Genomic DNA, 121,896 nt, shown 5'->3' on the forward strand with positions numbered 1-121,896 from the left:
TGGTGTGTGTGTGTGTGCCCTGCGGTGGGCTGGCGCCCTGCCCAGGGTTTGTTTCCTGCCTTGCACCCTGTGTTGGCTGGGATTGGCTCCAGCAGACCCTTGTGACCCCGTAGTTAGGATATAGCGGGTTAGATAATGGATGGATGGATGGCTTCCTCTCAAGGTAAAGTCATTGGAGCTGAGCAACTAACCATTTCACTTCACACTGTAGCATTGTACTGACAATGCGCTCTTTAAAATATTTGTTCTTTAATAGCATTATAATGTTCTTCACTGGGTTGTGTGGTTCTTCATGGAGCCATTTCATTCCGGGACGGATTCTTTGTGCTTAAAAAAACTTCCTAATATGTAGAAAAAAATAATAACAATACAAAATCTTTAATGTATGGCAAGCTACAGATTAAGAAAACATGGCCTCAGCCTGCTGTGTTACTAGACCTTTTAAAATCATGGCCCATTTTATTTCACAAAATCTGTTACCATTTGTTGATAGTTATTAATGTATGAAGCATGTTACAGATCTACATAATGAAGATTCTTTCTGGAATCTTCATGTGATGGATCTTTTGGGAACCAAAAATGTTTTCCCTATGGCATTACTTTAAAGAGCCACTCTGGCACCTTTATTTTTAAGAGTGAATTTATATGTGACAAATAAAAAAATAATTTTATTTGATTTAATAATAATAATTCATTACATTTATATAGCGCTTTTCTCAGTACTCAAAGCGCTATCCACACAGGGAGGAACCGGGAAGCGAACCCACAATCTTCCACAGTCTCCTTACTGCAAAGCAGCAGCACTACCACTGCGCCACCTGTGAGGATTTAATGTACTTGATTGTATATTATTGTACAGTTCATATTGTTGTATTGTAAAAGCTTTCATTGAGTAATTTCCTGCAGTATCACTCATGTGAAATATACATAGAACTATTCGAAGGCCATTCCAGAATGACTTTTTTTTGGATCCATCCATCCATTTTCCAACCCACTGAATCTGAACACAGGGTCACGGGGGTCTGCTGGAGCCAATCCCAGCCAACACAGGGCACAAGGCAGGAAACAATCCCGGGCAGGGTGCCAGCTCACCACAGGACACACACAAACACACCCACACACCAAGCACACACTAGAGCCAATTTAGAATCGCCAATCCACCTAACCTGCATGTCTTTGGACTGTGGGAGGAAACTGGAGCACCAGGAGGAAACTCACGCAGACACGGGGAGAACATGCAAACTCCATGCAGGGAGGACTCGGGAAGCGAACTTGTATTGATATTTAGTGTAACAGGCTTTTAAACTTAGTGATTGAATGCAATAAATCTTTTAGTTTTTGTCTTGAATTTCCAAAGTTGGTAAAGTGGTGTCATCTTTAAGTCACAAATGAGTTTTTTTTTTTTTGCAAATTCACCACAAACGCGTTCACTTGCAGCGTGTCTCGGCTTCTTTGGGTAAACCACATGTCCTAAACACACGCAGTCACGTACGCGAGATGTTTCGAGGTGCGTGGGAATCTACTGCTTTGGTCTTTCTTTAAAGCTCATAGAGTTTCGGAGGCAGTCCTCACCTTTTTCTAAATCTCGCTGAACAAGAATGTGACTATGCGCACACGTCTTCTAAAACAGGGCCACAATTAAAGGTTCTAAATAAAGTGTGTGTGAGCCAAGATTATCCAAAATCTTGTAGCATTTTCACAGCGAGTATCATGCTATTCTGCGGTGGGTTGGCACCCTGCCCAGGATTGGTTCCTGCCTTGTGCCCTGTGTTGGCTGGGATTGGCTCCAGCATACCCCCGTGACCCTGTGTTTGGATTCAGCGGGTTGGAAAATGGATGGATGGATGGGTATCATGCTATTTTGATGTGGCAAATACTGTTTGACTAATCATTACCGGCCGTTTTAGACATATAGCTGCAAACTTAATCAACAGGAATGGGGTTGTGTAATTTCCATTTAACATTTAATCCTGATTTTGTTTATGTATTTATATTTTGCGAACCTGTAAAGTGGTGGGAAGAACTTCTGTGTAAAATCTTAATCACAGAACAAAAAAAAAAAAAACTTTCCAGTACACATCAACTTCGAATTAATCTTTCCTATCCGATTCACCCTTTCAAATCCATTCTGTCCTGCAGGCTGCCTGCTGTGAAATCTGCCAAGACCCTCTGACATCTGCTTTTCACATGTACTGCATATACATTACAGGCTACGGGAAGAGAAGAGAACACATCCCCAATTACCAAATCAGACACAAAGACAGGCTATGGGACAGAATAAATGAAAACCCAAAACTGTGTTGAAGATCCTGTAATTTGAAAATATTGAGATCATGTCAATTATAAAAGTCAAACCACAGGGCACACACACACCCACACACTAGGGACAATCTAGGACCACCAATGCACCTAACCTGCATGTCTTTGGACTGTGGGAGGAAACCGGAGCACCCGGAGGAAACCCATGCAGACACGGGGAGAACATGCAAACTCCACACACTTGCGAACCCAGGTCTCCTTACTGTGAGGCAGCAGCGCTACCACTGCGCCACCATGCTACCCGCCAAACAACAGTCTTTCAGATAATAAATGACTGTACTTTTGCATGTATAGAAAAGTTTAAAGTTCAGAGTTCTTTTTTTTAGAAGTATTTTTTGTTTCAGATCCATGAAAGCCAGGAAAGCCCCCAGCCCACTGATATTGAGAGCAATGAAGAAGCTGAAGTGAAACACGAAGAAGGAACCTGGATGAAAACAGGCACCATTATTAAAATAATAATAATAATAATAGCTAACAATTATAAAGTAGATTTTGAAATGAGAAATGTAATTTTGTCAAACCTATCCAGGCAAATTTAGTAATTAAAGTTTAGGTAAAATGTGGTATATCTAACATCCATCCATCCATTTTCCAACCCGCTGAATCCGAACACAGGGTCACGGGGGTCTGCTGGAGCCAATTCCAGCCAACACAGGGCACAAGGCAGGAACCAATCCCGGGCAGAGTGCCAACCCACTGCAGGTATATCTAACATGCAACATTATTTCTTTCTTTGTATATCTTATGTTATTTCTGTAATAATAAAACACTAATGATTGCAATAATTGTAATGAAAAACTGGTCCAATCTAATTGATGCCTAGAGCACAAAAGGTTGGTTAAGCATGTAGTGGTTCACTTAATGCCACCTAAGATAAAAACAGCACTATTTTGGATTATTGTATTTTTCAAGTAATCTTTAAATCTTTAATTTTTCATGTAATCTAAAGATGCTTTTATGGGTGTATCAAAAGAAGTATCATAAGTCAGCTTTCACAACCCCCAAAAAAACTACGGCATTTAGGGAAAAAAAAATCAACTAAAACTCTGTTAAGTTTCTTTCCAAGTACAGTACACAAAAATGTAGAGATCCCTTGGAACAAAAGGGGAAAGAAAGAAAGAAAGAAAGAAAGAAAGAAAGAAAGAAAGAAAGAAAGAAAGAAAGAAAGAAAGAAAGAAAGTTCGATGCAGCACATTCTCTCTCTGCCACACACTTGTACCAACAGCATTAAGTCTGCATAGCGTCTCACTGGGAATGTCATTGTCAAATGTGACATTTTTTTCATTTTAATTTTCTTCCCTTTTAGTCATTCTGGTCTTCAAGGCCATATATACTGTATTTATTTAGTTTCTGTAAAAATCCGTAATTTCTGCCAGGGGGCGAAAAAAACAATTCTGCCCAGGGTAAAAAAATGAGAATGACTGGAAGTAAAAACGTAGAGAAAAAAGTATAATTATTTGGTTACACACTATGGACACCCACCATATTTTCTTTTTAATCAGCTAGCCACCTAATAAACACAATACGGGTGCAATCGTCTGGCTACCATGTAGGTTGTGCCTCAAGGACCATGCAGCATGGATATAAAAGACTGCAACACTCATGCGGACCTCCCGTATATTTAGTTGCGAGTTCTTTGCGGGGTACAGGAATAGGAGCTGTAAGAGCAGCGGCCTCAATATGGGTACAACTGAATACATCTCTCTAGTATTCACTGTACCCTAGAACTGCTGTGAGGACTTTTCCATTCACTTAAAAACATCATTTAATGTTTATCCTCCTCCTGAGCTACCCTCACATCGCAGATAAGATGCCTAATCTAAGAGTACTGATCCTACATGTTCTTCTTGTTCTTCTTTCAGCACTAAAAAAAAAAAATAATTAATGAAGCAAGGGTCTGAACCAGGAGAACAAAAAACGTGAGAGAAAACCAAGGTTAAAAAAATTGCAGAGATCAAAATCAGTACGAAAACGAACATGAATTAAGGAAATACAAGCGCAGGAAGGGTTTTGGAATCCAGGTAGTCAGATAAGAAAGCGAACCCACTGTAGCTAGAATGGCAGTTTTTATCCTGATGAGGAATGAATGACAGGGATACGACCTCTGAAGCCACGCCCCATACTGGGCAAATTTAACGCCTCTGAACAATAAAAATAGAAAATGGCGGAGGAAAACGTCACAAATCAAAAATGAACTTTAAAAAAAAGCATTGAATTAAAAAAAATATATATATATCAGATTCTTCATTGTCGAAAACCTTATAACGATATATAGTGCAATGCTAGAGCCATGTCAACCTGTCAAAATTGATAAAGTCCCAGGTTCCCCCTCGCGAATACTTATCAAAGTATAAGCATACTGGGGGTCAAATTTCATAAAGAATGATGAACCAGTAACCGGAATAAGAAATCATCAAATGAGAGGAAGTGGGTAATTTCTTTTCTTTGTTATGCTGTACATCTCACAAAAGTCAATACAGTACAAGGAGGCAGCCCCCCGTCTTTTGTTTCAACGAAAGAGAAGCAGCCCACTCCTATGGGCCATTAGACTGTTTAGTAAACCCATTTTAAGGGTTTCAGTGATACAGTCGTCAATTGACCCTGGACAATGCATAAACTTTACCCACTAACACTTTTATTGTACAATCATATTCTTGGTGATGTGTACTGACACCAATGACATCCTCAAATTAAGAATATTCATGTGGCAAGAGGAAAGAAGTGTTACTTAATGGTTTAAAACGTGTAATCAATTCTTAAAACAGTTCCGGTTCCTCAACTCAGTTTCTCCGTAAATCTCAATTGATGTGTGGATGCTTTTGGAGGGAATTCCCAAAAATCACTAGTGGTATAATGGGGAATTGAATAATAAGAAATAATTTGTTGGAAAAAGACCTACATGAAGCAAACAAGAAGAAGCGGTAAAATCAAAAACGAAGCCAAGAGATTTACCGTCCACTGCAAGAACACGGAGCGTGCATTTCGTCGTTCCTTTAACGAGGAGACAATAAATTTGTCTACAGCGGCACTGTCAATAAGAACCGTGAATGATTTTCCATTAAACTATAGATGACCTGCAGTCGATTTTAATGAAGAGATTCATTACAAATTCCCATCCTACCCAACTGAATGGGGAGTTTAGGTTTCCCTGTAACTTTTACATTATGACACCATGTGCTCAGATTCCCCCCAGTAAAAAGATAATCCCGGTCATAGTTTTGCCTATTTCCACAGGCTCTGACTGTGGACTTTAAGATGTTTTTAAATGTTGAGGATCCCTTCTCCCAACTACTTTGTACTTTGAGCTACTTTTTAAGCACTCTGAGCTACTTTTTTGTATGAAAATGTGCTATACAAATAAATGTTCTTTATTATTATTATTACTTTTCAATTGTCAGTCAAATTATCTAAAGTACCAGAGACTTCGTGACTTGCGATCTCGTCCTTTATTTAAGCATTCAAACCTTTACGAAATGCGGGTATGAGTGTCTTCTCATCCTACCCTGATTCTGCTGCTAGCAATCAAAACTCCATAATATGTTCAGTAATACATTTTGTACCCTGACGACACGTAAATAACTGATTAGCCGCAGTCTCTGATCTTACAGGCAAGTCAACAAATTATCTAAATTCTTTAATGAAAAGAACTAATGTGGAACAGTATGGAATATGCCATAAATTGTGAACGCACACAGTAATTCTTTTTGTCAAGTGGCAACAGAATAAACACAATATGGGTGCGATCATCTTGATACATCGTTGTGCCTCAAGAACCATGTAGCATTGATTAAAAAACAGCGACCTAGAATGACCCTTTTATCGTGACGTCGAATGACTGACAGAATCACGATCTCTAAAGCCACGCCCCTTTATGGATATAAAAATTAGAGTGCATTGGTTTCAAAATGTCTTCTGTCCTATGATTTTATATCTCTTGGTTAGGTATGGCTATGTGGCTTCCAAAATATTTTTGGTCCAGTCTTTCACTATGATTTTTAATCTTACATCCTGAGCTTACTTTATAGTCTCCTGCTCTCCTGGGGCCTCATGTATAAACGGTGCGTACGCACAGAAATGTTGCGTACGAACCTTTCCACGCTCAAATCACGATGTATAAAACCTAAACTTGCTGTAAAGCCACGCACATTTCCACGGTAACTCATACCTTGACGTACGCAATTTCTCCGCTCGGTTTTGCAGACTGGCGGCACCCAGCGTCAAAGCAGTGCTACTGTTCCTGTGTGGTTACTCTTTCTTAGATCCACATCCACGGCGGCGGCTTTATCAAATACACTGAAATTAACCGCATATCGTTCATAAATTTAATGCATCTGATTGTAATTAACCTGTAACAATATAATGGTCCACAGAATGGTCAAACTACTGTTCCTGTGTGCTCATCCTTTCTTTCTTAGCTCCACATTCCTGACGCGGCTTTATAAATACACTGAAATTAACTGCATATTGTTTATTAGTGTAATGCATCTGATTGTAATTAACCTGCTGCAATATAATGGGCCAGGGAATAGCCATAGTATTCCAAATACCATAACTGCTTTAGCGTTGTTACGCTCACTGCATCTTGTTCTTCTTTTTGCTGCTCCCGTTAAGGGTTGCCACTGCGGATCATCTTTTTCCATATTACTCTCACTGCACCACTCGGAGTATTTATATCACTGTATCTGTGTGAGTCAAGAATCGAGAATTATCGGTATACAGTTTCAAGTACACACTACCTCAACCACGGCAAAAAGCGTCAAAGCCTTTACTGTACGGACCTCACGTTTCAGAAACAGTTTCATCCCAAGAACTATAAACGCACTCAATCAGTCCATCAAGTGCTCCTTGTAGAACTGTTTGTACTTATAAGTACAATCACCTCACTGTAAACTTACACTACAGTTATAATATTGCACAACCTGCGCTACTTTATAAAGCGCGTATGATGACAATATCATTTTTAAGATGAAATGCAGCAAAATATGTTGCTTATAGTATACAGATAAAACTTTAACTTCATTTAAATAATCTGTATTGTTAATAATTAAACATGTGAGGACACGGTGCCGCAGCGTATAGCTAGTTTAAGGATAGCTCCTGCCTTGCGCTGTATTCTTGCTGGTGCTGACGCGACACTGGAAGGATAGACGAATAGAATAATTAAACATGTACTACGAAGACATTTCAATGTTCCTTAAAAGTTTTGAAGAATCGGTGTTCTAAGCTTACAAATGGCTTAACGTCTATTACAGAGCTGATTGTGTGGCGATTGGAGAAAGAAAAGTATGGACAGGAATTGGAGGTTAGTACGTTTGAAAGAGACAGTACTTCTGTAATAAATTATTTCATCGAAGGTCGCACATGGTGCAGCAAGCCTCTTGCGTGAGATATGAACAATCACTGCGCCACCGTGTTCCCATGTTTAATAACATGCTTTCATTGCTATCATCGTGAAAATGATATCACGTATACATCTCAGTATTTTAATTATTCAGAGAGCTGTAATATCTCGAATGTAATGCATTCTGTGTCCTGTCGGAGAAAGAGAAAGAACGGAAGCACGTAGTGATTCACACACATAGAGCACATAGAAGATCAAACACAGAACAAAGCATTTAACATGCTACTTGAGAAACTAGTAAAATAAACGATTTTAAGATGAAGTTTATGATGTTCTACTTTAATGGCAAAATAAACTACGTGATTAAAGTGGAAATTTCGAGATTAAAGTTGACATTTCGTGCTTTTTTCCCACTGTGTGCCTATGTTTTTTGTTTGTACCCTAATACGCTTTCATATGACACTCGGACGGTGGGCTACCACTCGCCTTTTCACAGCGACTTTGATATGTGATTTCTTTTTTATTTCGGGTACTATGCGACTTTGTGAACTCGATCTTTCGAGTTTCTCTGACACTCTGTCACTCGATCAACTTTCTTTTGTTGATTATAGCACTGTTTAAACCAACAAATATAACGTTTTTCCTTTGCCTCCACTTGGTATTCGCTGAAATTCTTATATTTTCCCCTGTGCTTTTCCCATTGTCTTTTCTCAGAAGGCTATTTATATTGATTTGCATTTTCAAAGAGGCGTAATTATGGGAGGAGTTGGGGCGGGACAGAAGGCGCGTGCACGTGCGTTACTTTTCACGCTGATCGGGATTTATGTAGTGGAAGAATGTGAAAGTATGCGTGCGCACAGATTCCTGCATCTGGATTTTTCTGTGCGTACGCACAATCCCGCTTTTGTGCTTACGCCATGTTATAGTGTGAGTTCTACGCACTGCGTTATACATGAGGCCCCTGGTTATGACTTTAGTCTTTTCTCCTGACTTCGCCCTCTCACCTGACCCCAATATTTAAGACTAGTGCTGCTTCCCTGCACAATCAGTACAACAACAAAGGTCAGGCTGAAGACAGGATGCTGTATAGCACTTCTGTACTCCTCCATCTTATTTCATGGAAGACATCTCTTATAGTGACTCTTATTCCTGAAGACGATGCCACTAATGGATTTAATTGACAGTCTTCTATGAAAAAAAACACAAAACAAGTAGGGCACAGACAGAACCTCATCACTCTGGTGTCATCCTTAAGAACAAATGTTAACAAGGCTTTCGATTCTTCCTAGTTTTAAGTGACAGGGAATCTGAAGTCTGGTGTTCATTAGCTTAGCAGACGAGAAGAGTAGGCATCACTTTGCAATTGGCTACATGTGAATAGAGAAGTGGCATTTCAGGTGGGAGGTGGCAGGAGTGAAAGTGTACTTCTCATTCAAAAGTCAAACAGAGGAAGGAAAACATCTTGTGAGAAACCAGCTGCAGTGATCCAGGAGTCAGGTAAGAAAACAAATTGTTTTACAGTTACTTGCAAATGATGAACATCAGTTGAAGCTAAATAATATACTCAATACACTTTAGTTCTGAAAAGAGAGTAAGGGTGAATTTCTGTGTGTTTATTTATTTATTTTTTAGTTAAATAGGAATACTTTTCTTTTGTTCTAGTTTCTTGTGTGTTATAAAATACATAATTGAGTGAAAACTGAAAGCTACAACAAAAATAAAAACAAATGCATTTAAGTATAAAACACTGGCATAAGTTAACAATGAACAGGAGAGCCACATGATATCTGTTCGGCTCAAAGCTTATCAACTCATTCATCATCCATTTTCAGCAGTTGGAATTCAATGGAGTTAAAGACCTTTAAGTATAACGAAGGACCAACTATGGATGGGACAGCAGTGATCACAGACAACACACATAGAAACAAGCCGACTCACACATGGGCCTAGCGTGGTTGTGTTTAGATTTGAGAGAACAGCAGTGTACTCCAAAAAACCACAGAGAGGACAAGAAAACTCTCCACACAGAAAATGAACCCTGGAAAAAAAAAGAAAAAGACATCATTTTAGTCTATTAGTTAGTAACCATTTTTTTGAAAATGTTAAGTAGTAGTAATATTATTAACTAGCAAAATACCCGCGCTTCGCAGAGGAGAAGTAGTGTGTTAAAGAGGTTATGAAAAAGTAAAGGAAACATTTTAAAAATAACGTAACATGATTGTCAATGTAATTGTGTTGTCATTGTTATGAGTGTTGCTGTCATATATATATATATATATATATATATACATACATATACACATATATTATATATATATATATATTTATATATTATATATATATATATATACACATATATTATATATATATATATATATATATATATATACATATATTATATATATATGTTATGAGTGTTGCTGTCTTTTATATATATAACTAGCAAAATACCCGCGCTTCGCAGCGGAGAAGTAGTGTGTTAAAGAGGTTATGAAAAAAAAAAGGAAACATTTTAAAAATAACGTGACATGATTGTCAATGTAATTGTGTTGTCATTGTTATGAGTGTTGCTGTGTTTTATATATATAAAATACACACACACACATATAAACATATATATATACATATACATATACACATATATATACATATCTACATATATATATATATATATATATATATATATATATATATATACATATACACATCCACATATCAACATATATATATACACATATATACACACACACACACACACACATATATATATATATATACACACACACACACACATATATATATACACATACAGACTTCCGCCTTGTATGTGGATCGGGGTAATTACATTCATTGCATTCCTAGTCTGAATCACAATCTGATTGTATGGGTGGTTACCTGGCACTGTAGGGTTGCCACCCGTCCTTTAAAATACGGAATCGTGCCGCGTTTGAGAATGAAATTGCGCGTCCCGTTTTGAATCAATACTGGACGTGATTTATCATTTTTTTTTTAAAGCAGCGTGTCATGCAAATCATCCCACACGCATTTTATGAAGATGCCTCCTTTCCTACTTTTGATTGGGTAATACTTGATGTCATCGTTAGTTTGATTGGTCTTTTTAACTGTCCAGTGAGGAGGGTGTGTCTTTTAAGTAGAGTCTGCAAAGTGTTGGCACTGAGATGTGGCGTCAGCGCCATAGTTGAAGCCCCTAACGTTGCGGTCAGCAAGTCGGCTAACATCCGCCATGTGCCGTCTTTCAGTTGCGAGAAGCAGATCTTAGAATGGTTGAAACTGTTGCCCCTAACGTTGCGCCACGGCGTGTGGTTCGTTTATACCTCGTGTCTTCTCATTAAACTTTTATCTCGCGAATATGTTATTGCAATCCGCAGCGGGAGCGTTTCTATAAACTTAATTTAAACTTACGTTTTACACCGTGCTTTGTTTCCCTTATGAACATGCTTGTATGCTTAACTCGCTCCGTTCTCAATTGTTTAATTAATTTTTTGCTGTTCGCTGTTTGCGGCTCTTCCTCCATTTCCCCCTACTTCGTTCTTTTATCTCGCGAATATGTTATTGCAATCCTTAACGGGAGCGTTTCAATAAACTGATTGAAAATAGTTTTGCATTTACCTTTTTAGTAAAAGGCGAGCTTTTAAGCCTGAGAAATCACCCCGTAAATGCACACGTTTAATTGCACATGTGTTAATATGTATGCTTACACAGTATTAAAAGACAGTCAAAAGTTAACGTCATTTACCTTCGTTCCCGCGTGTGACTCGTGCTGTAAATCTCTTCCTTGTTTTTAGTTCATGTGATTACGTAGGAGGCGTGATGACGCGATACGTGACTCCGCCTCCTCCATTACAGTGTATGGACAAAAAATATGTTCCAGTTATGACCATTACGCTTTGAATTTCGAAATGAAACCTGCCTAACTTTTGTAAGTAAGCTGTAAGGAATGAGCCTGCCAAATTTCAGCCTTCCACCTACACGGGAAGTTGGAGAATTAGTGATGAGTCAGTCAGTCAGTCAGTGAGTGAGTCAGTCAGTCAGTGAGGGCTTTGCCTTTTATTATTATAGATAATGATAGCAGTATATTAAAAGTAGTGGTAGTAATGATAGAAGTATATTAGTAGAAGTAGTAATAATATTAGTAAAAATTATAGCAGTGTATTAGTGGTAGTAGTAGTAGTAGTAGTAGTAGCAATAGTATTAATATTGATAACACTATATTAGTAGTAGTAGTAATGATAGCAGTATATTAGTAATAGTAGTAGTAGTAGTAATAATATTAGTAATAATGATAGCAAGATTTCAGTGATGATAATAACAACAATAACAACAACAACAACAACAACAATAATAATAATAATAATAGCAGTATAGTAGTAGAAGTAGTAGTAGTATTAGAATTAATAATAACAGTATATTAGTAGTAGTAGTAATAATATTATTAGTAATAATGATAGCAGGATTTCAGTGATAATAATAATAGCAGTATAGTAGTAAAAGTAGTAGTAGTAGTAGTATTAATAATGATAACAGTATATTAGTAGTAGTACTAGTAATGATAGAAGTGTATTAGTAGTAGTAGTAATAACATTAGTAAAAATGATAGCAGTGTATTAGTGGTAGCAATAGTATGAATATTGATAACACTATATTAGTAGTAATAGTAGTAGTAATGATAGCAGTATATTATTAGTAGTAGTAATAATAATATTAGTAATAATGATAGAAGGATTTAAGTGATAATAATAATAATAGCAGTATAGTACTAGGAGTAGTATTAGCAATAGTATTAATAATGATAACAGTATATTAGTAGTAATAGTAGTAGTAGTAGTAATATTAGTAATAATGATAGCAGGATTTCAGTGATGATGATAATAATAATAATAATAATAATAATAATAATAATAATAATAATAATAACAATAATAATAATAATAATAATAATAGCACTATAGTAGTAGAAGTAGTAGTAGTATTAGTATTAATAACAGTATATTATCAGTAGTAGTAGTAGTAATGATAGCAGTATATTTGTAGTAGTAGTAATAATATTATTAGTAATAATGATAGCAGGATTTCAGTGATAATAATAATAGCAGTATAGTAGTAGAAGTAGTAGTAGTAGTATTAATAATGATAACAGTGTATTAGTAGTAGTACTAGTAATGATAGAAGTATATTAGTACTAGTAGTAGTAGTAGTAATAATAGTAAAAATGATAGCAGTGTATTAGTGGTAGTAGTAGTTGTAGTAGTGGCAATAGTATGAATATTGATAACACTATATTAGTAGTAGTAGTAGTAATGATAGCAGTATATTACTATTAGTAGTATTAATAATATTAGTAATAATGATAGAAGGATTTAAGTGATAATAATAATAATAATAATAACAATAATAATAATAATAGCAGTATAGTAGTAGGAGTAGTATTAGTAATAGTATTACTAATGATAACAGTATATTAGTAGTAGTAGTAGTAGTAGTAATAATATTAGCAAAAATGATAACAGTATATTAGTAGTAGTAATAATAGTAGTAAAAATAATAGCAGTATATTATTATTATTAGTAGTAGTAATAATAATAGTATTAATAGTGATAACAGTATACTAGTAGTAGTAATAATAGTAGTAAAAATGATAGCAGTGCATTAGTGGTAGTAGTAGTAGTAGTAGTAATAATAATAATAATAATAATAATAATAATAATAATAATAATAGCAGTATAGTAGTAGAAGTAGCAGTAAAAGTATTAATAATGATAACTGTATATTAATAGTAGTAATAATGAAAGCAGTATAGTAGTAACAGCAGTAGTAGTAATAATGATAGAAGTATATTAATAATAGTAGCAGTAGTAAAATTATTATTACCGTCTTTTTCCGAAAATAAGACACTGTCTTACTTTCTTTTTTGGTCCAAAATACGCACTAGGGCTTATTTTCGGGGGAGGACAAAAATAAAAGTATATTTATATATTTTTATTTAATATTTATTTATTTTACACAGAATACAGAAATTAAAATTTATTCAATTACAGTCATGTCATCTTCTTCTGGAACATCGTCATAAATCAAGATTTACACCCCTGGAGTCTTCCACAATTCCCTTTTTGTACTCGACGGAATAGCTCTTTCGTTTTGTACTCATTTTAACTGCGGTTAAAAATTATTCACTTTATAAAAAATAAAATTACGTATGAGGAAATAATCAGACTTACAAGACTGAAATGAACAAACATTGTATCTGCACTGTCGCTCAATGTAGACTGCTGCCTTAACGAACAATTATTTATAGTGTGCGCCAACGACGCATTCCGTCGCATTCCGCATATGCATGCCCCCCTCCACCCCCTCCCCACCTCATTCGACCATACTCTGCGATACGCGCGACGCAGTACAACACAGCAGAGCAGAGCGGACACAATATTTACGGTATGTATTCATGCTGCCTTATGTTGTATTTTTAAGATAAATTCCAAGAATTAATTTGAAACGAACTGTAGAGGTAAACAATGAATTTCTCGGAATATTTTATTTCAAACATTTCTCTGAAATACGAGTATTAGGGAAGCTAAACATACTTAATAAATCAACAGCATTTTTTAACAAATTCTTTTTTTCACATTATTTTAACTAGGGCTTATTTTCGGGGGAGGGCTTATATTACAAAAAGTTCCGAAAATCTCGATAGGGCTTATTTTCGGGGGATGTCTTATTTTCGGAAAAGACGGTAGTAGTAATGATAGCAGCATATTGTTATTAATTGTAGTAATAGTAGTGATAATAGTAATAAAATGATAGTAATAAAACTGATCACTTCTATATTCCTACAGATGGAGCAAAAACATGTATCCTGTGTATTCTTGGCGTATCACACTGTGGTATGTCACCTTGCAGTTCTCCAGGGTGTTGATCTTTGTTTTCTCAGTACTAGTGGTGATGTTGATAGCACAAGTAATAGTCAAAATTCTAGTGCTAGTAGTAGTAGTAATGGGATCAGCAGTGGTAAGAGGAATTGTTTGATTATTGTTGGTTTAATAACACATCTGGGAGATATGATCATTTTAAAAGAGTGGGAGAAGGAATGGGTTTGTCATGTTATGGACTACTGCTCTTTTACTGTTGACATTTTGTTCACCTTTTGTTTTATTTTAAGCAAGCAACAATGGCACAGCAGAAATTTAAACTTACAGATCCCATTCTAAGCCATGCAGCTGAAAACATTTCCAAAACGACGGATTCATCAAGGACTGTCACCATTCAAATTTCAAACTATAGTGGAAATTTCATTCTGAGAAATCCAAGGTAAGTGATCATTCCATCCACTCTCCTGTTGTTTAAAAGCATCCTGAGATATTATGTTCATCTGTGATCATCCATAAGGTTGTCGATTATTAAACAGATTTATTATTTGATTGTGTGGACAAGGAAATTGGTCAAAATGAAAGTGGCTTAAGCCTGACTACTAACAATAAGCATAGTTATGAATATTAAAAAAAATTTACAGCCATTGTAAAAGGGGATTCTACCTGGAAAATCTAGATAGAAATAGATCCCATGACACAAAAGCCTATAGTAGAGTATAAAGAGTTACAAATAAACATACAAAAAATGAATAACAAAGACAAATATGAAAAGTCTGTGTTTTGTGTAATCTGATCTGTTACTTCTGCTAGAAGAATCACAAACAAGCAATCTTCATAAATGTGTACACAAGACTGGAGCAATTGCAGATGAAAATGAATATTTCATTTTATTTTTCCTCAGATACTACATTTTAAGTGGATTAAATATCTCTCCTCCTCCGACAATCATTGAACAAGACATGGCTGCTGTGATGACTTTCGTCAAGACACCACTTGTACCGCGGGGTTGCGTGGGCCTTTTGACCTATGAGATCTTTGAGGAAAGAGAGCGCAAAGCAACCAGATCTCTTGCCGCCATGTTCAGCAACCCTTTCGACTACAACCTGTACAACATTTGGTTTGCTGTTGGGTTTGCCTTTGCCGATGAAGACTGTGATGAAAATCTATTCAACGAAATGTATCACGAGGAGGGGGATGGAAGATTTTCCCGCGCAAAGGCTTCGAATGAAATCAGTCATACTGCTTGTAATGTAGAAATAAAGGCCAAAATGACAGCTTTGCCCAATTCTGTGCTGAAGATCGAAGTACATGACCTCTATTAACACGTTTAGGGCCTTACAATCCCAAACTCTAGATCTTTGGGGGAACAATAACCAGTGTTTTTGCAAAAATAATTCTAAAATTGTAAACATCAGGAATCAGATTCCAGAGAACGAGACGCAGAACTTGCCAATAAAATAAAGTGTGTAATTTAGATAAAGGTAAATAATACATTCTAATTTTTGGCATTCTTCATAAGGCAATAAAATATGAGGAAGGGATTCAATGAGAATAAAATTATAATAGCTGTATATCCTGATATTATGAAAATGAAAATTTAATGTCACAGAGAACTTGTTAAGTAGGGAAACACAATGACATACTTATTAATTTATAAACTTCTTTGTTTTATCTCCTCACATAATAAAATATTGGCAGCTGATGTCATCCCCTTTAATTTATTTCTGTTCTATTTAATACATTTCCTTAAGAAATTCTTTGTCTAGTCATAGTATGTTAACGCAACGAGAGTTTTTGATTGTTTTTTAAAAGTGTGTTCTGTTGTTGAGTTGGTAGATTGCACGTTGTGGAATATTAATTTTTTGAGAACCTGTTTAATTGAATTCACCTGTTTGCAATTGTATTTAATTAATTGGGTATTTTTCACATGTGTTGAAACTGAATTTAATTGGGTGGAAATGGGATTGATGGTGCTAACAAAGGAAGGGGGACTCTGAAAGGCAGAAGGAAGATGGAAGGTTGCCGGATTGATGTTGATGACGTGCACGAAAGAACAAGAACTTCTTCTTCTTCTTCTTCTTCTTCTTCTTCTTCTTCTTCTTCTTCTTCTTCTTCTTCTTCTTCTTCTTCTTCTTCTTCTTCTCCCATTAGAGGTTGCCACAGCGGATCATCTTCTTCCATATCTTTCTGTCCTCTCCATCTTGCTGTGTCACACCCATCACCTGCATGTCCTCTCTCTCCACATCCATAAACCTTCTCTTAGGCCTTCCTAAAGTGGAGAAAAGACAGAAAATGGTTCTAGGGCGTTTTAAGAAGTGGCAATGCCTACAGTGGAGCCAGCAATGTGTTTTTGGTTCTTGGAAGGTCGGGATCAAGTGGTCAAGGAGCTGAACCTGGTGTGTTTTTTTTCTTAAGGAAGCAAGAAACTATAATTAAGTATTAAACTCTTGGGGGTCGAGTCATGGATAGTAGCAAATCGGCACCGCATTTAACTTGGGACTGGAGGCTTTGATTCAGATGGTTAGATGTTTCCTTCCATTATTCTGTTGCTACTCTATCCTGGGCAGGAGGACAATTTTTGAAGTGGACGGATGTCGGAGTGGGTCTTCTGGAAGATCAGGCAAAAGACTGTGGGGAGATTTACTGTTCTTGGGCACTGCCTTTTTACCCAAAAGAGAAGGAAAATGTTTTATTTAAGGACTTTCATTCTTTTCAAAGGGAATTTGATTTGCCATTGAAGCGTTGTTGCGTGTGCCTGGCATAGGGTCACAGATTTTGAACTGGAAAAAAGGGGATATAATAGGCTGGAGAAAGCGTCTTTTGTGGCAGGGGTCCTAGTGCCCAAAAAACTCATTAATAGTTTAGTGGTTTGGGTTGTGCCTTCTATGGATAGGTGTGTGCCTTTCCTAATCAAGTGCAATTGATTCAATTGACCACAGGTGTACCCCAAACAAAGTGTAGAAACATCTCGGTGAAGATCAATTGAATAGGATGTACCAGAAACAAATTGTAAGTGTTCTGGTAAAGGTCTGCATACATGTCAGGTTCTGCAAAAGTTTCTCATATCCTGTTTTTGGTTTTGTTATTCTGAAGTATTGATTGTTGCTTGATAAGGGAGAAAAAAACAGCATAAGGCTGCAACATAACAAAATGTGAAAACGTGAAGGGGTCTGAACACTTTAGTGTTCTGTGCCTTAATGTTACAGAAAGCCTTAGTTAAGGCCATGTTCTTCATCCATGTAATTGGCATCTCTCATCTCAGGCAAGAGGACTGTGGGCCCTGACTGGGCTCAAAAGAAGCAAACTCTAGTTGGCGCCTCACAATCAGTCTTATCTTTGGTTCTCTTCCATTACAGTCCTGTTACAACAATAACTAACAGATGCCCTATACACTACTAAAAATACTGTTTCTTTAATGACATTGTGCTGGGTTGTGAGTTTCCTTGTAAAACCCTTGCTTGATATAAATACATAGATAACATAAATAAAAGAAAATTCTGGGAAGGTCTTTGCATATAAAATTGTGTCTTTGGACCCTGAAAATGTTCCTCACATTCGGACAGCACAGAAATCTTTAATGTGTGGTGGGCTACCAAACAGGATAGCAAGAAATCGAAAAAAAACCATTAATTTAGCTTGGGCTATTTACACAGCAAGAGTCTCTTTAAAATCAGGAATCCATTGGGATTTCACAAATCTGTTACCTTCTATTCATTGTTATTCACTGTAAAGAGCCTGCTATGGATCTATGGATCCTGCCTCACACTATGCGACTCTTCAATTCCACTCTGGGGGGGAAACGTTAACATTATACAAAGTTATTGTGTGTTATACCTGCATTTTTATCACGCTATAATTTAATATTTTTTTTATCAATATGCTGCTGCTGGAGTATGTGAATTTCCCCTTGGGATTAATAAAGTATCTATCTATCTATCTATCTATCTATCTATCTATCTATCTATCTATCTATCTATCTATCTATCTATCTATCTATCTATCTATCTATCTATCTATCTATCTATCTATCTATCTATCTATCTATCTATCTATCTATCTATCTATCTATCTATCTATCTATCTATCTATCTATCTATCTATCTATCTATCTAGCTAGCTAGCTAGCTAGCTAGCTAATCGGTGGTTATAAAAGTGAATCTTGTTCGTGTTTAAAGGTGCCGGTACATCAATAAATGGTGCGACTCAAACCACCTACAACTGAACACCAGCAAAACCAAGGAGCTGGTGGTGGATTTTAGGAGGAGCAGGACCCTCATGGACCCCGTTATCATCAGAGGTGACTGTGTGCAGAGGGTGCAGACTTATAAATACCTGGGAGTGCAGCTGGATGATAAACTGGACTGCACTGCCAATACTGATGCTCTGTGTAAGAGAGGACAGAGCTGGCTGTACTTCCTTAGAAGGCTGGCATCCTTCAACATCTGCAATATGATGCTGCAGATGTTCTATCAGACGGTTGTGGCGAGCGCCCTCTTCTACACGGTGGTGTGCTGGGGAGGCAGCATTAAGAAAAAGGACACCTCATGCCTGGACAAACTGGTGAGGAAGGCAGGCTCTATTGTAGGCACGGAGCTGGACAGTTTGACATCCGTGTCAGAGCGACGGGCACTGAGCAGACTCCTGTCAGTCATGGAGAATCCACTGAATCCAATGAACAGGATCATCTCCAGACAGAGGAGCAGCTTCAGCGACAAACTGCTGTCACCGTCCTGCTCCACTGACAGACTGAGGAGATCATTCCTCCCCCACACTATGCGACTCTTCAATTCCACTCTTGGAACTCGTTAACATTATACAGTATATGTGAATTTCCCCTTGAGATTAATAAAGTATCTATCTATCTATCTATCTATCTATCTATCTATCTATCTATCTATCTATCTATCTATCTATCTATCTATCTATCTATCTATCTATCTATCTATCTATCTATCTATCTATCTATCTATCTATCTATCTATCTATCTATCTATCTAAACTACAAAGATGTCATCAACAACTTTTCCAATTGGATGGCAAGAAAAGTGGATTTTTGTTTCTGAACCTGGAAACCGGTAAGAGATTTCATGTCGAAAACAATGAAATTCACATTTATGCCATTCTGAGCTGTCAAGCAGCTTTCGGCACGTCTCTGAGCCACATAACCCGCTTTGTTTTCAGGAGGCAGCCTTTATAGATATTGCGGTTCTTTAAGTCTGTGCGTGGTGTTAAAAAAAAGTAAGAAAACTCGTACTAATCTGCTATAGCATCTACTTATGCGGGATACCACAATCTCTAGTCTGTGACACGCACAAACAGCTTAGTTAATGTGAGTGAACTTGTGTGTGTGGTTGTGTAGTACATAAATAGAAAGAGAGAGAGCGTCACAACTAGAGATTACGTCACACAGGCCGCACCCCCGAAAGTCCCTTTCCTTAAAACAGCAGGCCCGGCCTTAGGCATAGGCGAAGTAGGCGACCGCCTAGGGCCCCGGCGTTCGGGAGGCCTTGAATCGACTCCTTGGTCTAATTTTCACACATTTCACAGAGCTTCCAGGGGGGCTCTGCCCCCCTCAGGGGGCCCCTGGACCCCCCTTTCACCTAGGGCCCCATAATACCAAAGACTGGGCCTGAAAACAGGAACGCCTGCTTGTAAATTTAACCAAGCAGTGAGTGGCACCGCGATTACATCCCTAATTGGGGGTCTTAGGAATTCCTTGCCTTTGGTGAATAATTTTTAACTTCTCATCCTTGACAAGGAAGCACGTGGTGCGACCGTTTTTTTTTTCCATTATGCTGTTTAGAATTCTTGTTACCGCTACGGTTTCGATGACATTTGCGCTGCTATGATTTAACGATGTTTTCCATAAAGACTACATGATGGCTTGATATTATCTCTCCTTTGGCACATACGTCTGGGAGGGGAGTGATTTCTCTGTGGTAGCTTAAACAGGTGCGTTGCCCATTACAGCACCTCCAGTCACAGTCTGACTCAGTTCTGAGCTTCATCGCGACACGATCTTAACTTCACTAAGCGAAGTCTCAGTCTGCTTATATGAAAGACTCATTTCAGAATACGACATGGGTCATGGTTGGCATTTAGTATTTCACTCACTTCGCATATCGGTTTAGTGGAAACAGCGTAAAAGTGAAATCATGTAAACTCAACCAGTTACCTAATAAAGGGCATTTTCTTATTAATTATGTATGTGATCTAAAGCTGATCAGGAACTGGCAGACACGCTACAAGTTTAACTGACATTCCTTCTTCCAAATTTCTGTGATTTGCAGTGGCAGTGGCTGGGTGTTGTAACTGAAGAGCTGAGCTTTGACTTTGGTGATCACGTTTTGAATCTTGATCCTCGTTGCTGTCTGAATGGAGTTTACAAGTTCTTTTCATAGTGGTGTAGATTTTCCTTCCTGCAGTAAAAGATTCCCAAAGTTGTGCTGGTTAGGTCGAATATTGATTCCAAATTGCTCTATGTGTGTGTGTGTGTCTAATGGACCCTGTCCAAAATTGTTTGCTACAAGAATTGCCTGTGACGTCCTGCAATGCAAAAATAGAAGGAGCGGGTTTGAACACATTATGTTCTGGTAGTTCTGGTTTGTGGTTACTTTGATGATGTTGCAGTGCACCAGGGGGTAGCACTGCTGCCTCATGGGTCCAATGCCATGGGTTTGTGTTGGGGATTGCTGGTTGTCTCGTTCATATGCGTTCTTATCCCACATACTCAAATTGGCACCTTGTCTAGGACTGTTTGCTGTCTTGGACCCAAGTGCTGCTGGGATAGGCTCCAGCCCCCTGTCACCCTGTAACTCCAGGTTTGAGAGTGTTATGTTATCAAACCCTAACTGGTTTAAGCTGGTTCAAAAAAAAAAAATGGATGGAAGGATCACTAGTAAATTTTAAGGGTTTCGCTGAGGTTCTTGGGATTTTATGTTAAGCCTTTATTATATTTTATTTATTTTATATATTTTATATTTGTATTTATATATTTCATATATTTTTTTATATTTGTATTTTATATATTTTATTAATTTTTTTCAAAACATAGTGGACTCAAATGTCTCGGATGCCACTTTAATATGCTTAATTTACGTTGAAACAAGCCAAAGAATTGAGTTACTTCAAATAAAGGCAAATACCTCCTTGAGGATTGTTGCCATTATCCTAGTCCTTAAGTTGATTTTATTAAAAAAAGTTCATGTAATAATGCTAAAAAATAACATTATTTTGTAACAATTCTATCTATCTATCTATCTATCTATCTATCTATCTATCTATCTATCTATCTATCTATCTATCTATCTATCTATCTATCTATCTATCTATCTATCTATCTATCTAATTTAAGTTACATTATAGATGTCTTGTATGAGCTGAAGTTTGAGCTCAGGCTGCCTGGGGTAAGGCCTGCCTTTAGGCTCCAGAAGACTCTTGGCTGGGTTTGTGTGTCTTCTGCTATTTTGAGAGCACATCCTAACATAGAGTGCTTTCCTTGATAAAATGTGGCTCCCTATGGTGTTATGACATCAGAGTACTCCCAGATCCAGAATATCTATCTATCTATCTATCTATCTATCTATCTATCTATCTATCTATCTATCTATCTATCTATCTATCTATCTATCTATCTATCTATCTATCTATCTATCTATCTATCTATCTATCTATCTATCTATCTATCTATCTATCTATCCTGCCGACTATACCAAATTAATATCTATCTATCTAAATAATTAAATAAAGGTGCTTTCTGTATCCTTCATGTGGATGGGTTCTTTTTCATTTTTCTGGGACCAACTGGTTTCCCTATGGCATTGCTCTGAAGAACCTCTTTACTAAGAGTACAGATATCCCTTAATTTAAAAATGTTGTCATTTGTGCATTAAGTCTTCCTAAAACCAGACACAGCACTCGTTAAGGTAAATATCTCATTGATACACCGAGGTAGCGCTCTTTGGGTGTTTTTAAGATGTGTTTGTCGTTCGCTATAAACACAACGTGACCGGTTGCGTTTTTGATGCACTGCATTTTTTTTCCAAATTATTATTCAACCACATCCTGTGAAATAAGTTAAGGTAGCCGCAGAAGCCACAGACATCAATAAATCGTAGCGAGAGAACTATGCAGAGAAGCATATAACCTTCTACAGCGTGAATAACACAAGGCTCACTAGATCAGAGCACCGGGTTCAAAACCTCGCCTGCTTTCTTGTATATATATTGTGTTTTTCCTTCCTCGTCCCATACAGATTAATTAGAAACTGGCATAGTATGAATTCTAAACCAAGCTCAGCTCGTTTATCTGGGTCAAGAGGCTGCAAAACACACCCGTGTATGAATGGTTTCCGCCAGTCTGTTTCCTCTACAAAAGCATTTGAATTCAAAGTCTCGACAAAGCTTGCGCAGTTTTATTGTCATAACCGGCGCACAGAACAACGCCCAAGCAGCATTTCCAGAGTTCGACGACCAGGCTGAGTCCCCTCGGTGTCCGGAGCGCTCGATTCTTAACTTTCATAAAGAGCACCCTTCTGATAATGGATTGACTGACTCTGCGTATAAAATCACACCATTACAAGCTTAAACTTATAATTTCGCAGAGACATATTGCATTTTGTAATACAGTTTTGGCAAAGTATACTGTCCGGGAAAGGAGCGGGGCCCAAATACAGCACCGCGGATCAGCCGGCAGACTTCGAAGAAGCCAAACTTTAACGGCACGTTCTGAATTAATTGGCACACACTGGTGAATTCTAAGGTAACGGTGCATATAAACATTATGGCTTAGAGTAATCAGAAGTGTTGTATTTTTAAATTGCTACAAATAGTTTTAAGAACTTGTACTATTGATGCTTATTTTTTGTTAATAATGTATTATAACTGTTCTTATCATACGCTTTAGAATTAAGGATATTTTGCAGTTTCAATTTATTACTTTTTAAATATTACTTAAGTCTTGTTTTTAGGATATTAAAAGTTTATTTTGAAGGTAATGATGAATAACTTTCATGCAGCTTTCAAAAGCTGCTGCAACTAGGGATTACGAGCCAATATAACATTTTGTTATCCTAGAAATACATTTCACTGAAATGCTGCTTGCTGAGCAGCTAGATTTCTTTCCTCGTTTTAAAAGTAACGGTTCTTTAATGGCACTTTACTGGGTTTTGTGGCTTCTTGCAGAATCATTGCTTGATAAAAAGTAAACATCTCAGTCTAGGAAAAGTTAACTGCTTGTGAAACTGGTTCAGTTAAAAGTTTCCTAAGATACGGATAAAACATAAATCTTAACAGATCAAGAAAATGTGAACGTAGTCTGTGTTAATGTATACATCAAGAGGCCTTTTATAATTAGGAACACATTGGTATTTTACAAATCTATTCTCATCTGTTTATGCATGGTTAGGAGTCTGTTACAGATCTAAATTAATAAAAGTTGTTGGAATCTTCATGCGGTTAGATGTTATGGTAACCAAAAATGGTTCCCCTTATGGTATCACTTTGAAGAACCACTTTAGCACCTTTAATTTTAAGAGCGTAGGGTTCCCACTTATATGAACACAAATAACCTGACTGAGATTTTCTGCTTGTTATGCTGTATGACCTTTTTAAAGGGTTGGACCAGAAACAATATGTTGTTTATTATTATGTTCTTAAAATAGTGTTCAATCTGTCAAATGATAAATTAGTGTGGGTTGTTCTGTGTTTAGCTGATGATTCTGTTAGGGATATTTAAGAAAGTGTCTGGTCATATTGATGCCATTTTCCTTGTTCACCATCCCTGAGTTCTCTTTGTTTGCCTCCCAGACTTTTTACAGTGGATGGTGTGCACTGTTGGTGTCAGTAATGAGCAGCCGTCTACAAAATGGTCTGCCGTTTTTTTGTGTGTGTGTGTGTGTGTGTAAATTCTGCAATTTCCGTTACAATACAGTTTATTTTTGTATAGCCCAAAATCACACATGAAGTGCCGCAATGGGCTTTAATAGGCCCTGCCTTTTAACAGCGTCCCCCCCCCCCCCCCCCCCCACCAGCCTTGACTCTCTAACAAGACAAGGAAAAACTCCCCCCAAAAAAAACCTTGTAGCAAAAAATGGAAGAAACCTTGGGAAAGGCAGTTCAATCTGATGTGTTCTTTTAGTTACATGAGTGCTACATCTTGATCACTTATTATTATAATTATTATTATTGTAACCCTTTATATATTCTGACACTGACTTTATATACTCAAGTTTTGACTTTATTCGGGAATTACTTTAGGGTGGCACAGTAGCGCTGCTGCCTCGCAGTTAGGAGACCCGGGTTCACTTCCCAGGTCCTCCCTGCGTGGAGTTTGCATGTTCTCCCCGTGTCTGCGTGGGTTTCCTCCCACAGTCCAAAGACATGCAGGTTAGGTGATCCTAAATTGTCCCTAGTGTGTGCTTGGTGTGTGTGTGTGTGCCCTGCAACTTGGTTTGTTCCTGTCTTGCGCCCTGTGTTGGCTGGGATTGGCTCCAGCAGACCCCCGTGACCCTGTAGTTAGGATATAGTGGGTTGGATAATCAATGAATGGATGGGAATGACTTTAAAAATTCCGATGCTGCCTTTATATAATCAGGCTTTGACGTTATATATTCAGCACACTGACTTTATATATTCAGAAAATCATTATATTTGCCTGATTTGCACCCCATAACCCACTTTCCCATGAATATATATATATATATATATATATATATATATATATATATATATATATATATTTGACAGTAAACTATTTCAACCATTCTATGATCTGCTCCTCACAAACTGAGGGCACCGTGGCGGATGTTAGCAGATTGCTGGCCAACCACAAGCGTTACCTGGTAGGTAACCACCCATACAATGAGATTGTGACACAGACTACGAATGCCGTGAATGTAATTACCCCGATCTACATGCTGTCAAATAAACGAACCACACACCGTGGCGCAACGTTAGGGGCATCGCCTCTGGTGCTGACATCCGAGGTTCGATTCCCGAGAGGAAGTGCAGTGGAGTGTGTACACCTGATGAGCCCAGAATGAGGGCGAAACACGTGTCGTGTACTCTTTGCATTTATTTGACAGTAAACTATTTCAACCATATATATATATATATATATATATATATATATATATATATATATATATATATATATATATATATATAGGGCGGCACGGTGGCGCAGTGGGTAGCGCTGCTGCCTCGCAGTTAGGAGATCTATTATTATTGTAACCCTTTATATATTCTGACACTGACTTTATATACTCAAGTTTTGACTTTATTTGGGAATGACTTTAGGGCGGCACAGTAGCACTGCTGCCTCACAGTTAGGAGACACTGGTTCGCTTCCCGGGTCCTCCCTGCGTGGAGTTTGCATGTTCTCCCCGTGTCTGCGTGGGTTTCCTCCAGGTGCTCCGGTTTCCTCCCACAGTCCAAAGACATGCAGGTTAGGTGCATTGGCGATTCTAAATTGGCCCTAGTGCGTGCTTGGTGTGTGTGTGTGTGTGTGTGTGCCCTGCGCCTTGGTTTGTTCCTGTCTTGCGCCCTGTGTTGGCTGGGATTGGCTCCAGCAGACCCCCATAACCCTGTGTTCGGATTTAGCGGGTTGGAAAATGGATGGATGGATGGATATATATATATATATATATATATATATATATATATATATATATATATATATATATATATATATATATATATATATATATATATATATATATAAACAGGATGAGTCAAAATTATGTTAACATTTCAATGGCGGAAACAATTTACTCACAAAACATACTTCCTATGTGACAGATGATTTACAGGAATGTCTCAACCTGTTCGCCATCATGTTCAACACATGCACCATACGTGGCACATAAATTGTCCACAAAAATAGCAGTACCATTAGTGTTAACATAATTTTGACTCACCCTGTGTATATATTCATATACAAAAGATGTTCAAAAAGTTTCCGCACGTTTATATTTTCTTTGGAACCGGTGAAGGCGGGAGGAGTAGAATTTGGCCGTGTCTGAGAGTGTTATGTGACTGAGAAAACTGCATCGCAAAGGAGGATGACTGTGTAGCAAAGTGAAGTAATTTGTTTTTGAAATTCTTAATTAATAGAGTTAAAAAAGTGTGGAAACTTTTTGAACGTCCCTCGTATACACACACACACACACACACACACACACACACATATATATATATATATATATATATATATATATATATATATATATATATATATATATATATATATATATATAATATTTAATATATATTTTTATATAAAACTTCAGCACATCCACCTTCTCATGAAAAATAATCTAATCAAGAAACAAACACAAAAATAGAAGCTTACCTGGCATTGTTCACAAGGCATTCCATTGTGCCGTCGAAACCCAAGCAGCAATAATGAACTTTAATATAATCCTTTAATTAAATAAGAGGATAGAAGAAAACATATAAATATAAATAAATCCATGTATCGTATTATAGCAGTAAAGTGACTGGAGCCTTTGAAGTGTGTGGTATCTATATAGCTGGCGCCCGTTGGAGCAAAGATGAAATGATAACAAAGAAAAAAAAAAACCCTTCACTTGCCGCCTTATTGTTGCCAGTAAGCTGCATGTAGACCATGAAAATAAAGACGCACGATTTCTAGTAGCGCTTTAAACTCCTTAAAGCCCGCAGCTCAGACTTCAATGTCCCCGGTCTGTTTAGGAAGCTCTTCTTTTCTTTTTTGACTCTAATGCAGCGGGCCAACTGCCGCGTCTTGCAGGTTACCACGAGACCACAATGGCGAACCTCCCAATTTGCCTTCTAATTGATTCAGAAAACTATTCAAAAGCCCTTTTCTCTCTTAATCATTTTTTTTCTTTGGCTATTAATTTTCCTGTTCTTTTAAATTCACTCACAACTCACGATTAAAAGTGAAATAAATGACCGAAGCCCTCTCTCAACGCCGGCACGCGTCCACTTTGTGCACTTCTTTTTTTTTACTTTCTCTCCTTACCAACTGACCGATCTCAAGCATAACCGCCTTGAGGACCAGAAATTAGTCTGCTAATAAACATTACCCCTGATTTAACAGGAAATCAGTTTCCTCTGAGCTGATACAAATAAAATAAAAAATGACATATTTATATGCACATAATATTTGAACAAACACTGTGTTTTTAATAACAAAGATTCAAAGATTTGTTCAGGATGCTACATTATTATTATCCATCCATCCATTATCCAACCCGCTATATCCTAACTACAGAGTCATGGGGGTCTGCTGGAGCCAATCCCAGCCAACACAGGGCACAAGCCAGGAAACAAACCCCGGGTAGGGCACCAGCCCACCACAGGGCACACACACACCCACACACTAGGGACAATTTTAAGATCGCCAATGCACCTAACCTGTATGTCTTTGGACTGTGGGAGGCAACCGGAGCACCCGGAGGAAACCCACGCAGACACGGGGAGAACATGCAAACTCCATGCAGGGAGGACCCGGGAAGCGAATCCGGGTCTCCTAACTGCAAGGCAGCAGCGCTACCCACTGCGCCACCGTGCCACCCTTATTATTATTATTATTAGTAGTAGTAGTAGTAGTATGTCCAGCATAAGGCTCAGACCCCTGACACTGACGATGTTGATGAATGTGACTGTTTTTATTTGGTTTCAGACCACAAAACTGAAAAAAATGGCAGAACAGATATTCAAGCTCACAGATCCCAGTCTGGACTTGGCTGTTGAAAACACTTCCAAGTCCATTGACTCGAACAGAAATGTCACAATACAATTATTGAACTGCTCTTCAACCTTCATCTTGAGAAACCCAAAGTAAGTGGAAGCTTTTTCAAAGATTATGTTTGACCAGTTTTAAGATAATTGACCATTTGCTTAAAAATCTCAATCATTTTCAGGTTCTCTTATGTGCTAACAGAGTGGAGTTGCTGTCACAGGAGGTAGTGAGAAGTCAAGCAAAATGACCCCTTTTATTGGCTAACTAGAAAGATTACAATATGCAAGCTTTCGAGGCAATTCAGGCTCCTTCTTCAGGCAAAATGTAATCAAGATGTATAACTATTAATCCTTTACTTAAAGACTTTGTTTTTTCATTCTGTAATGGCCAAGGCACTAGATGTTAAACCACTAGGCTGCTGGTTCATAATCCGACAGTGATCCTGATACAGTCACTTAACTTCCTGTACTTCGATTGTAGTACTAGGGTGTTGTACCGTGTTAGCCATTATGAATGTAGTGAGACGTCAAGCAAAATGACACCTTTTATTGGCTAACTGAACAGATTACAATATGCAAGCTTTCGAGGCAACTCAGCCCCCTTCTTCAGGCAAAGATGTATTGAATACTCAGAAGATGTTGTTGATGCACATATATTAAAAAGGAACAGCAAAAATTACACAAGACAATTGTTGTTATCAAGGTTATGCTTAGGGTTAGGGTTAGGGTTAGCTGCAGGACCCCTAAATCCCCCAGGGGCCCCAGAAGCAACATTATTCCACATTGCTTAAAAACTTTGTGCCTATCCTGTATGAGAAGGGATTAAAAAAAAACTAATAATAATATAGTGTACTTTAATACAAAATAAACTATAAAATAAAAATTAAAGATTACTAAAGTATCATGCAAGCTAGCTGTAAATGACAAAATGTTCAAATTAATTTATTGTTTTTGTAAAATGTGCTTTGTGTAGTATGTAGTGTCAGAGATGTTGTTAAATAAAAGAATATATTGTTGGAGTTCTTTTCTATGTTTATTTCATCCTTCGACGATGCACACATAAACATTTCATTAATTGTCCCCCCCCCCCCACAATAACTTGAAAACTATAAGGCTTAGAAATTTTTATTTACATCATTGACCCCGACATGTGAAATAAGCCAGTGCAGCAATTTTAATGAAAATCTGAGATGTCGTGATTATATTTTCAAAAAACAATCTGGTGATCTGTTATAGAAGATGATAACAGTGGTCACCCAGACCTCATTGCTGGTTGCAAAGGGGCCTCCATAAAAAGTGAAGCTTCACAGCTCTGGAAACGTTGGTCCACCACTGTTATGAATTAGACAAGCCAAACAGACGTTGAGAAGTCATTATGTCACACTACTGCTAGCTCACCCAGCCCACAGTGACAATTTCCCACCATGTTTGCCCCTTGTGGCTGCTTTTCTCTTCGTTGTCATCAAGGCTTTCCTAGACATAAGACGGTTATGAGGTTCTGGTTTTTCAGTTGTTTAAGAAACTATCGCTCATCTTTTGTGAAAAGAGAGATCACCGTGTTTAAAAAAAAAATTATTCTATTCTCAAAACTCTGAATTTTTAATAAATTATAAAGTATCAGTAATGGCTTACTGCCCGGTAACATGCAGTGAATCCACCTGACTTGAGTTTTCCTCCTCTTTCTCTGTACGTTTACCTTTCGTTTGCTCAGAGGTTGATGTGTTTCCTGAGCAGCTCTTCTCTTCTCCACCTTAGCGGTCCGCTTCTTCTCTTTCTTTCGTCTGCATCTTTTCACATTAAAACTCATTATGTCAAAGTTTGTGTTGCAATTACTTAGTACATTTTCTTTAATTTTTCACTTAAGCTGGCACTTAAGTCTTCAATCTGCCTCAAGAATGATTTAAGATATGAAGAGGTAGGGGAAGTGACGGTGAAGGTGGTAGGGATGAGAACGGCGCCCATACACATGCGCCGCATGGCTGCCCTGCTGGCCACTTCCAAGAGTTGATTCTACTTCTTCTTCTTCTTCTTCTTCTTCTTCTTCTTCTTCTTCTTCTTCTTCTTCTTCTTCTTCTTCTTCTTCTTCTTCTTTCAGTGGCTACCGTTAGGGGTTGCCACAGCGGATGATCTTCTTAAATAAAATAAAATAAAAAGAGGAATAACCTTGGAGGTCAATCATCATCCTGAAAGCGGATAGTAGATGTCACGTAGTATATGTGTACCACATTTCAGGTCAATAGTTAGAAAGGTTTGCAAGCTACAGGTGATTCAAAATCCTGGACAGACAAACGAACAGCCACAGTAGTGTATTATGTAGAAAGACAGAAGGCCATTACTTTGGAGAATTCATTTTGTTTTGATTTTCTTTTTAATTTCTCCTCAGGTACTTTTGTTCCAGTGGATTCAACATTACTCCACCTCCTAGCATTCTTCCTAAAGAGACTGCAGCGATAATGTGCTTCACCAAAAGGAAAGTGGTGCCCCGTGGATGTGTTGGCGTCCTGACCTATGAGCTGGCAAAGGGTGATGAAGAGAGTACTGTCAGCTGTCTCGCCATCATGTTCAGTAATCCATACGACTACTTCCTGTACAATATCTGGTGCGCTGCTGGAATAATTGAGCCTAACCAGGCTTGCGATGAAGTCTTATTCCGTCAAATGTATGATGAAAAAGGAGACAACAGGTTCTCCCGAATGAAGGCCTCCGACAACATGTCCATTTACAATGCAAAAGATGTCATCATAAAAGCAAAAATTTCAGACAAACGTAATGCTGTACTTAAAGTGGAAATGCTAGACAGAAATTCTTATTCTTAAAAGAGTCGTAGGCTGTGCTCTTTCAAGAATGTTTCCAGTTTGATTATCCAGTGTTTTAATAATCTGATGAAGCAACCACTGCCGTAATCATGTCTGGTTGATCTAAAATGTTGCATTTATGCATTTTCTACCAGTTTTTTGCTAATTCTTAATTTTATTTTTATTAAGCATTGTTTTTGCTATGGCTGTTATGATCCCACTTTGTATTGCATGATTGCCACCATTTTCAGTTACTGTGCTATGGGTGATGCTATATTGTTTGCAGCTCTGCACTATAAACTACAGTCACTAAAAAACGTGGCAGGTCTCACTTTGTTTAAATTATTTTTGCTTAGTGGAGAGAAAGCAAAAATAAACTTCCATAGGGGATTTAGTTTTAAAACCTTTTGCTGTGTCTTCATTTACTGATTTTGATTTCAAAACTCAACTTTGCAACTGTTTGTGGCTTATGAACCCTAGCCTGCCTTTACTAGTCTTTCCTTCTGCCTGGCCCCTGTAACACTACTCCTCCCATACTTTTCTTCTACCAGTTTTCTTTCTGGTTACTTAGCCAGGAAATCAAGTCAAAACACTCGGCACATCACACCTTGGGACAGTGACATTGATGGATGATCCACATCTGGTGTTGCCGTTCATACCTTCTCACCCCTCCTTGAAACCCCTTATGTCATTCAAAGAACTTTGACTTGTTCAGAGCATCCTCATCGTACAACACTTTCAACAGCTCCAATGTTTCAGTAACACGGGTGACACTACATGGCAGTATTAGGAATTCAATTGTCACACCTTGTATCCTGAAACATGTTCTTACTGCATTTAGTATGAATTTCCCCTTGGGATTAATAAAGTATCTATCTATCTATCTATCTATCTATCTATCTATCTATCTATCTATCTATCTATCTATCTATCTATCTATCTATCTATCTATCTATCTATCTATCTATCTATCTATCTATCTATCTATCTATCTATCTATCTATCTATCTATCTATCTATCTATCTATCTATCTATCGTGATTCCCCACGGCAGCCATACACATGCAAACTATTCAGTCAGAAACCTGACTGCTTGCCTTTCAGCTAAATGTGAAAACCTACTGAGCTGATGGGCATTCCTCATTCAAACTGACCTGGATTGTATTTACATTTAATAGCATTTTCTTATAAAGATGACAAAGTTGCAAGAAGTAATATAATTTAATCTTGTGATAGATAGATAGATAGATAGATAGATAGATAGATAGATAGATAGATAGATAGATAGATAGATAGATAGATAGATAGATAGATAGATAGATAGATAGATAGATAGATAGATAGATAGATAGAAAAGTACACATACATATACAGTCATACACGGAGCTGCTGAAAAGGCTGCCACTCACGGCGGCGCCGGATGTCACTAATGTACATAAGCGAACCATCTGTTAGGCCGTGCCATTGTTTAACAACCTGTTTATCTATTCATGGTCTGTCTCCCTGTCATAGTAGTAAGGTAAAGTCATCCCTGATGGAGGATTGCAGGAAACGTGGGAAAGAGGGGTCCTTTCATTGGATTAGCGGTATTTCAGCTGTGGAATGGCCAAATGGGGGAGGCAGCTTGATGAATGAGGTCTCCAGGACTCTAAACAAATCCAAATCATATTATATCATCCATCCATCCATCCATTTTCCAACCCACTGAATCTGAACACAGGGTCACGGGGGGTCTGCCTGGAGCCAATCCCAGCCAACACAGGGCACAAGGCAGGAGCCAGTCCCGGGCAGGGTGCCATCCCACTGCAGGACACACACACACGCAGACACGGGGAGAACATGCAAACTCCACGCAGGGAGGACCCAGGAAGTGAACCCGGGTCTCCTAACTGCGAGTCAGCAGCGCTACCACTGCGCCACCGTGCCACCCGATATAATATCATCTACTGTTAAATTCTACTCCGTACTTCTAAAATTTTTAAATTTTAGAGCCTTATTGGAAATTGGAGGCGTTTGAATTGAAATGGGTTTCATCAATAACTTCGCATCCAGCTTTTGAGAGTTTTAAACATTCATAAACATCAAGTGTCCACTACTCAAATCGTCACCTGTGAATCTAAGTTGTTTAAGAGGCATTGGCGGTGTCCAAAGGTGTAAAATATTTGGCCATTCAGTACACTTGAAAGCGACAACCAAACAATTCAGCGGCAGCCATCAACTCACATGCAGAACCATAGGTGAAGGGCTTAAGCATTTCACTCTTCTAGTGCTCCTGTGTAGTATAATTATCTCCTGTACCGTCATCAGTCCACACCTTGAACCTGTCCCAGTCATTCAATACATAAGACACACGGCCTGATATGGCCGTGCAATATGTAACACAGAGAATGGAAAAGGCAGGCGCATGGAAACCACTCGGTAAGTGACAGTTCTTTGATCGATGGTGATCACCTCGATAGACATGTTAATGGGGGTACGGTTGGAACGATAAAGGAAATGGGTACCTGAACAATGTAAACTAAGTCTAAAATACCTACACAATAACTATAGTCATAATAAACAAACAATAAAACAGCGGAGATGCCGTGAATTAAATAAAAAGGCTGCAGTTATCAGTAGGGAGACGTGAATACGTGAAGGGAATGAAGAGACCGGAGCGACGGACGGCCTATTAGCGCACCACATTTGTGCTTCCTTTTCATCGTCCCGGACGAAATAAATTTGCAAACATTTTTGTTCCTCAGTCGGCATAGGTAAAAGACTGCCAATCAAGTGATACACTTGTTCCTGGACTTTAAATGAAGGCATAAAATTTCCCTCAACAATTTGGTTAGCACCAAATGACGTCATTTGAAATGCGCTGTTGTACTTTCGACTGTTGTTCAAGAAATGCTCACTTTGAGGATGTTCGCCATTTAACAGGCCCTCAAGAAGGTCAGGAAGCTTATATAAAGGAGTGAGAGAGACTTTACCACTGTTACAGCACAAACCAGGAGACTCGCATTTCCACCTATGAGCTTAACAATAGTCACAGTGAACATCCATGGATCCAATGTGTACTGTTTTGTTGTTTTCGTATGAGCTGCTTTTCATTATTGGGATCGTACCTAGAAACAGCTCTATTAACTTATGGATTTTCCTGGGAGTATTAAGTGACAGTGTCACAAAGTTGTTTCCATCTAGCTGCATCAGGAAATGTACGACGACGTCTGACACGCCTCATAAATAGTGTTTTCTCACAGCTTCTGAAATAAGTACGTACATCGGTTTCGGTTAGCGCAGGGAAGCCACCTACCAAATTTCGTGAAGATGGTGCCATAAATATGAAAGTTTAACATGGCGGACGTTGTCTCCCGTTATGACCATTACGCATAGAATTTAGAGATGAAACCTGCTTAACTTTTGTAAGTAAGCTGTAAGGAATGAGCCTGCCAAATTTCAGCCTTCTACCTACATGGGAAGCTGGAGAATTAGTGATGAGTGAGTCAGTGAGGGCTTTGTCTTTTATTAGTATAGATCAGCGAAAGGCAACCTTTTTCGAGTTGCGGCGCACTAAGTCCAAAAATTTTCTTTCGCGGCGCACCTGAGGGACTGCCCATAAATAAAGTCGTGACGACACAATCTATGGACAATCGCCAATAAAAACAGTTAATTTTACAAGTTTGAAAGACATTTTATTAATAAAAGAATCAAAGGATAAATCTTAAATTTAATTAATGTGAACTTTGAGATTGTTTTTCAGCACATATGAGATTGATGCGAGGATCAATTTTCGAAAGACAGACGCGCATTTCCTTGTCGATCATTTGAAAGTCTCTTGCGTTTCTTAGACTTCATTTCTGTAAGTGTTGAAAAACCTTGCTCACAGAGACAAGAGCTTCCAAAAGTTCGAAAACACTAGCAATTTTAAATATTTTACAAAAGTTTTCACGGCGCCCCTAGAAAATTCCCTGGCGCACCGGTTGCCCGACAGTGGTATAAACTGAGGATTTGTTCTGTTCTGTGTATTGTATTGTATTGTATTGACCCCCTTCTTTTTTTTTTAAATTTTATTAATTTCATTGTAATCATTCCATACAAATTGATCAATTTTTACAAAGGATAGGATTGAAAACAAGTCGCCCTCCAACCCTGAGAGAGAGAGTATGGCCAACAGAGTAAAACTTAAGGCTTGTAGACATACCTAAATTGATGAGTTTAATAGGCTAGTAGAGATGAATGGAGAAGAAAAAGAAATGTGGAGATAATTGCTTCCTCAGTACATTAAGAGCTTATTCTAAGATATTATTGATCAGATCCTGCCAGGTTTTGAAAAAATTCTGTATAGATCCTCTAACTGAGTATCTGATTTTTTCCAATTTCAAATAGTATAAAACATCGGTTTCTCACTGACTTAAAAGAGGAGAGTTAGGATTCTTCCAGTTTAGCAAAATAAGTGTGCGTGCCAAAAGTGTAGTGAATGCAATCACAGTTTGTTTGTCCTTCTCCACTTTAAACCCATCTGGAAGAACACCAAACACAGCTGTTAGTAGATTAGGAGGGATTGTGACACCAAGGCTGTCTGAAAGGCACTTAAAAAATTTGGTCCAAAATGAAGTTAATTTGGTGCAGGCCCAAAACATGTGACCCAGTGAGGCTGGGACTTGATTGCAGCGTTCGCAGGTTGGATCTTGCCCTGGAAACATTTTGGACAGTTTTTGGTGAGACAGATGTGCTCGATATATAATTTTGAGTTGAATAATTGTATGCTTTGCGCATATGGAGCTCGAGTGAAGTCTCTGCATTGCTATTTTCCACTCCTTTCTTTTTGACACCCACTGCACGCTCAACCTACCTGGACAGGGGTCTCTCTTTGAACTGCCTTTCCTAAGGTTTCTTCCATTTTTTCCCTACAAGGGTTTTTTTTTGGGAGTTTTTTCTTGTCTTCTTAGAGAGTCAAGGCTGGGGGGCTGTCAAGAGGCAGGGCCTGTTAAAGCACTTCTTGTGTGATTTTGGGCTATACAAAAATAAGTTGCATTATATTGTATAGTAGTAGAGTGACGCACCGTGTTAGCCATTAATGGATGCAAGAAGTGAAGCAAAATGACTCTGTTTATTCACCGTGTAAGTAGAATTCATTAATGCACCTCTGGACCCTTCATCAGGCAAGGTACAATACAGAAAGTAGAATTACCTGCATCTATGATTCTAAAACCCTTATGTCAGACATTTTTAGTGTCAAATATCGACAGACCACTCCAAACTAACATTCATTTAACAGGAGGGGACAACAACGTTAGAGAAGAGATTTTGAGTTTGTGTGAATTGTGTACTAAGACACTGTGCTGCCAGCTTGCCGAATGTTCTCTTAAATAAATCAACTAGGTCCAAAGGGGTGTCCTTTAAGAAAATACAGAATAAAGCAAAACATATTGACTGGGCAGAAATGACAGATCAGAGACCCCCAGTGACCATGTTCTTTCTTTTTTGTATGCAGTGAAGATTGGGACAGAGAACCCCTGGTCCAGGGAAGTAAGGAATTACCTTTGGATGGGTTGCTAATTTGTTACAGGAAATACTGTTATATTTAAACGGGGGGGAATCTAATTATAGAGAGACAGACAACATGAATTTTAGTTAAAATACATTTTAATGCAAACATCTTTTTAATTATTCCAGGAAATACAGCACTTATTTAATTATAATTGCAATGCAATCAGCAAGCATCAGTAGGTTTTCAAAATATGGTTTCTCTTTAAGCGCTGAAACCTAAGTCCTATACATCTCTTTAATGTCATTCCTTAATTGGTCATGTTATAACACCTCATTGTAACTTTAAAAGTGTTTCAAGACCCCTGGACAACAAACAATCAGGTGAGGCAGGTGGTCAGAAAGCCAGATCTGGATGGTCCAGAAGAAGAAAACGTACAACTTTCAGCCTATTTTGCTTCATCTTCTTGAAGGAGTGCTGTGGAGGGAGCAGGGAATCTGGCAATGCCATTACTTATAAAGTGATCAGTCGGAATCTCTTCAAGAGCTGTTAAGGTTTGGCATTTCGATTTTGAAATATTATGCACATTTTGCTAAAAAAAAAAAACCTGGCATTTTGCTTCATATTTAAAGACGAATGTTATTTTAAAATGTGGAGCTCTGTTTCAGTGAAGTGCTGGTAAACTGAGTTCATCATCATCAAGTTGTGATAACAGACTTAATGGATACTCCATCCAAAAAGGAAATATTTTTTATATGTTACTGACACTGTTTAATTTGTAGTGGTGGCCAAAAAAAAAAGGTCATGCAGAAAGGAAGGAAATAACTTTGTCATTATATAAGCCATTAGTAACTAATGCTGTACAATGGCAAACAAAGTGAAAAACGTCCATGTTGAGAAAAAAAAATCTTGCGTTATTCGTGGCGTATAATCCGTGTGTCAGTTATCCAGTTGTATGCTCAAAATATGCAAAACACATTCTCTTTTTTTTGACAAAATTTTATTAAATAGATACTTCCGGAATACTCGACGCACTCATTCTAAACAGTAAACTAAAGCCTCATGGGATTGCCTTTTTTAAATTGAAGACCCACCTCTCTCCCCTGATTCGCTGGTCAAGAGTCCTGTCATCAATTCAAAAAGGCTATCCCATGAGGCTTTAGTTTACTGTTTAGAATGAATGTGCCGAGTATACCGGTAGTATCTATTTAATATCCGTGGTGCACAATCTGTGTGTCAGATATCCAGTTGTATACTCTGTCACACACGTGTGTTTAAGAGACAGCTGCAGGGCTTGAGTACATGTAATTCCACGCCGGACCAGGGGGTGGCGAAGTGCATTAATTCTCCCTCTCGATCTTTTGAAGACCATTCTAGGGTAATCCTGCCCGGCTCTGGGGCAGCCAATGACATCACTTCCTCCACTGGCCTTTAAAGCTGCCATCTTGTGTTTAATGAATCAGTTCTGTTTTGGACTCGATTATGTCAACATATCTATGAATTTGCAACAGTTTTGCAGCCGGGAAAAATGATACGGGTGGCTGCTCCAAACCTTCGCAATGTCTTATGGTGTTTCTTCGTACAACTCAAAATACGCACAACGCATTCTCTTTATTTTTTTTTTGAGAAAATATTATTAAAGAATTTCAAAAACGAATGACATCAATTTTCTACATAGTCACCTTCGTTTGCGTTGTAATTTTCCCAGCGTCGTACCAACTTTTTAATGCCCAATGACTACTCCTCCCGTCTTCGCTGTTTCCAATGAAAATATAAAAGTACGGAAACTTTTTGAACATACTTCGTACATAGACATCCATCCATGCTGCTAGCGAGTCTACTAAATACAATTTTAGGATTGTGAGCAGCACGACCTACTACCAGCAGAGGTGGGTTTAAGGCTGAAAACTACATGTACCATACTCACGGATAATTTCTGGTATTTTATAATGTCGGTCATATAAGTCGAATGCAGAAAACTCTCTCTATTGGTACAAGGGATTATGATATGCTAACACCCACCTGAGAGAGTAACCATGGAGCACTCTGCCTTTTTTCCTATGTGGGTACATAGAACTCTAACCTCTCTCTTATTCCACACAATAATACCTGAACTATTCCGAAGCAATGTTTGCACTGTTTTGTGTTTTTGGCACCCTGCCCAGGATTGGTTCCTGCCTTGTGCCCTGTGTTGGCTGGGATTGGCTCCAGCAGACCCCCGTGACCCTGTGTTCGGAATTAGCAGGTTGGACAATGGATGGATGGATGGATGTATCTCACACCCTCATACAGCTTTATCGTAAGAGCATCCCTTATCTACAATGGAGTGTTTGATCAGAAGAAAATATGAAGCTGGTTTTAAATTAAATGTCGTTGAAGTGGCAAAAGAAATTGGTAACTGCACTGCTGCAATAAAGTTCAATGCGTCTGAGAAACTGGTGCGAGATTGGAGGAGGCAAGAAGATTTTTGAATGGGCGTATAAGTTGGGGTCTGATTTTATGATCGATTTTTCGGGTTTTAAGTCCAGATTTATATGTGAGTATATACGGTAATATTTTATTATTGCATTAATCCTAACACACTGTTGTAAGTGTCACATAAGGATTTCCACAGTTCTGTTCTCCTGTGGGTTTAACCTTGGTAAGGTTTTGATTGGCCAGATCAGACAGACCTGGAAGGGATGCCGAGCTCCAATCTCGACCACTGGAATCTGGGATGAAACAATAATCTCCAACCTGCTTCAGTAAAACAGGTACAAGAGGACCAGTGGTAGGCGCGCCCCCCTCTGTCAAACAGTTTTGGGAGTTTAGCATTTGCAGGGTTACAACTCACAGACAAAAATTCAGAAGGTTTCTCCCCATTTACCCTTGCAGTGAGGAACAGTAGGTTGGGTTCAACAAGTCTACCTTGTTGGGTCTCCTGAGTAGATTTAGAATGACTTGTGATATTGTCTTGCAGGATGGGACAGTTTATTATTAAGGGTTCTGACTGATTTTATTTCAAGTCAATATGTTTGATTTCATTTTGTGTTTTAGTAATAGTTGCATATGAAGCATTTTACAGTGCAGCGTAATATGGCAGATGTTGTAATTGTTTTGGGAAATACAGTATCTTAGATATTAACTGTGAATCCATACTAAGTAAGCTAGTTTGTGTTTTGTATTAAATAAAATGAGCTTATCTTCAGTGTTTTAATAGACTTTCTGTTTATCTAGGTATTGGAGAATGATGATATACGGAATGTTAGTCAGATATCCAAATACAAAAAATACAAACTTTTTGAACAAACTAAATGTCTTTCAAGAACATATCCAGTCACAGACTCAGGATGAATTAGTTTACGCAGATGTGCAGCAGCCCTTTGGAAGCAGTCCACTTTGGTGCCCCTTTCTGGGGGTCCCTCAATAATCTGATACCACTGATTAGCATTGTGAGATTTGGCTTATCAAGTATTATGGAGAAGGTGAATGTGAATGTGACTAACAACTAACTTGATTTCCAGTTGCCTGAAAATGGAGGAGGACAATCTGGAGGACCACTAATGTTACTTCTACCTGGAATATTGATCATTCCACCCCTTCCACTTCTGTTCTGGTATAGAAATCCACTGGCAATAGGAAATCCATATCACTTTGGAATCACCCTTTATGCAGGCTGGTTCCCATAAAATCTTTCTTTTCAACCAAAAATATCAATAATGATGTATTTTTTTTCTTTTACTTCTTAAAAACAAATACAATGTTATTCAACTTGGACATTAAACAGGGTTACCTGCTGGTACCCCAGATCTTTATCCTGTCGATTCTCTTATTTAACACTATGTTCCGAGTAAGCTTATAATAAAAAGGTGTAAATGTCTATTTGTCTGATTGCTAAACCATACGTTTGAAGCTCATCACAATGGTTAGCAGCTGAAAAGCTGTGTATTTTGCCTAGAGCAATGAATGGGTAGTAGATAACCTACCCAAAAATAAAAGGCAGAAGCCACCATTACTCCAAATTGAAACAAATATGAAAACGTTGATATAAAATTAGATCAATAAATTGTCTTTGTGTATTTTACAATTTGTTTTGTGACCATTTTCTTTATGACAGTGGTAGAATGGCATTTGCCAGATGATAGAAGTCAACCTTGTTTTCTGTGGGGATGCCTTGTCCCAGTTGCTAGTCTTTGTGCCACTTTGTGAACATTTTGTATTTGTTATGAGCTACAACCAAGATCAGGATTAAACACTGCATTGAAACGGATGATGTTGAGAAGAAAAGATTAAATTGCTGAAAATTGAACAGCTAAACTCTTGGATAGACAAGTGTGTGACTTACAGACTTTCACAATGAGTGTTTACAGCATCAAACAAGGTCAGCCCATTCAAAATTTAAACCGTACAAATTCCATTCACAAAGAATCTGAGAACAGACCCTAAGACACTGTTGTAAGTGTCACGTAAGGATTTCCACAGTTCTGTTCTCCTGTGGGCTTAACCTTGGTGAGGTTTTGATTAGCCATATCAGAGAGACCTGGAAGGGATGCCGAGCTCCAATCTCGACCACTGGGATCTGGGATGAAACAATAATCTCCAACCTGCTTCAGTAAAACAGGTACAAGAGGACCAGTGGTAGGCGCGCCCCCCTCTGTCAAACAGTTTTGGGAGTTTAGCATTTGCAGGGTGCTGTATTCAGGGTCACAACTCACAGACAAAAATTCAGAAGGTTTCTCTCCATTTACCCCTGCAGTGAGGAACAGTAGGTTGGGTTCAACAAGTCTATCTTGTTGGGTCTCCTGAGTAGATTTAGAATGACTTGTGATATTGTCTTGCAGTATGGGACATCGGGGGTCCAGTGTCCCAGTGATACAAGCATTCTGTCTTCCTACATCTGCAATGCAACCCGTAACTGGCAATTTTTCACAGTCAACGTCTCCAATTATTTCTTTTGGCAGATTCGGTAGGTCTGAACTGCTGACATAATTAAAGCAAGTAATACTCCTGACTTGCTGTTCGGTTTGCAAAGTGTTGCCTTTGTTTAACAAATGATCCAATCTCCCTGAGCTATTCAACAACAAGGACTCAGAATTCAAGCAAGGGCAGCTTATCTTCCGTGTTTCAGCGATGCAGTCTTTAGGGCATGGAGATTCAATGTAACCAGTTGACTCCTCGCACACTGAAAGTTGGTTCCCTTTCAGTAAAGAAAGATGATCAACTCGGTTCAGTGCTGAGATATAACCGTTTTCTGCATCTGGGTTGTTTTGAACAGGAGAGACTTTTACATCAGGTAAGGAGCTTGCCCGAGGGCAAAAAATATAGGGCCCACTGAAACTGAACAATTGAGAAGTTTTGTGGTTAACCAATTCCCCCGGGGCGCCGTGTGGAGCTATTTGGATGTTCTGTATCATGCCAGGCTCAGAAAAGTCATCAAAGTACTTGTATAGGCCATCATCTGTCAGTACAGTGGCTGTGGCAGTCATTAGCATATCTTTCCTGCAGAATAATGAAAAAGTGAAAATTAGGAAATTAAGGTACAGTTGTCTACACATGTAGAGGGCAGATCTATAAAAGTAGAATCCAACATTAGACTAATCATCCAGCCATTCATTTACTGAACCCGATTTCTCCAACGACAGATTTGCGGATGGTCCAGGTGCAAGACAGGAACTTTAGTCCACTGTAGGACTTGCTCACAATCCACTGCATCGACACATATTTGGCCCAATGTGAGTCTGTTGATTCAGCAATAAATTTACTGTTATTATTTTTTCATACCACTGTGGGGAAATGCGTCCTTTTCTTTTGCTATGCAAAATTTTAATTTCATATATTATTACACAATAAACTGTTCTATATAAATATTACCAAATATTGCTAGCTTTTTGTTAATAAAAATTCAACACTGATGTATGTTGTTAGATTTTTGGTTACACTTATTTTGGGAGATCTTTTGTTATGTTTAAGCCAAAGATCATCCCTAGCTTATGTTTAAATTGTTTGTGGGATCATTCTTTTAAAGTTGCTCTTCTTAATACTGTTCTGTCCATTTATTATTACCTATTTATGTATTTTCTGCACATTTTGTCATTTTTATGTATTATTTTGTATGTGTGTGTAATTATATTCTCTCGTGTTCATTGTGTTTTGTGTTTGGATCCCAAGGAGGTGGGGCCACCATTGCCTCACCATTAAGGAACTGCCCCCGGCCGATCAAGGCAGCCTGGATATTAAGGTTTGGTGGAATTGAGAGTTGCTCTTATTTTGACTTTCTTGGTTTTCTTGAATTTATATGTATGCCTGGATTTCATAAACTGGATTACCATATTAGGATTTAATCAGTGTGTATTTGCCCTTTTGACATTTTTGGATAGCTTGATATTGCTCTCCATTTTGTTAATGAAATCCTTCTTAATATGAGAACTGTGACTTTAAAATGAGTTTATTAAGAACATGGGGACACAGTTGGAAGCTTGTTAAGGGTAAATTTCACACAAACATGAGGAAGAATTTATTTAAACAGAGAACCATAGACAAATGGAATAAGCTAGTAGTGTGGTAGACAGTAGGACTTTAGGAACTTTCAAAACTAGACTTGATGTTATTTTGGAAGAATGAAGTGGATAGGACTTGTAAGCTTTGTTGGGCCGAATGGCCTGTTCTCGTCTAGATTGTTCTGATAAAGACTAGAGGGCTTCACCCCCTGCTCGCTTCACTCGCCAACTCCACGGCCTGCGCTATGCGTCAGCCACTTCGCAATTCTGCCACTCGCGTATGTGGATTTCACTTTCACCAAACAACAAATCTTTTAATTCTCGTGGATAGGCATCTTCACTGGGAAGAAACACTACTTTTCCCTGATGGCAACATGAATTAGATGATCTACAAGTCTCCGATTTAAAGTTTAAAGCTGAACAAAATCTACATACTGCTATCACATCACCTATGTCCATATATTCGATCTCTTTCCGCTATTGTTTCACTGAGTAATCATTTTTGTTTGTTAGCACTAATGCGATCTTCACTATCAGTTTTTAAGACTTTCGAATTTTAGTACTTTTATAATCTCTAACCTGCTCTGCATGTGTATCACGATAACGTTTTTAAACCTCTTCATGACGTTCTACTTTGTCTTCTACTCTTTGGCTTTTATTTCTGACCCAACCGTGTCTGACAATAGCAATCACATGAATGAGAAATGAGTGGACTGTGGGTGTCTCTGTCGCTTGCGTATGTGGATTTCACTTTCACCAAACAACAAATCTTTTAATTCTCATGGATATGCCTCTTCATTTGGAAGAAACACTACTTTTCGCTGATGGCAACACGAATTAGACGATCTACAACTCTCTCTGACTTAAAGTTTAAAGTCTCATCTCGCGGGACCTGAAATTATCTCTTGCAGGAGTTGAAATTATCTCCGTGAAAGTGTCGTCTCTTGATTTCCCTTTGCAATAGAGAGATTTTTTCATTTACCTTTAATACAAAAGCCAGTGGTTGATGATTACTGTATCTCCTCTCTTGGGCAATTTGATCATTTTGGGACATTGCTTACACATTTTTGAACTTTTGAAGTCAAAGCCCTTTTGAGTTGGTGTAGGCCGAAGACTGTCTGTAAAGCAGGAACTCAGGCTCCCCTTCAGTGTACTTTATCTGGACAGACTGGTTAAGATTCTGGCCTGATATATTTTAGAGGTCTCTCACCTTTGCCATTTTATGTACTGCTGAATCACAACAATATTTTAAAGAATTTAGGTAATTTTAGGAAGGGAGCAAATTATAGATGAGAGTCTAAGAAGAATGACTTTTGAAATGGTAATGTGAAAATCTTATGGATACATACGGGGAGAGTAAAGAGGTTTGAAGAGTGTCCATGACCTGCAGGCTGCTGATTCTGGGTTTATCCAGGGTATTTAAAGAAACAAGATGAAATCCAGAAATCTTCTATGGGTATAGGGAAAAAAAAGAAGACAACATGTTAAAAATGAGATGAAAACAGTAAGCTGAAACAAAGAAATATACTGTAGCTGGTTAAATGTTAAGGCACAAGACTTTAAAGCCTAACTCAAGAATGGGAAAGATGAAAACTGTCAAATATCTTGTCCAACACAAACATTTAAAAATGTAATATTTTAAAATGTGAAAAATTCGGACATGAGTATCAGTAGGCTTTGCACCCTAAGAACTAAGTTACCCAAACTATTCTCTAACATTTCAGTAATTTACCGCTCTGATACTGATCTTTCTGATCATAAAATAGGTCATTATAATAGCAACTGATGAGAAGAATTCATAATTAATTGCAGAGTTACGATATTTGAGGGTTTCTATAGAGTGCCTTGTTCTCTTGAATGATTTTGCTCAAAAACTAATCAGTCATCAGTTTCGAGTTTGGTATTTTTCTGTCCAGCCGTTTTAGCTCTAGACCGTCCTCAAGAAACTGTGACACACAGACACACACACGCACACAGACAGACAGACTCGCAGCCATCATCAAGATATTAATGTTTTCGGTATCAGGGGACCCTACAACCCGAGATCCGTTGGAATCCTGAGATCGAAATTTTTGACAAATCTAAAGCTTTCGCTCCTCGCCCATAGATGACAAGTTATGATGGGGGAGGCCGCAAAGCAGTAAGGAGTTTAACACAATACAAAATACACAAATTAAAAAAAATTATCAGAACTAAAATATTCACAACCAAAACAAAACAGGGAAGTACAGAACTGAAAATCTGATTACAAAAGAAAATTACAACAAATTAATAAACACGGCCAAAAACCCAGTAAGAAAAATTTAATATCTAAATGAAGAGTAAAGGTCATAAACAGAACATTCAAAATGAATAAAAAAAGCTCAAGAACCACACAGCAGAATAAGAAAGGGTGAGATACAAAAGGAGCCGAAGAACACTGTTACAAGTGCTAATGCCACAGCACCATAGCCATGGCAGCAGTGCCTTAAATTAGGAAACACCTAAATCAGCAAGGGACCAGACAAATTAGAAATACAAATAAATATAGACAAAGGACAGACAAGGGAAGAGGGATAAATTAAGAAAAAGAAAAAAAAAAACTAAAAAGTCTATAGAACAGAAGAACAACCCTAAAGAAATCCCAAGATTTCTGTTCTGATGGCCACCTTCTAATTCTGAATAATAAAATACAAACCCTCAACCCCTTGTGAACGTGTTTCCTGTTTCTGCGATACTCTAATTTTACAGAAGTATTTATTTAACAATATTTAATCAAAATATCCATGTATTTTGAATGTTGTGGGCATACGACTGGATGACTTGACATGTTACTCATATCACATAATCCACGTGAGATTTTTTTCCATTGACATTTTAAAATGTTTAGCTGTTGCCCTGCATTGGTCATCATGGATGCCTATTCCATCAGAAACTTTATTTCTGTTGTGCATGAAAACATGATATTATTTTTTTTTTTTCTTGGCCATTACTACAAACCACAGGGAGTAATGTTTGGGTGGAATATTCCTTTAAATCACTTGGAGGATATTTTTTCTACTCGGGTGACGGGGTTGAGTAATTAGGCTGATCTAGACTGCTCACCTATCTTTAAACACTTCAGTATTCTTTTAAGAAAATATTATTTTCCAGTAAAGAGCTGATTTGACAGTGATAGCAGAAGACACAATAAGAAAATGGCAAACATACTTTGAAATGCTCCGTCAGCACTTTGCTTTTCTGAGGCTCGGGAATTGATATGCCCCACTTCATCATCAAGCTGAAAGAAATGATAATATGAAGTGGGAAACTGAAAATTATTCAATGTAATTGTGCAGAGTGATGCTATTGGTCTACTTATGCAGTATATTTTAATAATCTTGGCATTACAGATAATAGCCACATTATGAAACAACACACTGGCTGCTTCCCCTTCAGTTGTATTATTTCCATATTAATTAATATTGGTCACTTACCTCTGACCTTTCTTGTACATAATAGTTAGTACAATGGCACCAACAAAAATGGCTATTGGCACCATGATAAACATCATCATCAGTAGATTATCTTGACCTGCAAGATGAAAGGTGGCTAAATTAGGGAATCTTTTATTTTTGTGCATATGTAATGATTTGACTTCACCAAGAGCTCTAGAGTTCACATACCCTACACTGACATTCCTATTGTTTCCTATTTTTAGTGCCTGCCAAGTCGCTGTTCACAATATGGTAGAAAGCGAACAATTGAGGATGAATTTAGCAACTTTTACTGTTTCTTGAGGGTAGACATTTATTCAAACTTGTTTTATGATGGGGCTTTAATGCCAATATAGTTTTTCAATTTGTAGCAACTTTAAATCAATGTTGAATTAATCAACTTTGAATCATCTTTATAATAATACTGAATGTCACCGCTGGTTTTGTCTCCTGCACTAATACAGAGACCTACAGGTATGTCTGTGAACCCAGATCTGCCCACCACCCCTACTATAGATGCTGTTTGCTATTGGTGGATTCAATTCAGTTTATTAATGTGTGATTAAACTTATATTCTTGACACCACAATAAATTGGAAATACAAAGAAGTAGCATTCACTGTTCCAACCCAGCAAGGAGTTACCACAATAACAAAATCCAATTGGACACAAGAGGAGCAAATTCTCAACTTTTTCAGCCATAAAAGACAAAGGGATAACACATTAAAAACACAAATATCTGCTTACCTATCTTAAAACGTTATAAAAATACTAGCTCCACCACCTGTCTAAGATGGACTGAAATCTTAGTAATCGACATAGACCACACTTGCAGTGCACCATCTATTGAAATGTATTTTGTAATGCATCATCTTTAATAAAATCCCTGTGTGCGTCCAGGTGTCCGTGTGTGTGTGTCTTCTGGTGAAGTGCGCATGCGCAGGGCACGGTGCGACGCGCGATATTACTGTCAGAGAAAGTTAGAGGCGTTTTACGCAAATACAAACCAGTATTACTGCGAGAGGAAATTAAAGGTACACAATACAGTGACGCATATTACAGCCACATACAAGCAAGTATTACTGTCAGAGGAGATTAAAGGCATATTACCGATGCGCACGCCTGTATTACCGCCAGAGAATATTAAAGGTATATTACGGACGTACAAGCCAGTGGATGCTACCAACCACTGGCTAAAAACACTTTTTTTTAAATGAGTTTTAAGCACAGGGAAAAAAATGAACATTTAAAAAAATTCGTAATATAATAAACCACCAAGAAAAGTAACATTGCAACAATGCACGCTACGAACCGATCGGTGTAAACAGAAGTGAAAACAAAATCAAGCCCGATGCATTCTTTAACTGCCTTCCTACTTTATGCGTCTCTCTCTCGCGCTGCCTGTGTGTGTGCGTCTCTCTCTCTCTCTCTCGCGCTGCCTGTGTGTGTGTGTGTGTGTGTATGTGTGTGTGTGTGTGAGACGCGCTCTCTCGCTCTCTCTCTCTTGCTCGCTGTACAGGAAATGCACAGGGAGAGACAGAACAAGTACAAACCGAAAGGGAAACTGGCTTGTTCGTATACCGAGTGTGTGGTCGTGAACCAAGGCAAAAGTTTGGCAAACTTTTGGTCGTAAATTGATTTGTACGTGTACTGAGACGTTCGTGAACCGAGGTTCCACTGTACTAGAGAATATAACTTGAAAAATCCACTTGAATGGGACACGCGGACCTTAAAAGCGGGGCTCCCTTAAGACGCAAGGACTTGGGCGGTCACCCCACTTACCACCCAAATACACTAACATCTGAAGATATTTTCAATACATACGTAATACACAGAAATACAGAATAATACATCTGAAAAAGTCTGTCTTGATAGATGGCAATTCTACGCATGGACATTGCACTCGGGGTCGGTCCCAAAATTATAATGCTGACAATGTCGACATTGTTGCCGGTACAAAGAGCTGCCGAAGTTGCATGAAATGTGTTAAGAGCTTTCTTGGTCTGGAAACATCTCTCCATTTGTAACCCATTTGTTCTTAATGTCAGAAGCAACCACTGACGCTCTCCGAGCTTTGCTTTGCTCCTCTCTTCATAGCCGACGTATGCATAGCAAGATGATTTCTGAAAAATAACCCCTAGCTAACTATAAACTTAAAGGAAATTACTTACTATTTATGTTTATTTACACATTAGAGCGGCAATGTGCTATGGTTCCTACGATCCTAGGCTGGTTAGATCTGAGGACATCATGTGATGCTATGTTAGAATGGAGCCGTGACTATTAAAACCCAAGGTTTTACTTTCCTGAAGTCCGTGATTTTGCTCTACCCACCTGGTTCTGTCTTCCAGTAAACACTCTGAGCTCCACTCACTCCACTCCCCGCCTATAATCATCTGGATCACGTTTGGAACCAAATATGGTCCGAACTTTTGCCACATACTCTGAAGAGGGGGACAGCTTTGAAGTTGGAATAGTCAGCTGGAACTTTTTCCTAGGTGATATTTGATTGAAATATTCTTTAACCACAGCTGCCTAAAACAGAGAAAAAAGATGAAGTGGAGTACAGTCAAAGTGGCAGAAGAAGCAATACCTGGAAGACATTTTACCAAAAAAAGAAAAACAAACTGGATCTAAAACCACAGAGGAACAAAATATGATATTATGTCATGAGGCAACATTAAAATCAAAATACAAAAGGTTCTCCTAAAAGAAGAATTGGGCAATGCTCCTCCTAATTCTGGAGGATTTATTAATTTATTTATAATTATTAATTTATTAATCCCTTGGGATTAATAAAGTATCTATCTATCTATCTATCTATCTATCTATCTATCTATCTATCTATCTATCTATCTATCTATCTATCTATCTATCTATCTATCTATCTATCTATCTATCTAATTCAGTGATGGCTATGTTGCTCAAAGCAGTCATAACTATAGGATAGTCATAACTATATATGTCCCTCTCTCTACCTCTCTTTCAGACACTCCTGCTATTTATTCTGGGCACTTTTCCTCCTGCCATTTAGTTCTTCTGCACTGGTGCAGTTAGGGAATGGTTTACTCATTCAAAGGCTCCCAACTCTCTTTCCTTGTTTCCCATCATATTATTAAATATGTTATTATACAGTAGATGTCATAATCACTTTATGTTAGCTTTGATCTGTACATTTGCCTCTTTAGCTTGCCACATGCAATATAACATTTTCTAACATTCTCAAACCCACCTAATGGGAGGCCAGACAGACCTTAACCTGGCAGAACTGGGTGCAAGACAGGAAAAAAGCCCTGGACAGGACACCATTCTGTGGGGGTTTTCCATCAAATACTCTGGTTTTCCTTTCACACTCCCATGGATTCACTGGTTAAATTAGAGTGTCAATGTAATTTAAGGTTTTAAACCATCATATTGACATACCAGCAGGGCCGGACTGGGAAGCTTATTCAGGACAGGAATCCCAAGTCTCACCCCGGCCACATAATAAACATCAGTTTTCTTGTACAAGCACAGATGCAAAAATCCAACAAACACCATTTTGTCTTGGAGTTGTTTTATGAATGAGGAGACAGCCGATTCAGCTTTAACACATACATTTCACTCTTAAATATTAGTTTCAAGACAACCTCTGATAAAGTGTGGAACAACACTTCATAAATAAATAAACCATCCATATTACTAACCGAGAATGGTAAACCGGAAGGCATGGACACAGGTACACGGCGATGGGACCATGAGACATAGTGCGCAGGCTCCTACAGCGAGCGTCTCGTAAACCGCAAGCGTGAAAACGAAGGAGTCACGGCCCAAAAACGAAAGAGCTCAACTAACGTGAATGAGAAATGAAGCAACAACGCACCCATAGCTAACGACTAACGACACAGCCACACAAAAAATGCGGATTCTGCGCTGCATCCCAGAGTCAAACGGAAGAGGCTACGGAGGCCCCACAGGTCCACAAAGATAGTACGGAAGGCGCGTGAAAGTATGAAAGGCGCATGCGCCTACAACGCGCTTCTGAACTAAACGGCCACACTACACAGCGTGGTCTATGCGCTTCTAACACACCTACGGAGGCCCCACAGGTCCACAAAGATAGTACGGAAGGCGCGTGAAAGTACCCGAGAATGGTAAACCACGAGCCCGCCTGGATAGAATCAATGAACGCAGGCGCCTACAACGAACTCTCTGTATTAAACGTACGGCATCCTCACACGTCCAAACTATATAGCATATGTAAATCACATTACAGTGATGCATCATTAACAGTACAACCACAGAAAACGCTCAGTATTAACAGTATAACAGTATCACATTATGCATTACTAACAGTACAACCACAGAAAACGCTCCGTATTAACAGTAAGTGCAAATATCCATATTACAAACGGTAAACAACGTATAACTAATGGAGACAAGGTCACGGCTCCAAAACGATACAGCTCGACTAATGGAGCTACCTGGATAAAATCAATGAACGCAAGCGCCTACAACGAGCGTCTCAAATGCCGCAAGCAAAGCAGACACGGCTCCAAATAGAAAGAGCTCGACTGACAAAGACAATGAATTTTAAATGAAACAACTCAGATGCAGCTGAAGTGCAGACTTTCAGCTTTAATTCAGTGGGGTGAACAAAACGATTACATAAAAATGTGAGGCAACTAAAGCCTTTTTTCTGAGTTGTTTCATTTAAAATTCATTGTAGTATTGTACAGAACCAAAATTAGAAAAAAGTTGTCTCTGTACAAATATTTATGGACCTAACTGTATATAAAAGCCAAATACAACTGACTCACTCATCACGAAATCTCCTGAGCCAAGAGGACTTGGGACTTGAAATTTGGAATTTAGGTTATTTATTAGTACGAATCCAAGATAGACTCATCGGGCTGCGGGGAGGGGGGTGAGGCCCTCCTCACTCATGCATCTGCCTCGGGGTGTAACCTTAACCTTAGCGAACGAGATAACTACTTAACGAATTTAGATCTTTTTTTTTCTGTAATTTGCTTGAGCATTCCCGTTGATTTTTGCGACTTCTCTCATTGCGCTAAGAATCATAGTTCACTTGCAGGAGTGATACGAGGGTTGTTTCATAAGTTTTGAGACTTTTTTAAATAGATCCAACATGGTTTGGTCAATTCCAAAGAAAATTTTTACTCATATAACCTCATCATTTGGCAACACTTCAGTGCTGTTCAACATACTCTCCCCCGATTTCAATGCACTTTTTAATGCGATAAATCCAACGATCAAAACAGTGACGAAAATCAAGTTCAGTCAGTTGGTCAAGCTGCTCTTCCACCGCAGAAATGAGGCTGTCCCTGTCCTCAAAATCCATTCCTTTCAGCTCCTTCTTCACCGTCGGGAACAGCCAGAAGTCACAGGGTGCCAAATCTGGTGAATAAGGGGGCGGATGAAGGACTTCAATCCCAGATTTGGCGAGGAACTCAACAGTTTTGTTTGACTTGTGAGGCGGCGCGTTGTCATGGTGAAGGATGAAGTTTTTCAAGGTGCAATTAGGGCGACCTCTAGTGAGATTTTTGAAAACTTCTGGAAGGTACAGGGTTGTGTAGACATCAGAGTTCATCGTCGTGCGTTCAGGACGTGGAACTGAAGCAATAATTTTTTTGTAGCCAAAAAAGACGGCAAACATGGTTCTCTTGGCTGACCTTTGGCGCCTGGCTTTCAGTGGAGGAAGGCAACCTTTTGGACCCCACTTCGAGCTCTTTTTCTCATCTCCATCTGTAGCTGGGTGGGCCAAAAATTTATTAGAAGATGTGAAAGGATTGTAGAACAACAGAAAAAAATTTCGTCCGCCTCCGATGACGGCAAGTGACCAAGTCTCAAAACTTTTGAAACAACCCTCGTATATTCATGCTAATCCGAGACAGAGGCTGCAGGCCGAGGGGAGGAGGAAGAATGATGTCAGGAGTAGAAAGCTGGGCGGGGCCCTCCTCACTGTCCTGTTTCACTACTCCGAGGGTGAAGCCGTGGGGGACGGCTAGTCTTCATATATAACTTTAATCAGAAAAGCACCAGACGTACGCACCTCTCAACATAGCGCTCCTCTTTAACTGTCAGAGCACGAGACACATGCAAAGTCAAAACTTGACTTGAACAAAAACAAGAAAACATCCAACCAGAAACCAGAAAAGAAACTCTCCAAGGTTAAACTGAAAGGATTTGTGTCCAATACAGAGCAATAACGCCTGCTTGTTTTCCAGTATAATAACATTATATAATTTCACCATTAGTTTATTTCACTGGTCGCTCTGAATTCCTGGCCAGGCCAGCAGCAGCCCACTGGGAAAACTCCCTCTGATTGTAAACATCAGTCCGGCTCTACATACTGGTGTTTCTCCTATCATGAAAATTAGTAGGAGGGCTGCAGTGTAATCTCACTCATTGGTCCAGTAATCCATATATGCCAAACCCAGGAGGAGCTATATGTCGAATTCCAAGGAACAATTTAATAATGAGGTGTCCACTAGACACCAATAGTCTTACAGGTGGACAATAAGCTTTCAGGTTCTTGTGTAAGCTGCTTTCCAACTGTCTGAGAAATGAGGTTCACGTGGTAGGAAACATAATTAGCTTCTACAAATTGAAATCTATTATTAAATGTTAAATCTTACCTCCCAAGGTTCGTTGACTTTTTTATAGTGAACATAAAATTCAGCTTTAGCATTTATATGTTCAAAGTGATCTTCCTGCCAGCTGAGTATCCATTCATCTTCAACAAGCTGGATGCTGAGATTCTGGGGTGGGGGCAGCTTGACTGAAAAAGATAACAGCAAATGACTAAGGTCACGTCATACTTTTTGTAAGCTTTGGAATTTTATATATGGGATATCCATCCATCCATCCATTTTCCAACCCGCTGAATCCAAACACAGGGTCACGGGGGTCTGCTGGAGCAAATCCCAGTATCACAGCTGTGAAAAATAGCTGCCTCTTAGTCCCCTCTGAAGAAGAATGCAGATGGAGTTAGGGCCTCCACTATCAATACTGCATTACTCCACTAGGTTTACTTTATTAAGTAAGGTAAATTATTTCCTTCCGTCAATGTCTTATGCCATCTCTTCATCACAGGCATGAGGGCAGGGTGGGATTTATTTCAGTAGGAATTGATTTTTGAAGAACTCAAGACTGTATGCCCTGTGGTGGAGACCACTGTTAAGTTTCCTCATTGCCCAGCTCATCTTCAGAACATGACTATTTACATTTACATTTACATCATTTAGCAGACGCTCTTATCCAGAGCGACTTACAACAGTATTTTGTTAGTTTTTCACATACCCCTTGGGGTCAGAGCGCAGGGTCAGCCATTGTACAGCGCCCCTGGAGCAATTACAGGTTAAGGGCCTTGCTCAAGGGCCCAGCAGAGTAGGATCTCTTTTGGCAGTGACGGGGATTCGAACCGGCAACCTTCGGGATACCAGCGCAGATCCTTAGCCTCAGAGCCACCACTCCGCCCTCCGACTATTGATGATCCTGGGTTCAAATGAGTATGGCAGCTGTAGCCCACCCAGAATGTCACAGTGCTCTGTGAGAGACTGGCATGATATTGAAGGTTAGTTCCAGCCTTGTGACAAACGTTGCCAGAATAGTGCTCCAGCTTCTTGTGAATCTTGCATGGGATAACAAGATTTAAAACAAGGAGCTAACATAGGAGGCATTACAGCCATTGTTCTGTCCTCACAGGTGGCGCAGTGGTAGCGCTGCTGCTTTGCAGTAAGGAGACTGTGGAAGATTGTGGGTTCGTTTCCCGGTTCCTCCCTGTGTGGATAGCGCTTTGAGTACTGAGAAAAGCGCTATATAAATGTAATGAATTATTATTATTAATGAATTAAAGATAAGGCAGGTTTGGATCAATTAACAGCTCTGAAAGATCTGAGAGAATGCAAGTGAAAGGAGCCCATTGGATCCTTTCTCCTCTGTATTGATTGTATTTTCAAGTTCCATAAAGTTTACAAGAAATCCCAAACATAAATCTAGATAAGCTGGAATATAGACAGTGTGGTAAAACTAGTCACCATACAAAGGGTGGCTAACTCTGCTCTTGTTCTCCTTATTTATTTATTACATTATTGAAAGAAATTGGAGAAACTTACTGTTTTGATATGGAAGTATTACTTTGACACGTTCTTCTGGTTTCAGTCTGACAACCACTTCTGAGGTGCTGGTTACATTGAATTCACACTGGAAGACCACAACAGGCCCATTGGGATCCTCACTGAAAGCTTCAGGAATGCACACTTGCCTTTTAGAAAATAATGGTAGAAAGCTTAGATTTCCTAGCTACACATGACCTAGAAGTCAATGTTAGGAAGAAGGCTGGAGAAGATAAATAAGGAGGAGACAAAAGTGTACCTTAATAGAGTGAATGAAAGAAGAAGTGGAAAAACAACACATCGGGTACTTACTGAGCATCAGAACTAGTCTGGTACATCAGATTAAACTTCAAGACTGAAGCAATTTCTTTTGGGACCTCCCAGGTACAAGAGACACTAAGATGCCCATCAAACTCGCAGATGAGATTTGGAGAGTCCCAGTAGGTCCCTGGAATAACAAAAAAAATAAACCAGAAAAGACTAAATTACTATGTAGAGTCTAGGGTTAATAATCTCAGCTCTCATGGATTTTTTCACATTCTGTCGGTGCTCATTGATTGTTCACTGGATACTCGGATTTTGTTCCTGCATCCCGAAGAAGTCTGCGTAATGCTGAATGGAAATTCTAAATTTACGTGCGTCCTGCTTTGGACTACTCACCTATCCATGCATGGTTAATGCTTTGTTCTTGATGCCTATGATACTACATATGATTAAGTAAGTAAGTGTTCTCCTGAAGTATGCAGTGAAATTAATTTATAAGGATCGGTGTCCTAATGCTTAAAGATTTCATTAATTATAACCTAACCCTACATTCTGTTACTTGATGACATCTACAGCAATTCATCATGCAACAACTAAAGCGTGTCACTTCATGACATCTAGTGGTCATGTAAAATATAACAGACATGTTCTGAAAGGAGAGGCTATAGTATGCGTAAGGACTTCTTCACTTTTCAAGCCTGTTTATTCTAACACAAGGTTGTTGGGAAAGTTGTATTTTATCCCAAAAGGATTAGCCAACCATGCTTGGACAATGCTCATGCCCCCATTCACATTCATATCTACTCATTTACTTTAGAATAGGGGTGCCTAACTCCAGTCCTGGAGGGCCGCAGTGGCTGCAGGTTTTCATTCTAACCCTTTTCTTAATTAGTGACCAGTTTTTGCTGCTCATTAACTATTTTTTTAATTCATTTTTTTTGACTTGCTTTCGAAGACTCAGACCTCTCAATTGTTTCTTATTCCTTAATTAGCAGCCAAACAACAATGAGATACAAAATGAGCCAAAACAGGACCAGCAAACTGTGACCATCATACAATATCTGAAAATAAAAAAAGGTGAAGGTCTCAGGAATGCTGATCTGCTTTCAGAAAAGAGAAAATTTCAGAAATGTCTGCTATTGCACAATCAGAGGAGCAACAAGCCATGGAATTAAAGAACGGGTTTAATTAATGACATGAATCAGCACCTCATTAAGCAACTGGTTGGAGTTAAATTGGTTGGAGTTTGAGGCCCTGACTTAGCTGGTCTCCTGTTGGCTCACTCACTTCACATTTCACTTCTGTTTGGGTGCCATTTAAGGGAAGAAATGAAACAATTCAGAGGAACGATGAAGAAATTCAGGGAGCATTTCTTAAAAACCAAGTCAATTAAAATAAATTCAAAAGAAGTTAATTAGCAACAAAAACAGATCACTAATTAAGAAAAGGGTTAGAATGAAAACCTGCAGCCACTGCGGCCCTCCAGGACTGGAGTTGGGCACCCCTGCTTTAGAATAATTAGTCAACCTAACTTTAAATATTTTTGTTATGTGAAAGAAAACTGCAGTATGAAGTCTCTATAGCCAAATGATATCTCAGCATGGTTAGTATATCTAGGTGTATTTCTTTAACTGTTGGTCTGTGAGAGGTCATGCATTAATGACTACTGGTGTACTTACAGTATCAGAATAGCATTCTAAGTTTAATAAACCAAACTCTGTGTAACTTGCATTGGTATTGCTTTGAATATTTTTTTTGGCCTGAGATCGAATGAAGTCACGAGACTCTAGTTGATATAAAGCTAACCGAGATCAGAATTAGTTATGTGAAATTTTGTAAAGAGGACAGCATGTGGGGTGTGCAAAGCTTAATGAAAGGCATTTTTTTTTGTACAATATGAGAATAAAATTACAGTTGGCCCTTACCATTCACAGGTTTACGATTCACAGATTCACCAATTCATGGGTTTGTCATCAAAAATGAAATGGAGATTATTTAGCAGAAAACTGCAGGCAACATACCTACACTAGAAAATGTGGATGAAACTAAAAAGGTCTAGTAAGTCATAAATACATACAATGTGCACTATTAATATTTGTTTTTATCATTTACTATGATACATATACCTACTTCTATTTTACAATATGACATTAAAACCACAGTTGGCCCTTGCTATTCAGGGGTTTACAATTCACAGATCCACCTATTCATGGGTTTGTCATCAAAAATTTAATAGAAATTATTTAATTAATAATATTTTAGAATAAACATTTAAATTGAGGAAGTGGATTCTCTTCCCCTTTTTATTCTATTATTTACTTACTTATCTTTTCTATTACTAAAGTTTCACTATGTTGGCGTAGCTCTCTCTCTCATGGGTGGGGGTTGACTTGACTTGAACCTAGTTTTGTAAAATTTGACTTGCTTATATGGAATGTTGTTTGATTTTAATAAATTCAATAAAATGTAAAAAAAAAAATTAAAGGAAATTATTTTGCAGAAAACCGCAGACAACCGTCATACGCTAGAAAATGTGAATGAAACTAAAACGGTCTAGCAAGTCATAAATACCTAAAATGTGTACTATTAATATTTTTTTGTCTTTTACTATCATACATATACCCACAAATTTATTATAATAAGTTTGTTTGTAAATGTTATAGTTCACAAAAGAACTGCAGAACTACCTATGTAGCTGTGTTTACCCAAAATTACCAAAGTTCTGCAGCTTTAGTTTGCTTCATAGGATTCTGGCAATAGCTTGATGCATTGAAATGATTCCACAGACAAAACATATTTGTTTTTAAAAGCTTTAGTAAAAATTCAAGGTAAAACAGTTCACACAGAGAGAGAGAGAGAGAGAGGTTAGGAGCACACACTGATACAGCACATTGACGCACCCACCATATGACAAACCAACTCAGAATCCCAGATTAGGACCCGAGTGCAGCCATGCGACGGATGACACCTCAGCACCACACGAGTTCAGATGGAATGGAACAGTGGGAGGATTTTATGGTGGATGGAGTACCAATTCTGCCACCAATCCCCAGGTTTTTCCCCGCAGGTTGGAGGGCCTACATGAAGGACTGGATGCAGAGTAACGTCATACCCAGGACGGAGCAATTGCAGGTTAAGGGGTCTTGCTCAAAGGCCCAATGAAGTAAAGTTACTTGCATTACATTTATGGTAATCAAACCAGCAACCTTCTGATTGCCAGTGCAAATCCCTAGCCTCAGAGCACACAAAAATAGAGAAAAATTGATATAGCAAAAGAAAAGAAAAGTTCTTTGTACATCTTGTTTCATTCTTTACGTTTGCTCATACAGTTAAACCATTTCTTAATGGTCAGAAAACTGTATGCCTATCCCATTTATAAACCGCAAATGGGTCTTTCAGTCCACGTTAGCAACATGCTGGTTTCAAACTGACTTAAATAACACACTGTATTACAGATATAGCTAAGAAGGTTCTATCTCATGTTAACTTACAGGGGGTAAAAGGTTATACCATAATATATAGATATGAAAGAAAATGATATTCTATTCAAATTAAGCAAACACGTTTATGAGTTTAACTTCAGGTATCAACTTTCTAAGATTGGCTCTTACAACGTACTTTGGGGGGACTTTAGGCATCTTTGCCTCGGCAGCCAGCCTCCTACAAGTGATTTGCTTGCACAGTGATCATTCTGTCTCATGGTTCTTACAATGTTTCGCATTAAATTTAGTGCATTAACTCTTTGAGGGATGAATATTTTTTTCCAAAAAACACAAAGCAATGGTTTCGCAAAGAAATCAAAATAAAGCATCTGTTTGCTTTCCACTTTGGCTGCCAGTTCCTCAGGAATGAGCAGCAGGCTGGCTGCCAAGCTGTGATAGATAGATAGATAGATAGATAGATAGATAGATAGATAGATAGATAGATAGATAGATAGATAGATAGATAGATAGATAGATAGATAGATAGATAGATAGATAGATAGATAGATAGATAGATAGATAGATAGATAGATAGATACTTTATTAATCCCAAGGGGAAATTCACATACTCCAGCAGCAGCATACTGATAAAAAACAATATTAAATTAAAGAGTGACAAAAATGCAGGTATAACAGACAATAACTTTGTATAATGTTAACGTTTACCCCCCCCCCCCCCCCCCCCAGGTGGAAATGAACAGTCGCATAGTGTGGGGGAGGAACGATCTCCTCAATCTGTCAGTGGAGCAGGACGGTGACAGCAGTCTGTCGCTGAAGCTGCTCCTCTGTCTGGAGATGATCCTGTTTAGTGGATGCAGTGGATTCTCCATGATTGACAGGAGCCTGCTCAGCGCCCGTCACTCTGCTACAGATGTCAAACTGTCCAGCTCCGTGCCTACAATAGAACCTGCCTACAATTTGTGGGGGGCGGGGGCGGCAGTGGTGCTCACGGTGCATCACAATCTGGTTTGTACTTCTCATTATTGTAAGTGGCGGTCCACCCAGGCGAATGTTGCCGTAGGAGCGTCAGCTACACAAACCCGTTCAGCTCCACGACCAGCTGTTGCTGGTACCTCACATTCATTTTCGATCACTTGTATCAAAATCAGAGTCCGACAAGTCAGAGTCCAATTCAGTGATAATATGCAAAACATCATTCACAGAGCATTCGCCTTGATCTCTCGCCAGATGTTAATGCCATTTTTCCCGTTGTCTGTGCCTCGCTACTCACGTGAGTGTAGGGAATCTTGGTCAAACCACTGAAGCTAACTTTCACCCTAGCAAAGAGAGTCCAACTAAAGCATAACAGCGGGTTTTGTCTCTGTTTACAGTTGATTACCACCGTCAACCTCTACTGTTGACAAAAAGTCGACATCCGCCCTGAAAGAGTTAAACTTAGAATATAGTCATAGTCCAAAATGTAGTGCTTCTGAAAGTGCTTCCAAGAGACAGAAGAAAGTGATGACCCCATAAGACAGTGGTTCTCAAACTGTGGGGCGGGCCCCCCTAGGGGGGCGCGAAGTAATAAAAAGGGGGGCGGGAAGATGTGAAAAAAAGAAAACAAGAACTGAAAATATGAAAAATACATCTATTGAAACCAAAACAAATTAACTTAAACTACATTCTGATACTAGAAAAATAAATATAGAGTTAGATAAATATTGACAAAAGTTAAGTAGGTGTAATAAAATATGTGTCTATGATATATCATTAATTAAAAAAGAACAAATTGGTATTAGTGGGCTCCTTTCAAAAAAAACGTTAGGGGGCGCGATTAAAACTGTTATGAAAACTTGGGTCACAAATACTTAAAGGTTGAGAAACACTGCCATAAGAAAAGGTTGTTTGGCGATTCAGCTGCTGCTGTACTGTATATATATATATATATATATATATATATATATATATATATATATATATATATATATATATATATATATATATATATATAAAAAAAGAACAGGAAATCCGTGAAGACTTTGCAGAAGCTAATCTAGCGGGGATAGTGGATATTAATGTTTATTCAGTTTCCAGGTAGGCCTAGGAATAACATTACAAAATTGACTTTTGCATTTTTACTGTTATTTAAATACAGTTGTAATTGTGCTGTACATGTATTGCCCCCCCTCCCTTTCTTTGTATGTATGTGTGCGTGTGTGCGTGTGTTTGTTTGTGTGTTAGCCTATGCCTATGTGGTTGAATGTTTTCACAGATTTTTGCATTCACAGGGGTCCTGTGGCAAAAGACGGACAATCTATTAGGTTGCATCTGAGGGTCACCAGGTGACATCCGAGAGTACACACTGCACAACGAAGGAAACCCTGGTCGGAAAAGTATGATAATAATGTCCATGGTATGCACCCAAAAGGGCACCATTTGTATTTCTGAAGGTGCGTGCTCTCTATACACCGTGGGAGACCCCCACCATCAAACTATGATGACAATGACTGGACGGCGTTAATGAAATGAAACCAGACAATCACTTTCCTCATGTCATCAAGTACTAATGATACTGAGTGTTCACAGCTACTAATTGGGTGCCATTTATGAAAGTAAATGTGTTCATGCTCCATACACCAAGGGGCGCATGCTCCTTAAAGGCTGTGGTATATTTACAAATGTACACTGTTTGTGCTATTGAAGGGGTGCACACTCCATAAACCCCACCATAGGCTTCGACCGACACTGCCTGTGTCCCTAACACCCACGAATCGCAACAACCAATTGTAAAACACCATAAACACATTACTGTCAAAGACTTACCAGGCTTACTGTTCCAGTCCACTGGGAGGCTCCACTTGCTCCAGGTTCCCAGATTTTGGCCAGTGGGTTTAATTCGGGATCGCACTCTAGTGGTGTAATTCATGCTCTTGATTTGTCTCTCTGATCCAATCACAAATTGGGTTTCATTTTCGGGAACTTGAATTGGTTCAGCATTCTGATAATGAAACACTCAATTAGCAACTTGTATTAAATGTGAATGATTTTATTATTTTTTCTATTTATTTTTTAATGCTTGAGAAAAATCAAATATATATATATATATATATATATATATATATATATCATCAGTGACCCCCATTTCTTTCCCGAGATCACAGGTATAAGACCTCTAAGAACATTACCTTCTGACTATAACACCTACCACAAACAGTTAGATGAGCCTCGGCCACTGCGTGGGTGCCATGTCTTCAGCATTGTGAACAACAAAAGCCAACTGTGGGCTTTATTTGGAAGTAGTAAAGCAGCTCAGAGAAAGAAAAGGCAACATCAGAAAAACAGAGAAATGAAAACACAAATAAGCAGAAATTAACAGAGAAGGAACCAGAAATAAGTCACAATTGAAGAAGCAACTGAAAAGGTCATAAACTCCGCATGTTAAAGCATTTAAGAAAGGCTGGACTCTTGGAGTATACAAGTCTTAACTAAGAGTCACCAGATACTTGCGGTATGTTTAATTAATTAAAAGAAGGCCAGTATATGTGAGCCATGTGAATCAGTAACGTGCTGAAAATGGCTGTGGCAAACCCTAATGGAAAATTACATTTTTGGAGAAGAACAAAGTGATGAATATTACTGCTGTTATTCTCTTATTGGGAATGAAGAGAACTGAAAAGCCAGCTCTTTCAGGCAGTTTGTTTTACAGAATGGCAGAGATCAGGAAAGGGCTTTACAAAAGAACAGTCAAGTTATTGTGAGGGTTGATAAACTACATGTAGGGATCAGTCACCAAGGTATAAGGAGATACACCAAAATCAAATTCTAAAGAATAGATCTCAATTGTGACCAGTTTGGAGACTGTTCAATGTGAACAGACATCTTTTAAAGGGTGACCATGATGACACCATGGAGGGGCACACATCATGTGCAAAGTATCAACTAATGTCCAGATTACCTGAAGCTCCACAATGGTGTCGATGAGAACAACTATGCCAGATGGTGGCTCCATTAAAAGAGGAAACAAACGAGGTGAATTAATGATGTCACCAAAATAATGTTCAAAATATAAACAAATGTCAATAAAAATTATAGGCACATTCCAGGTAATAAATGAACATTTAATAAAAACAAGGGCCCAGACAGGGCATACTAGAGAACCTCATGGGTTCTTCATATTGAGGATGGTTAAAATTACAAAAGGACATTTGTTAAAGTGCAAGTCAAGGTTTTGGTGACAATTTTACTGTCAGTTGCACTTCTGTTGGTAACCATTACAAAGAGACACAGAATCTCATTTTATTGAAATTGGAAGCTTTGTTTAAAACCAAAAAAAAAAAATATATGAATATATATATATACTGTGGTGGGCGGCCGGGACGCCCCTTCTACATATGTTCCAGGGGAGCAACCATGGGCGTCTCACTACCTCCCCGGGACGCTTGGTGGCAGCCTTCCTGGCTGATGATGGTGCCTCAGTTTCCCGCAGGGTTTAATGAGAGATGGTGTTCTCCACACCCCTGTGGGGATCTGGGATGGCCACCAGGGGGTGCTGCATGGATCCCGGAGCCCACCTGGACATCTCTACAGCCCCGCCCGGAAGTGCAATTAGCCACAGGTGATCAAGCACCTGGAGCACTTCTGGGTGGGCTATAAAAAGGGCCAGCATCCACCACTCATGAGCCAGAATCGGGAGGAAGAGGACGAGGTTGCCTGGGAGGAGTGGTGGTGCCAAGCTGGAGAGTTGTGTCTTATTTAACTGCTTTTGGGACTGTGTATTACCTGTGGGTCACGGGGACGACGTGTGCCCACAGGGGAAAAAAATAAAAAGTCTGTGTGCTTCTACACGTGCCTCTGGGTCAGTCTGTGCCGGGTCGGGCGCAATATAGCACCTTTTCCACAATCTATCTATCTATCTATCTATCTATCTATCTATCTATCTATCTATCTATCTATCTATCTATCTATCTATCTATCTATCTATATACATACAGTGGGGGAAATAATTATTTGATCCTCTGCTGAATTTGTAAGTTTGCTCACTTACAAAGAAATGAATAGTCTCTAATTCTTATGGTAGTTTCTTTTTAACGGACAAAGACAGAATATCAACCAAAAATCCATAAAAAATACATTACATAAAAGTTATAAATTGATTTGAATGTCATTAAGTGAAATACGTATTTGATCCCGTACAACACAGCCAGAATTCTGGCTCCCACAGATTGGCTGTGTGCCCATATGACACACAGATTACAATCAATCACTCAGTTAATCAATTGATCAAGTACAAATACTCCTGACCGCAAGGTCCCCCTGCTCGAGAAGGCACATGAACAGGCCCATGATGATTCAGAGGTTCACTGGCCTGTCCATGTGCCTTCTTGAGCAGGGGGGGTCCTTGTGGGTGCTGCAAGATTTCAATCCATTACAGCGTAGTGTGTTACCATTGGTGTTATTGGTAACTGTGGTTGTCCTAACAAACTCCTCCCTTGTAGTTTTGGGCTGATCCCTCACCTTTTTCATGATCATCTTCACCCCATAATGCAAGATGTTGCCTGGAGCTCCAGACCGAGGGCGAGTGATGGTCATTTTATATTTCTTCCATTTCTGAATAATCGCACCAACAGTTGTCACCTTCTCACCAAGCTTCTTGCTGATGGTCTTGTAGCCCACTCTAGCCTTGTGCAGGTCTACAATCTTGTCCCTGACATCTTTTGACAGCTCTTTGGTGTTGCCCATGGTGGTGGAGAGGTTGGAATGGAAGAGATTGACTCTGTGGACAGGTGTGCTTTATACACATAACGAGTTGAGATCAAAAATATCTGGAATTGATCAATCGATTGATTGATTTTAATCTGAGTACCATATGGGCACACAGCCAATCTGTGGTAGCCAAAATTCTGGCTGGGTTGTTGGGGATCAAAAACTTATTTCACTCAATGACTTGCAAGTCAATTTATAACTTTTGTGTAATGTGGATTTTCTGGATTTATGGTGGATATTCTGTGTCTCTCCATTAAAATTAAACTACCATAAAAAATAGAGACTGCTAATTTCTTTATAAGCGAGCATACTTACAAATTCAGCAGGGGATCAAATAATTATTTCCCCCACTCTCTCTCTCTCCCTCTCTCTCTCTCATTTTATATATATATATATATATATATATATATATATATATATATATATATATATTTGGTTGAAATAGTTTACTGTCAAATAATGCAAAGAGTACGCAACACGTGTTTCGCCCTAATTCTGGGCTCATCAGGTGTACACACTCACTGCACTCCCTCTCGGGAATCGAACCTCGGACGTCAGCGCTAGAGGCGAAGCCCCTAACGTTGCACCATGGCGTGTGGTTCGTTCATTTGACAGCATGTAGAACGGGGTAATTACATTCACGGCATTCATAGTCTGTGTCACAATCTGATTGTATGAGTGGTTACCTACCAGGTAACGCTTGTGGTTGGTCAGCAAGTCGGCTAACATCCGCCACGATGCCCTCTTTCAGTTGCGAGAAGCAGATCAACGAACTAACAACAAACTATTTCAACCATTCTATGATCTGCTTCTCACAACTGAAAGAGGGCACCGTGGCGGATGTTAGCCGACTTGCTGACCAACCACAAGCGTTACCTGGAAGGTAACCACCCATACAATCAGATTGTGATTCAGACTACGAATGCCGTGAAAAAAAATAAATAAATAAATATATATATATATATATATATATATATATATATATACTGTATATATATATATATATATATATTCTCTTTTCTCTTGAGATGCTTGCTCAGAGTGGTTCACCTTAGGTAAGAAAAAATTATTTTCAGAGTATTTCTGCACTTTAAAAGCCAAATGAACCTTGTCTAATATCTGTCACTATGGACAGCTAAGCAACACTCACCAACAGCAGTGCACCCTGTGAATAATAAAATAGCTACACATGTGCTCTGCTCACATCAAGCAGTTTACAGTCATTATGGAACACACTGGAATGAAGTATGCATAAAAGTGCAAAAGAGCAAGAGAATCAGGAAATGAAATAAACAAGCTGCAAAGGTAGAGAACATGGACTTAGTCAGAGCACAAGTAAAAATTAAAATACCAGGAGTTGGAACACTAGAAACTAATCCAAAACAGGAACCAAAAATTAAAAGTAGAATTTGAAATCTGTTATCAGGAAATGATTTGGCAAATATAACAACAAGATTGACGGAATCATCCCAAAGAGAGGATAACATTATTACCCTGGTGAAATCTTCAATATTGTGCAAGTTATGACGTTATAAGTTGTGACCCCAGCAATCGTTGTGTGCACAGTTACGCAAATGAAAATCCTGGGGAAAGACCACTGAACAGAAAATGTCTATGGCTTCTTATTAGTTTGGATTACAGTGTATTCAAGTGACATACTGTGTGTAATCCTCACTGGCTGTGGTTATGTTAGATTGTAGAGTACACAGGTGACCACTTCTGTGATCTCTCTCTAGTAACCTGAGTGGCCTCTCCTGTGCCCTCTTATCTGTCACTCGGTAAAGATTGCCCTCTCTAGTACCAGAACTATTTGTTTCTAGATATAAGTTTCTGAAGTGAGTAGATGTTTCCATAAAGATTTCTGTGCTACCAAAAGTGGCAATGCTATCCAAAATCATATCATACTGCAGTGTTCCCCCACTATCGTCTTACCTGCCAATCCTCAAAATCTCTCTTATATTGGACTTGGTATTGCAGCTGCCCTCTCAAAGGATGCTCAGATGGGTAGTCATTCTGCCAAGTCAAGGTGACAACTCCATTCTCATCCATGTGGACTTGCAGGTCACGTGGCGGTTTGGGCTTTACTGAAAACAAATGACAGACAGACACAATGTTACCCCTTTGCTGATGCAATTGTTAAGGTGCTGAATTTAATTATGAACTCATCCACCCAACCTATTTCTTTCCAAGAAGGTATGGTTTGGCTTTTAATCATACAAGTTTCCATTGCCCTGTGTACATATGATCACATATTTTACATTGAAAACTCATGTAAGACCTTCCGTAGCCAAGTGGTTGTTTGTAAGCAGATTTGCATTTGGCAGTACTTTTGAATCACCCACCATCCTTTAAGTATCTACTAGGACACCTATAGAAGACTGAGCATCAAAACCTGCTTGATTTTGTTGGACCTGGGAATGTCGGAGAACATGACTGTAGATCACTTAGCGCTGACTCATTAAAATTATGAAAATGAAGTCTGCGACTGGAAGCTATGGAAAAGTTTAATGTGACAGGGAATTAGGAGTTTTACAGCCATGTATCCTTGTTGTCGCTGACCACAGCTTTCAATGATGGGTTCAGTCTATGCCAAAAAAGGCAGAACTTATATGACAGCAGGTAGTTTTGTGTTCAGAATGGCTTCTCCTAGGCTTTGCCTAAAAAACGCTAAACTTACAAGTTAGCAGGTGATTAGGATCCAGGGTATTTTTTCTTCCAGCTTTTGGCTAATTTAAGATTTTACCCACAAGGCAGTTATGCTGTTGAGTGCTTTGATCTAAAGAATGTGTTAGTGATGTTAAGCCGCTTTGCCACATCAGGGCCATAAGGTGGACTTCACTTTCCTGGAGCATTTATGACTCTCCAGCTCTTAACGAGATCTTACAGTGAACCTGGAAGAGGATAAGTCAGAAGAAGTGGAGTCCTTTAGGTACTCTGGGCCAATGGTTCAGAACAACAGAGGGCTAAAGTAAGAAATTAGGCAGAGAATCAGAGAAGGATGGAAAACAAAAGTGAAGTGTGGGAAAATGCTCTGCATCAAAAGAATAGTATGGAGCCACATAGGTGTCAAGCAAAAAAAAAACTCTTGCTCAAACGAATTACATAACTCGTTTAAACGAGGTACGCCATTAACGACTACATTTTACACTTACCATTACTTCCATTAATGTTCCCAACACTAACTCTGTAGAAAATTTCATAAATTCGTTATCATAATTTCTGTGTTTGAAACTTGTTTCAGGAATTCATAAAAAAATAAAAACGTTTCCGCAGTGGTCTTCCAACTAGTTCCTCTTCCGGTTCACCGATATTAAACACACAACTTAAAAGCGTTCATAATAAGAATTGGACTGCAAGCTGGAAAATATAATAATAATCTGTTTGAACAAATGAATATGGTGTGGGACACCATAATACCAAAATAAGAGTCAGGATAAAAAAAGAAAATAATCTTTTTGAATGAGTTATGTAATTCGTTTGCATGGATTAATAATTTGTTCAAATGTTTTTTGTTTGTTTTTCTTTTTTGAATGACACCTACGTAGTATAGCTTCCAACATAAAAGAAAAAATCTACAAGATGACAGAGAGAGGAGCAATAAGTGTTACAGAGCAGAAAATGTGGCAAACAACTAGAAGGAGAACTGAATGAATGGGAGTTCAAGGAATGAAAATGCTGCGGTGGATGTGTGAAGTGAACAATTTAGATAGAATGGAGATTTAGAATATTGGGGGAAGCCTAAAGGTGACATTGAAAAGGTGGAAGATAACAAAGTAAATACTCCAGTGGGCTAAACATTGCCAAGATAGCTAGTCGTGTGTCCACTGTGAAGGTCACTGTGAATCTTTTGGACCAGGTATGATCAAGTGTGCTGCCTCACTGTCTCATGGAACAGTCATGTCCTGTTGTCTGCTTGCCAGTCCTACAGGGGCTCTCCTCCATCTGGCTGATGGGAAGTTTTGTGTAGAGGTGATAATTCAGGTGGTAATGAGCTGTTCATGGCCTGCATATTGCAACCTGTTCCCTGCTGGTCAGCAGTCGATAGGGGTTAGTCCTGATGTATTGAGGGTGCTGGACCATCTGTGTGTTGTGATAGCTGGTCTTGATGATAGTACACCTGTCTACCTACTCCTTTGTGGTGCCTTCACTCAACCTTTTTGCAGTGGGAGAGAATCCATTACATGACAATTAAGTTGTTTCCTCAAAAGTAAGAGAGGAGGACAGAGATGGCTTCTGTCAGGAAGACATTATGGGAGGTATCAGGGCAGCTCTCAATGTGTGTTGTGGCTATTTTCACAACTGGAGCAGTATAGTGAGAAAGCAGAAAAAACATTATTAACTGTAATGATTATAAGTATCCATCTATCCATCCATTATCCAACCTGCTATATCCTTACTGCAGAGTTTCAGGGGTCTGCTGGAGCCAATCCCAGCCAACACTGGGTGCAAGGCAGGAAACAGACCCTGGGCAGGGAGCCAGCCCACCGCAGATGATTATAAGTATTTAACTCACAAAATACCAATGACTGTATTTTGTATTAATCATGCTGCAGAGAACTATATGATTTTATACTTCTATATGATTTGATCTGCATTTAGGTAGGAAAGGAATTATGTTTATGCACAGAATATGAGACTGATCTAATTCTTCTATGTAAAAATGCTAACCTCTTGATATTAACAGAACACCCTGTGATATTATAAATAAATGTGATTGTTTTCTTCACTCTTGCTTAAAAATATAAAACAAAATTGTCATTTATGAATTAATAAAATCAAACAAATATAATCTAGTGAAGATATTAAAGTTATAAGAATGTAATCTCTTTAATAACTAATGCAATGAACTTTAAGAAAACTGCTTAAAATGGGTTTGTGTGCGTGTACTGAGAAGGTCACAGTCTTTAGAAAATGTAGGCGCCTGGTACAGCTTTGTTTTTCTATACTCCTGTATGTCATAAATTAAGATGTAACCCTAATCTATGTATGACCTCAAAATGAACTGTTATATTTTTTTCTGTTCTCTCTTTGGCTAATGAACAAGCTAGGTGATAAAAGGGAGAACAGTTTTTTCTTTTTCCAGTCTGCCCAGAACTCAAATCAGTTGGCTGAGCTGGGGGGCAGTCTCACAATCTCTCTAACTCACCAAGAATAAATAATAAAGAAATTGCTTTTAATTTTAAATTGGTGTTTATCTCGTCATTTTCTGATTTCAGCGCTCACAATAGAAACAAGAAGAAAACAATGTGCTGAGAAGAGTATTTGAAATGCAGTAGCCAGGAGGAAAGAGAAGACAGAGAGAAAAAAGTGAAAGGATATGGCCAAGTAAGATATGCAGGGCATTGGGAGCACTAAGGAGAAGGCCAGAAATAGAAAGAGATGTGGTAATTACTGTACTTTGTTTTTGTTAGCACTCATACAGTCCATCGCGTTGCGTCACTGCATGCTGTAAATGCTGTTAAGATTGATTGCTTGAGTAATATCACATTCTTCTAGAGTAGCTTGATGGCAGTGAGGTTCCTTATAGTTGTTTACTAGGAATTCACTTCCAGCCATCTTTCTCTTACTCTAAGGACTTTGCACATCTTCCTTATAGCCTATTTACAACTTTAGAGGTCAAACGTTACAGGAAATGGTGACATGCTTTTGGCAGTTGTCCTAGTTTTTGAAACTTGAGCTGTGCATTGTCCAAATTTCTTCAGATAAATAAATGGAGCAGACAACAAAGCAGCTCCTGTCACATCTGAATGACAGAATTGCATTGTTAAGAGTTAACATCGAGCCCAAAGGAGGTCATTCCTACCCTCCTCAGGCATGATGTATAGTAGTATTGGTCTCTCTGTTTCATAGTCTGCCAGTTACATACATTTGGGAATGTCTAGTGGACCACCACAACCTCCTGTCTGAATACAAAGAACACCCATATGTGTTAACTGCTTGACTACACAACACGAACACAAAACACACAAAAGACGCACACACATAGCAGGCTCTTCACACTGACACACACACACACCTCTCTCGGTAAACTCACCATTTTCTGAGAGGCGGAAAGCCCTTTGTTCTCCAACCGGAATGGCTGGTCTGAAAACATAAGAGTCTTCCAAAGCAACAGCATACAAGGAGGAAAGAGTTTTGCACTTCCAACCAATCAGAGAGGAGGAGATATTCTCACGAGGTTCTGTTGGATGGCAAATATTTTCTTTTCTGTTAAGAGTAAAGGATATGAGTGTTAATATCTGAAATAAAACAAGTAACTACGTCAACACAATGACGTATAGTATTCCGGCAATACAAAAGAATATTGGAAAGGGATTAATCATAAAGGAAAACCTTTGTTTTAGATTCTTCAGATCTTTTACTCTTTATTTTATCAACAAGTAAAATAACAGTCAAACTTAAAAGACCTGTTTCGTAAGCAAACATTACAGAAAGCAGAGTGCATTCCCTCACCAACTGAGTTCATAATTACAAGTCACAGGTTCAAGTTTAGAAGAAGCAACCGGTTCAGATATTCATTCATTCCAATTGCTGTTAGCCTTCTACGTGAATTTTATTCAGGGTAACTTGTAGGCTGACCATTTATCATTCTAGTCAATCACAGGTTGAGTCTTAATATTGGTTTCATTTTTATTAGCGTAAGGCGCCCTATTTTGGGGTCTTCATTTCTATATATATAAAATCCTGTCTGTCTGTCTGTCCGCTGTGAAATAGTGCGGCCCGGACACAGACAGGCAGACACATTTACAGCCATCACCACACGTTTATTTACACTAATATTCTATACAAAGTCTTAAGTGCACCGCCACACACAAACCCCAATAGTCTCCCAAAGTCCAGGCTTCACTTAGCCACCTCTCTTTCTCTTTTCTCTCTCTTCACTCTTTGTCTCTCTCACACTCCAGGCCTCTCCTCGCCGCCTCCTCTCCGACCTCGTCCACCTCCTCACCCGACTCCAGCCTTGATTGTAGGGAGGCGGCCCCTTAAATAGGCAGGCAGCTGATGACCACACCCGGCCACCTGCCACACCGCTTTTCACAAGAAAACTACTTAATGGATTTCCATCGGGCTTTTTTAGTATAATTTGCTTGAACATTCCAGTTGATTTTGTGACCTCTCTCTTTGTGTGAAGTATCATAATTCGTTTGCGGTACCGATTTATTTGCGCAAATCCAAGAGGGGTGCAGCGGGCCGAGGGGAGGGGTACGGGGCACTCCTCACTTACACGCCAGCCTCGGGGGTATCTTACATCCAGTTAGCTAGCAAACGAGAGGACTACTTAACGGATTTAGATTGTTTTTTTTTTCTAGAATTTGCTTGAACATTCCAGATGATTTTGCGACTTCTCTCATCGTGCTAAGAATCATAGTTCACTTGCAGGAGTGATATATTCATGCTAATCCGAGACAGAGGCTGCGGGCAGAGGGGAGTGGGAAGCGTGACGTCTGGATTAGGGAGCTGGGCAGGGCCCTTCCTTATTGTCCTGTTTCACTATTACACAGGCAGAGCCGCAGGGGGTGGCTAGTATAAAATATAATGAACAAGTATAGTTGTCCCCGTGTCTGCGTGGGTTTCCTCCGGGTACTCCGGTTTCCTCCCACAGTCCAAAGACATGCAGGTTAGGTGCATTGGCGATTCTAAATTGGCCCTAGTGTGTGCTTGGTGTGTTTGTGTGTGTCCTGCAGTGGGTTGGCACCCTGCCCGGGATTGGTTCCTACCTTGTGCCATGTGTTGGCTGGGATTGGCTCCAGCAGACCCCCGTGACCCTGTAGTCAGGATATAGCGGGTTGGATAATGGATGGATGGTATAGTTGTGTCAGCTACTTGAAAAACTAAAATACTACCACAGCAAAATAAATGGCCACAATGGTAAATCCATCTGTTTCAATCAGGACATGCATTTAGGAACCGTTGTTCATCAGGTATGCTAACCCTGACGTCCATCTTTCTTTGTGCATCCTGTCACCTTTGTTCATCAGATATTTGTGAAGGCCAGAAAATATTATGCCTGGGCATGGACGCTGGATGCCAAACATGTTTTCATATTCATACAGAGAGACTTTTTTCAGTTCAGATTTTTAAAGTTTAAACATTCTCAATTTTAATATAAATTTGTCATTGTATAAGAGGTCCAGAGATAAGATACTTTATTAATCCCAAGGGGAAATTCACATACTCTATCAGTATGCTGCTGCTGGAGTATGTGAATTTCCTCTTGTGATTAATAAAGTATCTATCTATCTATCTATCTATCTATCTATCTATCTATCTATCTATCTATCTATCTATCTATCTATCTATCTATCTATCTATCTATCTATCTATCTATCTATCTATCTATCTATCTATCTAGAGGGACAGAGTCCTAGTAAAGGATCAAAAATTAAAAATAACTCCACGTTTGTAATCATTGCCCTTAAAATTGTCTAAAACGATACCCCACATGCTTATGTTTAAAATTTATCAATTTTTAATCTTCTAGGAGTGGCTCTTAGAGGGCTTAGAGGTAAAGAATTGGATATCAAAAATATTATCATATTGATGATTAGCAACCTCAGGATAGTATAAGATGGGGTCTGTATCGAAGGAGTGACACTTCATAGGAGTGGCATAACAAAGGAGTGACATAAAAACCGTATTAAAGGAGTGAGATTTTATTGGAGTGACATAACGATGGAGTGACAAACCACACACAACTGAAAATACGCTCGCCAAAAAAATCATTGTCGCCTCAGCTACCACTTGGATGGTTGGTTGGACGGTTGTCACTCCTTTGAAATTTATATCTGAGGTTTTACTCCTTTGTTATGTCACTCCTATGACATGTCACTCCTTTGAATAGGACAGATAGAATGACATTCCTTATACCTGTGTTACCAGTCCCCACATTTTTCGAAGTTTTGTAACTTGTAACTTTGATCCATCGTATTCCATTGAGTGGGGGGGGGACACATGAGGTCAGTTGATGGGGCCTCGAATCCTTCTGGTCAATTTTTGCTGAATACACCTATTGGTTTGCTCTTCATCATAAGGTTGTAATTTTCTGCACACAAATATGGCCCACAAATGCGTGGTTTTCAGGTCTAGAGGGTCATAAACAGGAGGCATCCCCAAAATTCTTGACATCTTACATAACCAGACATCAAGACGAGTCGAACAGTATATCATGTGTGGGGGTTTTCTTGTACCAATGAGTCATAAAAAAACTGAAAGGGTTTCAAAGCATTTTTAAGTAATACTTAAGGACACAACATGTTTGATTTAATATTATATTGCAAGTATTATGTTTACTGTTAACATTTTAATAATTTATACAAAGTGAAGTTTGATGGCTTAGTTCTTATCTGCTGTATTTAAATGTACGTGCTGTGCTGGTCTTTCTGGGAAAAACAAACCAAATGTACCTCTTGGGACAAGAAGCCTGAATTAAAGTGAATTGAAATTGATTAAGTGGCAGAAACACAACAAAGCAAAATAAAACGAAGGTCAGTTTGAATGGTGCTTCTAAACTGGCTCTGTGTTAATGTGGGTATGTCTCCTGCCTTGTGTTCTGTGACCCTAAATTCAATAAAGCAGGAGTGGGATTGTCCTGTTCTGCTGTATAGGGTGTAAAAAACTGAAATAGCCGATTATATCAATATTTTACTCACAGTCATAGACTATGAGGCTGTGGGGCAGAGTGGTGGCTCTGAGGCTGAGGCTCGGTTGTCAGTTTGAATCCTGTAAACACCAGAAGTGACTCTGCTCTGTTGGGCCCTTGAGCGAGGTCCTTAACCTACAATTGCTCCATCCTGGGTGTAACATTAATCTGCATCAAGACCCTGCACGTGGATCCTTCAACTTACAGAGAAAACCTGGGGGTTGGTGGCAGGACTGGCACTCCATTCACTGTTCCAATGTGGTGCTGAGGTGTCACCTACTGCACTGTACAATCCAGATAGTTTGTCGTGTGGTGGGTGCGGCAATACTTCCAACCTCTTCTCTCCTCATATACTATGCTTACATGCAGTAATAATTATGTTTCTGGACTTCTCTAGCGCCTTCAACACCATCCAACCTTTGCTCCTCATGGACAAGCTGACAGAGATGGGAGTAGATTCATAGCTGGTGGCATGGATCGTGGACTGTCTTACAGACAAACCTCAATATGTGCGTCTCGGGAACTGCAGGTCTGAAATTGTGGTCAGCAGCACAGGAGCACCGCAGGGGACTGTACTTTCTCCGGTCTTGTTCAGCCTATGTACATTGGACTTCCAATACAACTCGGAGTCCTGCCACGTGCAAAAGTTCGCTAACGACACAGCTATCGTGGGCTGCATCAGGAGTGAGCAGGAGGAGGAGTATAGGAACCTCATCAAGGACTTTGTTAAATTGTGCGACTCAAACCACCTACAACCGAACACCAGCAAAACCAAGGAGATGGTGGTGGATTTTAGGAGAACCAGGCCCCTCATGGACCCCGTGATCATCAGAGGTGATTGTGTGCAGAGGGTGGAGACCTACAGTTAGGTCCAAAAATATCTGGACAGAGACAACTTTTTTCTAATTTTGGTTCTGTACATTACCACAATGAATTTTAAATGAAACAACTCAGATGCAGTTGAAGTGCAGACTTTCAGCTTTAATTCAGTGGGGTGAACAAAAACGATTGCATAAAAATGTGAGGCCTTTCTATTCTTGAGGCGTATGAGTGTCTTGCACCTTGCAGTGCACCCTCTGTATTTACTTTCATGCAGTCTTCTCTTTATGGTAGACTTGGATATCGATATGCCTACCCCCTGGAGAGTGTTGTTCACTTGGTTGGCTGTTGTGAAGGGGTTTCTCTTCACCATGGAAATGATTCTGCGATCATCCACCACTGTTGTCTTCTGTGGATGTCCAGGTCTTTTTGCGTTGCTGAGTTCACCAGTGCTTGCTTTCTTTCTCAGGATGTACCAAACTGTAGATTTTGCCACTCGTAATATTGTAGCAATTTCTCGGATGGGTGTTTTCTGTTCAGCTTAAGGATGGCTTCTTTCACCTGCATGGAGAGCTCCTTTGACCGCATGTTGTCTGTTCACAGCAAAATCTTCCACATGCAAGCACCACACCTCAAATCAACTCCAGGCCTTTTATCTGCTTAATTGATAAGGACATAATGATGGACTTGCCCACACCTGCCCATAAAATAGCCTTTGAGTCAATTGTCCAATTACTTTTGAGCCCCTGAAATGAAGGGATTGTGTTCAAAAAACGCTTTAGTTGCCTCACATTTTTATGCAATCATTTTGTTCTCCCCACTGAATTAAAGCTGAAAGTCTGCACTTCAACTGTATCTGAGTTGTTTCATTTCAAATTCATTGTGGTAATGTACAGAAACAAAATTAGAAAAAAGTTGTCTCTGTCCAAATATTTATGGACCTAACTGTATAAATACCTGGGAGTGCAACTGGATGATAAAGTGGACTGGACTGCCAATACTGATGCTCTGTATTTCTGTATACGATACTTCCTTAGAAGGCTGGCGTCCTTAAACATCTGCAATAAGATGCTGCAGATGTTATATTAGACGGTTGTGGCAAGCGCCCTCTTCTATGAGGTGGTGTGCTGGGGAGGCAACATAAAGAAGAGGGACGCCTCATGCCTGGACAAACCGATGAGGAAAGCTGGCTCTATTGTAGGCATGAAGCTGGACAGTTTGACATCCGTGGCAGAGTGACGGGCGCTGAGCAGGCTCCTGTCAATCATGGAGAATCCACTGCATCCACTGAATAGGATCATCTCCAGACAGAGGAGCAGCTTCAGCGACAGACTGCTGTCACCGTCCTGCTCCACTGACAGACTGAAGAGATCGTTCCTCCCCCACACTATGTGACTCTTCAATTCCACCCGGGGGGTAAACGTTAACATTATACAAAGTTACTGTCTGTTATACCTGACTCGAACTCTCCACCTAGCATTTTTTAACTTGCACTGCATTTTTATCACTCTTTAATTAATATTGTTTTTATCAGTATGCTGCTGCTGGATTATGTGAATTTCCCCTTGGGGATTAATAAAGTATCTATCTATCTATCTATCTATCTATCTATCTATCTATCTATCTATCTATCTATCTATCTATCTATCTATCTATCTATCTATCTATCTATCTATCTATCTATCCCCCAGTGCTCCATTTTTCCTCCTTCATGCCAACATATCCAGAGTTAAATTGATTCACAACTCTAAAACGACCTTTAATGAGCCCAGCAATGGTCCTTGTCTTGTGCTGAATGCTGTTGAGATCAGCACCATGGGGACCCTACAATTAAACCACCAGGTTTAACTGGAGTTCCTGTTGTGACCTCGTATGAGTGAGTGCGGATGTCTTTGTGATAAACTCAATCAAAACGATGGAAAATTGAGAAATTGAATGCATAAGTGATTCCTAGACTGGACACTAGGGGGCAGTGTTTAACTGTTTACAAAAAATAAGTCCACATTTTACCAACTAAGATAGTAAAGGTAAGAGTCCAGCTTTTAACAGTTATTAATTCAATTTTCAAACGAATAGCTCAAGTATGTGGTCAGAGGGAGGGTGCAGCTTATTGTGGAAGCATCTGTTTCAACCTGGGCAGGGTACCCGTCCATGACAGAGCAAACTAACTGACACTTTTTATTCACCAATTACTGTATCTGAATGATGTGGCAAACAGCAGAATACATGAAGAAATTCAACACGTGCACACACACAGGCACACACAGGCAAAACAGGTAACGTTTACAAAGGCAATGACTGGGCCACAATTGGGAGCTGAGAGGCAGTAGCGCTAACCTCTCTGCCACCATGACACTCATTTCAACAGTGGCATCTGAAAAAATATTTTAATGCTTAAAAAATAGATTTGGCTTATGGTGTATGTTAATGATTATATTAAGATAGCTGTTAAACATCACATCTCCACCAAGGACATTAACTACATTTAGTACTACATAAAACACTACTGTCTATGTGTTTGTGTGTCCTTGCCTTCCAAGAAATCTGATTGGTCAGGTTGGCTTTGGTCTGTTTGGTCAGTTTTACTTTGGTTGCTCAGTCAAACGTGCAAACAGGAAGCAACAGGTATGGGGGAGACCGTGAAACACAAGTATACCAAAGAAAGGCATTGGAGGCACGCTGAGAGTCACCTCCAAACACCAAAAGTATTAAAGAATATGAATGATGTATAATTCATTTAATAATAATTCATTACATTTATATAGCGCTTTTCTCAGTACTCAAAGCGCTATCCACGCAGGGAGGGACCAGGAAGCGAACCCACAATCTTCCACAGTCTCCTTACTGCAAAGCAGCAGCACTACCACTGCGCCACCTGTGAGGATGTATCCATGGTAGGTAACGGGTTCATCTACCATTGGTGGTAGTCAAAAAGCGAGAAAGGCGCCTTGAAATAACAGAGTCTGAGAAGCAGGCTTTACAGGAACACGACTGAGAAAGAAAGCACCAGGCAAGGAAGGCACACAAGGATACCGAAGAAAGGCGCAGGAGGAAAGCCAAGGTGTACACATAAGGCAACAGCTATCAAATCTCTCTATTATAAAAGGAAATCCTGAGACGAGACATTTTCAAAGAGATAATTTCAAGTCCTGTGAGACAAGACTTTGGCCATAAGATGTTTTCAAGTCCCACCCTCCTCTCAACCATATTCATCCACGGACACGGCCCTCTCACCTCTCATTCGTGTGAGTGCTTTTGACAGACACAGTTCCTGCACTCTCAGCTCTTATAAATTTTTACGTTTTCTTCACTTTAAGTTCCCAATAAAAGAAGGCTTATTATGTCAAAATCGTATTGAAGAATTTCATCCCGAAGGGTTATCAACAGAAGTAATGAGTACACGGGCAATCCTAGCACCAAGAAACAATGAAGTCAAATGAATTAACGTGAAAAGTGCGGCCCTCCAGGACTGACTTTGCCCACCCCCGTTCTAGACCATTATGCTATGTGTATATTTACAATTGGAATGTCTTTGTCAGTGGAAAATGAAGACAATTCCACTCTACACAGGTGAATAAGCACAAAAGAAAAAAATCTGCAAAGCAGAACTAATATTGCACAAGGGGTTCAAGGCAGCCATGCAGCAGAAGAAGTGTGATTTGTGCAAGTTAAGAAAAGTGTTAGCCTTTACCGTTTTTACACAGCAGCTCTTAAAAAATCACCTGCCAAAAATGAACTGATGTCTTTCCTATTTATCAGTACTTAGTAAGTTACCTCCATCACCTGCATGTCTTCTCTCACCACATCCATAAACCTCCTCTTAGGCCTTCCCCTTTCCCTCTTGCCTGGCAGCTCTATCCTTAGCACCCTTCTCTCAATGACCCAGCATCTCTCCTCTCCTCTGCACATGTCCCAACCAACGCAATCTCACCTCTCTGACTTTGTCATCCAACAGTCCAACTTGAGCTGACCCCCTAATGTCCTCATTTCTAATCCTGTCCATCCTCGTCGCATCCAATGCACATCTTAGCTTCTTTAACTCAACCACCTCCAGCTATGTCTCCTGCTTTCTGGTCAGTGCCATCGTAACCAACCCATATAACAAAATTGATTTCACTGCAGTCCTGTAGACCTTCCCTTTCACTCTTGCTGATAATCGTCTGGGAATACGACTATGTTTCACGACCAAAGAAATTCAAAGTCCAAGACAATGCTGGAAAGATCACTTGCACATTTTTTTATGATGCTGACAGGGTCACTTATATTGATTATGTCCTGTAACCAGTCAATATTATACCAGTTTGTGGCAGTCAATCAGGAGAAAAGTGACAAATTAATCTGCTGACCTTTCCCTGTTTGCCTCACAACAATATCCTACCTTACACTTCACTGCATGGGCTTCTAAGGATCCAATTGTTTATTCAAACCAACACCACATCTACCTTGTCCTCCAAAAATGACCCCATGAACCCACTACATATTCACAAATCTGAATGGCTATGATGAAAACATCAGCTCAGTTACAGAAGACTGGTTGCATAAGCAAGGCAAAATGTTTTATTTGAGTGGCACAGAAAAGCTATGGAAATGTTAAGACAAGTGTATTATTCTGTGCAAGGGTCATGTTTCACAATAAAACTTGTTTAATTTTACTGGTGTGTCTCATAATGATTCATACTAAAAAAAATTGAATTTCCTCTCTTATCTCACTGTTCTGTTTAATTTATTTTACTTATGCACAGATAAAGCCTACAATTCCAACATGTGTTTCAAATCATATTTTGTAAAGTAACAGGAGTATGTGTATAAAGCTCCTTTCGAAAGTCCTTTAAAATATAAGGAATGATTGAAAACTAACTAATGCCAGAGGAAATGTAGAATTCCTGGGGGGAAACAGGCACTACCATACAGTCATATGAAAAAGTTTGGGAACCCCTCTCAGCCTGCATAATAATTGACTCTCCTTTCAACAAAAAAGATAACAGTGGTATGTCTTTCATTTCCTAGGAACATCCGAGTACTGCGGTGTTTTCCGAGCAAAGACTTTTAGTGACACAGTATTTAGTTGTATGAAATTAAATCAAATGTGAAAAACTGGCTGGCACAAATGTGTGTCCCCTTGTCATTTTGCTGATTTGAATGCCTGTCACTGCTCAGTGCTGATTACTTGCAACACCAAATTGGTTGGATGAGCTCGTTATGCCTTCATAGACAGGTGTGTCCAATCATGAGATATAAAGGTATTTAAGGTGGTCAATTGCAAGTTGTGCTTCCTTCCCTTTGACTCTCCTCTGAAGAGCGACAGCATGGGATCCTCAAAGCAACTCTCAAAAGATCTGAAAGCAAAGATTGTTGAGTCTCATGGTTTAGGGGAAGGCTACAACAAGCCATCTCAGAGGTTTAAATTGTCAGTTTCAACTGTAAGGAATGGAATCAGGAAATGGAAGGCCACAGGCACAGTTGCTGTTAAACCCAGCAGGGCTGGCAGGCCAAGAAAAATACAGGAGCGGCATATGAACAGGATTGTGAGAATGGTTACAGACAACACACAGATCACCTCCAAAGACCTGCAAGAACATCTTGCTGCAGATGGTGTATCTGTACATCGTTCTACAATTCAGCACAATTTGCACAAAGAACATCTGTATGGCAGGGTGATGAGAAAGAAGCCCTTTCTGCACTCACGCCACAAACAGAGTCGCTTGTTGTATGCAAATGCTCATTTAGACAAGCCAGATTCATTCTGGAACAAAGTGCTTTGGACTGATGAGACACAAATTGAGTTATTTGGTCATAACAAAAAGCGCTTTGCATGGTGGAAGAAGAACACCGCATTCCAAGAAAAACACCTGCTACCTACTGTCAAATTTCCATCATGCTGTGGGGCTGTGTGGCTAGTTCAAGGACTGGGGCCCTTGTTAAAGTCGAGGGTCGAATGAATTCAACCCAATATCAACAAATTCTTCAGGATAATATTCAAGCATCAGTCACAAAGTTGAAGTCACACAGGGGTTGGATATTCCAACAAGACAATGACCCAAAACACAGTTGGAAATCTACAAAGGCATTCATGCAGAGGGAGAAGTACAATGTTCTGGAATTGCTGTCACAGTCCCTTGACTTGAATATCATAGAAAATCTATGGGATGATTTGAAGCATGCTGTCCATCAAATTGAACTGAACTGGAGAGATTTTGTATGAAGAATGGTCAGAAATACCTCCATCCAGAATCCAGACACTCATCAAAGGCTATAGGAGGACAGCGTCTAGAGGCTGTTAGATTAGCAAAAGGAGGCTCAACTAAGTATTGATGTCATATCTCTGTTGAGGTGCCCACATTTATGCACCTGTCTAATTTTGTTATGATGCATATTGCATATTTTTTGTTAATCCAATAAACTTAATGTCACTGCTGAAATATGACTGTTTCCATAAGGCATGTCATATGTTAAAAGGAAGTTGCTACTTTGAAAGCTCAGCCAATGAGAAACAAAAATCCAAAGAATTAAGAGGGGTTCCCAAACTTTTTCATATGACTGTAAGAGAAAGGACAAACTCTGCACAAGCTGACTGCGACTGGAAGAATAAATACTGTTCCACCCACATAGCCCTTACTACACTGTACTAAACATAATAATTATTGGTTTTAAGTCTTTGTAACGAAATGCAAAACTTAAGTGGAAAAAAAAAATTACCAATCAGCCTTTTTTAGTCATTCTGAAAGAATGATAGCTAAGCGTCTGAAAGACATAAACCATGTCCTCAGATAATAGCTAATATCGTTGGCTTTGGGGGAAAGAAAAATCTAGATAAGATTTAAGTGACGTGTATTGAGTTGTTCAGCGAAAGAGAAAGATAATTAATATTAACTCCTTTTTCTGAGACCACAGATGTGGTGAAGTAGATGTTAAGCTCTTACTTCTCTTTTTTGTTTTCATTATTCCAGTGGTAGAGGTTCATAGGGAGCAATTCACGTTGTCTTCTTGTTTCAGTCCAGCTGCACACTGTTGCAGTTTTATAGTCATTGTAGCATTGCAAACTGTCTATAAGAGTCACTTCTAAAAGAAAACAAAGAGAATTTAGATTTTTTTTTTTACAAAATGCAAATTTTTGAACAGACAATAATAGTAGCACATTAGGCATGAAGGATCAGACAAATGATGCTTCCATTTGCTATCAAATAATGACCGTCCTTGAGTCTTGAGTACTCAAGGACTTGAGTCTTGGTCTGGCAAAGGTCAAAAATTCAAATTTAAAACATTAGAACAATCTAGGCGAGAACAGGAAATTTAGCTCAACAAAGCCTGTCAGTCCTGTCTACTTAATTCTTCGAAAATAACATCAAGTTGAATTTTGAAAGTCCCTAAGGTCCTACTGTCTACCACATACTACTTGGTTACTTTTTCCAAGTATTTTTGGCTCTCTGCTTGAAGAAAAACTTCCTAATGTTTGTGTGACATTTCCTCTTAACAAGTTTCCAACTGTGTTCTCGATTAACTCATTATAAAACAACCGTCTCGATCCACCGGAGTAATTCCCTTCATAATTCTAGCAGTCATTGTACTGCACCCTCGGAGCAATTTTCAGATTAAGCACCTTGTCGAAGGGCCCAATGGAGTAGGATCCCTTCTGACAGTAATGGGATTTGAACCAGCAACCTTCTAGATACCAGCACAAATCCTTAGCCACAGAGCCACCACTCCACCGTTCAAATTCCTTTTATAATTTCATTCATTTCTGGTATTTCTTCTCATAATCTCAGTTTCCATGGACTAAAAAGACTTAATGCCTTAAACTGTCCATAACTATTCATCCTCTACAGTCTTGAAATGAGTCTTCAGCTAAATAGTTCCTGTAATATGGAGCTCAAAATTCCATATTAAAACTCCATATGGCCTTACAAGTGTATTTTGGGAAGTAAAATATTTTTCCCTGATTTGTATTCCACACAGTAAGGACATCACAAAACCAAACAGCCCAATAAACTTTTTAGTCATTTATATACTATCTGGTTGTAGATAGTGATAAGGAAAATAGAAGAGTTTTGTTTCCAATATATTTGTATGAAATTTTTACTGAATTTGTTTTGCAATTTGCGAAACACAAAACTCATCAAAATTAGGTTTTGTGTTTTTCAAAGTTTCTGAGATACATTGCTCCATAAGGGGCATTCTACATCCTGCCACCTCCCAACTCTCTCTGATCTCTCATGACTCCTTCCATTCAGCTCTACCCACTCTCATCTGTCTCGTGTGCCTCCACTCTGCCAGTTCCACTGGCACTGGCCATTTGGGGTCAGCAGTAACACCGTCTGTGCTCAGTTTCCCAAACTCTGTAAGCTGATCCAAGTCAGGATCTTTCCGGAGACTGACTGATGAAGGTAAGTGTTCTCGACCCACGGCCCCCTTTCCCTTTCTCTCTGCATCGGAATAAAGTGTGTCATGCTCTGGCACATGAAGAAGAAAGCCTGCAGATGAGATGAAAATATATGTGTAATGGTGCAGCATTAGCTTGTGGTAAAATATGATTTGTTTTGCATTTTTTTTTTTTTTGGTGAAGTGAAACTCTAGGTTCTGCTGTGATTTCAGTTTCATGTAAATCCTTTACTTCATCACAAACTGTAAAACAGAGGCAAATCCAAATGCCCATGAAATAATTGTACCTAAGATTATTTAGTCTCAATATGTCAAACTGTACAATTGTTTACTTTAAATTTCATTTGCTAGATAGTACCCCAAGTTCACCTGTAGAAATGTTCCTGACTTGAGATGTTATCTACAAATGTAACTTGTTTGTTACTGTTTTATCTGAAACACATTCGTCACTCCAGTTTGTCATTTTGAACACTACTGATTTCAGGTCAGGGTCAGAGACTGATACCGATACCAAACAATGGACTCTACAGGCTGATTCTGAACGAGTACTTTAATTAGAAAGGAAATAAATACAGGGATAATACAATTTTTGAATAAACTATAGTGAGTTAACCTTATGACTTTTCTATAAAAAGAAGTCATTATTTTAATACGTATTAAAGTTCATAATAACTTTTGCACTTTTTCGATATTTAGCTAACAACAGATACAACCACTTTAAATTGTAATTCTTGGCAATGAAAAATATATTTAGTTTAACTAATCTTTCAACTTTTAGTGGAAGGTTAAAGTTAAGAAAACACTAACGTTCAGCTCTATCATGGATCATTCCAGCAGGTGACCTAAAATGCTGACTGAATTAGCACTAAGATAATAAGTGGAGAGTTTTGAAACATTGAATTTTATTTAAAATATTAAAGGGTCGTTTAAAATAAGCATATCCAGCCATATTTGAAATTTAAATTAGTATGTGAAAGCTGTAGTGGAAACCAACTTTGTACACAGAATTAACCCTACGTGAGCAGGAAGATCAAATACACCAGGAAATCTGATGGGGACATGAGAGCCATGTTCTTGGCAGAAAATCAATCATCAGCAACACCATAATCTTCCCATTTTTTGTAAGAAAAGAACATTCTAGTCACTTACCTATTTACATCCTGCCACCTCACCATTTTGAAACTTACTTGCATTTGATTCCAAGTACCTCCTAAATTTACTGCCACCTGACATTTGTGTCCAGGACAAAGCCATAACGTGAGGTTAATATTGAGAGCATGTGGAGTGGAGTAGTTATGGTGCATCCCTAGCTAAATCGTTTAAATTAAGAAAATCAGAAGGGAGCCCTGAAAGACCAAACATTCAACACCAACTAGTTGAGGAAACGTTGATCACAACTGTATTCAAGTCATCACTATGTTAGAAAAATCTAATCAACAGCGCTATCCACATAAATAAATCTTTAAATTGAGTTTTCGTTCTTGTTCTACATTTATATACAGGTGCTGGTCATAAAATTAGAATATCATGACAAAGTTGATTTATTTCAGTAATTCCATTCAAAAAGTGAAACTTATATATTAGATTCATTCATTACACACAGACTGATGTATTTCAAATGTTTATTTCTTTTAATTTAGATGATTATAACTGACAACTAATGAAAGTCCCAAATTCAGTATCTCGGAAAATTAGAATACTGTGAGAAGGTTCAATATTGAAGACACCTGGTGCCACACTCTAATCAGCTAATTAACTCAAAACACCTACAAAAGCCTTTAAATGGTCTCTCAGTCGAGTTCTGTAGGCTACACAATCATGGGGAAGACTGCTGACTTGACAGTTGTCCAAAAGACGACCATTGACACCTTGCACAAGGAGGACAAGACACAAAAGGTCATTGCTAAAGAGGCTGGCTGTTCACAGAGCTCTGTGTCCAAGCACATTAATAGAGAGGCGAAGGGAAGGACAAGATGTGGTAGAAAAAAGTGGACAAGCAATAGGGATAACCACACCCTGGAGAGGATTGTGAAACAAAACCCATTCAAAAATATGGGGGAGATTCACAAAGAGTGGACTGCAGCTGGAGTCAGTGCTTCAAGAACCACCACACACAGACGTATGCAAGACATGGGTTTCAGCTGTCACATTCCTTGTGTCAAGCCACTCTTGAACAAGAGACAGCGTCAGAAGCGTCTCGCCTTTGGACTGCTGCTGAGTGGTCCAAAGTTATGTTCTCTGATGAAAGTAAATTTTGCATTTCCTTTGGAAATCAAGGTCCCAGAGTCTGGAGGAAGAGAGGAGAGGCACAGAATCCACGTTGCGTGAGATCCAGTGTAAAGTTTCCACAGTCAGTGATGGTTTGGGGTGCCATGTCATCTGCTGGTGTTGGTTCATTGTGTTTTCTAAGGTCCAAGGTCAACGCAGCCGTCTACCAGGAAGTTTTAGAGCACTTCATGCTTTTTGCTGCTGACGAACTTTATGGAGATGCAGATTTCATTTTCCAACAGGACCTGGCACCTGCACACAGTGCCAAAGCTACCAGTACCCGGTTTAAGGACCATGGTATCCCTGTTCTTGATTGGCCAGCAAACTCGCCTGACCTTAAAATCTATGGGGTATTGTGAAGAGGAAGATGCAATACGCTAGACCCAACAATTCAGAAGAGCTGAAGGCCACTATCAGAGCAACATGGGCTCTCATAACACCTGAGCAGTGCCACAGACTGATCGACTCCATGCCACGCCGCATTGCTGCAGTAATCCAGGCCAAAGGAGCCCCAACTAAATATTGAGTGCTGTACATGCTCATACTTTTCATGTTCACACCTTTCAGTTGGCCAACATTTCTAAAAACCCTTTTTTTGCATTGGTCTTAATTGATATTCTAATTTTCCGAGATACTGAATTTGGGACTTTCATTAGTTGTCAGTTATAATCATCAACATTAAAAGAAATAAACATTTGAAATACATCAGTCTGTGTGTAATGAATGAATCTAATATACAAGTTTCACTTTTTGAATGGAATTACTGAAATAAATCAACTTTGTCATGATATTCTAATTTTATGACCAGCACCTGTATAGTGATTGTATTAAACCCAGCCTGTTCATAAGCAGAAAGGGAAAAAATCTAAGTGCGCGCTATTGTCAATTTAATCAAGAAATTTACTCTCACTGCACGTGCTTTTGTCGATTTTGTATTTAAAATCTGAAGAGGAGGTCTTCAACTGATTACAGATTTGTTTCGAACTACATCCAGTTTCTCAATATTGTATTTAAAAGTTAACAAGGATGTTTCAACTAATTATACATTTTCTCTAACCAGCTGTAATTTTTTAATTTTGTTTTTAGAATTTGAAGGGGATATCTTCAAGTTATTATAAAATACTCAACAATTCTAAAATATCCCTGCATCACATAACCCAGTGTTTGTATTGTGAAACTAGCTTCACATTTTGCACTTCCTAGTTTCACAGACACAAGTCATCTCATTTTCTGAAACCACTTTTCCTGGTGAGGGTCATGATAGCAGTAGGTCAAGCAAGTCAGCCCAGACTTCCTTGTCCCCAGCTACAGATTCCATCACTTCCTGAGAAATCCCCAGGCCTTCCCAAGACAGCCAAGAGATATGATCCTTCCAGGGTGTTTTAGGTCTGCCATTGGGTCTCCCCACAGTGGGAGGTACCCAGAGCATTTTTAGTGGGGGCTGTCCATGATTTATCTTTATCACATGCCCAGTCCAAACCATCTCAACTGGCACATCTAGATCCACAGGAGAAGTACCTCTAACCCAAGAATCTCCTGAATCTCTTTCCTTCTCGCACTATAATGAACTGTCTGCACAGCCACCCTGTAAAGATTTCTGCCACTTGTACCTGCAGTCTCATTCTTTAATACTCATATCCTGCAGTTAACATATCCCCACTCCCAAACTGCATCATTGATATTGTAAAGGATGACACATCTGAGTGGGTATCCCAGCCAGGATGGGGGCAAGATTCCTTACCTGGATGGTATGACAGCCCATTAGAAGCTCAGGAGGAAAGGCACAGTGTTCCATACTCTAGCCAGGAAGAAGACAGGAGATGTCAGTTTGGAGCTGAGCGTACTGACATCCCGGCAGGGTCAGATGAGGAACAATACCTGGCCAGGAGACCACTGTGAGAGAGGAACAATTGGTCATGGTTACATGCTCCCCCGATACATTAGGTGACTGGGGTGCACTACCTGTATGGACACCCACAAGGCATGTTGGGAGTGGTGGTCCCATGGTGCAGCCTTGTTAGGTAACGGAGGGTGTTATGAGGGTCTGTGATCTCTGCTATCAGGGACATCATCTTGACCCAGAAGTACTTTCATCGGGCCACGCCCTAGCACTGGAAGTACTCCCCTGTCTAGGACAATGAAAGCTGCTTGACCACATCCATTGTCATTGGACATCACTCGTCTGGGAGAAGTAGAAGAACAAGAGAGAGAGAAAAAAAAGAGAAGAGAATATTGGCATAGAACCAATGTATAAGAACTTACTGTAAGATACTTTTGTCCATCCATTCATTTTCTAACCCGCTGAATCTGACCACAGGGTCACGGGGGTCTGCTGGAGCCAATCCCAGCCAACACAGACCACAAGGCAGGAACCAATCCCGGGCAGGGTGCCAACCCACCGCAGGATACTTTTGTTAATAAACCTATTTCATTTGAGCCCAGGACTTGCGTAGTGTGGTTGTGTTTGGGATTTGGGGTGCTGCAACATCCCCTACTGGTCACAATATACCGTATTTACTGGACACCATGAAATATCAAAGCATTTTAGACTATGCAGAGCATAGATCCTTATCTTAGGTCACCATCCCTAATCCCTTGGATGCCCTCAAGCTTCAAACTAAAGAAAGGACAGGCAGCTTGCAAGGTTCCTCTTCACTGCAGCTCCTCTCTTAAGGTGAACACTTGTCATTTTGAGCCTGTTGCATTTTCTTTATGATCTGTTATACAATACTTTTTCATCAGTACAAGTACACGCAGAAAGTCCCCAAATTACCAGCCATATATCTTTACCTTCCTCTGGCCTCGATTGCAGACACACCCTTGAGGCCAGTAAGAGGAACATTAGGGTGGTAATCGGTCTCCAGAAGATACTCATTTTATTTCCTGTTGATGCGAGGAAAAAGAAGAACTTGGACAGTGACTCTGCATGTAAATGTTGTGTTTTGTTGCCCACATGAAGGGAGGCATCAGTCCTAGAAGGCAGCTGAAACAGATGAGAAACGTTAAGAATGTGTTAGTCACAAAATATGTCTTCTGTGGAAAACCACAACCCACATTTTTATATGTGATCATAATAAATGTAATTGACCTAAATCCCAGACTCCAGAAACAACCAGCTAAGAAAACCCTTCATCCCAATCACTCGCTGAAATTAGCATTTTGTAAAATACTGTGTAAAGTACTCAGAGTAAAAACTGAATTGAAATTTCCACTTCAGTAAACACTCATGTAAGAGCCATATCTTTTATGTTAATATTAACAGTAACATTACCCAAGTATTTGCTTAATACTTAATTTGAATAGAATGAAGGTTTCACATTAGTAAATGGAAGATTTTAGAGAAGCTAAAAGTTTAATGTAATGTTCTTACTGCTGTGCTATACTTCTATTGAATTAAGACAGTGTTCTAATCCTATATCTCTATATATATAAAATCTAAAGTCTGTCTGTCTGTCTGCTTTTCACGAGAGAACTACTTAACAGATTTAGATCGGGATTTTTGCTATAATTTGCTTGAACATTCCAGTTGATTTTGCAACTTCTCTCATTGCGCTATGTATTATAGTTCACTTGCGGTACCAATTTATTTGCATGAATCCGAGAGACACCCAGCGGGCCGAGGAAAGGTGAGCAGTGCCCTACTCACTCACGTGCCAGCCTCGGGGCATTCCTTACCTCCGCTTTGCTAGCGAATGAGAGAACTACTTAACAGATTATCAGCATCACTCAATACTATAAATCATCCATCTACCTAATTGGTTTCCCTCTTATCCAGTTAAGGATTATAGGAGACCTGGGAGCAAAGCAGTAGCCAGTCCTGAACATAGTGTCAGTCAATCATAAAGCAAAATGCTAAAGAAAACCAAAATCACTTACACCAAACTAACTTGGAGCTGCTAGTTGACTAAACTTGGGATGTGGGCTGAAAACCCAAATAAACACAAAAAGAACATGCAAACTCCACACATACAATGCTTGAACTTCACCCAGAATTCAGTTGCTGTGAAGCCCCAGCACTGGCCATGTCCTGGCCCTGTAGTACAGTATAACATAAAGTAGCATTCTGAAACCTGTCTATTCTAATTGAGGGTTGCAGGAGATTAGATTAGATTAGATTAGATTAGATTAGATGGGTGGCACAGTGGTAGCACTGCTGCCTCGCAGTTAGGAGACCTGAGTTTGCTTCCTGGGTCCTCCCTGCGTGGAATTTGCATGTTCTTCCCGTGTCTGCATGGGTTTCCTCCGGGTGCTCCAGTTTCCTCCCACAGTCCAAAGACACGCAGGTTATGTGCATTGGCAATCCTAAATTGTTCCTAATGTGTGCTTGGTGTGTGTGTGCCATGCAGTGGGCTGGCGCCCTGCCCGGGGTTTGTTCCTGCCCTGTGTTGGCTGGGATTGGCTCCAGCAGACCCCCGTGACCCTGTAGTTAGGATGTAGCGGGTTGGATAATGGATGGATGGATATTACATTACATTACATTACATCATATTATATTATATTATCCATCCATCCATTTTCCAACCCGCTGAATCCGAACACAGGGTCACGGGGGTCTGCTGGAGCCAATCCCAGCCAACACAGGGCACAAGGCAGGGAACCAATCCTGGGCAGGGTGCCAACCCAGTGCAGGACACACACAAACACACCCACACACCAAGCACACACTAGGGCCAATTTAGAATCGCCAATCCACCTAACCTGCATGTCTTTGGAATGTGGGAGGAAACCGGAGCGCCCGGAGGAAACCCACGCAGACACGGGGAGAACATGCAAACTCCACGCAGGGAGGACCCGGGAATCGAACCCAGGTCCCCAGATCTCCCAACTGCGAGGCAGCAGTGCTACCCACTGCGCCACCGTGCTGCCCATATTATATTATATTATATTATATTATATTATATTATATTATATTATATTATATTATATTATATTATATTATATTATATTATATTATATTATATTATATTATACTAGCTGTCCCCTAAGGCTCCACCTGCATATTAGTGAAACAGAACACACTTTAAAAACCAATGAACAAACAGGTATTACTTGCTAAGCAGAGGCAAGGTTTAGGTTTAGGTTTAGGTTTAGGTTTCTTTATTTAGTCATGTTTACACAGGAGAACATGAAAAACGTGGCGAGAGGTAGACCGAATCAAACGGAGGCTGGCACATGAGTGAGGAGGACCCCGTCCGGTACTCCACTCCTGACGTCACACTTCCCTCTCCCCTTGGCCTGCAGCCTCTGTCTCGGATTAGTGCGAATATATCACTCCTGCAAGTGAACTATGATTCTTAGCGCGATGAGAGAAGTCGCAAAATCAACCGGAATGTTCAAGCAAATTATAGGAAAAAACCCGATCTAAATACGTTAAGCAGTTCTCTCATAAAAAGCAGACTGACATACAGACAGACAGATATTGGATTTTATATTATATTATATTATATTATATTATATTATATTATATTATATTATATTATATTATATTATATTATATTATATTATATTATACTAGACAAAGAGCCCGTTTCGACAACGTAAGATGAAATGGAATAGTGAAAAGTGGAATAGTAATAAGTATAAGCACCACAAACCTGATATAGGTGTAATGAATGAATGTGTAATTGAATCAGAATGCGTAATTAGGCCTTGAGCTGTAGTCGAAATCGCCTTTCAGGCCTCTAGAGCTTTAATCGAAGTCGCCTTTCTCTTTGAATTTTTGCGGGCGTAAATCCTCCGCCTTCCGCGATGTTGGGGTTGGATGTCGGTCGAAGTTGCCTTTCTCTTTGAATTTTCGCGGCCGTAAATCCGCTGCCTACCGCGATGTTGGTCTCATAAGGTTTTTCGGCCAGCTGCGCAGAAGGCGACTGCGCATTCGGCTTTGGACGTGAGTGAGTGAGTGAGTGAGTGAGTGAGTGAGTGAGTGAGTGAGTGAGTGAGTGAGTGAGTGAGTGAGTGAGTGAGTGAGTGAGTGAGTGAGTGAGTGAGTGAGTGAGGAGGCTGGTGAATTATGTATTAAGATATTATATTATATTAGCTATGTAAGCCAATGCTGTAAAAAGCCCAGGGGCCTAGAAACTATTGAAATCGTCAGAAAAAAAATTGAAATGTAGAGATGTCAGATAATTGAAAGGAACTCCTCTGAACATCTGCCGACGTACTCACCTCGCTTCTGTATTAGCGGCTAAGCGAGTGACTCTTTCTTTGGAGGTGGAGTCCTTACCCCAGCTCCAACTCTCATTTCCGGGCCAGACAGACAGACACACACACTTCCACGTGCAGACGTTTATATATAAGATTATATTATATTTTATTATATTGAATAAATTGTCCCAGTTTGAGAAGGTATGATCACATTCTGCGTTGGACTGTCTTCCCATGTGTTGTGAAACTTCCAGCTTGTTGATGAAAGAGCAAACAAAGAATCGTTATAAAATAAGATTTATTCACAAAAATGAGAATATAACAAAATGTGAAAATAAGGCAAAAGGAGTTGGTAATGAGGCAATCAGAAGGCAAACAAGTCTCAATACAAAATGCTAAATTAAAATCCTTAGACAGAAGCAAAAAGAGATGATAAAAATTGCAAATCCAATGACAATATCAATAACAATACTTGCAGATATAACAACATTCCAACAAAGTTCATTCAGTGAACTACAAGGGACTCCATTTCCCAGCTTCCCTCAAATGGGGACATCAACAATCCCTAGCAGTGATGTATCGGTGGCCCTGCCTCTTGGGGATCCACTTACAAAACATCTATTTATTTCTCCCCATTCAAAATTTGAATTCCTCTGTGAACCAGCAGCATATTTAGTACCTAAATGAAACTATTTTTTGAGTAACAACAATTACAAGCAAACATGTATGGCTGATTGGGCAAAGAAAACCGTCAGGATGTTAGAATAGGAAGCTCTAGGTTAAGCTTGAGAGGGGAACAAAGCAAACCTGTCGCATTATATAAATAATCATATGTCAGAATTCTGAAGTGGTTGACAGTGCTGCCTCACAGATTCATTGTCCTGATTTCAAATCCTGTGCTTGGTTGTTGTTTTTGTGCAATTTTTGCTGGGACCTCGGGATGTTTTTTTCCATTTCCCAAAGCACTACGTATTAAATTATTTATCGGTTCCAGTTTAGCAGAATGTGAAAGGGGCATGGCAATGGATAGGCACACGACTCAAAGCTGGTTTCTGCCTTTGGCCAGATGCTGTCAAGATGGGTTCCTCTGCCAGAAACTGGACTACATGAGTGTGAGAATGTTATGAAATGTATGTCACAGTAGATGTTGTTGAATCTATATATATATTTCAGCATGTCTGTCTGTTGGTTGGTTGGTTGGTACGTTTACATCAGTGTTTTGATTGGCTGAACGAAGCACTGGGAAGCGAGTGACCAATCGGATTAAAAGAAAAGCTGAAGGAAGTCACTCGACTGAAGAAGACGAAAATGCAAAAAGAAATAAGATTTTGGATATTTCAAGTGCTCAAACTACACCTCAAGAATTGCCAAAAACGAAGAAACCAAAAAGAATTTTTACGGAAGAACAAAAACTGTGGAATAAACAGCGACGTGCAGTACGACAAGGTAGTCGTGCCCGTCAAGGACGGGCTGCAGGCGACTTTTATCAGTGTTGCAGGGTAAATGTCATCCATCCATCCATCCATTATCCAACCCGCTGAATCCGAACACAGGGTCACGGGGGTCTGCTAGAGCCAATCCCAGCCAACACAGGGCACAAGGCAGGAAACAATCCCGGGCAGGGTGCCAACTCACCACAGGACACAAACAAACACACCCACACACCAAGCACACACTAGGGCCAATTTAGAATCGCCAATGGGTAAAAGTCATTAAGTGCAAAATTATTTGTACCATGATTAAATTTAGTAATAAAATGTTTTTTGTTATTTGTGTTCAAATCTCACAGCAGAGACAAAATGAACGTCAACGAGTTGCAGCTTACAGAAGCAACCGCACGGAAGAACAAACACAATTGGTTCATGAAATTGAGCGTCTGCGATTGCAACAAAAACGTTCTACTGCCACTGAAATTGAAGTTGCTGAAAGACATGAACATGAACGGCAACGACAACAAGAAAGTCGGTCAAACGCAACTCAAGTTGAAATTGTTGAGAGAAGAGAACAAGAACGTTTACGACAACGAGAGAATCGTTTAAATGCAACTGAACGTGAAATTGTCGAAAGAAGAGAGCAAGAGCGACAAAGACTACGAGAAAATAGACTTCATGAAAACGATGAAGATGCAAATTCAAGTCGTCAACAAGATCGCATTCCAACTCGAGAAAGTCGAGCAAATGCATCTGAAATTCAAGCTCAACTTCGAAGAAACACTGTATGTTGCCTTATCTTGAGCAACTTCAAGAAAGAAGATCAAGCTCTTAGTTTGAAAAGACGAGGATCAAGATGGTTTTTACATCAATAATGTAGTGTACCCAGGGATATCCACTTAAATACTTCAATAAACATAGTTTACGTATTTGTTAAGTATGCATTGATTGTGTTAATGATTCATAATTTTATTTTGATAAAGATAAGTCGTTCATTTTATGGCATATAACACTTTCATACATGACTTAAACTAGAAACAACTTTCATTATGTTTATTATTGCCTTGGAACTAAGATCCATACAGCTCAGGTGGTAGAGTGCACACTACCCTTAGTCGGTGGTTTGATCCCGGATGCCGGAACAAAGTTAGGACCTAACACCACCTACTGTCCACCTGGGTTTGAATCCCGATTCGTCGTGTGGCACAAATAACAAAAAACATTTTATTACTAAATTTAATCATGGTACAAATAATTTTACACTTAATGACTTTTACCCTGCAACACTGATAAAAGTCGCCTGCAGCCCGTCCTTGACGGGCACGAGTACCTTGTAAATTGTATATTGTCAGTAGTAGTATCCAAGGCTACAGAAATATGTATTTAGTTCAGCAGTGAAGACACCCTGGGAAGCTCAAGGTCCTGAGACGCCACAAACCTGTCATAATATACTCTAAAACAATGGCTATGCCCTTTAAATCAAAGATCAAAGTTTCAAAGGGCGTGTGTAAACTGTGTAAAAAAAAAAGAGACCTGTTGCAGTTCATTGCTAGTTACAGCGCACAAAAAGGACAAAGTATGGTATCAATTAAAAAAAAAATAAATAAAAAAAAATCTGATTATTTTAAACTCTTAATATACCCCTTTTCGGTATGCAATACAAAGTGACAAAAATCAAAGGAATCATTTCCAGTTCATTCCTTTTATAGTGAGCACCAGTTTTCCACAAGGCACTCTGGGCTTATCTTATCTAATTCAAAACTAGCTATGTGAAACCACAGCCAAGGGCTTACAACCTGGCAACACCCAAATTTATGATTAACTAATCGACCTGACAACATTTGTTTTTGAAAAAAAATGTAAACATTATAACTTCATTGCTATTGTTTTCTTTATTATGGATTATTATTATGGTATAGGGTGCTGTTCTATTCCATTGGCCTCTAGTAGAAAACAAATACAACTGTTTCTTTATTCAGAAACTCTGTGTCACCATACCACCCTGGTATGTAAATAAATATATGCATTATGATTAGCTATTGAGGAACATGATTTGCATACAAACTAGGATACGACAAGGATGGAAATGTCAGATGGCTATTGAATGTAGTGTTTGATATAAAATAAAGAAATACAATAATATCGACTGGAGCCAAATGCTCAACATAGTTTGAAGGCTAAGTAATTGTACTCACTAATCATGGTGCCAGAGAGCGGTGACGTGTTCCATGCTGATAGAACCTGAAAGTATGTGTTTCATTGTACTCTGTGCATGTGACAATAATGTCACAATAAACTAATAAAGAAATTAGCATTAAGAAACGATTAGGAATGGAGCCTGGCGCTTCACATACAAAATGGTTAAATATTAAGAACGTGACAGGCATGTAAGATGAATTTTTAAAAAATAAACATGCTAAAAAACAAAGCATTCTTGCTTTACATATCGAGTTTTGTTACATGTTCTTTTTATCTTTCTGGGTGTTTACTTCCGCAAATTTTTCTGATTATGTTGTAGCAGGGCCACATAAGTGTTTTTTGTGCCTGTGTTAGTATGTCCTGTTGTGTGATTGTTAAATGTGAATGACAACACTGGGTGCACCGATTGGGGTCGGTGTCTTTAAACAGGTTTGCACTGATGCAGAGGGGCTTGTGAGATTTATAGTTTGTGTTTTGTATCCACTGTACCAATAAAACCGGAAGAGAAGGATGTTGCGGGACTTTTTGATTGGACCATTTTCTAATCAACATCATCCACAGCAGCTCCTAAACCTTTCAGTTACTGGACACTCATAGCGGAGAAGGATGGTGCCCGGCCACCGGATTTAAGGACGGCGGTGGGTTCTTGTAACTTAAAAGAAGTGGTGAGGCGGCCTTCTGCTGTTATGCACCTAAAATCTGGAATAGCTTGCCAATGAGGAGCTGGTGGTAGATTTTAGGAGGCCCAGACCCCTCACAGACCCCGTGATCATCAAAGGTGACTGTGTGCAGATGGTGCAGACCTATAAATATCTGGGAGTGCAGCTGGATGATAAATTAGACTGGACTGCCAATACTGATGCGCTGTGCAAGAAAGGACAGAGGTGACTAAACTTACTTAGAAGGCTGGCGTTCTTCAACATATGCAATAAGATGCTGCAGATGTTCTATCAGACAGTTGTGGCGAGCGCCCTCTTCTACGCGGTGGTGTGCTGGGGAGGCAGCATTAAGAGGAAAGACGCCTCATGCCTGGACAAACTGGTGAGGAAGGCAGGCTCTATTGTTGGCATGGAGCTGGACAGTTTAACATCTGTGGCAGAGCGAAGGCACTCAACAGGCTCCTATCAATTATGGAGAATCCACTGCATCCACTAAATAGTATCATCTCCAGACAGAAGAGCAGCTTCAGCGACAGACTGCTATCACCGTCCTGCTCCACTGACAGACTGAGGAGATCGTTCCTCCCCCAAACTATGCGACTCTTCAATTCCACCGGGTTTGGGTAAACGTTAACATTTAACATTATACAAAGTTATTGTCTGTTTTTCACCTGCATTATTATCATTCTTTAATTTAATATTATTTATTGTATCAGTATGCTGCTGCTGGAGAATGTGAATTTCCCATTGGGATTAATAAGTATCTATCTATCTATCTATCTATCTATCTATCTATCTATCTATCTATCTATCTATCTATCTATCTATCTATCTATCTATCTATCTATCTATCTATCTATCTATCTATCTATCTATCTATCTATCTATCTATCTATCTATCTATCTATCTATCTATCTATCTATCTATCTATCTATCTAATAGGAATTCACCAGGCTAATACAGTGGAGCACTTTAAAATACTGCTGAAAACACATTACTTTAACATGGCTTCCTCATAGCTTCATCTTAGTTAAATCCTGATGCTCTGTATATTCAATTAATTATCATTATTATTCATGGTTGCTCCAAAATCCGTACTAACCCCTACTTTCTCTTCTGTTCTTTTTCCGGTTGTCTGTGGTGGTGATCTGTGCCACCACCACCTAATCAAAGCACCGTGATGTCCTTACATTGATGGATTAAAGGCCAGAAGTCCACGTGACCGTCTTCATCAAGTCCTTCCATGAGAACCCTGAATACAATGAGGACTGATTGAGGTCATTTATTTTGGGTAGGATGCCTAGAGGGGGCTGGGTGGTCTTGTGGCCTCGGACCCTCTGCAGATTTTATTTTTTTTCTCCAGCCGTCTGGAGATTTTTTTTTTTTGCTTTTTCTGTCCTCCCTGGCCATCGGACCTTACTTTTATTCTATGTTAATTAGTGTTCCCTAATTTTAATTATTTATTTTGCCTGTTTTCTCTTTCTTCATCATGTAAAGCACTTTGAGCTACATTGTTTGTATGAAAATGTGCTATAGAAATAAATGTTGTTGTTGTTGTTGTCCTCCCAATCCAGTCCTTCGATGATCTTGGAGAAGAAGCATACCTCCAAAGACTATCCTTCTGGACTCCAGTGGTAGGACAGAATTTCACTAACTATACAATGTATTCCTGATGAAAAAATAATCAGGCCTAATCTAACAAAACACAAAAGCTCAAAAAGTCCAAAAAGAAATTGAAGAATAATTGAATAAACAAAACAATATCAATATCCTAATTTGAGATTGAAAAAAAAATGGAGAACCTGAAAATCAAAACAAAATGGATACCGATGAGCAAATATCACTGTTTCTTTTTACAACAAAAAAATTTGAGAAATATGTGTTGTTTCACTTCCAGCAAAATTCAGGCCATTGACATAAAAAGAAAGGGATTTAGTTACCGTCTGGAAAATGTTTTCCTGCACTTATTCTGTGTGTGTCATTTCATATTTACATAAAGATCTCTAATGGAAAAAAGAAAAAGAAAAAACGGACTCACTTCCTGTGTAGATATTTTGTTGAGCCATCAGATGTTTGTTGTGATTGCTCTGGTAGTACGATGCTCACTTTGCCAGTTATGATGACAATTTTGCCAATCACAATCCTAAAGATGTGCCAGGGACAGAGATGAAACCCAGGAGTTTTACGACACTTGGAACCTGTGAGCCCTAACCTACCTGAATCAAGAAAAAGGAAACGGTGTTTTCAAAGTAATCATGGGATCCGTGTTGTTAGGCTTTTTCTGAAACGATGGGGTGATTTGTGGTGTGTATTTGTATGGAAAATATGCCATACATTACATTTTGCATTCCTCCGTGGTGATGTGAACAAGAGGAATAACTATAAAATTGATTTTATGGATGTGCAACGGATTAACTGAATTACATACCTGCAGAAAAAAACACAGGGAAACACAAAACTGTGAACAAGGTATTAGCAAGCAAAATTCTTTGTTTTCCATTCACAAAAATTTTTACAACCTGCGAAAGCTTATAGCATTGCGATGGACCACTCCCAATCCCCCCTGTCTTTTTATTCCACTTCCATCTGGCAGAAGGTACTGTAGCATCTGAACCAGTTGTGCCAGGTATAGTATACTAGTATAATTGTTAATCTATCTTGCACTTGTCCTGTGTTTAAATATTAGTGGTGTGCGATACTGCAAAATTTGGTATCAATCCAATACGAGGTGAATACAGAGCCAGTATCCACAAAACAGATGCCAATACCAATACGTTTACTGCCTGCCAAAACTCACATTCAAAACCAGTCATGATCACATTTTTAGCAAGAAAACACATCTGCTAACATTATGTCATCTGAAACAACATGTTATTTCCCTATCAATTGCTTCTAAGTCAATCTGAATTGCTTCTGAACTGTCCGTGCTGTGTTTTAATCTGCGCTGGACAGAGCCTAGCTGTCTTTCATTACTGCCAGCTAGCGCCACTGCACCCACTTCCGCCAATGTGCTGCAAGCAAATCTTTTACAATGCAGACACAATGTCAAGTGCTTGTAATTTCTTTTTACTCCACGATGGTATTAAAATACTGAAACTTTGTTTTTTCAAGGATGCATGAAGCCGAGGAGAGGTGAACAATATGAAGCAATGAAAGTTGTGGTAGTTGTACCGGCAAGAATTTAAAACTACCTGGACGTGACCAAAAAATTACTTTCACTACTACATAAGCTACCTGGATAATCTTTGCCTCTCTGAAAGGACTCTGCCAGTGAAATTTGTCCCTGTGTCTGGGGTCTGGGTCTGTTTGAGGGATTTCCCTCATCCTCATCCTCCTCCTCCTCTGTTTGTTTCTTTTGCAGCTCAACATTCTCTTTTTTGTGGTTTTGCATGTGTTTTTATAAATTGGTGGTGTTGCCACAGTAGCCAATAGCCTTCCTACACACATCGCAGTATGCAATGTTTTTCTTTACAACTGTAAAATACCACCACACAATGCTCCTCTTCCTCCATGCCATGCTATCATTTTCTTACTCACTGCAGCCTAAAATTTTGTGTCTGCACTCTGCTCAGCGCCAGTCACGTGATGGGATGATAACAAAACACAGCAGACAAGGGGAGGAGGAAGAGCCGAGTGTGCGAGATGTGAAAGGAGTGGTGTTTGCAACAGACATATCTACTTTTTCATGAAAAGACAGCAACATACTGAATGTCAGTACATACTGAATTTCCTTTGCAATTAAAAAAATATTCTAATTCTGAGAAGTACATAACTAAAAAAGAATGTGACAATTGTAATGCACAGAATTTACAGTAATGAGCAGCCTTATCTTTGACTTTGCTCCAAAACACTCTGAAAACCACTTCTCTAGGCCACCTTTGGCAATGCTAGGAAAGAGACCACTCCATCGATATCTTAGATCAGGAGTGGATGTCGGTAATTTGCATAACATTCATTCTTCAATTTGTGCAAAACATGCAGCAATTTGGCTGAAAACAGAATATTGTACACCATTCTCCAAACTATCCATCTTACTAACTGAAGGTTGTAAACCGGATATGGACGCAGGGCGCTGGGCGCTGGGCACATCAAGGCGCACGCGCACTGCCGCCCGCCACAGAGCAAAGAAAGAAACGAGAGGATTCGAAGGTTGTAATACAGTATGGAATCCCCAGAGGTCCACACTGCGCACTAACACCCTGCAACGCAGGGCGCTGCACGCAGGGCTCACCGGATGTACAGAATCCCCACAGGTCCATGCTGTGACAACGTGCTTGCGAAAGGAGTCACGGCTCAAACCGACTGTGACAACGTGCGCGCCTACAACGTGCTTGGACGCGACCGCCCACACCACCGCATTTACCTTCCATGATATGTCTTCACGCAGCGGCTTCCCACCGAGGCGCATATTGCACTGTAACGCTCGCCCCACGGTCAGACACAGCGGCTCCCCAGAGTCAGTAGGTGGCCCCCAAACAACACAACCTGTTCAAGCAGTCGGTGTCAGCGAAGGCAACAGAATCACGTCTCCACAAAACGAAACCGCTTTAGTACAGATATGCTTATTGGATTAAATGACATTTCCCCAGACGCACCCGCCCTTCATGATATGTCATCCATCCACATATCGGACGGAACAGAAACTGATTGCCATTCTAGGATTTTCGATTCGCTGGCGAATCGCAGGGTTACTTGTTTAAACTATATCAGGGACTAAAATCTAATTGTAAATGATTGCAGGTAGCTCCAGGCTCACTTGAGAATATGTTTTGGGATCTTTTCTTAACCATCAGATAGTATAGGATGTACGATCATTGCAAATCCTCTTCCAGCAGTTTTTGGACTTATTTCAGATGAGTTTAGAATATTTGGTAATAAAATGGCTGTTTTTAATTTCATTACATTTTTAGTGTATCGACCAATTCTGCTCAGTTGGAAAAATCTGAATGGACCCTCTGTAACTCAGTAGGAAAATTGGACTTTATACTCCCTGAAACTAGAAAAAGTCTAATTTTCCTTATATGGAATTGTGCAGAGCTTCTTTAGAATTTGGCAAGACTGCATTAATCGTATTCTAAAATACATTTGTTGAGCTCCTGCCTGCTGTCCTCTGTGGCTTCGCCCATCATAGAAGTGAAACAGGACAGCGAGGAGGGTCCTGCCCGGCTCCCTACTCCTGATGTCATGGTTCCCCTTCCCTTCGGCTTGCAGCCTATGTCTCGGATTCATGCGAATATATCGCTCCTGCAAACCAACTATGATTCTTAGCGCAATGAGAGAAGTTGCAAAATCATCCAGAATGTTCAAGCAAACAATCTTAATCCGTTAAGTAGTTCTCTCGTTCGCTAGCTAAGCGGATGTAAGATACGCCCCGAGGCTGGCACATGAGTGAGGAGGGCCTCTGCCCACTGCATCTCTCTCGGATTCACGCAAACAAATCGGTACCACAAGCAAACTATGATACTTAGTTTTGACTTTGCGTGCGTCTCGCGCTCTGACAGTTAAAGAGGAGCGCTATGATGAGAAGTGCATACCTCTGGTGCTTTTGTGATTAAAATTATTTATGAAGACTAGCCATCCCCCTCAGCTTCGCCCACATATCAGTGAAACAGGACAGTGAGGAGGTTCCCACCCAGCTCTCTACTCCTGACGTCACTCTTTCCCCTCCCCTCGGCCCACAGCCTCTGTCTCGGAGTAGCGCAAATATATCACTCCTATGATTCTTAACACAATGAGAGAAGTCGCAAAATCAACGGGAATATTCAAGCAAATTATAGAAAAAAAAAGATCTAAATCTGTTAAGTAGTTCTCTCGTTTGCTAACTAAGCAGAGTTAATGTTACGCCCCGAGGCAGACGCATGAGTGAAGAGAGCCCTACAGCCCGATGAGTCTCTCTCGGATTTGCGCGAATAAATCAGTACTGCAATCGAACTATGATACTTAGCACGATGAGAAAGTCGCAAAAATCGACGGAATGTTCAAGCAAATTATAGAAAAAAACCCGATGTAAATACGTTAAGTAGTTCTCTCATGAAAAGCGGACACACAGACAGACAGACAGACAGACAGACAGACAGACAGATGTTAGATTTTAAATATATATAGAGAGATTAGCTGTGCGTTGTGGATGAGAGTGGGGTTTTAGTGAGGTTTTTCTAATACGAAGGATCGACTGTATGAGTTTTGTTTTACTGAAACTTATGTTTGATTGCCATATTATATAAGTTTTCTTTAAAGCAGTGGTGAGCAACATTGGTCCTGAAGGGCCGCAGTGACTGCAGGTTTGTGTTCCAACCCAGTTGCTTAATTATAAAATCAATTCTTGCCAATAACAAGTCTTGTTAGTTTTTTCATTTTGCCATGACAGGTCATTCTTATTTTGCAGATTTTTTTCCTTTTCTGTCCTAATAATTCTCAGTCTTTCTCTTTATCTTCTTCCATTTCCTTCATTAAACCTGACAGCTCATGATGAATACATGCAGGTGTAAATGGAGACACGTTAGATGGAGAATTGCTTGCTTCTTTGTCATTTGCATCTTTTTGCTAATAAGGAGCAGTTAAAAACAGTGAATGCAGCTTTATAAGACTAAAATAAGCAATTATTGGTGGGAAATCTTAACAAGCAAGACAACGTAAATGAAGCATAAAAATGTTGCTTGAGCAATAAGTTCTTCACCATCAATGACTGACTTCTTTTCAAGAAATGGGACTGAAATAAAAACCTGCAGCCATTGTGGCCATCCAGGACCAACATTGCTTATCCCTGCTTTAATGCATAGCTTTGGAACTAATAAAGTTTCAATTAACTATTGCCATTAAAAAAGTAAATAAATAAATAAATAAAACAAAGACCGGGAAATTGTGTAAGTGACTGAATGTAATTGAACAGTGACTGTAGATTAGGCTCTAAGACTACAGCCATTACAGGCCTGGGGAAAAAAAAACTTGTAAATGCTTGCAAAATGAAGATAATTATAAAGGAACACAGCATTACACTGAAACAGAAAGAGTCAGTTAATAATAAAAATAAAAGCAGGCATTGTGAGCATATGCACAATGATGTACAAATACAGATAGCAAATTTAGACAGATGATAAGAGAGCTCTGAAGGCTGAGGAGATAACAACGTTGACATGCATAAATGAGACAGATACAGAAACACACAGACAAATATAAAAGGCTACAAGGAGACCAGAAGATTTCTGCATATTTTTTATATATCTAAAATTCTTCATATAATTATCACTCAGTTTACAGCATAGTGAATGAGAGACATTGTAAGACACATACACACTCTGGGATGGATGACCACCTGCTGCCTACCCACTGATCTCCTTAACCTGAACCCGCACAGCCCCTCTGTTTTGCACCAAGGCAGTGCGACCCAAGACACCTCTCAGGACCTTCTGACTGCATCACAACCCACAACACAATCACCTGTCCTTCATCAGTTAAACATCACATTCCTTGTTGTAACTGAGCAAATAAATATATTACATTAAAACACATTTCTAAAATTCTGCAAATTATTATAGAAAACGGGACATAAATGAAAACAAAAAGGCATCTTCCTGCAACTAGTGCCCAACAAAAAGATACACATTACACATTAACAAATAAAAGTAATAATACTAATGGTTACAGCAGTACCAAAACTACCACTACCAGTCATAGCAAAAGCAGTTGTAGTTTTAAAAGTAATTAAAATAATAATAATAATAATAATAATAATAATAATAATAATAATAGTTATGATAGTTATATTTGTAATAGCAGTAGTAGCATTAATAATAGTCATAGAAATAAACGTACAAATACATTTTCCAACCCGCTGAATCTGAACACAGGGTCACGGGTGTCTGCTGGAGCCAATCCCAGCCAACACAGGGCAGGAACCAATCCCGGGCAGGGTGCCAACCCACCTCAGGATACACACAAACACACACTAGGGCCAATTTAGAATCGCCAGTCCACCTAACCTGCATGTCTTTGGAAGGAAACCGGGGCACCCGGAGGAAACCCACGCAGACACAGGGAGAACATGCAAACTCCACGCAGAGAGGACCCAGGAAGCGAACCCAGGTCCCCAGGACTCCCAACTGCAAGGCAGCAGCGCTACCCACTGTGCCACCGTGCTGCCCTTATGAGATACTAGCAAAAGTATGGATGATTACAGCAATATTATCACTACCAGTAACAACAACCAAAACTTCAGTGGTAGTACAAGCATTAGTAAAAGTATCAGCAATACTAAAAGTAGTCTTAGTGGTAAAAGTAAAGTCAGCTTTAAAATGAGAAGCACTAATACTTTTAGTATTAAATGTACCGAAAGTAGTTGAGGTAGAAGTAGTGATAACAGAAGTAGTAACAGCAGTGCCCAAAGTAGCTTTAGTAGTAATAGTAGTATTAAAAGTAGTACTTATACCAGTAAAAGTAAAACTAGTGTTAGTAATAATTATTACTCTAGCTTTAAATTAGTTTGAAGTAGTAAAATATTTCTAGCAGTACAAGTAAAAGTAGCGGTGATAGTAATTGTTGTTACCCCAGTTGTAAAACTGGTAAAAGTAGTAATAGTGGTATTAAAAGGTAAATTAGTACAGATTATAGCAGCATTAACACTAGAAGTAATAATACTATTAGTACTGAATGTCACAGCAGTAGTAAAACACCAGCAGTGACAACAAAAGTGGTAATAGCAGGGCTAAAAGAAGCATCAGTAGTAATAGTAGTACTTAAACCAGTACTAAAAGTAGCATTGATATAAATTTTAGTATTCAATGTAGTAGTCACAATAGATATTTGTTGCTGTTATAAATTGCTAAAAGTAACAGCAATAATAAATAGAATTAATAATAGTAATAGTTATAGAAATAACAAAGCTAAATGTGGTGGTTGTAGTTATTGAAACCAGTGGTAGCAGCAGCAGTAATAACAGTAAAATCAAAAGCATTGATAGTATTAGTAATGGCAGTATTTATTCTAGCAGCAGTAATAATAATATATAAATTACTACTACCAGGTATAGCAGCATTAAAATTAGAAGTAGGAATAATAGTAGTAATATTAAAAGTAGTAGTAGTAAGAGATCTAGCGATATTAGTAGTAGTGGTAGTACCTACAGTAGTAATAAAAGTAGTAATAGTAATAGTAGTATTAAAAGTAGAAGATGTAATATTATTAACAATGTCAGCACATAAACTAGCTGTACAAGTAATACCTTTAAAAGTTGTAGATGTATACGGTATAACAGTACTAAAACTTGTAGTACTAATATGAGCAGTCAATAGTTTTGTCACATACAATAGTAATATCAACAGCAGTAGCAATTAAAGAAGTCTCAATGATAGTAGTAGTTTTTGATACATTAATACTAAAATAGCAAATGTAGGAATATACTACAGTGTTAAATGATATGGCAGAAAAAGTAATAGGATTTACTGGACATAAAATACAAGTAGTAAAAATAGCATTAAAAAAATTAAGTAGTCATGGTTACAACTGTAGATAAACTAGTAGTATTGACAGGAGTAATGGTTATAGTAGGAGTGATAGGAGTATGTGAAGTAGCAGCTGTAGTACTTACCATCTTGTTCTGTTACACTTATCATTTGCATGTCCTCTCTCACCACATCCATAAACCTTCTCTTAGGCCTTCCTCTTTTCCTCTTACCTGGCAGCTCTATCTTTAACATCCTTTTCCCAATATACTCAGCATCTCTCCTCTGCACATGTCCAAACCAACGCAATCTCGCCTCTCTGACTTGTCTCCCAACTGTCCAACCTGAGCTGACCCTCTAATGTCCTCATTTCTAATCCTGTCCATCCTCATCACACCCAATGCAAATCTTAGCATCTTTAACTCTGCCACCTCCAGCTCTGTCTCCTGCTTTCTGGTCAGTGCCACCATCTCCAACCCATATAACATAGCTGGTCTCACTACCGTCCTGTAGACCTTCCCTTTCACTCTTGCTGATACCCGTCTGTCACAAATCACTCCTGACACTCTTCTCCACCCATTCCACCCTGCCTGCACTCTCTTTTTCACTTCTCTTCCACAATCCCCATTACTCTGTACTGTTGACCCCAAGTATTTAAACTCATCCATCTTTGCCAACCCTACTCCCTGCATCCTCACCATTCCACTGACCTACCTCTCATTTACCGAGCTGGGAGGAAGAAGGGCGACACTCGACTGGAGGAGGGCAGTGCGGTGGTGAGAGAAATTGTGGGGAACAATTGAATTGTGGAGAGAGAAACTTGTGTTTTTGTACTTTTTGTGACTTGTTTGAGGAGTCTGGTTAATAAACCAACCTTTATTTGAACCCAGGACTTTGCTTGTGTGTTCGTGTTGGGCTTGGGGCTCACTATTTCCATCACAATAGATAGATAGATAGATAGATAGATAGATAGATAGATAGATAGATAGATAGATAGATAGATAGATAGATAGATAGATAGATAGATAGATAGATAGATAGATACCCATTTAAAATTAAATCTGTGACTGAGTAAAATGTGTAGAGAGTAATGGGGTCTGAATACTTTTCTGAATCCACTGTAGTCCTGCATGTACTGTGATTAATGGTTGGTAGTGCAATGTGACTTGATTTTCATTTGCAGAGTGCATATCCACAAATGACATGATTTATCTAATTATAATAAGCATCCTAACTCATATAATTATCCATACAGTATTTATTTTATATTTCACAGTGCCAGAGAAAAAAATTTAAGATCCAGCAAACGAACAGTAACAGGACACCCTTAATTACCATAGAATATTTTGTGCACTGCTTGAGACCTTATCAATTTAAGGTGTAATATTGCAAATCATCAACTACATGTTATATCACTAGCTCACTCTTAGTACAATTTTAGTTGTTCTCTGAACTTTCTCCATTTTTTGTATATGTGGTTATCCATCCATTTTCCTAATCAGGCTCTTATGGGGCAGCTGGAGACCAAAACTGCACACAACTTCCCAGATGAGACTTAACTACTGTGTTGCATAGCTTAAAACAAACCTCCTATGGCTTGTACTCCATGGTCCTTAACCTAGCCTAATATTAGTCTTGCTAATCACTCCTACCTGGATGTGGAAAGTGACAAGTTCACTATGACTCCTTGGTCCTTCTCATGTTGTGGACTTTCAAGTTTCAAACCCACCATCCATCCATCCATCCATCCATTATCCAACTCACTATATCCTAACTACAGGGTCACGGGGGCCTGCTGGAGCCAATCCCAGCCAACACAGGGCGCAAAGCAGGAAGCAAACCCCCAGCAGGGCGCCAGCCCACCGCAGCAAACCCACCATGGTGAGATCTGAAATATTTTCCATTGCTATGTGGATTTTTGAATGATTCTGCTGACTGTAAGGCATTTACCATTTTATTTTATTTTATTAGTATCTATTGCACACTTATCTGTCTTGTTAGTCATGCACTTATCTAGATCAGTTGCATCAATTAAAAAGAGCAGCAGGCCCAGCACTGAGAGCTGAGGGGCCCAACTTTTCGTACAAACTTCACACGCTCACCCTGTTTTCTGTGTTTTCCCCCATCTACACACGGAGTCCGTGTCTTTTAGTGCTACCCCTGGCTTCTGTGACTTGAACTCAGTGTTCTCATCCAGGAAACTTAAAGCACTTAATAGAAGGCACGACTGCCTGCTAATTAACTCAGAGCCTTTCCTGGAAATCAGTGTTGACGTCGATCAACAAAAATGTGCTGCCAGTGCCAGCGTTTCCTTGAGTCAGTTAGGGGATCTAACAAAACTAATAACGTGGCGAGCGTATTCACTAATTTCACACAATTCGGTTTTTCTTTTAGTAGAAGCGAGTAAATTTAAGCACTAAACATCTTCACAGCTCGGTCCTCAGACATTTATTTCCATTTATTAATTAATGAATTCATTAATTTATTAAATTAAAGATCTAAACAGGACAGTGTTCTGTGCATTGTGAGGTGCACATAAACTTTATATAGTTCCAAAACTGAGCTCGAGAGCACTTTAAAGCATTGGAAATGTCCGCCAAAAGAAGCTGTTTTATCCATGCCGGCTATTTAGGGAAGCCTCAAATTCTCAATATAGATGGCGTGAACATTCCAGCCCGGATCACAGACAGACGCAAATGACACCAGTACTAACGCATATGTGATTTTTATTTACAGTGTCCCCAACAGCCCAAACACACACCTTCTTTACTCTCTTTTCTTTCTTATATCTCACAGTTCACCTTTGTCCTCTACTTCTCCTCCTCCTCCTCCTCCTCCTCTTCATCATCATCATCATCATCATCATCGTCATCATCCTCCTAACTCTGGCTCCTGGAATACTACTTGCTGGCCCCTTATATAGGTCACCCAGAGGTGCTCCAGCTGCTCGTTGACCTACTTCCAAGTGTGGTGGAATAGCTGCTCTCCAGGGCTCAGCACCTCCTATCTCAGCTGCAGCACTCGGACTCCCAACAGGGCAGCACCAAACTCCCTCTCCCATGAAGCCCTGCGGGAGTCCGAGGCACCACTGAAACCCAGGGGGGCTGCCATCTAGCGTTCCGGGGGAGGTAACATTCTGGCCACGCTTGCTCCCCCGGTCCTTCCAGCATGGAGGTGTCCCAGCCAGACAAGAACCCCGGCCATCCTCCACAATAGTTAAAGCCAATGTCACATTATGTGACTTTCAGTCATTGGGAATATCATACTTGTTGATTGCTGTTGCGGATCTCACCGCCAGACCATGTCAATTTAAACAGCTGACACAACATTCATAAGGTGGTAGCACCACCCATCACAACATTTCTTTTTTATAATTAGTATGTCACTGATTACAAAGCAAAATGTGGTAATGACATGCAATCCAATTTACTGAAAATACAGAGCAAGTGCAATAATACTTTCCTGACACACTCCATTAAACAGAACACAACACTCAATCACCTCCCAGCTCATGACAAGAAAGCAAGTGCTCCTTGTTAAAGAATAAAACAACAAAGAAAAGCTTCAGCATGGGCCCGACATGCTTTGTTTACAATTACGTTAATGAAGTTAAATTCTGGACAGATTCTCAGCAGAGAGTTTTAAAGAGAACTTGCCAATTTGAGGTAACAGAGAACATCTCTGAGAAGCAGAAGACGGGTTCAGTGTTTCTGAACCGCAGGGGGCGCAACCCACTTCTGAGTTGAGGGCTTCTGTCAGGGACTCACGAGTTGTTTTCATTTATAATGGCGGTGGGTCACGGAATGAGAGAATATGGGTCACAACACCAGTAAGGTTGAGAAACACTGGCTTAGATGACACTCTAGAATAAATTTTCATTAATAAACCTATTCAAGTCTTTACAATGGATGCTTCAACTTTAGATTAGGTGCTGCAAAAAGATACCACATCTAATGAATAAATAGTTTGAAAAAACAAGATAAAGAGGCATCATGTAATGTTTGTCAATTAAATATTAATGAAAACCACTGCAAGATTTTTCAGATATTAGATTAATTATTTCACATTTAGAACTATTTCTGTGTACATGAAGTAATGGCGGGTGGCACGGAGTAATGTATTAGTTGTTAGGTTTTTATAATTTAGGAATTGTAACTCACTTGGGTTTTGTTCTGAGCTCTTCGCTTGTGGCAATCGATTTTGTCACTTTGTCCTGTAATGCTTGTTCCCAGACAGTCCCCCTGAATGATGTTTACTGTTATGATTATGTTGACCTCATTTATAAGTCACCTTAGATAAGAGCGTCTGCTAAGCAAGTAAATGGAAATGTAAGGAGACCTGAGTGTGTTCCCTATGTGCAGATTGCATGTTCTCCCCGTGTCCATGTAGGCTTCTCCAGGCCCTCTGCTCTCCTCCCGCAGTCCAAAGACATGCCGGTTAGGTGGATTGGTGATGCTAAGTTAGCCCTAGAGTGTGTGTGTGTGGTTGGGTGTGTGTGTGATCACCGTGCAATGGACAGCTGCCACATCCAAGGCTTATTCCTGCCTTGTGTCAGATGCTTGTTGGGTTTGGCTTCAGCTTCCCCAACAACCCTGCCCTGCATAAGCAGGTTTGCAAGACGGCTGCATTAAGTAATAATCAGTTAAGTGTAGATAGATAGATAGATAGATAGATAGATAGATAGATAGATAGATAGATAGATAGATAGATAGATAGATAGATAGATAGATAGATAGATAGATAGATAGATAGATAGATAGATAGATAGATAGATAGATAGATTTAGTATAGTAGGAAGGATAATGATAGATAGATAGATAGATAGATAGATAGATAGATAGATAGATAGATAGATAGATAGATAGATAGATAGATAGATAGATAGATAGATAGATAGATAGATAGATAGATAGATAGATTTAGTATCATAGGCAGGCTCATGATAGATAGATAGATAGATAGATAGATAGATAGATAGATAGATAGATAGATAGATAGATAGATAGATAGATAGACAGATTTAGTATAGTAGGCAGGATAATGATAGATAGATAGATAGATAGATAGATAGATAGATAGATAGATAGATAGATAGATAGATAGATAGATAGATAGATAGATTTAGTATAGTAGGCAGGATAATGATAGATAGATAGATAGATAGATAGATAGATAGATAGATAGATAGATAGATAGATAGATAGATAGATAGATAGATAGATAGATAGATAGATAGATAGATAGATAGATAGATAGATTTAGTATAGTAGGCAGGATAACGATAGATAGATAGATAGATAGATAGATAGATAGATAGATAGATAGATAGATAGATAGATAGATAGATAGATAGATAGATAGATAGATAGATAGATTTAGTATAGTAGGCAGGATAACGATAGATAGATAGATAGATAGATAGATAGATAGATAGATAGATAGATAGATAGATAGATAGATAGATAGATAGATAGATAGATTTAGTATAGTAGGCAGGATAATGGGATAATGATAGATAGATAGATAGATAGATAGATAGATAGATAGATAGATAGATAGATAGATAGATAGATAGATAGATAGATAGATAGATTTAGTATAGTAGGCAGGATAATGGGATAATGATAGATAGATAGATAGATAGATAGATAGATAGATAGATAGATAGATAGATAGATAGATAGATAGATAGATAGATTTAGTATAGTAGGCAGGATAACGATAGATAGATAGATAGATAGATAGATAGATAGATAGATAGATAGATAGATAGATAGATAGATAGATAGATTTAGTATAGTAGGCAGGATAATGATAGATAGATAGATAGATAGATAGATAGATAGATAGATAGATAGATAGATAGATAGATAGATAGATAGATAGATAGATAGATTTAGTATAGTAGGCAGGATAATGGGATAATGATAGATAGATAGATAGATAGATAGATAGATAGATAGATAGATAGATAGATAGATAGATAGATAGATAGATAGATAGATAGATAGATAGATAGATAGATAGATAGATAGATAGATAGATTTAGTATAGTAGGCAGGATAATGGGATAATGATAGATAGATAGATAGATAGATAGATAGATAGATAGATAGATAGATAGATAGATAGATAGATAGATAGATAGATAGATTTAGTATAGTAGGCAGGATAACGATAGATAGATAGATAGATAGATAGATAGATAGATAGATAGATAGATAGATAGATAGATAGATAGATAGATAGATAGATAGATAGATAGATAGATAGATAGATAGATAGATAGATAGATAGATAGATTTAGTATAGTAGGCAGGATAATGGGATAATGATAGATAGATAGATAGATAGATAGATAGATAGATAGATAGATAGATAGATAGATAGATAGATAGATAGATAGATAGATAGATAGAACTTTATTTGCCCCAAAAGGGAAATTTAGCTTTTTTACAGAAGCTTTTTGAAATGCTGTACGAAACAACAACAACCCCCCTCAAATGCACTCAAGAATTATCATAAAGAAGAAAACGTCTGACTTGACTACAAAACAACTCCCTCAGATATACGCCAGAATTATTTACAAAAAGGACAAAGATACAAAGAGCAGTCACAGTGTCAGAGAGGTGCTATAAAGTCAAGTTGCCGCAGGTATGAAAGGGCCCCAGCACTGTTTCTCAACACACTTCTACTGAATAATAGGATACTATAATAGAATTTTCACCAAAGACATCTCATGTATGTGAATTGGAGATGTTAAATTGGCCCTAGTGTGTGCTTGATGTGTGTGTGTGTGGGCGCGAGTGTGTGTGTCTTGTAATAAACTGGCGCCCTATCCAGGGTTTCCTCCTGCCTTGTGCTCTGTGCCAGTACTTTAGAACATTAGCACAATCAGGATGAGAACAGGCCATTCAGCCCAATAAAGCTGGCCCGTCCTATCCACCTAAATATTCCAAAACAAAATCAAGTTGAGTTTCTGAAGGTCTCTAAAGTCTTGCTGTCTACCACACTACTTGGTAGCTTATTCCAAGTGTCTGTGGTTCTCTATGTGAAAAAAAACTTCCTAATGTTTGTGCAAGATTTACACTTAACAATTTTCCAATGGTGTCCCCTGTGTCCTTGTCAAACTAATTTTAAAGTCGCCGTCTCAATCCACTAGACTAATTCCCTTCATAATTTTAAAGACTTCAATCAGGTCTCCTCTTAATCTTCTTTTGCTTAAACACAAAAGGCTCCACTCTTTTAATCTTTCCTCATAACTCATCACCTGTAGTCCTGGTATCATCCTAGTCGTTCTTCTCTGGACTTTTTCTAGCACTGCTATGTCTTTTTTTGCAGCCTGGAGACCAGAACTACACACCATACTCCAGATGAAGTCTCACCAGTATGTTATAAAGCTTCAGCAGAGCCTCCTTGGACTTGGACTCTGCACCTAACATTCTCTTAGCCTTCTTCATGGCTTGAGAACACTGTCTGACAGTTGACAGTTTACTACTTGATAGACTCCAGCCCACCACCCCACTATCATCATGCGACCCTGGTCTGGATTGAGCAGTTTACAAAATGACATATGACTCTTAGAACATTTGCAGTCATTTTAGATCTAAGGCTATCAGAGAGGAATGCAAACATTTTTATCCAAAATGGATTTGATTGTAGAACATTCCCAAAACATGTGACCTTGCACACTCATCATTCAAATGTAATATGTTTCACTAAGAAAAGTAGCCAAAAAACTATTGATACAGTTCTGAGAAATAACTTCAGAATGGCAGCCCACCCAAATGCATTTATCCTGAATGGAAGAATCCAAAGATAACCAAAGTGGGGGCATTGGCAACCTGGTATCCAAAATCCGATATCAGCAGTGTGCACATAAGACAGGTGGACATATATGTGAATATTAAAGATAAAAAATGTCCATTTTAGTTAAATAATGTTATTTTTTTAGCATTATTACATGATCTTTTTTTAATAAAATCAACTTAAGGACTAGGATAATGGCAACAATCCTCATAGAGGTATTTGCCTTTATTTGAAGTAACTCAATTCTTTGGCTTGTTTCAACGTAAATTAAGCATGTTAATGTGGCATCCAAGACATTTGAGTCCACCATGTTTGGAAAAAAAATTAATAAAATATATAAAATACAAATATAAAAAAATATATGAAATATATAAATACAAATATAAAATATAATAAAGGCTTAACATAAAAACCCAACCTCAGCAAAACCCTTAAAGTTTACTAGTGATCCTTCCATCCATTTTTTTTTTTTTTGAACCAGCTTAAACCAGTTAGGGTCTGATAACATAACACTCTCAAACCTGGAGTTACAGGGTCACAGGGGGCTGGAGCCTATCCCAGCAGCACTTGGGTCCAAGACAGTAAACAGCCCTAGACAAGGTGCCAGTTTGAGTATGTGGGATAAGAACGCATATGAACGAGACAACAAGCAATCCCCAACACAAACCCATGGCATTGGACCCATGAGGCAGCAGTGCTACCCCCTGGTGCACTGCGATATCATCAAAGTAACCACAAACCAGAACTACCAGAACATAATGTACTTAAACCCGCTCCTTCCATTTTTGCATTGCAGGACGTCACAGGCAATTCTTGTAGCAAACAATTTTGGACAGGGTGCAGTGGACACTCACACACAGAGCAATTTGGAATCAACATTCGACCTAACCAGCACAACTTTGGGAATCCTTTACTGCAGGAAGGAAAATCTACACCAGTATGAAAAGAACTTGTAAACTCCATTCAGACAGCAACGAGGATCAAGATTCAAAACGCGATCACCAAAGTCAAAGCTCAGCTCTTCAGTTAAAACACCCAGCCACTGCCACTGCAAGTCACGGAAATCTGGAAGAAGGAATGTCAGTTAAACTTGTAGCGTGTCTGTCAGTTCCTGATCAGCTTTGGATCACCTACGTAATTAATAAGAAAATGCCCTTTATTAGGTAACTGGTTGAGTTTACACGATTTCACTTTTACGCTGTTTCCACTAAACCGATATGCGGCCGTCTGGAGAAACACCGCAAGTGAGCGAAAAAGTAAATGCCAACCATGACCCATGTCGTATTCTGAAATGAGTCTTTCATATAAGCAGACTGAGACTTCGCTTAGCGGAGTTAAGATCGTGTCGCGATGAAGCTCAGAACTGAGTCAGACTGTGACTGGAGGTGCTGTAATGGGCAACGCACCTGATTAAGCTACCACAGAGAACCTCCCAGACATGCGGGCCACTCGAAAGGAGAGATAATATCAAGCCATCATGTAGTCTTTATGGAAAACATCGTTAAATCATAGCAGCGCAAATGTCATCGAAACCGAAGCGGTAACAAGAATTCTAAACAGCATAATGGAAAAAAAAAACTGGTCTCACCACGTGCTTCCATGTGTCAAGGATGAGAAGTTAAAAATCATTCACCAAAGGCAAGGAATTCCTAAGACCCCCCAATCAGGGATGTAATCGCGGTGCCACTCACTGTTTGGTTAAATTTACCAGCAGGCGTTCCTGTTTTAAGGAAAGGGGCTTTCGGGGGAGGAGCGGTCTTTGTGACGTCATATCTAGTTGTGACGCTCTCTCTCTCTGTACTACACAACCACAGACACACACACACAAGTTCACTCACTTTAACTAAGCTGTTTGTACGTGTCATAGACTAGAGATTGTGGTATCCCGCATAAGTAGATGCTATAGCAGATTAGTACGAGCTTTCTTACTTTTTTAAACACCGCGCACAGACTTAAAGAACCGCAATATCTATAAAGGCTGCCCCCTGAAAACAAAGCGGGTTATGAGGCTCAGAGACGTGCCGAAAGCTGCTTGACAGCTCAGAATGGTATAACCGGCGCTGATTGTACAGTGTGTTTAAAAGCAGTTGTTGCATGTTCTGTGTATAATCTCTAACTGTTCGGTGCTTAGGAGGTATCATTTACTTGTTCCAAACAGAATTATCCTGTTGTCGATGAGGTGAAGTAAGTGATGCAATTCGCCTTAAAACGGCTTTGTATTATTATTATTATTATTATTATTATTATTATTATTATTATTATTATTATTATTATTATTATTGCGGTGGGCTGGCGCCCTGTCTGGGGTTTGTTTCCTGCCTTGCGCCCTGTGCTGGCTGGGATTGGCTCCAGCAGACCCCGTGACCCTGTAGTTAGGATATAGCGGGTTGGATAATGGATGGATTATTATTATTAGTAGTAGTAGTAGTAGTAGTAGTAGTAGTAGTAGCAGTAGTAGTAATGCTTCTTGCAACGACCCGAAGTAAGAGAGACACAAAAGGGGAACCAAACTTATTTATTCACAAGGGACACTCACGAGCACCGCCTTACAGTGGGCCTCTTTGAGACCACCATTTGACGTACCGTATACTTTGTGCTGTAGCAGTACATTTACACACCTTAAGAAACAAAATCGAAATCCACGCAGACTTCCCTAGGTAAACATACCAGACAGGTGTAGAATTTTGAGCAAGGATTAAGGCTCTTAGATGGTTACAGTAATGACTGTGCCATCTTAGTGTTTATTTTTATTATAATTATTGAATAAATTATTACTGTCAAGTCCCTATTATTATTATTAATATAGTATTATAACAATTATTAGTATTTTTTTCATAAACTTTAATAGTAGTGTATTTGCTGCTTTCACGTCCAACTCCAGAAACTGGACAGGAAAACCTGGATATGAGGAATTATTAGGTTATTAGTATTATTACTGATAATAATAAAATAACATTTTTGTAACCTGCTTAATTCAGTTAAGCATCTCATGGAGTCAGAGCTCGTCCCCGCAGCAAATAGATTTAGGATTCAGGAAACAGCCAGTCCAACATGCCAGTCATTTGCCATGCCCACTCACACGACACACACAAACATAACCAATTGGGAATCACCAATTCACCTACAAGAATGTATCTATTTTGAATTGTTCAAAGCACAGTTTAATCTGATTTTAAATTGAGTATCTACAGAGAATTAACTAAATGCTTCCTTAAATACACACCAAATGCCAGTGCCATCTGCAACAGTAAGAAGACGTCTCCAGGATGCTGACCATAGTACAATTTCATGGTTATCTTCAGTCAGATGTCTGTGTTCTTTTGTCTATTTTATATTTTCTTTTTTTTTTTTTTTTTTCCTGTTTCAAATATGGATTTTTCTTTGGAACTCTGCGTCTAAGGCCAGAAACCTGGAGTCATCTTTTTCCTGTTGTGGATGACAGTAGTATTTGACATAAATTTAAGGAAGAAGCCAACTGAGAACCCGTAAGGTGTTGGTTTTTGACACTACACGCTATGTTGTTCAACCCTCTGTGATGTTAGATCCACTCTGTCCTCTCCAGTAATAGGCACCTTTGTATGAAATCTTCAGTTTCTTGGCAATCTGTCAAACTGAATAGAGTAAAAAAATACAGTAAAAAAGACTGATATTTTTGTTGAGAAAGCTGTTTAATTTTTGAATGCAGAACTGAACTTTAAAAATGACAGAACCGTGCAACCTGTGCAAACAGAATAAAAGGTTTCAGCGCTGCTAATGCAATTACAAAGGTTTCTCTAATAACTAATTAGAATTTACAAAGGGCTAATTACGAATTAGGCTAAGGGAGTTGACCATTAGGACACTGAAAGAATAGCTGCTGAAAATGGGGCTCTGTAGCCATATGTGAATAATAAGTTAAAAATCGATCATTTCAAGTAGTAGCAGCCATTAGCAACACTAGTAATGTATTTGCTGTATTTTTAAATCAAATTAATGATATCTTGATAAAAAAGTGTCAGTTTCTATGAAAAAAACATGAAAGACTTATGAGTGGTAGTGTATTTTCTTAGAATTATGTGCAGTTCCCAAGTTTGACATTTTATGCAAATCACTGCCATAATTATCTACCTGGGATTGTGTAACTATTTCTCAAAGACTCTTCTTCTTCTTTCGGCTGCTCCTGTTTGGGGTTGCCACAGCGGATCATCTTCTTCCATATCTTTCTGTCCTCTGCATCTTGTTCTATTACACCCATCACCTGCATGTCCTCTCTCACCACATCCATAAACCTTCTCTTAGGCCTTCCTCTTTTCCTCTTCCCTGGCAGCTTAGTACCCTTCTCCCAATATACTCAGCATCTCTCCTCTGCACATGTCCAAACCACCTCTCTGACTTTGTCTCCCAACCGTCCAACTGGAGCTGACCCTCTAATGTCCTCATTTCTAATCCTGTCCATCCTCATCACACCCAATGCAAATCTTAGCATCTTTAACTCTGCCACCTCCAGCTCCATCTCCTGCTTTCTGGTCAGTGCCACTGTCTCCAACCCATATAACCTAGCTGGTCTCACTACTGTCCTGTAGACCTTCCCTTTCACTCTTGCTGATACCCGTCTGTCACAAATTACTCCTGACACTCTTCTCCACTCATTCCACCCTGCCTGCACTCTCTTTTTCACCTCTCTTTCACAATCCCCATTACTCTGTACTGTTGATCCCAAGTATTTAAACTCATCCACCTTCGCCAACTCAACTCCCTGCATCCTCACCATTCCACAGACCTCCCTCTCATTTACACACCTGTATTCTGTCTTGTTCCTACTGACCTTCATTCCTCTCCTCTCTAGAGCATATCTCCACCTCTCCAGGGTCTCCTCAACCTGCTCCCTACTCTTGCTACAGATCACAGTGTCATCAGCAAACACCATAGTCCACAGGGACTCCTGTCTAATCTCGTCTGTCAACCTGTCCATCACCATTGCAAATAAGAAAGGGCTCAGAGACGATCCCTGATGTAATCCCACCTCCAACTTGAATGTATCCGTCACTCCTACCGCAGACCTCACCACAATCACACGTCCCTCATACATAACCTGTACAACTCTTACGTACTTCTCTGCCACTCCCAACTTCCTCATACAATACCACAACTCCTCTCGAGGCACCCTGTCATATGCTTTCTCCAGGTCCACAAAGATGCAATGCAACTCCTTCTGGCTTTCTCTAAACTTCTCCATCAACATCCTCAGAGCAAACATCAATGTGTGGTGCTCTTTCTTGGCATGAAACCATACTGCTGCTCACTATACAATACAATATAATACAGTTTATTTTTGTATAGCCCAAAATCACACAGGAAGTGCCACAATGGGCTTTAACAGGCCCTGCCTCTTGACAGCCCCCCAGCCTTGACTCTCTAAGAAGACAGGGAAAAACTCCCAAAAAAACCTAGTAGGGAAAAATGGAAGAAACCTTGGGAAAGGCAGTTCAAAGAGAGACCCCTTTCCAGGTAGGTTGGGCGTGCAGTGGGTGTCAAAAGAAGGGGGTCAATACAATACAATACAATACACAGAACAGAACAAATCCTCAATAAAAAATAACATTTTTTTTAGAAGTACAGAGCAGAATTTAACAGTAGATGATATCACATAATAAGATTTAGATAATTTTAGACTCCTGGAGACCTCATCCATCAAGCTGCCTCCCCCATTTGGCCATTCCACGGCTGAAACAGTGTTGGGCAAGCCAATGCTTCATATGTGGTGGAGCTTCCAAGTTTCTTTCCTGTCTCCCAGCCCTGGATTAACAATTCAGCAAAATAATCCCCTGCTTTGGGCTCCAAGGGTAGAGGTGGGGCACCACAGAGTTTTTATTTATTTATTTTTTCCTTGGCTATCATGCCCTTAACTCTTTCACTGCCTCCCTTGGCTTTAGTCATTCTTTCGTAATCGTCCTTATCTACTACATTCAGCTTTGACATGTGTTGCTCAAAAATTTTTTTTATTTGGCCTGGTTAGTGACTAAACTTGAACAGTTTGGTTTGAAGGCACCATCAGATATCACATTTGTTTCTGTTTCATGGCGTAAGAGTTTCACTTCCATTGAGTGTAAACACAGCTGGCTGGGTCTCACTAGCATTGAACTCATCAGCTGATTTGTGTAACAGGATTGTCAGATGGGTGGCACAGTGGGTAGTGCTGCTGCCTCGCAGTTGGGAGACATGGGGACCTGGGTTCGCTTCCCGGGTCCTCCCTGCGTGGAGTTTGCATGTTCTCCCCGTGTCTGCGTGGGTTTCCTCCCACAGTCCAAAGACATGCCGGTTAGGTGGATTGGCGATTCTAAATTGGCCCTAGTGTGTGCTTGGTGTGTGGGTGTGTTTGTGTGTGTCCTGTGGTGGGTTGGCACCCTGCCCAGGATTGGTTCCCTGCCTTGTGCCCTGTGTTGGCTGGGATTGGCTCCGGCAGACCCCCGTGACCCTGTGTTCGGATTCAGCGGGTTGGAAAATGGATGGATGGATGGATTGTCAGATGGGTGGCACAGTGGGTAGTGCTGCTGCCTCGCAGTTGGGAGACATGGGGACCTGGGTTCGCTTCCCGGGTCCTCCCTGCGTGGAGTTTGCATGTTCTCCCCGTGTCTGCGTGGGTTTCCTCCCACAGTCCAAAGACATGCCAGTTAGGTGGATTGGCGATTCAAAATTGGCCCTAGTGTGTGCTTGGTGTGTTTGTGTGTGTCCTGCGGTGGGTTGGCACCCTGCCCAGGATTGGTTTGTGCCCTGTGTTGACTGGGATTGGCTCCAGCAGACCCCTGTGTTCGGATTCAGCGGGTTGGAAAATGGATGTATGGTTTGTCACATAACCACACTAGTACGTTTTAATTTTGTATTTCACCCTCAGAACTTGGTAAATGTTAACATCTTGTCGGATAAGCAGGGAAAGGGCAGAAGGATGCACCATTGTTGAGCCATGCTTAGGGTTAGAGTACATTGGCCTTAATCCGATCTTGCTGTCTCCAATGCATTTCTAGGGCTGTGATTGGCAAACTTGTACCAGCAGAGAAGAAAAACCACAACACACGGCCTACAGCTCAACAAAATGTCTAAACATCACAGGAAATGTCAGTCAGTCATTTTCCAACCAAATTTGTCCTCACAGGTGGCGCCGTGGTAGTGCTGCTGCTTTGCAGTAAGGAGACTGTGGAAGAGTGTGGGTTTGCTTTCCGGTTCCTCCCTGTGTGGATAGCGCTTTGAGTATTGAGAAAAGCGCTATATAAATGTAATGAATTATTATTATAACCCGCTATATCCTAACACAGGGTCACGGGGGTCTGCTGGAGCCAATCCCAGTAAGCACAGGACGCAAGGCAGGAACAAACCCGAGCAGTGTGCCAGCCCACCGCAGGGCACACACACACACACGGGACAATTTCAGATTGCCAATGCACCTACCCTGCATGTCTTTGGACTGTGGGAGGAAACAACACGCAAACACAGGGAGAACATACAAACTCCACACAGGGAGGACCCAGTGAAGCGAACCCAGGTCTCCTTACTGCGAGGCAGCAGCACTACCACTGTGCCACTGTGCCACCCAAGACAAGATGTCCGACAAGAAAAAGAAAGATCATCTAACACCTACAACATCTTCTTCACAAAATAGTCTTGAACCTAGAGATACAAAGCAGCTCCAGCAGCAATTCTGCCGAGTCCTGGGATGTTCCTACAAATACCTTGATCGCCACTTTTCCATGGGCTCCAAGCACATCAGATTCTTTGAGGATTAAATGCAGAGAGAACTGTTATCCAGTGCTCTTCAGACGGGTAATGATTACATTGTGATGAACTAGGAGCCCAAATTGAGGCATGCGATCTTCAGGAATTCAAAAATACAGACATATAAGAACAGAATGAGTAGCAGAATTGATAACTCGAATGATGTGAAATAAAAAAACAAACCTTAGAAGAAATGTTCTTTGTGGAAGTGTTGCTCCTCATACAGTGGCTCAAATGACAGAAGAGGAAATCGTAAGTGATGAGTTGAAAGAGATGTGTAAAAACCTGACCAGAGAAGCCATCCGACAGCATCTAATGGCTAGGACTGGAGGCACACAGATTGAACTATTTCTCTGGATTACCAGGACCGGATGATATTTATCTTCGAGTGTTTAAGGAGGTTAGTGAGCACAGATATAAATCCTTGATATATAGTTTGAGAAAGTCATTGCACACTGGGGAAATTCCAAAGGACTGGGAAGTGGAAAATATTATTCCATTATATAAAAGAGATGACTGGGCAGATCTAAGCAACTCTGGGCCAGTAAGCTTAACAGGCATCATAGGTAAATTAATGGAAGGAATTATTAAGGAAAAGACTGAGCAACACAGAGCAGGCGTTTTACTGAACGGTCAGCATGGGTTCAGACGAGGGAGGTCCTGATTTATGAACAGGCTGCAATTCAATGAGGAAGCAACACAAGGTTACGATCAGAGTGGAGTGTATGATATTATTTATCTTAACTTTCAGAAAGCATTTGATAAGGTGCCAGCTGAGAGTCTGGACTTCAAACTGAAGGAATTTCAGGGTGTGGTGTGTAGATGAGTGCACAATTAGCTCAGACACAGGAAGATGATGTCAGGAACCCTATCAGAATTAAAGGATGTTAAGAGTGGTGTCCAACAGGAAAGGTCCAACACAATGCCATGGATATTGTATGATGGACACAGGATGCAGGTCATGTGTTGGATCGCTATGTGTGTCACTATTGTTTGGTAGCTAGTTAAGGAAAAAAAAAATCACAATTAAAGGACCTGAGTCTTCAGTAGCAAGTCAAGCAAAATGAAGGCAAAAGAAGTTAATTGGCAACAGAAAGTGGTCACTAGTTAAGAAAATGGTTGGAATTAAAACCTGCAAGCACTGTAGCCCTTGGAGATTGGTGCACATACAGTTAGGTCCATAAATATTTGGACAGAGACAACTTTTTTCTCATTTTGGTTCTGTACATTACCACAATGAATTTTAAATGAAACAACTCCGATGCAGTTGAAGTGCAGACTTTCAGCTTTAATTCAGTGGGGTGAACAAAACGATTGCATAAAAATGTGAGGCAAC

At 39.3% G+C, this 121,896-nt stretch overlaps 3 protein-coding genes and 1 pseudogene across 5 annotated transcripts; 3 read left to right on the forward strand and 1 right to left on the reverse strand.

The window, feature by feature from the left end:
- Positions 1–8,867: 8,867 nt before the first annotated feature.
- LOC114663026 (DELTA-thalatoxin-Avl1a-like) lies at positions 8,868–16,251 on the forward strand. The gene is made up of 3 exons (XM_028816801.2): positions 8,868–9,157; positions 14,835–14,983; positions 15,446–16,251. The coding sequence occupies exons 2-3, from the start codon at positions 14,844–14,846 to the stop codon at positions 15,864–15,866; spliced, it is 561 nt and encodes a 186-aa protein (XP_028672634.1). The 5' UTR covers positions 8,868–9,157; positions 14,835–14,843; the 3' UTR covers positions 15,867–16,251.
- Positions 16,252–22,901: 6,650 nt separating this feature from the next.
- Positions 22,902–31,470, forward strand: LOC114663024 (DELTA-thalatoxin-Avl1a-like). The gene is made up of 3 exons (XM_028816799.2): positions 22,902–23,304; positions 28,213–28,370; positions 30,655–31,470. Exons 2-3 carry the CDS (start codon positions 28,231–28,233, stop codon positions 31,085–31,087), a joined length of 573 nt encoding a protein of 190 aa, XP_028672632.1. The 5' UTR covers positions 22,902–23,304; positions 28,213–28,230; the 3' UTR covers positions 31,088–31,470.
- A 6,689-nt stretch (positions 31,471–38,159) lies between these two features.
- On the reverse strand, positions 38,160–114,549 carry LOC114662951 (colony stimulating factor 2 receptor subunit beta). 3 transcript variants are annotated; one of them, XM_051934454.1, is made up of 15 exons: positions 114,403–114,549; positions 87,926–88,118; positions 81,412–81,550; positions 70,067–70,239; positions 65,965–66,116; positions 61,093–61,267; positions 54,896–55,031; positions 54,584–54,732; positions 53,105–53,247; positions 48,801–49,001; positions 46,468–46,564; positions 46,202–46,271; positions 44,362–44,462; positions 41,056–42,014; positions 38,160–39,208 (listed from the first exon to the last, which is right to left on the reverse strand). In XM_051934454.1, exons 2-10 carry the CDS (start codon positions 88,008–88,010, stop codon positions 48,837–48,839), a joined length of 1,317 nt encoding a protein of 438 aa, XP_051790414.1. In that variant the 5' UTR covers positions 88,011–88,118; positions 114,403–114,549; the 3' UTR covers positions 38,160–39,208; positions 41,056–42,014; positions 44,362–44,462; positions 46,202–46,271; positions 46,468–46,564; positions 48,801–48,836. The 3 variants fall into 3 exon arrangements, with proteins under 3 accessions (XP_051790414.1, XP_051790413.1, XP_028672531.2); XM_051934453.1 differs by lacking the exon at positions 38,160–39,208 and having other exon boundaries at positions 40,576–42,014; XM_028816698.2 differs by lacking the exon at positions 38,160–39,208 and having other exon boundaries at positions 40,576–42,014; positions 114,448–114,535.
- Positions 114,550–120,388: 5,839 nt separating this feature from the next.
- LOC114662298 (transcription elongation factor A protein 1-like) lies at positions 120,389–120,935 on the forward strand (annotated as a pseudogene).
- The last annotated feature ends 961 nt before the right edge of the window (positions 120,936–121,896 follow it).

This window comes from Erpetoichthys calabaricus, chromosome 12, assembly GCF_900747795.2.
Source record: "Erpetoichthys calabaricus chromosome 12, fErpCal1.3, whole genome shotgun sequence".
Classification (NCBI taxonomy): domain Eukaryota; kingdom Metazoa; phylum Chordata; class Cladistia; order Polypteriformes; family Polypteridae; genus Erpetoichthys; species Erpetoichthys calabaricus.

Coding starts and splice junctions, on each gene's coding strand:
- LOC114663026 (XM_028816801.2), top strand. CDS start 14,844: ATGGCACAGCAGAAATTTAAACTTACAGATCCCATTCTAAGCCATGCA. Junction 14,984..15,445: donor TTCATTCTGAGAAATCCAAG/GTAAGTGATCAT, acceptor ATTTTTCCTCAG/ATACTACATTTTAAGTGGAT.
- LOC114663024 (XM_028816799.2), top strand. CDS start 28,231: ATGGCAGAACAGATATTCAAGCTCACAGATCCCAGTCTGGACTTGGCT. Junction 28,371..30,654: donor TTCATCTTGAGAAACCCAAA/GTAAGTGGAAGC, acceptor ATTTCTCCTCAG/GTACTTTTGTTCCAGTGGAT.
- LOC114662951 (XM_051934454.1), bottom strand. CDS start 88,010: ATGAGTATCTTCTGGAGACCGATTACCACCCTAATGTTCCTCTTACTG. Junction 70,240..81,411: donor AATGAAAACAAAAAAGAGAA/GTAAGAGCTTAA, acceptor TACTCTTAACAG/AAAAGAAAATATTTGCCATC. Junction 49,002..53,104: donor AAGTCAACGAACCTTGGGAG/GTAAGATTTAAC, acceptor TCTCTGTTTTAG/GCAGCTGTGGTTAAAGAATA.